Source organism: Boleophthalmus pectinirostris, unplaced genomic scaffold, assembly GCF_026225935.1.
Source record: "Boleophthalmus pectinirostris isolate CB_2022bp ecotype Guang Dong unplaced genomic scaffold, ASM2622593v1 HiC_scaffold_18, whole genome shotgun sequence".
NCBI lineage: Eukaryota > Metazoa > Chordata > Actinopteri > Gobiiformes > Gobiidae > Boleophthalmus > Boleophthalmus pectinirostris.
Genome location: NW_026571133.1, coordinates 36,187,851 through 36,295,480, shown reverse-complemented (window position 1 = coordinate 36,295,480; position 107,630 = coordinate 36,187,851). Strand labels below are relative to the sequence as shown.

At 37.8% G+C, this 107,630-nt stretch overlaps 2 protein-coding genes across 4 annotated transcripts; both read left to right on the top strand.

Annotated features, from left to right (window-relative positions):
- Positions 1-1,142: 1,142 nt before the first annotated feature.
- On the top strand, positions 1,143-6,969 carry stoml2 (stomatin (EPB72)-like 2). Its single transcript, XM_020924690.2, has 10 exons — positions 1,143-1,339; positions 2,245-2,397; positions 2,484-2,583; positions 2,923-2,981; positions 3,064-3,165; positions 4,224-4,358; positions 4,772-4,916; positions 5,750-5,829; positions 6,150-6,278; positions 6,362-6,969. Exons 1-10 carry the CDS (start codon positions 1,298-1,300, stop codon positions 6,473-6,475), a joined length of 1,059 nt encoding a protein of 352 aa, XP_020780349.1. The 5' UTR covers positions 1,143-1,297; the 3' UTR covers positions 6,476-6,969.
- Positions 6,970-7,360: 391 nt separating this feature from the next.
- pigo (phosphatidylinositol glycan anchor biosynthesis, class O) lies at positions 7,361-95,597 on the top strand. Of its 3 annotated transcripts, XM_055153401.1 has the most exons (12): positions 7,361-8,130; positions 9,389-9,870; positions 10,591-10,734; positions 11,240-11,363; positions 11,596-11,755; positions 12,601-12,777; positions 13,903-15,484; positions 18,400-18,603; positions 20,004-20,188; positions 21,031-21,101; positions 64,601-64,715; positions 95,342-95,597. In XM_055153401.1, exons 2-11 carry the CDS (start codon positions 9,390-9,392, stop codon positions 64,680-64,682), a joined length of 3,210 nt encoding a protein of 1,069 aa, XP_055009376.1. In that variant the 5' UTR covers positions 7,361-8,130; position 9,389; the 3' UTR covers positions 64,683-64,715; positions 95,342-95,597. The 3 variants fall into 3 exon arrangements, with proteins under 3 accessions (XP_055009376.1, XP_055009375.1, XP_020780270.2); XM_055153400.1 differs by lacking the exons at positions 64,601-64,715; positions 95,342-95,597 and adding an exon at positions 22,081-25,951; XM_020924611.2 differs by lacking the exons at positions 7,361-8,130; positions 64,601-64,715; positions 95,342-95,597 and adding exons at positions 8,178-8,369; positions 22,081-25,951.
- Positions 95,598-107,630: the final 12,033 nt, after the last annotated feature.

The following is a 107,630-nucleotide window of genomic DNA, read 5'->3' as shown; positions in this document are numbered from 1 at the left end:
TTCCCTTGTTTTTAGCCGGTGGTGGAAAGAGTACTGGATATTTTTACTCAAGGAAAAGTACAGTTACAAGGCTAATTTTCTCAATTACTCAATTTGAAGCCCTTAGTTTCTTTGGGCTTGGGCAATCGGAGCAAGCTTTACTTCTACCAAATGTAATAAACTAACCTACAATGTTAGAATCATTCTCAAGCCTACAAGTAAAGAAATTACCCCCAAAACTTCTATTTTACTTCTACTTTTACTTTCTATTTGTAATTAGTACTACTTCCCACCCTTGGTTTTAGATGACATTACAACCTTATACAGTCTGTGAACATTCTATAGGTCCATATTTTTTTATTCAGATGTTGGAAAGGTTAAAATTAACACCGATAAAATGCACATTTTGTTGTTATATAACACATTTGATGCCTAGTAATCATAATTAAAAAAAAAAAAAAAAATATATATATATATATATATATATATATATATATATATATATATATATATATATATATATATATATATATATATATATATATATATATATATATATATATATATATATATATATATATATATATATATATATATATATATATATATATATATATATATATATATATATATATAAACTTTTAAAAAATTACATTTTAGATATTTCTAATGAAAATACCATGTAAACAAATTGGTCCCCATCTTGGAGTATGTATACCATCACCAGCCCTAATTAAAATTATAGTAAGCAACAGACTGTAAAAATGAACATATTCTATGAATAAATGCAACCCAGTTTTCAACTATGAATATACGTTCTGCGTTGAAAACTGGGTTGCATTTATTAGGCTACTGGTTATAATTGTTATACTAACTTTAAAGTAAATATGAAAACAATAAATAAATAAACAGTATGGTTGAATGCCATTTAGTTATAAGTCTCAAAAATCTCAAATGAAAACAATACCGCCGTCTTGTGGACATAAATATTTACTACATGAAATGGATGAAGCGCGTACCATCTTTATTACATTGACGCATAGCTTATTTAATTAAATTGCCACCATAATTCAACGTTTTTTTGAATTGTTGAATAAACCTCTGTTATGACTCTAATCTTGTTAAATTTTTTAGGCTCGGAACTATAGACACAGCGTTCTTCATGGTCGGACGTTCAGGTGTTGCACTGACGTAAGCTATTTCCTGAACAGAAGGGTCATGTCCACAAGCGAGTAGCCGGTGATTATAGATAAATATTACTGAATTTCTGAGTTACATAGATTAGAAAACAAAAGTACTAGGCCCCGGTGTTTGGAGAATGTTGCGGACGCTTTGTCGGAGCGGTGGATTGCTGTTAAAGGTAAAAACACTCACTGATCTGAGGGCTCATGACATTAGCTTGCATCAGACTTCAATACTGCTGTTTCCATTAAGTTATATGATTTGTATTTTATTGTAGTCGTTGTTTTAGCCTATTTTATGTGAAACGACTGCTCATCTTTCAAGTTACAAATTAATTAAATGTAAAAAAAAAAAAAAAAAAAAAATCGAATTCTGCAATACTTAACACTGTGAACTGCAAATCAAGTGTTTATATGACTCTTATATAAAAAGCCATTATTACTATTAAGCTTTGGGAAAGATTTTTGTTTGTTTGTTTGATTATGTTCCATGTCATCTACTAAGATTACTCCTTTAGAACATTTTGTTTTAATCTAGGGTGACCATATTTTCAAAACTCAAACCTGGGACATACTCCCTGTTGGGATGGTTGCTGTAAATAAAATTGTGAAAAGACTGCATAACATTGTCCATTTTCGACTCATTTGTTGGTCACTCATAATCTGAGGGACTTCTGTCAGTACCATTTTCAATTACAATTTTCTGTGTTTTCTTTTGGTAGGTAACAAAGTGGTAAAAAAAAATATAGGGACATCTGGGACATTTCTTATATAAAACTGGGACAAATCACTCGTTTTGAAGAAATCTGCTGGGACAGGGGACACAGGGCTCAAAACTGGGACTGTCCTGGGTAAATAGGAACATCTGGTCACCTTATTTTAAGCAAGTCTCCTGAAACAGAGTTAAAACTGTGGTTTCAGTTGAAATGCACTTGTAATTTTGCTTCATTTTAAATAATTTACTATTTGATTTTCTATTGATTCACAACCCAAGACCATGCTTTGATATTGTTTTTGTCGTTGTTGTTTTTGTTTTACAAGTTTAGACAATGAGTGTGCTATGTCTGTATATGTTTGTCCACAGCAAAGCCAGCGGACGGTACCCAAGCTATGGGTTACTCCAGCTCAGCAAAGATGGGCATCCAGTTTACCCATGAACACTGTGGTCCTGTTTGTACCCCAACAAGAGGCCTGGGTTGTGGAGAGGATGGGTCGCTTTCACCGCATCCTAGAGCCGGTATTACTCTCATTACACTGGTGACATTTTGTATTCTAACATATATTACTTACTTTCTAATGCTTATTTCTCTGTTTTTACTGCAGGGTTTGAACTTTCTTATACCTGTTCTTGACCGGATTCGCTATGTGCAAAGTCTCAAAGAAATTGTAATTGATGTCCCAGAGCAATCAGCAGTATCTCTAGGTGAGTTGCATGCTTCTTTTACTACTTAGTTTTAGGACTGCACAATATATCACAGTTGATTCAATAATTTGAGTTGCTACAATTATCAAATTGCAAAGACCTATTTAGATAATAGAAAATCCTGTACATAAAACAAAATAACTTGTCTTGTCTAGTTTAGATCTCTACAAACATGTTCTGAAATTCATGAAATTCTTGTATTACTTTATCAGTCCATATTTCAGTCTTCTCTCAAATATTTATGCTCCTAGAGTTGTTTACATTGTGCTGCCCTACTTAGTTTAAACTTTTTTTTCTCAAATTGTAATTAATTTAATAAATCTTTTTTTTCCCTCAAAGATAATGTAACACTTCAAATTGATGGAGTGCTTTATTTAAGGATTCTAGATCCATTTAAGGTATGGTAATTTTGTCTAAATATCAGTGAATGACTTAATGATGAATTTAACTGGTTTCATTAAATTTTATATCCTTTTTTAGGCAAGTTATGGAGTTGAAGATCCAGAGTATGCCGTCACGCAGCTGGCACAAACCACCATGCGTTCAGAGCTGGGGAAACTGACGTTGGATAAAGTTTTCAGGGTAACTGGGCGATTTCTTTATGTCAAACTTTAAAAACATATTTTAAAAATTCAGAGTATTGTCGTTTCATGTTTATGTTACAGTAAAAAAAATTATTTTCAATGAAAATAAAAAAAAACTACAACCCTAACTAACCCTACCTACAATTTAGGTTGCTTGATTGCACAGTAATGGGCTCTGTTCACGTTTGGAAACATGCTGATGACAACTTTGGGTGTAGTGACCAACACTGGACGTGCATGGATTTATAATAAAAACACAATTTTGATTATATTTTATTATAGTTTAGATTGTATTATTGTTCTATGTGGGCATCTGATAAAACCATGGATTCAGCAGGTCTACACAACCTGCCAAAGCTTTCCATAGGGGATGTGACTCTGATCGCATCTTCCACAGACAGCTAGTTATAACTGTTGATCTGCCGAACATAATGGAACACTGCAATGACAAATGATCTTTTTTATTATTATTGTTAAGTTAGGCAAATTATAATGCACAAATAGGCAATTTATAAAAGGAAAACAAGCAACAAAAAAAAAGAATACAATATACAATGACATCTAGATGAAGAAAACTAGGCCATTTTCTCAGTTTTCCCAGATTTTGTCAGAGTTACTGTTGCCAGTAGAGCCCAAAGGAAGCCGTCGTTTCGCATGTTTTTGTTTTTGTGACGTAAGTGTGAATAGAGCTCATAAAATGGTAAGAAAAAATATACAAAAAGCTTGGCAATGAGAAGTTCTGTTTAAATGTTATGACCAAGAAAATATGTTTCTTGGTCATTTTGGAGTGCATTCACACATTGTAGTTTAGTCCAGGTTTGATCCCAGTTTATTCATGATGGACTTCTGTTATAGTCCTGGTTTATCCCTGGTGAGGTATATTTAATTATAAATTCATTTTTTCATTTTCATGTGACGTTTGTGCAAGCGTAAACACGCCCTTACAGTTTTCATACTGGTTTAGGGTTAATTGATTAGAAAAATATTACCATAAAATAATGTATAATGACAAAAAGACAAAAATAATATCACATTCCATTAATTGTTTTGTCTTAGGAAAGAGAGTCACTAAATTCAAACATTGTCCACTCAATCAACCAAGCATCAGATGAGTGGGGAATCCGCTGCCTTCGATATGAAATTAAAGACATCCATGTTCCTCCTCGCGTCAAAGAGTCTATGCAAATGCAGGTAAAAACACTCACGTGATTACTTTATAGTTTTATGTAGGCCTGTCACAGTAATTACTACCTTGACTTGATGGTTAAATGAATGATAGATGTAACAATAATTTTGGCCTTGGGGCTAAATAATAATCATGGGTCCTTTGCTTAACTTTTTTTGGGTAATTTTCTTGCAAAATAGTAGCTCTAGATGATTGAATTAATACCTTCAATGAGTCTTAATTGGCACCGTCTACTAAAGTGTTGCAGTCTGCTATTTATTATTTATTGCAGCTCATGCCTCTTATTAATGATATTGTACATTGTTCAGAATATTGTTTGAGGGAAAATCCTGCTTCATGGTTATTATGTCAGTTAGTAGTTATTGTGACAGACCTATTTTTATAGCTTTTTATTCGTTTGTATTCTTATTGGTCTTAGGTAGAAGCAGAGCGTAAGAAAAGGGCCACAGTGCTGGAGTCTGAAGGAACAAGGGAAGCGGCCATTAATGTGGCTGAGGGCCGTAAACAAGCCCAGATTCTGGCTTCAGAGGGTGAAAAGGCCGAGCAGATTAATAAAGCTGCTGGTAAGTACAATGAAGGGCTTTCTATAGTGTTGTTCATTTACAATTGATATGGTTGTGCAATTTTTTATTAAGATCGAGATTAAGCCATACCTGCTTGTAAATGCCAGATTTTGTCCAGATCTTGGAAAGCTAAGAAAGACCAGACCTGGTACTTGACCAGTACTTGAATGTGAGTGGTGGTCGGAGGGGCCAATGGTGTAGATTTGGAGCCTCACTTTTATCACTCTATCCCGGGCAGCTGTGGCTGGACTAGTACCTTCTCGTCTCAGTGTGTGGAGTTAATGAATTATGTATCTTTGAGTGTCCAAAAAAGTCAAATGTCATTTCAGTTGTCAAAGATTAGCTTGGGTTTTTATAATCAAGCAGTAATTATAATTGATAAATCTAAAGCCATGTGCTGTCAGTAAAAGTATGTGGTTTGGAGTAAAATTCTTAACTCCTTAATAGGAACAAATTGAATTATTTATTTTTAGGGGTAAATGGCAATGATTAAAAATAAATCTGCACTTTTTATTGACAACCATCCTTAAATTATCCAATTCTAATTCCCCATATTAGTTCATTTGTGGAAAAAATAATTAAAATTGACCCAAAGTATCAGCCTTAATTATCAGCAGAGAAAGTCGGTTCCTTTTTAATTCTAAACAATCAGTATTGGCATTGGCCATGAAAAAACCTGTATCAGTCAAGCTCTAATTAAAATACTGTACTGATTAGATCTTTTACATTTAAAGTCATTTTATTTGTTTTAAATAACAAAACATAAAATAAATTAGAAAACTGTGATCAATAAAAATGCCAATCACAGTGTTTGTATTTACTGTTTTGTACAGGTGAGGCTCAGGCAGTGCTGGCCAAAGCTGAGGCAAAAGCGAAGGCTATTCGTCTGCTTTCAGATGCTCTGACAGAACAGGTAAACATGCTTTAACTCTTTCGATACCTTTGTTTAGACCTTTTTAAAATTCTGTATACCATTAATACACATTTTTTTCTGTAGCACTTTTGATCAATGAAATTGAAGTGTTTAAAACCCAAAAACCCTGTGTGCGCTTCTTGGATGATTCATTTTTGGCCACTGAGATAAAGCTCCCCACAGGATAATCGTCTAATCTTCTCATTAGAATATTAAGAGTGAAGCAGTGCCCTTAGCTAAACATGTTCTAAGGGCTCTGTGTGTATCTCCTCTCACTTAAAATAGTGATGTGTGGATTAATGACCAATTTGGTTTTACAGAATGGAAACGCTGCTGCATCTCTCAGTGTGGCTGAGCAGTACGTGTTGGCCTTTTCAAATCTGGCCAAAGAGAGCAACACCATCCTTCTACCCTCAAACACTGGGGATATTAGCGGAATGGTCACACAGGTATATTTTTAATTACATGCAGTAAATAAACAAGATTGATATTGATCCATTACCAGCTATTCACAATTACATTTTTGTTATAGGCAATGAGCATTTATAGTACATTGGCAAAGACAAAAACAGCAATACCAAGTTTGGCACCAAAGTCAGAAGATGAGAAGAACGCCGATGAGGAATCTGGGAGCCTGTCAGCATGATTTTTACATTAACTGACTGTTTGAAGTAACTTTTTTGAACACCTTACACGTCTGGGTTCTGAGACATGGAGAGAAAACTAAAGAGACCAGTAGAAAAACTAGACAAAAACAATAATGCGGGATTCTGTATAGCTGGCTATGTCAACCGTAATATTTCCACCAAATCACCGAATTGATTAATTAAATGATGTTGTGTTGAGTCCTTGTATTAAAAGGAACCTTTATTTCCTTTACCAATTAGCAGAAAAAAGTTTGCCACAGAACTTATTACTCATGAAAATGTTCCTATCCTTGACTAAGGTCTTAAAGTGACTGTGTTTACAAAAGGTGTAAAAACAAGTGTAATTCTCATACACTGGATTAGACAGTTTAAGTTATCAGATATGTGGGATATTCAGGAAATGAGTAGACAATGAGATTTATAAACTTCCCCCAACATAATCTATTGTTGTTGTTTTTTTCCTGTTTGGATTTAAATAAAACTATTGTTTGTATATTCTGCATTACTGTCTAGTTAGAACTTCAGTTTATTTTTGTTTTTGAACAGAAAGGCTAAATATAGACTACCTAGTTTTCACCAGAATTTTGTAAAAGGACTAGGAACAGGAGAAGATGCTATTAAAACACTATGTACATGGTCTTTGATTTTAAGAAAGTAAAATAACTATACTTTAATTTCCACCAAACAAAACTGAATAACTGTACCAGAATTATTCAAAATGTGTATTATGAAAATATATTTTGGTGACATGTATTTAGTTGTATGTCATTTTTACTAGGCAGTCTACAACTTTGTAGTTTATGTAAAGTTCAATTGAAAATAAAATCATCATTAGGGCTAAATGCTTAGAATTATACATTTGCTCAACTGAAATACATTGTAACTCGCCATTATGATTTCAGATTACATTCTGGACACCATTTAATTTTTTTTATTGACTCCTGACCTCCATAAATAATAAAGTGACATCCTGTTCTTTTTCCAACAACCCCTCCATTCCCAAAGAGCTCTCTTTCCTCATTCAGAAAAGAAAACCAAAGATCACCGCAATAATTACAAAATACAACAATATTAAAAAAAACAAAAACAAAACAAACGCTATTAAAACATACAGTATTTACAGGAAATATCTATAACGTAACACTATCAGTGTTCCCTGTTTATTATGTTGGACTTAATTTTACTTAGTTAAGTTTAAGTGTGTAAGTGTGTACAGTACACTCTTTTATAGTTGGGTCTTTTAAGTTGCTCCGTGTAGTATATGTGTTGTTTGTGTGGTTTTTTACTGATTGTGTGTTTTTGACGCCCCCGATTGTCCACGACCTTATTGATTTTGTATTTGAGAATATGTTTATGTTGAATTAAAAAAAATAAAAACACCATAAATAATAAACCAAAGCGCCTGACAGCCCAAACGCGGGGCATACATTTCCGTTGTGTTACACTAAACTCGCCCCCCTTGTGTTTCCGCGGTGCTGGAGACACGCATGAGTTCCTAGCTGTCACTGGTGAGTTTATCTGATTGTACGGCGGCTGTCCCAATGAAGGTGAACCGCCCCGTGTTTACCTGCCCCACCTGGACCCTCCTGTGTTTTTAACCCACACATCCCCTCCTCCCCCAGCCCGGAGAGGAAGCACACTCCCCGGCTACAAGGTCAGTCACTCAGTCAATGAGTTGTGTGGTAGTAATAGTAGTGCTGCTAGGTGTAGCTACTAGCGTTTAGTTTACTCAACATTTAATTTAAAGCATGATCCAAAAAGTTTTCCATGGCATAAACGAAGGTAGTATAGCATGGTATTTTATTCAAAGTAATCGGGATTGTTAAAAGGGAATAGTCGGTGTTTTTGTTTTAGTTTTTTTCATTGGAAGCAGGTGCCACTTTTGTATTTGAGGTAAGTTGCAAATTCTAATGGGCTAATTATGTGATACCAGATTTTTTATTAATTCATAAAATTTTTTTGTATCTTTATTACACAAACAATGTAATTTAGTTACTGAATAACAATAATAATTATAAAAATCATAGGCCCATTGCTGCAATACAGGCCAATAGCAACTGTAATTTTTTAGTTTGGAGGTCAGGATCTATGACGAAGCTCCATATGTGATTAAAGATGCACTATATAACTTCTCTGGTGAAAGGTCCACCACCTACTTGTCTACATGGAGATGTTATTACAGTGCCTAGTTGTCTAAAATGTGCTATAGAATAGAATATGCATGTTTTTCAAGCAATAAAAATGGGTATGCAATGAATGTAATGAATTACTTCTGAGTAGGCAGGCGTGTCAATATTGGGCTTCAAATATCTTCAAATATTTAAACATTCTGACTGATTGTATTACAGATGTATTGTGTAGACGTAAATGTATTGTGTTTAACTCATGACATTTGTCTTGATGGTAATGTTGATTAATTATATTTTAGAGAATAATAATTGTACATTTTAGAGGATATTGATGACAGTGACATTTTTAGAAGATAATGATGAATTTGAAATCTTGTATTTATGGAAATTAGAATGTATTAATTTTAATTATTTTAAATGTTTAATGATGAATTGGATAGGGGTTATATTAAAGAGAACCTGTTAACAATGAAATGTTCCGTAATGTATTTTGTACATGCCCAAGGACTGCAGATGGAAAGTAGCTTTTAGCTAAATCTGACACAGAGCATCTTTTGTCTCTGAGTTTAATGTTTTCTGAGCACTGTTCGTGCTTTAAATAAATAAATGAATGCAAGACAGATATGTTCAAGCTATACTGTGAAACATTCATTCCAGGCAAAGCAATGGTAGCTTTATATAGACAAGTGGTTCTAATATTAAAACAACATGTCTAATGGCTAGAATATTTATTTGAATGTTACTCATTGTCTAAAAATGTATATGCATTCTGCTTGTGTCCAGGATGAAGTGGTTTCCTGTGCTCTCCCTTCTCTTTTGGATATGTGCCGTCTACATCACCGGGATCTACCTGTTTGTGGGTGGCTTCTTGCTGGTGAGGATGGAGGTGAATCGGACCAGCAGCTGCCTAGACGCCCTCTATCCCGGACAGGGACCAGAGAGGGACTTTTGCAGAGGACAGCCACGTTTCCACAAAGCTGTCCTTCTCATTATTGATGCCTTGAAGATAGATTTTGCACGATTTGATCCCAACAACACATCACCAAGGCCTTATGAGAACAAACTGCCAGTGTTGGAGGAGACGGTGTCAGCCAAGCCTTCCCATAGCCGCTTGTATCCATTCCGGGCTGACCCTCCTACTACTACAATGCAGAGGATAAAGGGGTTCACTACAGGCTCACTCCCCACGTTTATAGATGTAGGAAATAACTTTGCTTCAAGTGCCATCCTGGAGGACAATCTCATTCAACAACTGGGTCAAGTTGGTAAGACAGTCTTAACTAAGGCTGTACCTGTTGTCTTGTTATTTTAATTAGATCATAAGGCTTTATATGGAACAGAATGGAGGAGGTATGGAGTGAGCAAGCTGAAGATTTGGGAGTGAATGTTAGATCACAGGGATATTTCATATTTTTAAGAGGTTTCACCATGCCCCCTTTTTAGTTCACTAATCGATCAGCAACTACAGCTCTAGTAATTACGTGAGGTCTATTTTATACAGAGAATGTTCTAATTCATACATCCTTACTAGAGACACTTAAAGATGCACTATGGACCTTTACTGGTGGGGGTCCAGCAACTGCTTGTCTGCATGGAGATGTTATTATTTTTCCTGGAATGTTCCACAATATGACATCAGACTCATCAGATATTTTTGTTATTACTTTCAAAAATGCCATGTCACCTTTCCACTAATGATGCTTGGTGATGGCATTGCCCTTTTGTTTCCATGAGAAAAGATAATGGCCATATTCTGGAGCTCTCCAGGCGAGCAATAAATTATCCATGGTGACAAGCTAGTGATCAACCATGTACATAAAAGATTACATAGTGTACCTTTAAATGATCATCTATGAGACAAATTGAAGATTCAGTAATTACATTTTGTTTCAACAGGATATATTAAGTGTGATAGTTTTTAGTGGGTTTGTAAAGCAATATAATTTTTTTGTTCATCATTATTGACTGATTGTCTTGTTTTGCAGGTAAACGAGTGGTGTTCATGGGTGATGACACATGGGAGAATCTTTATCCCAAAAGGTTCCACCGCTCCCTGCCTTTTCCTTCTTTCAACGTGAAGGACCTGCACACTGTGGATGATGGGATTCTGCAGAACATCTACACAACATGTATGTAAAAACACATGCACTTTAATTATTCAGTCCAAAAAGGCAATAAAACTCTGATGTCTGAATGATGATGAATACTCTAGTAGTGTAGTAAATAATAAAACAACAGTTAACTTGATAAGATGGATGAGATCTGATACCTGATCTGATGTCATTTGAACAACCTTGTGTGTTGTTACCTATTGTTAAAGAATCCATTATATATAGTGCTATTACAAAGTACTACTTGTTTTTACTTTTGTCTACTCTAACCACTCTGCCTTACTTTATGTTCTGATTTTGTCCTTCTTCTTTATCAATTTGACTTTGAACAGAGGTTACTTAGTCACTTATTTAACAAGAAATTAATATTCAATAATTGTGCTATTTATATTTGTATGCTCAACCTCCAGGCCTCTGTTCAGTATTAAACAACCAGACCATCATTTTACTTTTCCAAAACTTCAATAAGACCACTATGTGTATTTCTTTTGACAATCTAATTTTCTACTGTTCATTTGCACAGTGGAAGGTGATGACTGGGATGTCCTGGTGGCCCATTTTCTGGGTGTGGATCACTGTGGTCACCGGTTTGGTCCAGACCACCCAGCTATGGCCGACAAGCTCACCCAGATGGATGGTGTTATCAGGTATCACCTTAGATTTTTCATCTTCACATTTACAATCTTACACATTCAGTGTAGTCCTCTAATATTATCCCATTACTTAGCTTTAATTGTGTACATACTGTGAATGAGATAAAAAAATGCTCTTAAGAAATGTGGAAGATACTGTGTGTTAATGTTATGATATTGAAATTTGATAATGAAACCAAAATTTGTGACTACAGCCCTTTTGTTCGATTAACTTTATTTATTTCAGGTCAGTAATGAGGCGTCTACAGAATGACACCCTGCTGGTGGTGATGGGTGACCATGGGATGACTGACACTGGGGATCATGGAGGAGAGAGTCAGAAAGAGACGGACGCAGCCATCTTTATCTACAGCCCGTCCCCTTTGTTTCAACAACCACAAAACCAGGTAATTTTACACCCATTATGCATCGCATATATGTTACATGATAAAGTATATATTTTCATAATAGTAATACAGGCAGAGGTGGGTAGTACTCATACTTTCACTTGAGTAACTCTTTATAGAAATTGTACTTTTCAGAGTACTTTTTAGCAACATACTTTTACTTCCACTTGAGTAATACGTTATTGAAGTGATAGTACGTTTACTTGAGTAAAAGTTTTGGTTACTATTACAACTGTGATTAAGTGACAGAAATGTATAAGTACTATATTGTGTGTTATGTTTTATCATTCAAATTACATTAACTTCAAGTTATACATCAGATGTTACATCCTGACAGCTACTCTTAAAGTTACTTTTACTTGAGTAGTAGTTTTCCCAAATTAATATTACACCTCTGTATCTAGGCTCAATATTCCGACTTCTTAAGCATACAAGTGTAACTGCACACATCCTTATGTTTTATTCAAACTCCTCTGTGTGCTTAAACAATACATTGGTACACATACACAAAAAATACAGGTGACCTAAATATTACATTATAAAATATGTACTACAATATGAAATATGTAAAGGCAAGTTTTTCGAAAGGCATTAAAATCATCTTGTGCAGATAGTAAGAGAGTAATGCCTTTTCCTGGTGGTGCATGTAAATGAAAACATGAACCTGATGTACTTAATTTGAGGAACGCAAAAGAAAATCACAACTGAACTGAATCAAACATTGAAGTACAGCTCATGATTAAAATACATTTTTATTTTATGTGTGTTTTTGTGTGTGAAAATACATTTCCTAAAAAGAAAAAAGAAAAATTCATGTTATTAATTTTCAGATTTTTATTTTTCAGCTTGAGCCTGAAGTGGTGCCTCAGACAGACCTGGTCCCGACCCTGGCTCTTCTGTTAGGAATCCCCATCCCGTACAGCAGTGTGGGGCAGGTGCTGCTGCCTCTGTTTCCTCCTCATGGGCAGAGTGCAGTTGGTGCTCTCAGCCAGCAGGAGGCACTGTGGATCAACGCAAAACAGGTACTTTCATCATCACAGCCACATTTTACATGTACGTCAAAATGTTGTTTCTAATACCAGGTTTAAAAAAAAATAAAACATTACCATTTAATTACAGCACTGTACAAATATCCAACTGACTATACAAAGAGAAGAAAAGTTTTACAACCCTGACTGAAGTGACTGCAAATACAGTAATGCATAATTTTAGGAGACATTCATTCATCAATGGCAAGAACTGTAACGATAAAATTTATCCTGGAATTGTACTAGAATATTTTACACACAATAGTGGGCACTAAGTAACTTTTCTAGTTGGTGGTCTGCTTGTCTTCTTAAAGATTTTACTGCTTTGCCTGGAATGTTCCACAGTCTGGCATTAAATGGGCTTTATCTTGCATATAATCAATTGCCAGTGTTTTTGTTTCCTAAAAAATACTTTATATCATGTATTCTTATTGGGGGTCTCCATTAAGATACATTTTAAAGGTGGATATTTGTCCAAATAAAAAGGTCCTAAGTGAAATAGTTCAAGTTACCATATACTTTAAATGTTTCTGACTAAGCCCTCGCATTGGAAACATTTTATAATAACTACACCTTAACGAAGAATGAAGAAAAGCATTCTTCATAATGAACTATTCAAGCTTCGTAATTACTTGTGTAATGCCCTAAATACTAATCTTTTAGTTTAGTTTTGTATCTCATTTTGTCAATGTACAGAGACATTAAACTCATCAGGGATGTTCTGCATCAGATTATATCTAAATTGCTAGTTCCCAGCTGCAGTCCCTGATTTACAGGAATAAATTATACAATGCAGTTACAGCCAATCAACAACAGGAACAATTCACAATGTCCACTCTGACCCAAACACGCTCACCCAGCATCACACATGTTCTATACAGCCACACATCTCAATCAGCAATGGGCATTTTATATTTACAACATCATGATTAACTTAATTGAGCAGTTAGTAAGTCTCTTCACTCTTTTTATAACATGATCTGTTTTGATTAATTCACCAAAAATAACATATTTGTTCATTTTTGATGCTTTGTTTCTCTTATGTTCACTGTTCTGTGAAAGGAGGGCTGAGCATTGTGTATCCTTAAACTGCCTTTCTCATTATATTTTGTTCTGTAGGTGAATCGTTTTCTGGAGACCTACTCCAGCATGGCCAAAGACATCCCCCCGGAGACCCTGTCCCAGCTGCGGGCCCAGTTCTCCAGTCTCTCCTCTGAGTACATCACCGCTCACCAGAAGGGCCTCCTCTCCTCCCCACAACTCACCGCATCTCTCCAATCCTACCTCACCTCTGTCCGGGACACCTGCCGCGCCACCTGGGCCAAGTTCAACCCTTTCAAAATGGCCGCCGGTTTGATAATTTTAGCCCTGGCCTGCGTTACCTGTCTCCTCCTGTCTGAACTGTCGCTAACACTCATACGGGAAGACAATGCGCTTAAATCTTCATGTATTGTTGCAGTGCTAACGGGCATTTGCGTTGCCATTGCTCAACTGCTATCTTGGGGCTACATGGAAGTTCCATGGTGCGTAGCCGGCGCCACTCTCACCTCCGAACTTTTGTTTATCTGGAAAGCTTACAAAACTAGAACGGTTGCCAAAACTGCTTCGAAAAAATCTGCAAGTTGGTTTTCTGTGACGCATCTCCTCACCCCAGCTGTATTTATTTTGCTGTTACGCTGTGCCTCCCTCCTCTCCGATAGCTACGTCATCGCGGAGGGTAGGGTAGTAACCTTTTTAGTATTTTCTCTCGCCCTATACATCCCCGTTCACCTCAACTGGCACGGTTACCTTTTACCCCAAATCTACGACTCGCCAAAACCTTCCGCCTTGCTGCCGTCTCCACCTCTCCCCTCTTCTGTTGTGAGAAAAGAAGCTAGTACACTAATGGCCAGCTTAGCGTTGGTCATTGGCAGCCTATTTCTCTCTCTGTTCTTCCACGGGTGCAGGGAGGAACAAGGCTCATGCCAACCCTCGCCATTCCTCTCCCCTTTATCGCGAATGCAAGATGACAAACTCAAAAACCTCCACTACGTCTTATCTGTTTCTGCCCTCGCCCTGTATACGTACTTTCTAAGAAACTGGATGCGTAACTACGGCAACCTCAATGCCTCTTGTATAACAGTTTTCACAGCAAACTGGATTCTCCCCTTGTCGTCTATCAGTTTAGGCTTACATTGGGCTGTCAGCGGCACCCCCGAAGACAGTTTCAAGAATCTCTCAGAGCTAATCGGCTTGGCACAGCTTGCATTACCCAGGGCTGCTTACTGTTTGCTAACCGCGGGCTTGTTCCTTATCTGGTTAGACCCCCTCACCGTGTTTATAAAGTCCAAAACATCAGCTCAAAACAGACTGGCATCAAGGTTACCTCCCCGTTACAGGGCCAGCATTGGGATCAGCCCCCAGGCCGAGCTACATCACCTGATACCCCAAATCTACCAGCAGATGAGGCAGTCCCTGGATGATGGAGAGTTGAGCGGGTATGGAGAGGAGGACGGTAGGCCCGCTGTGGAGGCTTACGGGCTGGGTACAGTCTACTCGGCCCCCCTGCTACTGTCCTGTGGGATGCTGGGGTTAGTTTTGTTGTTGCTCCATCCAGAAGGCATGGCGCTGGCCTTTCTACTGCTGCTGTTGGAGATGGGAGCGGTGCTGTACATTCACGCCTCATCCAACAATCTGAGCGGACCGGGGAGGACTGAAGCAGGTAAGGCTGAGTTAAAGGAAAGTATAATGCACTGCAGGGTGGGGTTGTTAAACATATTTTAAAATCAGGTGCTAATCACTACTGAACTTTTTATTTAATCACATAACTGCATCAGTCTTGGTCTTTCTTGATCAGCTTAATCTTGTGTTTTATTAAAACTAGTATAAGGCAAATTGGTATAATAAACAAATACTATTATTTTCTGTTAAAACTAATAAAAACAATACACTTTAACAACAATATTTCTTGTTAAATCACTACTTGCACAAACATAATAAATACACCCTTTTTAATAATAAAAGCAGCAGATGTTTTTGTCTCTTAAAGCCACAGCCAAAAATAAAAGCATCTTTTAATTTTTGTCATGTGTATTGCACTGAAAAACCAACCTGACTCTTGAATCTTGTCACTGTGCTTACGGTGTCTGTACATGTCTTGGTTGAGGTTGTAGTACGACATAAAAAGTGATTGGTTTGGAAAATGAAACACAAAACTGCAGAAATATCAATTCAGATATTGATATAATGAATTTAAGTAGTCATTTTTTATTATTTTATTTTGAAGGGACATTGTACACAGACATTAAGATAATAAAAAACAGAGATGTTCTGTGCCAAGTTATAGCTAAATAGCCATTTTCCATCTGCAGACCCTGATTTGCAGGAATAAATGATATAGTGCAATTACACCAATCAACAATAGGAACTATTCAGAATGTCCACTCTCTGACCCAAACACACTCACCCAACATCACACATGTACAATATGACCACTTACATCTCTGCAATGAGATGTAAGTGGTCATATTGTACACACACACGCTCTTCATTTTTGATAGATCACACACTGCCATATTCATATCAAGATTCTTATCTTGATGTGTTGTGTAGTCATGATACTCAAATGTCAAATTTGATTTCGATACTTATCAGTAGATTCATTACTCAATATCAATTTCGATACCACAGTGATAATGAAAACACTTCTTATTTGCAGAATAGAATGTGGTTTTCACCATAAAATTGTAGTACTTTCTTTTATATTACTATGTGGTCTTGTATCTGTGTATCCCTCAGTGTTCCAGGTAGGTTCCATAGTGGTCCATGTGTGTATACTAGTCTATGTGCTCTTATACTTGTTCTGATACAGCTCAAGATCATTCTAAAGCTATTCAGGAAAGGTTCATTTCTGGTCTGTGAACGTAACTTTTGTTAGTATCGATACCTGCTCAAATGTGTATCTATTTTTGTTTTAGCATCAATTAGTATCTGATTTTTTACACTGAGACAACTCTAGAAGATGGTAAATATATTTCAATAATAATGAGGATTTTAATATTACAGTGATACAATATTTTAGGTGCTGTTAAAGGCACTGTTAAAAAGGTGTTTTGTCCATGAGAGCCAAAATGATATGCTAAAATATAAAAAAACCCTATGAAACTGTGTTTTGTAAGTCATGCTGCACCTGGGGCAAGTTTTAAACATTCCAATTTAATTAGTTCATTAGCAATTCTAGGTTTTCAGATGGACTTTTTAGTTTAAATAAATCTCCCTTTTCATTTGGGCATGTTTTGTTGACTGTCTTGCATAACAAAGACCTTAATAAATTGAATATTAAGTGAAGTGCCTCTTGGACAAATGAATATTCAGTCATAAGAAAGGCTGCTGTTATTGATTCTTTTCACAAAGCAGCCTTAATGAGATTTTTAATTTAAATTCAGTGAATATTAATTTTTTTATTCAAATTTGCGACTTGTATACTTGGTTAAGAAAACAACATTGTTACACCATTTGCTTTAAAATGCATTGTATTGGGTCTTCACAGGTATTGACTATGCATCTTATCTATTTGAACACACACTCTTGTTAACACTCAACCTCTTAAAATTGCATAATTGACAAGTTTAATTATTCATTGAATTTAGGGTATAGTCCTTTCTGGAAACCTAAAGGTGCTTTACATGGCATTATTCATTTATTCATCAGTTGCCATCAACTCAGTTAGAAGCACAGACGTGAGGCTGCCAATATGTGGGTGAAGACTCTTGCTCAAGGGTACAATGACACTATGCTCTAGTTGTGCCCCATTCTAACATTTTATTTTTAAAGTTAATATTTTTTGTTGCCAGAATAGTTTTTGTTTATATTACGTTAAAAGGCAAATCCAATTATTATACAATTGTAAATTTTAATAATGATTTTCTATTAAACCAGAAAACAGTTTTGAAGTAGAAGTGATCCACTCATAGCTGACTGCTAATGTAAAATGTCTCTTGACCCAGATGCATTGTAAAAGCAGCTCTTCGGGTCAAAAGTAGACCGCTGTGTAATGTCTCTTCTAATTTTAAAACATTTTTATCCCCTGCAAACCATGAAATAATACTGGTGCACTGTTAGCATTAGAGTGAAAAAACTCAGCTTTGGCCTCTGAAAGTGAAAAATGCTTGTAACTTCTAAATTAATCTTGGTGAATAATTAGAGTAGTAGTAAAAATTTTCACAAGACAAGATGGGACACGAGATTGGAACAAGACAAGACAAGATTTTGACATTATTTAGGCTATAATAAATACATTGCGCAATCCAGTTCCTAGTTTTAGCCTCACCATTTTTGATTGACTTTATTTAATATTTCTGCTGTCACTGTAGCTACTTTTTGGGACACATTCTCAAAAAATGTAACTCGCCAGCACAAATGTAAAAACATGAGAAAAAAATCTCCTGAGATCATGTTTACTATGTGAGCACGATCTTGTAGCAATTTTGTCTCGTGAGATCTTGTGGTATGAGATCTTGTTCCATTCCTAGAAATAAATTTTCACTGCTGCTGCTTCTGCTGCTTAAAATGAACTAGTTCAGTTTTCACAAAAATAATGTACCACACCTTTTAATATTTCTTCCTCTTTTTTTCCAGGTGGTTTTAACGTGCCCTGGACTCCGGTGGTGCTGTGGGCTCTGGCTGCTACCCAGTTCTTCCATGCTACCGGTCACCTGCCCACTTTCCCCTCCATCCAGTGGGGGGCAGCATTTGTGGGCTTCCCCGATGGACACACTGGCACCATTATCCCGGCCTCTCTGGTCACTCTCAACACGTTCGCTTCTCACATCCTCTTAGCAGGTAATTATACTTTTGAAACAGAAATAAAACTTTTAAAACATCAATTAAAGTACTGCATTTATTAGTTTAAATTGAACTACATTGCAAAAAAATTATACAATGACCTACTTTCTGAATATTAATAGTTGAGTAGTCCAGCCATATATTTTTATGTGTAGATAAGGTCAGTAATATTTGATCTGAAGCGATTTCTGCTGATGAGTTAATAACGTGTTTTACCTCATTAATAAATACATACAAATTGCTCAAGTCAAGCCACAGTATGTAACATTTTAACCAAAAATACAAAAACAAAAACTTTGCTTGAAATGTTGTTTTTATATTCACAAACCATATTTAAATTAAAATTTTAAATAATCCAGTACTTGACACTTCTGTTGTAAGATTTAAATTATGGTAGTAGTACAAATATGGATATGGAAGATGGAAGATGGAACTAAATAAGTGCTGTTAAAGATGCATTCTGTAACTTTTCTGGAGAAGGGTCTGTTACCATCTTGTCTCCATGGAAATGTTATAACTTGGAATCTTCCAGTGTTTGGTATTTAACCTATAAAACATAATGAAATCTAATACAATGGATCCAGCAACTGTTTTGTACTGTTTCACCAACTCATGACTCCCTGCTAATAGGCCAAGATACAGGTCAGTTCTGTGGACAGAAAGTTACACACCTTTACCCTCTAGCTGCACTACAGAACTGTTGAATTTCTCTGTTGTTTTGACCCAAAATACATTAAAACAAGGACATGGAAAGGATTGTCACGTATGAAAACAAACTCTTGGTCTAGAAAAAGAACTTGGTAACAAAATATTGGAAGCCCAAATGAACCTCATTGAACTAACATGGAAAACAAAGTTAAGGATTACATTTTTTTTTTTTTACTTTGTATGTTTAAATGTGGAAACAAAAAACCCTTATCCCATGCCCAAAAAAACAAAGTAACAACGGAAAGTACCCTGGTGAGCCGACCGACGTGAACTAAGGACTGTGCTCTGTCCCTGCCCTAACAAAAACACAACCCCCAAACTGTCCCTAGATAAAATAACAAACGAAAACAGACTGTCTGGACTCCACAGGGCAAACAAAAAATAAAGCTAGGATAACAAAAAAGCTAATAAACTGGCATAGGAACCAGCAGGAGGCAGCTCATAGTGCGAGGATGCGCACACTCTGGGAGAGACGAGTCACAGTGAGAGGGAGAGAAAAACGAGCACACCAGACTCGCACTATTTAATGCTCCGAGGCAGAAATGAAGAAGCCAAAAAAAAAAACAAATTTTTAAACATTCAAAAGTAGGAATAACTTGGAAAAAGCAAAACTGAGAAAAATGCTACAAAAATAGATTGGGGAAAAAGTGCCCAAACATTTTTTTCATATATTTTCTTATTTTGTGCAGTCTCTTGCCCGCTCCTGCTCCTCTGGCCTCTGGTGTGTGAGGTGCGCTCCAGCAGAGGGGGCAGGACCTGTGGGGAAGAGGTGGAAGATGCAGTGATGGAGATTCGACTGAGAGAAAGCCCACAGCAGTTCAGCTCGGCTCTGCTGCAGCTGTCTGCGCGCTACCTCTTTGTACATGGAGCACAGGTAAACATGCCACGGGTACACTGTGGGAGGGCGTGGGATATAAATCTTTTAGTATGGAAATGGTGTACTTCTAGTCTACTGCAACTCAGAACTTATCGTTTTTGCTTAGTTTTTATGTATTGTTTATAATGGAACAAATTAAAACACCAGGATTCCAGAGGTGTTTCCAGTTATTCAGTTTCATTTACTTGAGTAACTTTTTTAAAGAAATTGTGCTTTTTCAGAGTACCTTTCTACTTTATTTACTATTTACTATTTATTTTGATTGAAATAACAGTACTCATGTAAAAGTTTTGGTTGCTCTTCCTACTGTGAGTAAGTCTATAAGTTACAAAAGCTTTATGTTTGCAATATGATTTGAACATTTGTGTTTCTTACATTACTATTTCAGTTATGATTTAGTTTTTATCATTTTTGTGTTTTTTTTTCCTTCCAATTACTATACATTAACTTCATGAAATAAATCAGATGTTTTTTAAGTTACTCTTACTTGAGTAGTAGTTTTTCCAAATACTTTTTTACTCTTACTTGTGTCATTTCATGGACTTACTTTGCACTTCTTGTGAGTTATATTAATTTAAGTAATATTACTCATATTACTTGAGTACAATCTTTGGCTACTCTACTCACCTCTGCAGAATTCAAGCAATTTCTTCTTACAGGCGTCACTATTGGAACAGTGATTTGCAGATGTAGTAGACTTTTGCTGTTTTGGCTGTTGTTCAACGTGTGATGTCTTGGTCGTGTACTAACTCTACCACTATTTTTCTACTGTAGAGTTTTCTTTATTATGTTAGTGCTTTCATATTTAGACATAACATTCCTATCTTGTCTGTCCTTAGGTGTTTGCATCGGTGTGTGCAGCTGCTATCCTCAGGAGACACCTAATGGTGTGGAAGGTCTTTGCACCCAAGTAAGTGCTGGATGGATTTTCCGGCTCCCTCTAATCCACTCACAGTAACAGCTCCACAGGAAATGGACAGAGCAGATCTGTGAGGCATTTAGTCTAGGTGGGGTTCAGGTTTTACTGCACTTTAGTGAAACATGGAGGACCTCTGTCTGCTGGTCGGAGCTCATTTTTATGTTATGAGGTTGTTTTTCATCTATTTCTATTTGTCTATTGACATCTTTAGACATGAAAGGCCTTTCCATCCGTTAATAATTAAATTGCCCAACATGGTGCTTAGATTTTCCACACTCCACCCAAAGTTAACTGAGCAGAGTACTTAAAACAACTACAAAGTCTGTTTTGAACAGACTAACTAGTAAAAATGGAGACAGAAGACCAATTAAGCCACAAAAAAAAAAAAAAAAAGCTTTATATTTACACAATTATGCATTAATACATTGTGATATTATTTTTACCAGTCAAAGTTCATTTGTGAGCTTTACCATAATTTAACATCAGTTCGTGATACTTGCTATAGATTTAATTCTTAACATTGGAATCTGCATATATTGCTTACCAGCCACAGCAGCAATTACAATTTCAGCTCAGAAATTCCATTGGACTGAATTAGATTTGCGGTTTATGTTTTAATTGGTACATTCTGTTCAAAGTTCACATTTTAAAAGTCTAGAAGCTTTAACATTTGAGAGATGAGACTGAAATCTGAACCGTTAAACTAGTACAAGAATCAGAATCAAAACATGTTTGTAGAGATGTAAACTACAAAGTTATCAGGGCTTTTTAGATAGATTTGCTAATTGCAACTTTTCAAATAGTCATTTCCTTATGAGCTTATGAGATAGGTCAATATGTACTATAGGTTCATCACCAATATTAGTTGCTTTACCCTGTTTAATGCCATGAATATGATAATGCACAAATACACATTGTACTTGCATCTATTTTTTTTCCATGACTCTTCTAAAATTTCTTTTCTGTCCAGGCTAATGTTCGAAACCTCTGCGTTCATCGTCACCAGTGTGTCCGTGTTATTGGGAGTCACATTTGTGCTCAGAATAGACTCCGCTGTAACTCGGTGGTTTAAGAGACTGGTCCCTGATGCTTCTAGGTAGCATCTGTCCCACTTATGTGAAAACCAGTGAAAATAACATCTCCTGCCATTATAGTATGGAAACGTATTGGACAATTCAAAATGGACACTAACTTTTATGGTTGAAAAGCGGATTCAACCGTGGGTATTTGACAAGGGACAAGAATGTTTTTATAACTTTGCATCATTTTTAAGATATGATACGATGTTGGTGCATGCACTAAAACGCAAAAAGGAAAATGCACAAAAATCTTACTTACTTGTTCAGTTGTGAATATTGTTTTTAAGCAAAACTGCCAACGATCTGCCATTTTTCTGAGCCGTTACTACGCGCTAAACGGTTGCCATGTTGGGAAATGACAAATCAGTAGTGTACGAAGGAGTAACCGTAAGTAACAAAGTGATTTTGTCAGTGGTAATGTGAAGTCTAACTACTCAAGCTAATCTCCTACGAAGTACTGGTGTACATGAGGGACTGTGTGTACATTTTGGGAACTCAAGTTTTCTAGGTTTTGTATCTTTACCATGGAATCATTTTTATCTTGAATTAACTTTTGAACCTGTTTTTTGTTCCTAATTTCATTTTTTAAATTGATGTCATTTTCTAATTAATCATTTTGGTGGTTTTCTACGTCAGATTTACAAAGTGTTCATTTGTCAAACATTTTATAATAGGTTTGGGTTCATGCTCTGGAAATTTGTGTCATGATTTCAGATGGATTATAGGGGTATGTAACTTACTACATTTTTAAGAGATTCTTGGATCCACAAACTTGTCATTTTATGGCTTCTAATCCTTTAAACTGACAATGCAATTCCTGCTTTGTGACTGAAGAATGCCACCACATTCTGAAGCTACAATGGATATTGTTTTTTTTTTTTTGCTGACAGAGACAATGTTATGCAGTTTTTTCATGTGAATTGACCCCCAGTCCATAGTTACCGTATTTTTTGCACTGTAAGTCGCACCGGACTATAAGTCACACTTCTTAAGGGAAATTTATTTTATAAAATCAGAGCCCAGGAACTGACATTTCATCTTAAAAGGCAAGTTATAGTGATAACAGAATAGAATAACAGACTGTTAACGTAACATATGAACAGCTATTCAGATAACTATAGCATAAACAACAGAACAAGTTTACCAAACTCTCCAATCTCACTCCAAATCACTAAATCCATTGAATTCTTCATTCCCTGTGTCACTTCTGAGCAACTCCGGGATCTCCTCTTCTGTGTAACTGTTATCAGACTCCGCATCAGTTCCAGTTAGATTTATTCCGGTATTTCTGAACCATGACAGGATGGTTTCGGTTGTCACTGAAGTCCAGGCTTTGTTGATCCATCCAGTGACTTCCAGGAAAGTTGCATGGCGCATCCTCCTGGTTGAAGCTGTGTTCTCCATCCCTGCTTTTTGCCAGTCCCTCACAAGTTACTTGCTCACTCCAAACTTTCTTTCTGCTGCTCGATTACAGTTTTTGGCTGCATATTTCATTACTTGCAGCAGGACACATGCAGGAGACTTTTGCAGTAGGGCACCAAATGACAATGGTACAGGAGTAACAGGAGTAGCAGATACTGACACACAAGCCTAGAGCGCCCTCTCACGGCTGTCAGTGTGAAAATTTTAATATGTAAGTGGCACTGGAGAATAAGTCGCAGGACCATTGAAACCATGAACAAAAGTGTGATTTATAGTTCGAAAAATACGGTACATGGATTCAGTTTTGTCATGTTTTATTCATATTTCAATACAACGGTCACAATATGTATTTTAAAGCGTTTTACACCTCAGAAAAGCAAAAACAACTAGGCCTGTCATGATAATTACTATATTGACTTTTCATTCAGTATATATTAGGAAGAATGTTTTTGGGGTCAGTATTTATTCGTGTGTACATTTACTTTGCACTACTGGGAACCTTTTGGTTATTTTCAGCAATATGATAAGATTTTAGACATAAAAGGTTCTCTTCTTTGATCTTCTATGATCCATTACAGATGCAAACTAAGTACTAAAATGTTTCATTCTGCTGTTTATTTATTGCAGCTCATAGCTTTTTAACAATATTGTACATTTTTTGTGGTTTGAATCTGCTCTTGGGTTTTTGGTGTTTTTTTTAGTGGCATAAATTAGTTTCAATATTATCATTTATCGTCTAGATTTTCTTCCACACTTCAAAATGTGTTATTGTGACGGGCCTACAAACAACAAAGACAAACTGGCAAATTGTTTAAAATCTTTACTGTGCACATAAGGAGCTGTATTTAATTTTGTATTTACAACAGGATGGCACACTTAACCCTTTCCTTGCTGTGCCAAACGGTGCTGGAGGAGAAGTTGAGCTACATAGATTTTTTTTTTTTTTTTTTTTTTTTTACATGTGAAGGTTATATTGAATGATTCTATATTAAATGCACCTTGTAAATGCTGAGGGTCCCCTACCTGCCTGTTTCCATGGAGATTTTATTGCTTTGCCTGGAATATTTCACAGTATGGCATTAAACTTTTAAATCTTGCACTAGGGTTGCAAGGTTCACCACAATCAAACCAAAATCGTAATTTGAATGGATCCATTTGGCAAATCACAAAAGCTGCAATCTCCAAAGTGCCGTAATTTTCTCCACAAGCAACAAAGTTTGAACAATTTAGCTCTGTACAAACTTGTTCTGAAATGTGATTCTTTTATTAGTTCGTCAGTTCATATTTCAGCCTTTTGTCAATTCTTCTGGAAACATTTAAAGGTGCACTGTGTAACTTTTCTTGTAGGTCTGCTAACTGCTTGTCTCCATGGAGCTGTTATTGCTTTGCCTGGAATGTTCCACACTGAAGCATTAAACTCCTCTGTCTCTATGAAGATAAGCAGAAATGAAACTGGGCCTAGATACAGTTCAGATCTATGGAGAGGTGTTTCAGTGTATCCAGAAATGCCTGTTTTTCATGCTATTTTAAAGCAATAAAAACACCTTTAATGGAATAAATGAAAAAAAAAAAAAAAAAACTGTTTAATGCCATACTGTGGAACATTTCAGGCAAAACATTCACATCCCCATGGAGACTAGCAAGTGGTGGATCCTCTACCAGAAATGTTACACAGTGCAATCTGAACTTTGAAAAGTATTCTATGATTAAAACATAAATTGCAAGCCTAATCTCAAAACTAACCACAATAGCAAGAAAATTAACAATTACAGATCTATTTTGCATTCAATTTTAGGCGTATTCTTGAAAAATAAATAAATAAATAAAACATTTAAAAAATAATATATCTTCATGGAGAAAAAAGTTGGCGTACCCTCTACTCTTAAAAGACCGATTTTACCATAGCATTCTGACCTGCCCTTTAATTAAATTTCAAACTTTGGTCATTTCCACATGAAACAAACTTTTCCCCTCATTAGTTTATATGTTGTAGCTGGACTTTTCTGGCAGCTCTGGTCCCATACTGCAGTCTCACTCAGCAGATACGCCTCATTAGCTAATGCATGAAGCGGAAAGGACCGGCGGGATTCTCAGGTTGATTTGTGACACTGCTGTCGTGTGCATTTCTGATGAAGGTGGTCTGTGGTGGGAGTGGAAGAATTCAAAGAGTGATGTAAGCTTTGGTACGGCCTGGCTGCGTTTGAATGACAGAGCACATTTCGATGTCCAATGAACTACAATGATTTTACATTACTGTCACTGTGTAATAAAACTTTTGTACGTGATTTTCTGGTTGTAAAGTCTGTAAAGTAATTGCTGGGATTGCAGGGAAACGGGTTGGTACTTTTTGAAATGAAATGGGGCAAGCAAAAGTGATTTAAGGAGCTCATTTGTGAAAGCGCCATTCCTTCTTGATCAAATCCAAAACCTTTTCTTCACTCATCTAACTCTTTTTTATTATTATTATTTTTTTATTCTCTGCTTTATTTCATTATAGTAAATTACAGAAGAGAATACAAAAAACTAGATAATACTGAAAATTTTAACTAGATAAGATGTTGATTTTGTGGACTGGGTTGATAAGTATTCTGAGTTCTTTTTTTATTTATTTTTTTTAAACCATGTACTATATTTAAGCAAAAAATTCTCACCTCAGTATAAATTGAGTGTATAAACAGCGCTGTGTGTGTACTGTCTGAATCAAAATCAGAATTTATTCATCATTTCAGTGTAAAAAAATACACAGAAATTAAACACTGCACTCCGGTCCAGCACAAATAATAATAGCAGTAAATAGTTTAAAATATTGTATGTCAAATACAGCCCCAACCTGCTCCCATTTTCCAAAGTGCTTTCCGAGTCTGTGCTATTCTGTAAAGGTGCATTTGATGAGTTATGTTATGCTTTTGCTGCAGCTAACGTCGCATTCAGATGAGAAGAGTAGATGATAGATGAAACTTCTTTAGCCTTTCTTGGCATATTTATTGGAGAACTGCAGACACATCATGCAGCTACTTATCGCACTGACTTCAAAACTACGGCAAGTCGAATTGAACAAAAACATACTGACGTACACCTGCCTTGTATAACCTGTGCTGTAGCGCCTCCTTGTGACGTAAAACACAACATATGCGAATAATGTACAACTGATATACAACTGAGGACATAATTAAAATATTTATAGATGCATCAAGAATTTTGGACTTCCGGATTTTCCGAAAAAGTGAGCATCAAACTGCCATGTTTGTTTTCTCACTGGGATGTGTCTATTGTCAAAGCTGATCTTTTCAAGTCTTTCGAACCATATCGCTTTTGTTTCTGGTTCTGATATTGTCATATTTTAGTTTTGGGATTCGGACATCGTAATTGTGTGGTTGTTGGATGTCCTAACATCGGAAAATTACTTGAGAAATTTGTTTGCGATCCATCCACTCATTCCCAGTTTGCAGCGAACATTTTGTATGTGGAGCGTGATCAAAATGGGATCCCGTTGGTTAAGCAAGAGGTACAGAAGACAAACAGGCTGAGCTTGCACTTTCTTGTTCTTGTGGCTATACAGCAACATCTCGTCTTGCTCGCTTTGGAGTGGAAGTTCTTTCTTGGCGAACAGTTGGTGCCTTTCGCTTTGGTGTTGACTTTTTAAATTCGTAACCAAGGTTGAGTGAGGGATCGGGATTTTGCTTTGATGGTGCTTCACATACAAAATGTTCACTGCAAACTCGGGATGATTTTAGGTAGTTACCTTTTACGTCCTTCCTGTGTATCAATATTGCTCATCGACTTCCTCTTTCACTATTTTTCTGTTCCATTGGGAAAGGAAACAGTTTGAACAGAGGTTTGCAGTCACACACATCTGATTCCCTTTGGCAGTTAAGGTGTTTGCAAGCAAATTTCTCAAACCATTTCCGGTGTTAGGACATCCAACAACCAAACAATTACGATGTCCGAATCCCAAAACTAAAATATGACAATATCAGAATCAGAAACAAAATTGATATGGTTCAAAAGACTAGAAAAGACTGGCTTTGTCAATAGATGCATCCCACTGGGAAATCAAACATGGCGGTTTGATGCTAACTTCTTACTATGAGCGGGCTTGCCTGTCCTTAGATCTGACCTATAACATGGCCTGGTGGCATTACCAGCTTTTTTCTTATCTTCATAGAAATAACAAATAGAAATAAATGTCTTTGCCCGAAACTGTAACACATGAGGGTGTAACTTGCATGCAGACCCTCTGGTGAGTGGGTGAGTGTTGAACCAACTGTCTTAAATCCAAAATACCATACCATATCACCAAAAGTATAGCAAATACTATACTTGTACAGTCAAAGTATAATTGCTCTCTTAACATCCAACACAGCTTCACTGGCACCATGGTACCAATGTTCAACAACTACTCAATACTTACTACTACTACATATTGATTTAGGCTCTGGCAGTGGCTTTAAGTGGTGCCATAATATTTTACAGCCTTCACTCAAAGAGGCCATCTATAATTCACTTTCACTCTCTGCTTTTCCACAACCTGACTTTATGAGATGTTCAAAAGTTATCAGGCAATCTACAGATTATTTACTAATTTACTTTATCACTCACACAATACTTTTACTCTTATTTGAGTAATATATTTGACAGTGAACATGAGTAAACGTTCTGGTTACTCTTCCCACTGTGAGTAAGTCTACAAGTGACTAAATTAAGATGACAATATGAAATTCTTTGAAAATACTAGATCTTGCATTATCTAATGTTTTGACTTTCCTATTACAGTAGGGTGTACTATAACTACTTTGTATTTCCTCTTGAGTTATGTTTTTTTTTAAGTGAATGTATTCTTACTTGAGTACAATTTTGGATACTCTGATCACTCATCTTGGTACAGAGTCACTTAGTCTTTGTATACAGCCAAAAAATAATCCTTATACACAACCAGCCACACCTTTTTTTTTAATGTTTTTTTTTTTTTGACTGATTGATGATCTCATATTATAGAGTCTCACTGAATGCATCAAAACTAGAAATGGACATGACACAAAAATAAACTCAAACTCAAAACGCAGATAAAAGATAGATAAAAATAACCACCCTTTGCTTTTGTCACTGCTTTGTACATTCTAATGAACCCTGACATTGCACAGTTGTAAAGTGAAAATCATTTCAAGAGACTTCGTCATAAAGATTGTTGAGAGAAGGCCAAGGGTTTGCAGTGATAAAGTTGTTTTTTTTTTTTTTTTTGCATTTTCTACATAATTCTATTCATCTTGAACCATATTTGATGTCTTCTGAATGCATTTAAAATGTAGAATCATCACTGAATGTGAAGGTGTGTCCAAACAGCGGTCCAGTGACTTTCTGGACGGGGTGGAACTCAGACTTGTCAAAGAGTTTAAATACCTGGCACTGACCTTGGACCCAACATTGACATTTAAGAAACACATTAAGCGCCTCACAAAAACTGTTCACATTAACTTAGACAGATAAGATTCTTCATGACTCTATATGCAACACAAATGTTTTTACACTTCCTGATTGTGCCTCGTATAGACTATTGCAGAACCACATGGTCACTTGCTGCTGGCACAAAACTCAAACCTGTTGAATCACTTTTTTAAAAAGCTGTAAAAATACTGTACAAGAAACCATTCTCATTTCACGACTGCACACTGCACCATTTTAAATAAGTACAATTTGCTTAATTTTAATGATTTTGTAGATTCTAAGTATGGATGTTTTATATATAAAGTTTAGCACGGACTTGCCCCCTTCCGTTACGGAAATTTATTAAAATAAAGACTACAGTGGGATGCGAAATAGGGCTACAGCCTGGGGGAACTGTGAGCTTCACACAGACGCACCGCATTTGTACAAAGTGTGTCTCAGTCAGAGGCACTAAGTTCTGGAACATTCTCCCATTATCAATAACAGAGACTCCAACACTGGACACTTTCAGATCCCACTTGACACAGTGGCTAAAGGAAAACCAGATTTGTGGACAAGTTTAGTTTAGAACTGTCACTTGTTTTTTTCTGTTAAATTTGCAGGGACTACAGATGGAAATTAGCATTTTTGCTATAATCTGTCATATTTACACTGCAATGCTGTAAATGTTCCTTAATATGCACTGTCCCTATTAAATAAATAAATACATAAAATAACTTTTATATTGGTAATAATAATAATAATAATAATAATAATAATAATAATATATTAGTCTTATATAGTGCTTTTTCAGACTTTTTTCAGTTTCGTGCATTATTCATTCATTCCGCACCCGGTGGTGATAAGCTGCTATTGTAGCCACAGTCTCCCTGGGAAAGACTGCCAATCTCTGATCACCACCAACAATCACACACACCACTTTCATACTAGGCAATGTGGGTGAAATGTCTTGCCTATGGACAACAAAACAACACAACAAACAGTTTTTACCCACTGTGGCCCCTGATTTTCCCAGCGGTCTCCCCGTCAAGTACTGCTCTTCTTCTGAGATCTGACGAGATCAGGCTTTGAAAAGGAGTTTTGGCCACAAAACCCGGTTGTATTGTTTTGTGTACTTTGTGTTAGTACATGGGGTGTAAGATTGCCAAAAGATATTAAAAGAGAAGACAGGAAATGAGATTCAGGATTTGGAACACTCAAAACAGAACGTGAAAGAGCAATGTGCAGGTGTCAATGGAAAAAAAGACATTTGTCCCAGACGCATGTGAAAAGCTATTTTAATTTCCTTGAGCCATTCCTCCTGAAATTGGCATCAAATAAGTTATTCTGTTTTTATAATAGAGGTCATCCACGTGCATGTCGGAAATCTCACATTCCATTGACTTATTTTGTATATTTTAACTGGACAAAAAGGAATAGCAGACTTTATAAATATACTGCAAAGCTATTATGAAACCAAAAATTAAATGTCCTATATTATGCAAAATTTGACTCTTGTGAGCTTTTAGCCATGTTCGAATGTGGTTACCTCCTCAAAAACATACCTGGAGTTGTGTTGTTTTTTTTTTTTTTCTTTCACACCTCTATTAGGTCTTAAAATCTGCCAAATTATCAGCTTTGTTAATGTCAACTCTTTCATTCTGTAACTGATATAATACTAAAATACTTGACCAGTGTATATACAGAAAAACTGCTCTTTTTAGAAGGTTGAGAACTAAATATGAGAGAATATCAGACGTGTGCCCTGGAGGCTTTGTGGAGATAACAGTTAAAGGTCTAAGTCTGCCTTGTGGGTGGAATAACACATCTCTGATCATGCCCATCATTACTGGCCACTGCAGCAGAACTAAAATGCTTCCAAAGACTTCAAAAGGACTCGCACAAACTTCATACTACTACTGCTATAGATACTACTAATACTACTGCCACTACTAATACTGCTATCTCCACTACTGCTCAGGCTGCTAGTACCACTGCTATTGCTACTACTACTACTACTGCCACTTCTGCTGCTGCTACTACTACTTACTACTACTACTACTCCTGTTGCTACTACTGCTTCTACTAAGTCTTACTACCTCCACTGCTGCTACTACCGTTACTACTACTGCTGCTACTACTACAGCTACCACCACTACTGCTACTACTACTGCCACAACGGCTGCTATTACTACTACTACTACTACTACTACTGCCACTCTGCCACTAATACTGCTGCTACTGTTCTTACTACTGTCACCTCTGCTACTAACACTGCTGCTACTGTTACTACTTCTCACTACTACTGTTACCACTGTTACTAATACTGCTGCTACTGTTACTACTTCTTACTACTACTACTGTCACCACTGCTACTAATACTGCTGCTAGTGTTACTACTTCTCACTACTACTACCGTCACCACTGCTACTAATACTGCTGCTACTGTTACTTCTTACTACCACTACTACAGTCACCACTGCTACTACTACTACTACTGCTGCTGCTGCTTCTACTGCTACTACTATAACTACTACTACTACACTGATATTGCTTTTACTAGTAGTATCACAACCACATTTGCTTATATATTTAATGCCCACTTTTGCAATTGACAACAAAATACTATTACTCAGCCAGAAGGTAAATGTACTTATCATGAGTACTTTAAAATGTTCAGTTAGTTAATATAAAGTATTCCTTGTCACATTTGTGCTACTACTCACACAACACACTAACTAACTACTAGGGGTGTAACAATAGCCGAAATATCGTGATATCATATCTTCAAAGTTCTCACAATAATACCGTAGACCATCACAATATATCAAATTACAAGTCTCTTTGCTTAAATTAAGAGTTATGGTGCAGCAATAGCTAAAAAAAGACAGAGGGAACTACATAGACCATGATCCTTTGCTCCATTTCAGTGTAGACTACAAGAAATAAGAGTTTTAAGCACTTTTAAGTATTGTCAAGGCATTTTAAGGTATGTAAAAGTAGCATATTAACAGTTTTGTTAGTTTCCACAAAATGTTGCAATAAATATCATACTGTGAGATGTATATTGTGAAAATATCATACTGAGAGATTTGGATATTGTTACATCCCTAATCGTGAGTCTTCCCACCATATCGTGAGCTTTCCCACAATATCGCAATAGATATTGTACCTTGAGGTTCATACCGTGATGATATTGTGAGACTTGGATATCGTTACACCACTACTAACTACTATCAGTGTTACTGCTGTTACTACTGCTACTTCTACATTTAAGTTTCAAACATCAACTGACTCATAACCAGACTTTCACCTTTGTGTGGGTGCACTTTCTGAGGGGAAAAACTCATTTACTGTGCTGTCATTGCTAGTTAAGATAGCCTAGCTCAGAATCTGGAGTGGGGATTGGGTTCCTGGGTGCTGAACTGTGGCGCCCCCTGCTCCTAACAGGTTGGGAAAGCAGCAAAGATGGGTCAAATGCAAAGAACAATTTGTCTACAGGCTGAATCAAACAGTATCTTAGAAATTACATGTAAAGCAGTGTTTGAGTGTAAGTTCAAACACTAAGACTAAGTACATACAAAATCCAATATTTTTTCATTGTTAATGTTACCTAATAATATTGCATTTGTGTAGAGACTGTGGCAAGACGGTGGCTAGCACTCACACTTGACAGCAAGAAGGTTCCTGGTTTGATTCCTAGGTCCTTTCGGTGTGAAGTTTCACAGTATGGCATTAAACCTTTCTATCGTCATGGAGACCAAACAAGACCAAGTTACAGGTCAGATCTGAGAAGAGAAAACCCTGCTGAGAGTCTGTTTTTTTAGGTATGTTTGAGCAGTAAAACCAACTGTATTTAAATAAATGTAAGGTAGAGCTGTTTAATGTCGTACTGTGGAACATTCCAGGCAGAGCAATGACATATCCACAGAAACAAGCAGGTGACGGACCCCCAACCAAAAACTTTTAACACCTTATAATATAGCTGTATCCTTATGTGCAACTTTTTACACATAAAATGTCTTATTTATAAATGTATTTTCCTTCTCTTCATACTTTATATTTACACCACAGAAGAGGTTTCCAAATGATATCTCAGAATTTCAGATGTTTTTCCTGTTAGCCCGCAGTGTCTAGCCTTAATAACATTGATCTGGTCCATCTTAATGTTCATGTCATGTTTTTGTTCGTCCCTTAGGGCTCTTGAAGTGATTCTGAGTTTACCTTTCAACAAAGCTGTGGATGTGTGGACCCTGGGAACCATGATCATATTCTTGTTAGGGCAATACAATAATACAACCTCGCCCTGATGCCAAATGAGAGGCACCCCTCTGGCACACACACCAGGACTAGACCAGACAGTTTGAATTCTTGTCTGTTCTGAGAGACACAAATCCAAGACATTCACAGACAAGGACAAGGATTTCCGCACAGAGGAGAAAGACATCAGATGACAGTAAATAGGAGCAAAACTAGACCAGATCTCAACATATAAACCAGGAATTAACATGGATAAAACTAAATCAAGCCAGAACCAAAAATATTATTCTAATAAGTTGAACAATAAGCCAAAATAATAATTATCGTGACAGGTGAAAGTGCATTACAAGTGAAATAAGCTGTTACAATCACTCATTACAGCACATCAGCACTAAATCCAAACTAATTCAAGACCAAGACAATGCAGATCAACACCGACATTAAACCAGGACTAGACCTGGTCTGGTCCTAGATTAAACTAAATTAGGACTAAACCAGGACTAGGCACCACTAGACCTAGACCAAAAACAAACAAAAAACACAGGACAGTAGGTTGAACATTTCAGTAAAATAGTTATAAAACATTACAAATACATGATCTACCCTAAGACGCTTCAACACCAAGACCAAGACCAAACAAGGAGCAAACCATGTTTAAAACATGACCGGAGTAGGTCTCAAACAGGACCAAACCTAAACCAGGTCTACACCAAAACCAGACCAGGACTCGACCAGGACCCAACCACCAGTGCCAGACATGAACCAAACCAGGTCTAAACCAGGACAGGACCAGGATTGGATCAGACTCAAACCAGGTCTAAACCAGGTCTAAATGAGGACTAAGAGAAATTGTCTAAGGCACACTTTTATACTAGACCAGGACTAGACCACTAGACTAGAAAAAGACCTAGGACCACACCCAAAACCATTTAACATTTAACATAACAACACAACATAACAACACAACATTAATTATATAAGGTAGTGGTTCCAAAGTGGGGGTCAGGAGTTGTAGGGATCTCAAGATGATTTCCAGATTTTTTTTTTTTCAAATATATGAATACAATTATTATTATTATTAATAGCCCAGATTTCCCTGCATGTGGATCTGGCCAATCTGGTGCAGAGCCACTCAGCGCACTCACGCTCCTCCACTGTCACACACTCTCTCACAGTGATGCTAATTCCTTTTTTTAAAACATGTAAAAGCCCATGTGTCTATATGACTTTGGTCCAGTTTTAACTAAAGACAAATGCGCAAAAAATGAAGCAGCAGATCCTCACGTGGACCTACACGCGCTTCACTTTCCCCATACACGTACTTTCTATCTTCTATCTAATGCAGTGTTGCGGACAAATGCTTTTTGTTTTGATAAATAACTTTACGCTTGCTGGATGCTGTTTCACATGACGCTTTGTTTGGCCACGTGCAGGACTATGTGTTGTATGTGTCATCCATTTGACTCGTATTGTGAGCGCATTCACTGCTGTACGGTTCCCAGGCCTGTGTGAACACTCAACCTGCAACACTTGACGCTCTATTGGGCGTGCTTATTCTGCCATGACACTCCGCATGGAACATAAACACCTAGGTTAGGCTGATTTAACTAGGTTACTAACTCGGGGCTTCATATTCACAAAGAGTTAAGACTATCAAGAGATGAACGTACTTTACCTCTCTGTGTGCTATGTGTGTGCAAATTCCTTCTTTCAATACAGTGTTACCAGGAGGGAGAAGCTGTGTATGAGTGTGTTGGGGGTGTAGTGGAGGTCATGGTCAAAAAAGTTTTTGAAGCACTTTTCTATAGTAGCTACTTATCCAAACTCCTCAGATATTTTATACAGAACCATAATAGTGAAGGGACATCAAAAAGTCCTGACCTTTTCCAGACAGAGGAGCTGTATTGTCCACTCTGTTCCAGGGGAGGGAGGTGCTTATACTGGGATAATAGACACTTCTTGGAGCAGGCTTTTTCATTTTAGGAATAAAGGTCACAAAACACTAGAGCTGGGAATCACCTGGGACCCAGAAAACACACTTCTACAATACTTTCTGAAGATGATAAACTGGTCAATGGTGTCTCCCCGAGTTACACACTTTACACAAACCCTGCATATTTAGGATGAATTCTTCTTTCTAACAGAGCACACCTCCAGATGTCCTGTGGTAATACAAGAAATGCTCTATTGTGTTTTTAAACTCCATACACCTTCCCTAGAATCATTTGGATGATTTCAACCCTGATTTCTGCCCATCTCTACTGAACAAATCTTAGTAGCTGTTAACTTGGAAAACTACCGCTATATGACTTAACAAGGTGGAACAGAGCATTGTGAGCTTTGGAGATGTAGACAGTCTGATAATAAAGGGGTACTTAACATATGTGAATGAAACAAAACACAATTCCAGGTATGTTTTTGGGGAGATAACAACATTATATCATAACTTAAAGTTCAAAAGAGTCAATTTTACATAAGATAGGGCCTTTAATATGTTATACACCTATTTTATTCATCATCAAAATTCTAAATATATGAAATGTGTTGTTTCCTTTTTCTAAACAAGCAACACACTTGTTGTGCTGTCTAAATAGTAAAATACCAAAATACTGTATTAATTCAGTATCACAGTTTTCAATTTCTTTTGTTTTCAAAACACTGCAGATTTTAGTCGGATTAGGGCTGTTTGTTGCCTCCTTTGTTTTTGAGTTGCTTGTATTAATCATTCTTTACAGCTATTTTTCATGACCTTGATAGCCTTTCTATTTTTATTTTTTTTTAATTTTCATTTTCTTTTGTGAATCACACAGCCATGTAGAAAGTGTATGACTTTGAATGTGAGCTTTTCCATATAAGGCCTGGACATGGAAGTATTTTGTTGTTGCTTTTTGTGATGAAATTGGTGTAATTTTCACAACTACCACAACACCACACGTTTCCTCAATGATGGGAAAGAAGACAGAATTTCTATTATATTCTCTGTCAAAAATACAAAAAGTGAAATGTTTTGGTAACACTGATTTCTAACTGTGAGTCCAAGAACTCCCTGTAAGCCACTGTGAAACTGTCTTTCTTGAGAACTAGGGTGGGGGCCCGATCAATGTGACTTGGCAAGTGTTTTTTCTCCTGTCACCAAGAGGCCAACCACTGACTAAAGAACCTATGGAGAAAGCAGTGCAGAGTTTTAGAAAATACCTTAATACCTTTGGTTGCATTAAAATGTCCAGTAAAAATCTAATGTAACCCAATAATTAAATCAGATTTTTGCTGGCCTGTTTACCTCACAAAAGAAATCTGTAGTATAACTGTTATATTTGGAAAAGTAAAACGCATTTTGAGACAAGTTTCATTTTTGTCCTTGCCACATCATTTTGACCTTTTTGTATATTTTTCCTTATCAAATCCTGCACAGGTGTGAACCAAAAGAAATCAGATCACTCACATCAGATATCAGATAACATGACATTTCAATAATCTCCAGAAATCAGATAATTATTTCATTTTTGGGGTGTAAACATAGTGTGAGTGACTGAATAATTCACTGTAAAGCATCTGAGTGTCCAAAAAAGTGCTATATAAATCTGATTTATTAATATTAGGGGAATTATATGTGAGTTATGATGAAAAAGGACTTATAATTTATGTTTATGTCACATGTCATGTCATGTTATTACATACTGTGTACCATACACAGACATTCCATGGTTAGATGGTGCTGTGACACTTTGTTCTCAGCCCAAAGTCTCAGTGTGATCCACATCATTGCTATGAGTCCTGTAACAGCAGCTTTCTGCGTGTGTGTGTGTGAGTGTGCATGTGAGTGTGTGTGTGCGTGTGTGCGTGTGTGTGTGTGTGTGTGTGTGTGTGTGCGTGTGTGTGCGTGTGTGTGTGTCCCCTGTGGAGTCGTCAGTGTGGAGCTCTGAGCAGCAGGACTAATGTGCTTCACACATGTACTACATGTAAATGAGAGATCTGTCTGAGCACACATGATGCACACAGGGACTGGCTGTCTCCTGTGCTCATCATAACCAAAACAAGAGCTGAGGCTGCATTTGTTTACTTGGACTGTAGAATATGGTATTGAAATGGAATGGTATACAATATATCCTCAGTCTAACACATTTTTAGATTCACTGATGACATCCTCCTCAGAGGTAATAAGGGTCCAGGTGCGTCTTGGGAATCCAAACAGTTTCATTTGCATAATGGCCACATTAAACCACTTTAAAGTCATGTGCAGACACTTCTGTGACAAACAGACCCTCCCTGTAGAAAGAAGCCAGTCCCTTACTGTGCTACAATTGAAGAGGCTACTTGGATGAGTGGTGAAGCATGATCACTGCAGAATTCAAACTTCTTTTAGAAACTCTGTACAACAGTAAGAAAGGTTAGGCTGGTTTGAGATAAACTGAAACAAATCACAGATCTGATCGATGTCAGTCAAGTTAAATTAGACATGGTGCACCAGGGTTAGATTTGTGTCTTACTCTGACAGATGAATCAGAAATCATGTAAGATACAATCAGACCCTGTGGATTAGGTAATAGAGCTGAACTGATAGTGGTGAATGCACAGATCATTGGTCTGAGTCTATTTTAATCAGAAACGTGCTGGGCTGCCTCCTTTTTTTAAAGCACTGAATGAACTTCAGGTCTGTACAAATGCCTCATCATGTGAGTCTAGCATAGCTGCTGCCTACTACAGAAGACATGAATAATATAAATGTGTTTTGTCTGTGTAATCACTCAGTCATCCAGGTTGGAAAAATAGCAAAAAGTAAATTTTTGTTCTATCAGCTGGACAAAGGTTGTTTGAGTGAAGACATTTTGCAGCTCATTAAAGCTACTTCTTCAGTTCTGGTCAGATTGCTGGTGGACATGGCCTTATATCTGCCTGAAGCCAGGAGTTAACTACTATGAAATTACTCTGAAACTAACACACCTACTTGTTGACAGTTTCTGTTTGTTAGCTTCGGTCTATTGAACTGCACTGAGTGTGAACTGTGCCTGAGTCATATTAGCATAATCATTCAGGGCCCTGATGGGTGCTTTCACATTTCTGAGCATACAGGCTTTCATTATTGTTTTCTTTGCTTTGATTTAGGTCTGAGGATGGAATTGTAAATAGAGATAGATGATGTCTAAACCCCCCATTTCTGTTCAAAGATGTCTTTGCTAACAAAAATAGCCTTTTTAACTCCCCTTTCAATTCTTTCGTTTGCTATAACTGTTTTGTGCACAGATCATGGTAAAAGTAAAAAAAAAAACACACAAAAAACGCAACACTTGAGCTGTCTTAATTTCTGCTGTGATGAAGTGTGCTTGGTTGGTGATGTGTAGAGGGCGGAGAGCCGGCGCACAAACTTGTACATTTGTTACATTCAGCAAATATTTCAAATGAACACACGGCCTGCACTTTCAATGAGATAGTGCATCAGCTCTCATATATCATCCAGCTGAAGGGCAGTTTAACTTGACCAAGCCTAAAAGATGTGTTATCTTGAAACATTCAGCCCATTAGGGAGGTCACAGTTGTATTGTACAGCACCCTTTGTATTGTCTATGTCATCCATTTGTCTGTTAATGATTCCATGTAGGTGTGTGGTTGGACAAGACACTTTTCCATCCTTCCCAGTGTGAAAAGTGGTGTGAGACATTTGTGGTCAAAGAGGCCAATGTTGCAAATTAGCAGCCATATTCGTATTGGCAGTAGCTTGGAAAATGCTAAGTGGAAAAATAATGGACTACTGTAACTCTTTGAGAAGCTTCGTAAGTGCATTATAAATCCTGGCCATTATTATTAGGAAGTACGGCTCTTGATGAAAACAGATGGTTCAATCTTTCATTTATCAACATTAAAGAGCAAAATACAGTATGTCTTTCCCCCAGTACAGATTACAGTATTGTATAAGCAACTCTTCAGGTCAAAGTAAGTCTGTCTGCATCTGATTGTAAAGCATTTTATTGTCTGAGACTGAATAAATTAGTGTGTTAGCTATTGTTAGGATGCTCTGAATGCATAAAGTAAACAATAAATAACTTTGAACCACCGCAAATGTTTTTTTAAAATGAGGCAGTTCAGTTTTTCACATTTTTAAGTCGTACCTCAAGGTTGCCAGATGGGCCCTGACAAGTTGCTCGCATCCTCCTCCGTCCTTCAGCTCACACAGTGGTTTTTCCTTAGACATTTCACCAGATTCAAAACCTTGACGTCACTCCTGGCAGAAGATTACTAACAGCCCAGCACTATGTAGATTTAATCCATCCCATAATCTTGCAATCTGGTATGTTAACAGCTTTGCCAAAACGTGCATTCAGCAAAGATATGAAAATAGGACTTGCGTTTTCTTCAAAGCAAAGATTAAACGGTTTACAAAAATACCCAACCCGTGTACTTTGAGATATACTTTCTAATTATTTTATTTTACGCACAAGGCTAATTCCAATTACATGGTCTCATATACTCTATTTATACGTCATGCTTGATTAAATATATTTAGAAAGATAATTATATTCCTTGTGAATGTGAGGAAAAAAAGTTGTTTATACAGTATGTGTTAGTTTGAAGCAACAGCTCTGAATGTTAAATTAATAATTAAATTTACTATAAATTAAAATGAAAATAAGGTGTGAAATCTGTGTGTGATACATTCCAGCAATTAAATTAAATCATTTGATGATTAGGTTTTTATCATTTATACCTTTTTGGGGTTTTTTTTGCTCAAAATGTATTCTTTAAAATTAAGTAGCAAGAACAGTTAACAAATGGTAACTGTTAATATGTCTATTAGAGACCCACCACATTAATTTAACAGAAACAAATGTATTTTTAATTTCATAAACATCACCTGTCTGTAACCCTAGCTGATCTATTCCTTATTACAAAAACATTGGGCATGACCAAGTTGTTTATTATGATTAAATGCTTTGGTTCTCAAGATGACTACCCAATCAGGAAGCAGAATTACGAGTTTCATTAGTCAAATTCCGTTGGATCCAGTCTCTCTGTTGTAAATACATGCATCACGAGTTTTGGACTTCTGGTCATCAAGCAATGCATACTGGGAAGGATTTTCCGAAAAAGTGAGCATCAAACCACCATATTTGTTTTCCCAGTGGGACACAGTTACGATGTCCGAATCCCATAACTAAAATATGAAAATATCATAACCAGAAACAAAAGCCATATGGGTCAAAAGACTTGAAAAGATCGGCTTTGATAATAGATTGACCTCGCAGCATTGGGATTCGTTCGCTTGACAGTAGGTTGGTACTTTTTTTAAATTTAACCCATCGCTGCTATTTGGTCATGACATATGTAATGCGTGTCTAATGGGGCTAAAGGGCTATATTAAGCTTTTCCCAAATCCCATAGGAAGAAGGGCAATAACGTCTTTCCCCTTGACAAAATTCACCAAACATTCTTTTTGTTCCAGCATTAAATCCTTGATCTCAGGAATCGTTGCCAACACAGAATGTATGGCTCTTCGCTGATTGACAGGTGCCCAGACTCCCACTCCCGGGATTTTTGCAAACCATCTAGTGTATTACAAATCCTGACCTAGTCAGAGACCTGAAAAAAAATTAAATTGAGGCACTAGGTGGCAAAGGCGGGACTTGCAAGTTGTGACTTGGACTTGAGTCAAACTTGAGTCACTATTTTTTGGACTTGAGACTTGACTTGATAAAATGGACTAAGACTTGGGACTCGACTTGGACTTGAAGGTCAGTGACTTAGGACTTGACTCGGACTTGAGGCCTGTGACTTGAGAAGACTTGAGAAGCACTTTTAAATCTGAATTCTTTGTATTCTAACTGTAATGATTCACTCTAAGATCTTGTGAAAACATTTAAAAAGGAAAGATTTACATTTATACAACTATTAAATACTCATATATAAATATACTATGATTTTTTAAAGTACAATTTAGTTTAAAATTCATATAAATTGCAAAAACCTAAGCTATATTTGGTATTTTGGTTTAAAGACTTGAAATGACTTGAGGCCTAAAGCAGACCACTTGGACTTGACTTGGACTTATGGGCCAGTGACTCGAGACTCGACTTGGACTTGCCTGTATTTGACTTGGGGCTTGACTCTTAATTGAGGTCAAAGACTTGAGACTTACCTGAGACTTGTTAAACAACGACTTGGCCCCACCTCTGCTAGGCAGCACCAGCCTTGCTAATAATGCGGGCCCAGCAAATGGGTTTGTACAGAAAGCCCAATATATTTTGCATTTCACATGAGCTGTCCATATACTGAGAATAACAAAAACTTGGATGTGTCCTCCAACTGTACATGACAACGCAGGTACCGTTGTGATTATAGTTAATTTATATAACTGTATAACACAGATAATAGTTGTTTTAAATATGAAAATCTGGCAATCAGAAGTGATGCTTTTGCCAATTTGATCTTGTTATCCCCTAAATCAGCATGTTTAGGTCATATCTGAAGACACAGATGGGGGTTCATAGAATAAAATCCTTCATAATACTGTAGACTTTCTCCCATATGCTTTTCTATCTCTCACTATAAAACAGTGTTTAATGTGACCTGAAGAGAAAACCACAACAGGCCAAAGTATTTAATAGCGTTCATGATGCACGCTAATGTGGACAAGCTGTCTAAGTGAATCAAAGGGACCGGGACTGTCAATAAATCAATGCCATTATCATTAGCAGCACACAGAGGGACGCACGCAGCACCGGGGCCCATCTCTGGCTGTTTGTGAGCGCGTCTCCACGGATACTCCGACTACTGCTATTGATTCCCCAGTCATTGCTGTGTGGCGCTTCAGAAAGCACTCTCCTCCAGCTGTAGAGGGAGAATGGTTTTAATATGTGATCTGATCTGGACTGGGGTGATCAGATAGAGAGAAGGCAGAGCAGGGCGTTTGACTGAAATGAACCATGACATTACAAGCTGTAAGCATGAGGGCATTTGCTCTGGAGGGCTGAGATGTACCAGAGATATTTGGAGTGGCAGGCAGATTAGTAGTGAGTGTTTTTGACAAGCAGGAAAACGGTTGACAAAAAACACACTGTACAGTTGTGGTACAGCATAGTGCAAGGACCTGCACTATGCTAATTTTAAAAAAATCTATGTTTTAATGTTTCTTTGTCAAAAATATACCTGTTGTATTTGGTTTCTCGCATGCATGTTTAACACACAAATCTTACATATTTGTTTGTGTTCTTCTCTCAAAACTGAAAACAATCCTTGTGTGTGATAATACCATAGACTGAACACCCATAGTGTTCGACTCCAGTCAAATGAAGCTCATGAGGCTGGCAATTATAGGAGCAAATTCCTTATTATAATTTGAAATTTATTTATGGACAAAAAAACTAAATAAAAACCCCAGGATCATGTAGAGTGGGTTAATACGAACATTTTAACACCAAAATGACGAGGCCCACTGCAGCAGTTACAGAGAGAGGGGTGATCATTTTTCAGTGTATAATTAATTGGAACTAGAGTGGATGGAGCCAAAAGCTACCCCATGGTCACTTCCTATTTGAAATGTTGCTGCTAATAATAGCTGTTAACTTTTAAACTGTCATTTAATGACATCACAAGGTGGAATAGAGCATTTTAATCTTGAACATGTGTGAATGAAACAAAACACAACTCCAGGTACATGGCTAAAAGCTCACAGGAGTCAATTTTGTGTAAGATAGGACCTTTACAAAACTTGCACGCATGGTGTTTTAGTAGCTAATGAACAATCAGTGCATTTCACTTGTTGAGTTTGTTTTCATTACATAATAAATTGTTATATAAAAGTACAGACTTAAAGCTGGAGTACAACTTTATTCTTGGAGATACTGCTTGCAGATATTTAGTTTTCGCTTCAGAGGATATTGTACAAGCAGCACTTAGTGATAAAATCAGCCCACTGCACACTGTCTGCATCGAATAATAAAGTATTTGATCGATCACAGACACAGATTATGTCGCTATATAGGCTTTAGGATGAGAGGGTGTTGAGTGTGGGAGCTGTCAATCCTGCTTTAGTTTGTCATCTGAAAATGCTGTAGCAAAACTTACTTCCTGCTTTTACAGAGAGAGAAACTCAGGAATCCCAGCTATCGGGTGCACTGACGAGGGGACACAAATGACTCTATACAGCAATAACGGCTTTCAGTGGAGTGGCATTTATGAAGGCAATGATGAGAATTTTCCTACTAAACTCTGAAAATAGTATTGTCTAATGTTCCCTGTCCTATTTTTGTCAATTGTACTGCAAACTAGGTCAATTTGAAGCAATTTCAAGTACTACATTACATCACACATAACTGCTCTGGTAGAGTTTGAAGTGAAGATACCTGTTAGACCAATCACACAGTTCCTTATACTCCCACACCTCCCCCCTCCTCCCCCTTTACTCTCTCCTTTATGCCTCATTTACATCAGTTCCATCATGTCCCATAGCCACATACTTAGTTTTCAGTGGCCAAGACGGAACCTTTCATTTTCTTGTTCCTGGTAGACCAAAAACAGATGGACATCAACACCGGTCACCTTGGTCGCGTCTCATTTCTCTTTACTTCTCCTTGATTCCTTTCCTTGATTCTGCAGGAAAGGAGAGAGGATATAAAGTCCTCACCGAGACCAATAAAGTTTCATTATTTTATCTGATGTCTGCTCCTCAGCCTCCCTCATGTTTACTCCTTCATTCTGTGGTTTTCTTTGGGACGCCACTTAAGATGACACACTTGAATGACATCTGATAAATAGAGGATTGAGGAGAGGAATCAAAAAGAAGGAAGCAAAGAAAGAGAATTGACTCAACAGGCTTAGCAGTTGGATTTTAGTTTCATTTCTTTCACTGCACGACGCGACTGTGGAGTGCTTTTTGAATGCTCAGGGGAGAGAGCGCATTGTCTTTGTGGATTTACAAAGAAGAACAGCAAATACAGGAGCAGAGAATGAGCAGAAGAGAGGGCAGAAGAGTGATGGATAAGCAGAGCAGAGGGAGAGGAATGGAGAAGAGGCTCTCAGTATTTCTAAGTCTTTTACAGTGCAGCAGGCCCAAGTTTACAGGGGTACAAAAGGGTGTATTATATTCTCATTTTAAAGCTTTGAAACAGGTACAATAATGACATTTAATGGAAGAGCACTGTCTTCACAGCCTTTTAAAATCCAAATGATTCGTGATTATGATTTAAAAACCCTTTAGAGACTTAAAATGTAGTTAATAAAGGAAATATAGGTACTCATAAATACAGTATGTGTAGTAAAAAAAAGATTACTACTACTACTAGTACTACTAGTACTACTAGTACTAGTAATAAATAGTAAAGGATGATTGTGAAAATAAAGAAGAGAGAGAAAAGGAATTTCAATTATAAATTGGCCAAATATATCAATGTAATGGTGCCTAGTAGTGTGTTTATGCTGCACTACCACATTACTTTTGTTTTATTTAACTAAATTTGTGTTTGTGTGTGGTCGTGTGGTGGGGATGTTGCTCTGTGTTGATTATTGTATTTTGTTAAATGTTATATTCTGCTATCTTTAAAAAATGAAGAAAAAAATATTAATAATGAATTATTTTTAAGGATTCTGTGCATGTGTGAAACCCCCCCCCCACATATGTTCAGGTATGTTTTGGATGACAGAAACAACATGGCTAAAATGACAAAATGTCACCTAATACAGAACCTTTAAGGAGAGATTAAAAACTGAATTCTTGCTGTAAACTTTTTGCTCATTTCTGTGCTTCTCCCTCTTCCAGCTGCCCAGTAATCCTGTGCTTTAGCCTCAGCTGTTCACTCTCTTCTCTGGGGGAGGGACTGAGCTTCTCCTCCCCGGCTCTCTCCATCACAGACACACAAACAGTATATAACTCTGCAAACATAGTCCAGATGCCCCACTCTGTTGCTCACACACACAAAGCAATAAAACTAAATCTTATGGTAACAGAACTGATTCACCAGAAAAATAATGCCACCAAAGTCCAAACAATACAGACGATCCACATAACCCCAGGGCTGTTTTTAGAGAAAAACACACAAGCTCTGTTAAGATTTAAAGGTGTATTATGTAACTTTTCTGGTGGAGGCTGTATATGCCATGTGCTTGTTTCCATGGAATGTTCCACGCTATGGCATTAAACTGATCTATTTTTGAAAATTTTCACAACCACACATGCTTTGAAAAACAGACATTCTTACTGCCAATGGACTTGCCTCTCCACAGAGCTGACCCGTAACTTGGATTGGTAGTCTGACCTGCTTGTTTCTGTGCACCAGTCCGAAGTTAAGACACACTTTTTGATTAATGTTTCTTCTTTATTTCCAAGATTATTTACGTTGTAGTTTCTCACTGAAGTCATCAAAATTATATGGAATGTAGTAAACTAAAAATAAAATAAATCAAAACTTGTTCTTAATTTAAAAAATAGCCACCTTGTGCAATTTTGCCATTTCTTGATTCTGACAAGGCAAACCTGTGAAGAGAAAACAATTTCAGGATACTTCATTATGAAGCTCACTGACAGAGGCCAAGGGTTTGTTAGCCTGATTCATCAGCCAGTTTCACTTTGTAGAAACGGTCTGACCTCACAATGTTAAAATTCATTTGCTTGATGGTAGGCAGGTACTTTTTTTCATGTAACCAATCGCTGCTATTTAGTTGTAATGTATGTAATGCACTGCTAACCGGGCTAACAGGTATATTAAGCTTTTCTCAAATCCTGTAGGAAGAAGGGCAATAATGTCTTTCACCTTGATAAAAATCAGCAAACATTCTTTAAGCTTTAAGTCTTTCATCTCGGGAATCCTTGACAACTCAGAATATATGGCTCTTCACTGACTGGCTGGAGCCCAAACTCACACTTCAGGAGTTTTTGCGAACTGTCTAGTGTATTACAATTCCTGACCTAGTCGTTGGAGAGAAATGAAATTGAAGCCAGCCTGGCTAAGGGTTTGCAGCACTGCCAACAATATAATTAGTACAATACAATACATTATAAGTTTTATACAATACAATAAATATTTATTTTTGTTACATAATTCCATACATCTTGTGCCATATATGTGATGTCTTCTGTATGTATATAACATGTATGAGTGAGGGTGTGACTTTGTAGATACCTTTTAATGCCATACTGTCTGTAGAATAGCTCAGGCCAAACAATGGCCAAACATCTCCATGGAGACGAGCAGCCAGCGTACCATCCACCAGAAATGACTTTGTACTGCTTTTAAATTGCATTGTAAGGAGAAGACGGGGGGAGTATTTCTATAGCTCAGTAGTACTTGCTGTTGTGTTTAAAACATATCATGTCATAACTTCCAGGCAGAAAGAAACAAGAGAGAACAAGTGAATGCAATGACCTTGGTACATACAGGAGAAAGCAGTTAAGACATATGTTGCATATTGTTTTTCCAGTGCACATATAGGCGACATGTTTTTAAAAAAAAGTTGCATTGTGTAACTTTTCTTGTGATCTGTATTACTTTGTCTAGAATGTTCCACAGTATGGCATTAAATATATTTATCTCAGTGAAAACAACCAGTTTGCTCTGGATCTGTGGAGAGGTAACCCTGCTCATATAGAAGTGCATGTTTTTCTGGTATTTTGAGTGGAAATAACTTGATATTTTTTGTCATACAGTGGAACAATCCAGGAAAAATAATATCTCCATGGAGACAAGTCCCAACCAATAGTGGCTCTTTCAGGTATACCTATTACCATTTAAGAACATGTGTATTAAACATAAAGTATTGTGTAATTTTTCTAGTTGAGGGTCTGTCATCAACTTGTCTTCATCACAATGTTCCACAACATGGGATTAAATCTAATCTTAAATCTTCAAGTATGTGACACCACCAGGTCAAATTAAAGGTCTGTGGAGAGGCAAACACATTCAAATTTCAAATGCCTGCTTTTCAATGTATTTTTGAGCAATAAAAACACAGATAATTAAATGTAATACAAGATAGATGACTTGTATGACTTAATGGCATACAGTGAAACATTTAGAGCAAAACTATAACACCTCCATGGAGACAAGCAGGTGACGGACCCTCCACCAGGAAATTTTGCATTGCATCTTTAAATAATATGTGCAATTATAAAACAAAACACAATGTTGCTCCAGTATTTTTGGCATACAGTATTGAATTGATCAGTTAAGATTACGGCCCAAATGCTTTAATGGCAATATCCACTTTTCTCTCACTCAGCATGAAATCTTTTTCTGTACAGTTCTTTTACAAGCTATTGCAGTTCTCTGTGTGTAATTGATTAAACGATCATGGATGAGTCAGTTCTTTTCTACAGCGCATTAGCGTAAAACTCTGCAGTGGAAAAACGTCCTCTTTTTCATGTTACACAAGTTTACATGGAAATTACTAATGAAATGATGATGACGTCAGTAAAACAGGTAAGTAAACATAGATTTGACTACTATTAAAAGTGACATTCCCTGTGACAAATCTGGAGAATTGATTATATGTGGTAAAATACATTTCTGTTTATTCGTTCTACTTTTCCCCAACGTCTCCTGTTAACTGGTCAGCCTGTTATGTTCATATGTTCCATAGTTCCTTGGAGACAAGCAGGTGACCCCTAGCCTGAATCATCAACTGGTTTCACTTCGTGGAAACCGTCTGACCTTGTAGCATTAGAATTCGTTCGCTCTACGGTAAGTGGGTACTTTTTTAATTTAACCAATCAGTGCTATTTGGTCGTGACGTATGTAATGCACCTCTAATGAAGATAACTGGTATATTAAGCTTTTTCCAAATACCGTAGGAAGAAGGGCAATAACGTCTTTCCCCTTGATAAAAATCACCAAACATTCTCTTTGTTCCGGCTTTAAATCCTCGATCTCGGGAATCGTTGCCAACGCAGAATGTATGGCACTTCGCTGATTGGCTGGTGTCCAAACTCGCACTTCGGGGTTCTTGCAAACCGTCTAGTGCAGACATGTCAGACTCAGACCCGGGGACCAAATTTGGCCCAAGATATAATTATATTTGGCCCGTGAGATCATATTAAACATGTATTGGAGCTTCCCACCGGCTACAGATAGACTATAGAGATATAGAGCTGTTGAATTTTTTTAATGAATATTTCGTTTGGCCCACGACTTAGTTCCAGTTTCTAATTTTGTCCCTTTGTGAATTTGAGTTTGACACCCCTGATCTAGTATATTCCAATTTCTGACCTAGTTGCTGGAGAGAAAAGAAAATGAACGGAGGCACTAGGTGGCACCAGCCTGGCTAGGTGACTTGGCTCTACCAAACCAAGTCAGATTGGTGGAGGTGTGTCCAATCATAGTAAGAATGCTTATTTTCATAGCATTTATGAGTAGGGAAGCATTGGTCAGATACTGATATCAGATATTGGTGCTAATCCAGAAAAATTTGCTGGATCGGATATAAGCTTCCAAATATCGATTCAATTAGTGTCCTAGTTGGGCCCATAGATTGTATAAAGAAGTGGACTAAGGGAGCGTGACGTTACCCACTATTTGGGAAGAGGAATTTATTTAGAGACAAAATGGCAAAATAAAAGTACCTAGATCATGTAGAGTGGGTTAATAGAGCCAAGACCAAAATGACGATTCTGACAGCAGCAGATTTTTCAGTGTAAAGCCAGTTGGAGCCAAAAGCGCCCCCATGCCCACTTCTTATTTGGAATGCGACGGTGTTAGCTATGTCCATTTATATTCACAGTCCATGGTTGGGCCTACAAATAATAACACTATTATCTGGTTGTAGCTTGCCCTGAAGGTCTCATAATGTTTGAACTTTTTTCATGCAAAATTATTCTGTAGTTACATCAGAGATAAATCACAGCTACATAACACATTTGAATCAGTTTAATCTTATGTAAATATTGTTTTAAGGAATAAAAATGGTATTTTCAGTCACTGCAAAGGTATTGGTTGATATCAGGCAACGGCAGATACTTAAAGCTATAGTATTGAAATCGGTATTGGAACTGAAAAACCTGAATCAGCATCACAATAACCAACCTCTGTGTGTACTATCACTGTGTTTAAAGTCATGGTCCATACAGCTATTCAGTTTATGTTTTTCTCTAATTTCTTAAGTAGAACTACAGTAGAAATGATGTGGTCCAGTTTTAGATCTGGTTTAACCCCAGATACGTCTTCTTTTAGACCTGGTTTATAAATGAACAGTTGGTAAATCAAATCAAACTTTATTTATAAAGTGCTTTTCATACAAAAATGTAACACAAAGTGCTTTAGAGTGATTAAAAAGAATCCCACATTTCCATCTGCCCACCCACCAACCCAACCGTCACACCTGCCCGACCCCACACAACCAAACAACACAAAACACACACACGCACACACTAACATGCTAAAATACATAAAACCACACATAGTAAAATGTGAGGCTGAATACAGGCAAACCAGTTCAGAAAGTACCATCAGAGGAGCTGTCTACACAAGGAGCAGAGAGCTGTCCATGTACACAGAAACGGGTAAAAGTATAAGATTTCATTCAAAAGCTAAGCTAAAAAGGTGGGTCTTGAGCCTACTCTTAAAAACATGAATGTTCTCTGCAGCTCTGAGGTTGTCTGGCAGGCAGTTCCATAGATGAGGGCTGTAGAAATGGAAAGACGCCTCTCCGTGAGTGTGTGTCCTGACTTTGGGAATGACCAGGAGCCTGCTGCCGGAGGAGCGCAGGGCCCAGCGAGCGTTCGTAGGGTAAAAGTAGTTCTGAAAGATAAGAAAGCCCAAGACCATTAAGACATTTAAAAACCAGTAGAAGAACTTTAAAATCGATCCTGAAACTCACACTCACTGCAGTGATTTTAAAACCGGTGTAATGTGGTCCCGCCCTCTGGTCCTAGTGAGAACACGTGCTGGTGAATTTTGTAATAATTGCAAACCTGAAATACTCTTTTTGAGAAGACCAGAAAGCAGGGCATTACAGTAGTCTCTTCGACTGGTGATAAAAAAAAAAAAGCATTCGGCGTCTCCGTGTTGGCCTGAGAGGGAATGGGGCAAACTCTGGCTATGTTTCTGGCTATGGAACTACTTTTTTTTGGTGGTGCTTGAAAAGTTTTAGATCCACTGCTAAACACAAACCAGTAACATCTCAGTGGTAGCAGACCCTCTACCCACATAGTGCCCTTTTATGGCATTATAAAATACACCACAATAAATAAACAAACAAACAAATAAAAAAATTACCCCTAAGACTCAAATAATTACTGCCATATTGCATTCCTTAGACCTCCTCAAATATCAAACCCACAGCTGTACAGCCCTTTTAAAACCCTTCTTCGGGTGCATAGACTTTTCACTGATTGCCACAGTTACCTGGCAACAAGTGCTAATCTCTGACACATGCTCCGGGTGTGATGTATTGTCATTACACACAGATTTAAAGTAGATAAACTATGCATTTATTTTCATCTGAGCAGGGTTCAAGTGTATGAGTGTATTCTCTGTATTACTGTGTGGAGCAGAGTGGAGCTGTGTGGAGCAGTGTGCAGAGCCTCCAGCTGCGGGCCATATGTTGTTATTGTGCAGACAGATGCTCTGAGTCGCGGTGCCACATTTCCTGATGAGACCCAAAGTGAGAGTTTGATCATATCTTGTCTGTTAGTTTTGTTTCACATTTGTTCTGACAAAACTGTAGCTTTGAGATAAAAAGATTTTTGGCACCAAACTTCTGAAGAGGACCTATTATGCAAAATTGACTTTTTTAGAGCTGGTTGTTTCCTCTCATTTACTCTCCCAAAGTTGTAGTTTGTGTAATCTTTCTTCTGTGTTCAAGACGTCATTGCAAACCCGTTTTCACTGCCACTGGTACACGTCCCCTGCCTTGTACTTAATTTGTTCCCCAGTTTCATTTTATTATCTCCCATTGGCACCACAGTTTTCTAATGCGGAAGTCAGCATATTTGTTTCTTTTATTGAGTAATTTTAGCTCATTATTTTTATTTAAAATGTCCAAATTATGACATGAATGGCCACTGCAGAGCTGCTGTTTGACACTTTTGTCCGACCATTTGTATCATCTTTGGCAAGAAGACACATCTTCTGCCTCTGTCTGTGTGTGTGAGCCTGGGTCTGTCTGCTCAGGTGAGTCTGGTCTGTCTGTTTAGGTGAGTCTGGGTCTGTCTGTGCTGGTGAGCCTGGACCTGTCTGCGCAGGTTTGTCTGTGGCCCTCAAAAAAGTTTTTCCGCGTACAATCCTCACAGTGTATTTATCCTCATTTGAAAGAACACCACATGTAACCTCAGTGACCATATTCACAGGGCTCTGTCTGTCCACTTGAAGCGTGTTGTTATAGAAATCGCATGGCTCATGGTGCATGTTTGGGGTGAATGTTGTACTGTATATGTGAGACCGATCCAAAAGAAAAGTAAACAGAACTAAATCTAGTGGACACTGGGGTCAGTCCAGAGTGCACACATGTGTGAAAACAAGCTAAGTCGTCTGAAAATACACGTAAACATCTAGGTACTTTTGAGTAAAACATCCTCCCTCACAATGCCTTCCCACCTATTCCTTCTGTTTACACCTCTCTCTGTTTGCATTTCCCCTTCCTATTAAACGGTTGGGCCCAATTGGCCTCTGCCTCCAGTCTGTGCTTAGCGGTTAAAAACAAGCACTAAAGCAGCCTGCCACAGGAGCAAGGGTTCAAGTGATTTAAATAGAAAGTAAACACACGAAAAAACACTATAAAAACACATTTGCTGTGCAGTGAGTGCAGTTTGCAGTATTCTGTTGTTTGGCAGTTTGTAGCCCCAGCCCTTTGGGACAACAGATGGAAATGAGCCTTTGGCTGAAATCTAGTGTGTTTACATTCATGTTGTATCATGTCCGCCCATTAACATGCACCGTCACAATCAAATAAATCCACACAACACACTGAAACAATGAAAAGGTGTAATATTCAGCCTTTGAATTCTTGAAGGCCAGAGTGTACACTTGTCTGTGCCACCATGTGTGGGTGCTTCATATTCGACTTCCACCTGAAGCACAATGCGGCTCTGTGACTGGCCACAGCAGTGACAGACTGTGAATTCACACATGTCATGTAAATTCATTGTGCTGTGCAAGACAGGGTTCCTCTATACCCACTGTGGAAAAGTCTGAGTGACAAAAGATATTAAATGATCTGAACATTGCTGTTTCTTGCACCACTCATTCAGATATTCCTTTTGTTTTTCTCATGTCATGTGAAAATACCAGATGTTGCACATTATTTCATGTTCAAATTATAAATCAGGTTTTATGTCGACTTGACTGATTGTCTTGTTGTTTTGAGTAGTTTTGGTACTTTTTTATTCTTTACTCTTTCTTAGGCCACTATTTCATACTTATTTACTTAGCCTTTATTTCAAGGAACAATGTACAGAAACCTTAAGATAATAAAAAAAACAGATGTACCAGTTTATAGCTACATTGCTAGTTTTTATCTGCAGTCCCCATTTACTGTACTTATATACTAGCTTTATTACTACTTTATAATGATGAAACAGTACTTTTACTTGTATATGGCACAGCTCCCGTTTGTCAGCTCAGTGCAGTAAAAAGCCTTTACAACATAACTGTTTATTTGTCAATATGGGTCCAGATCTTTCCGAGATTTGACCCCAAGTTGACTTTGTGCTACGGAAAAAAGCAGCCACCACACTCTTACCAAGTTCAGTGAATTCATCATTTATGTTTTATTGAATTTTTGGAAATCTTGCCTGACACCTTCACAAAATCTTCTAAGACATCCCTCCCACAAAAGCATCTCTTCTAAAATAAAAAGTCAGATACATTTTTCACTCCCACTCTCCAGGCACCTCCGGCAGTGCAAAGTAAACCAATAAAAGAAGTGAAAATGTTTTTATGTGTTAGCCATCTATGGATATGACTTATATCTAATATGGTTTAGTACTCCTTGATCTGTTGAAGCACTACTGGAAGTGATGGAGGAGTTGGAGCTGAAGCTGGCAGAGGGTTGAAAGGAAAGGGCTATTGAGTAGAGAGCACACATTACGCTAATGGAGGAAGCTAACGAATGGTACTTCAACCCCCGCATCCTGCAAGTTCTGTGCACAGCAGTCTAATGAATCATGCGTGTTTAGGTGAGCTGGACACCGCCACTACCTACAAGAATATAAGAGGTATTTACTGAGGAAGTTCATGAGAGGACCAGAGAGCTGCATCTTAATAGCCAGGCTGGCGCCACCAAGTGCCTCCGCTCCATTTCATTTCTCTCCAGCGACTAGGTCAGAAATCAGAATACACTAGATGGTTTGCAAGAACCCTGAAAGTGCAAGTCTGTGCACCAGCCAATCAGTGAAGAGCCATACTTTCTGTTTAGGCAATGATTCCGGAGATCGAGGATTTAAAGCTGGAACAAAGAGAATGTTTATTGAATTTTATCAAGGGGAAAGACATTAATCTCCTTCCTACGGAGTTTGGGAATATCTTAATATACCAGTTAGCCCCAATAGTGGCACATTGCATACGTCATGACCAAATAGCAGCAATTGGTTAAATAAAAAAAGTACCCGCCTACTGTGGAGGGAACAAATCCTAATGCTACGAGGTCAGACGATTTCTACGAAGTGAAACCGGCTGATGAATCACTCTACCTTTAAGCCAGGTTAGAATGCAATTACCTCCTCAAAACATACCTGGAGTTGTATTTGGTTTTTATAAAAAAATGTTTGAGTAGCCCTACTTCTCCAAAGATCAAGATCCCTTGTTCCACTTTGTGATGTCATGAAGCAGTAGTTTTCAAGTGATATATATATATATTTTTTGTCGAAATTGGAAATTCCAGGACTTATATTATCCAAATGATTCTTGGGAAGGTGTATGAAGTGAAAAACACAGTGGAGCATTTCTTGTATTACCACATGAGATCACAAGGCGGAACAGGATTTTTTTTCTGTTTGACAGAAGGACTCATAGCCAGGCTGGCCCCACCTAGTGCCCCCGCTCAATTTAATTTCTCCCCAGCAACTAGGTGAGGAATCAGAATACATAAGCCAGTTTGCAAAAACCCCAGAAGTGCAAGTTCAGGCACCATCCAATCAGCGAAGAGTCATACATTCTGTGTTGGCAATGATTCCCGAGATCAAGAATTTAAAGCCGGAACAAAGAGAATGTTTGGTGAATTTTATCAAGGGGAAAGATGTTATTTCCTTCTTCCTACGGGATTTAGGAAAAAGTTAATATACCATTTAGCTTTGTTAGCTGCACATTCCATACGTCACGACCAAATAGCAGTAATTGGTTAAATAAAAAAGTACCTGCCTACTGTCAAGTGAACGAATTCTAACGCTGCAAGGTCAGACGGTTTCCAAGAAGTGAAACCGGCTGATGAATCAAGCTGAAGCCTAAATATGCAGGATTTGGGTGTTAAACATGTGTGAATGAAAGAAAACACAACTCCAGGTCTGTATATGACAAGGAAACAACATGATAACATAGATCAGAAAATAGCATCATATGAGTCCTTTAAAACACTATATAATTTTCTGTTGAAGAGTCTGCCGTAGATACAGTCGTCAACCAAGTGATGCTCCACTAATGAAAGGCTGGAGATTTTCTGTGTTTAAAAGCTGCCATATAGTGGGATTTTCAGCTCTTTTATGGGATCTGAATATTTTGAATCCATTCATTTCAAAGAGCTGTTCAAAAGACTGTCTCTTTTACTATTTATTTATATGACAGAAGCCGACGTGAGAACTCATTTAAACAACAAACTAATCACAGAGGGAACTGACCAAGGCTAAGACACGGTTCAAAGTGAGAGTGAGAGTGTGTTTACCCATTGAAATGAATCATACTCTAAATATAATGTTGCACTAATGCTATTTTGATGGCAGATATGTTTTTTTACAAACAGCTCTCTCTCATATTGCCTATTCTGCTTCAGTGCTGATTCTTATCTTGTTCAATGTTAATCAGTATAAAACATGCATAAAAAACAGAAAGAAAAAAGATCAGATTCTTTTAAAAAAAACGTTCAAAAGAGTTGACTCATTCACAAACATCACATCACTAACTCGAACATTTTCTCCACATCAGACTACCACACCCCACACTATCACGCGCTGTTATCTGTATATCTTCTTGTCTCCATGGATATGTTATTGCTTTGCCTTTTATATTCCACAGTGTTTCCACATTCTTGTTCATGGGGAGAGATTTTACTGTGTGGAGCATTACAGGCAAAGCAATAACATCTGTCTATATCCAGACAAATGCCACATTGTAAAGAGGAGTCTATATTGTAAAGGTTAACACTATACATTCATTTTGTTTTAGTAGACACATACATTTTGAAGCCTCTAAATAATAATATGAAGATGGATTTCAGCATCATTTTTGCATTTGGAACCCATTTGAGCAAAATTGTCTTGCCCCAGTACACAAAATTATATAAGCAGCTCTCAAGGTCAAAATAAGACTGCTGCATATTATCTGTGTCTAATTATAAAGCATTTTTCTTGTCTGAGAATCAGGAAGTGCGCAATTAGCATACTGGTTGTTCTTAGCGTTACTGTGATGGCATGACTCTGCTCTGGTCCCTGAAAGTTGTGACAAAGAGCTCATAAACTCATCTCTGTGAATGATTTACTAGGGGCTTGGAATGGATGACGTAAGTTGGTAATAACTTTGGACCACTGCAAACAATTTAAAAGTAGTTCGGTCTTTCTTGGTGTTCAGGCAGTAAAAATCCAGTGCTTAAATCTGAACTTTAAAGGTGCATTGTGTAACTTTTTGGTTGGGGGTATGTCACCTGCTTGTATCAGTAGATGTGTCATTGCTCACCTTAGAATGTTCTATAATATGACATTACCGTATTTTTCAGACTGTAAGTCGCACTTTTTTTTCATGATTAGGATGGCTGTGACTTATGCTCCGGTGTGACTCATATATTAAAATTTTCACACTGACAGTCACAAGAGGGCACTCTAGGCTTGTGTGTCAGTATCTGCTACTCCTGTTACTCCTGTACCACTGTCACTTCACTCCACTGCGCATGTCTCCTGCAGAAAAAGCCACTGTTCTGCTGCAAGTAGTGAAATATTCAGCCTAAAATGGTAATCGAGCAGCAGAAAGAAAGTTTGGAATGAGCGAGAAACTTGTGAGGGACTGGATGAAAGCGGGGATGGAGACACAACTTCACGGCAACCGGGCTGGAGTGTCATGCATCTTTCCTGGAAGTCATTGGATGTATCGACAAAACCTGTACTTCAGTTACAATGAAAACCATCCTGTAGGGATTCAGAAAGACCGGAATAATTCTAACTGGAACTGATGCTGAGTCTGATGACAGCTACGCAGAAGAAGAAGTGGCGCTCCGTTTACTCATGGATCTTTGGTTTACCTCCGGAAGTTGCACAGAGGTGACACCGAGGGTGAAGAATTCAATGGATTTAGTGATTTGGAGTGAAATGGAGAGTTTGGTAAACTTATGTTATGTTGTTTATTCTATAATTATCTGAATAACTGTTCATATGTTGCATTAACATTAACGCCTATTCAGCCTGTTGTTCTCTATTGTGTTGTTATCACTATAACTTGCCTTTCAAGATGAAATGTTGGTTCCTGGCCTCTGATGTTATAAAATGCATTTCCCCAAAAAAGTGCAACTTATAGTCTGGTGCGACTTATATATGTTTTTTTCTTCTTCATTACACATTTTTTGACTGGTGCAACTTATACTCCAGAGTGACTTATAGTCCGAAATATACAGTAAACAGTTCTACCTTAGATTTATTTACAGGTTTATTTATTTATTCACAATTACAGGTGGTTTTCTGACTGTTAGTGGGGTTGCCTCTTCACAAATCTGACCTGTAATTTGGTCTGGTTTGGTGTCCACAAAGATACAAAGGTTCCATACCACAGTGCAAAACATTCCAGACAAAGCAATAACATCTCAACGAAGATGAGCTTTTGATGAACCCTCCACCAGAAACGTTAGGCAATGCACTTTTAAATTACACAAATAGCCGGCAGATAAAAAATTAAATACTGAACCCTCCTTGCACCATGAGGACTTCAGGGCCCACAGCACAACAAACAGCTCCTCAACGTTAGACTATGGAACCTTCTCTCATCCGCTGACAACAAGGACAAAGCTGACAGGAGACATCAAGCTATTTTTAACTCCCATTTTGACACCTGAGGCATGCTGGGACTCTACATAACCAACCATGTTATTGATATGTGGTTATTTTTGATGACGTACCCTGCGGCAAGCCAATCTAACCTTCAATGCTCAAGGTATTTGCAACACGTAACGTCATCCACATAGCATATAGCAATTTTAGCTTCAAATTGAACTGTGAAAATGTGTCTACACTACCAGTTTAAAGATTGGACACACCATCTCAGTTAAATTTTTTTTTCTTTTTTCATGCTATTTTTAAACATTTTATATGCATACTTTTTTCTCTTTGCAACATAATTTCATATATCTTACTTTACATATTTGATGCCTTCTGTTTGTATATAAAATAAAGAAAACAAAGGAAAAATGAGAGAGTGAATCCAAACTTTTGACTGATCATTACTATATCAACTTATCAATTAGTTTTGATAGCTGGAACTATATATAACTATATGGAACAATATTTTGGGGTTCAATATATATCGTGTGTGCATGATGGGGAAGTTTTTGCTATTTTTTTATGTAATAAGATAAATTTGAGCTGCAGAGAGTAGATTTACAGTAAAGGTGCACTGCATAGCATTTCTACTGGATGGTCTGCTACTTGCTTATTGCCATTGGACATGTTATTGCTTTTTTTAAAATGTTCCACAGTATAGATTATATGACTGAAAGGCTTTCATTCTGAACTTTTCTCTCTCATTTCATGTCTCTTTCTTTTTAATTTTATGATGATTATTTATGTTTTGATTTCCTTGTATTTCTAATTTTGTAAAGCAAGTACTTTGTGTATGATTTGTGCTATATAAATAAACTTGCCTTGCCTTAAACCTAAATGAGCAGGTTACAGCACTACACTACATTACAATTCAGATCTATGGAGCGTCACCCCTATTCACAGAAGGACTGGTTATATGATTGAGCAATATAAACACCCGTAATGAATAAATGCTAGATGGATATGTCATACCATGGAACATTCCAGGCAAAGCAATAACATGGAGAACTCCATGGAGACAAATAGGTAGTAGGGGTGTGAAAAAATATCGAAATATCAGATTGTTTAATGTGATGATACAGTACTGATATCGGGGACTGCTGGATCGATATATCGGCAAGAGTATTTTTTGGTATACTAAATTATTTTATTACAGCGCTACAGTTTTATTGCTTGTTTAGAGGAAGGAAACTCATTTATGCAACACATTTGATATTTTCACTGTTTTGAGGATTAAAATGGGTGTGTTTCATCTTAACTATGCACAAGAAGTGGTTTAACAGAGACTTTTAGTATCACAGCCATGATTTATCAATTTTTTTTACTGAACCGTATCGAATTGATTTGAAATATATCGTACCAAACCGAAAGTGCACTGTATCGCTGAATCCTAATGCTGTGAGGTCAGACTGTTTCCACAAAGGGAAACTAGCTGATGAATCAGGCTACCAAGCTGTTACTTCTCTCACGTAAAATAAGTTATATTTTTTGTTCTGAATGTTCTGAGAATTTTGGAAAGGAGATATCTTCCGCATTTGAGAGATATGTATCATATCGTGGCCTATGTATCAAGGTATTTATCGTATCGGCAACTTCTGAATGATACCCAGACCTAGTAGTTAGAGGACCCTCCATCAGAAAAGTTCCACATTGTACCTAAGTAAAGTCCCTGACCAGTTAATGGTTCATTCTGCTATTTATTTTCACACCACTGCCTTTTAATGATTCTGTACATAAAAATGTTTACTGATATTATCCTGGTTTATTCATCCTAGTTTCAGTATTATTGATTATTGTGACATTTATCTGTAGCGAAATATCGTGCTTCAACATTAGTTATCGTGACAGACTTATTCAGTGTAATGTTATTTCTTGGCTCGTCAATTAGCAAACGGTCCAAGGAGCTAGTGTTGAAACATGAAGTCAGTGTTGACAAGTGAAACGAGATGCACAGTCGATGATTAGCCTTGTCAGTGGTTAATGGGGCTATGAAACTTGCATATAGTGTGTGCCCTATACTTTGATGTGAGAAGGCCATAATTACATGAAATGACTATAAAAGCCCCCTTTCATTACGCAGTATCAGATTTGCCATGCTTTCAACTGCAGTTCTGATGTCCAACAGATCTATTTGAAGTTGGTGCTGTGAATATTAATAACAGTTTTCCATTAGCTTTCAATTAGCATCTTCTGCTGGGGTAACTGACTTTATTCTTGTAAATACAGTAAGTGCATTTAATATTTTCCCCCTAAGAGCGTATCATACTTCAGTAGTGGAAGAAGTACAGAAAATGTAAAGAGTAAAAAGTAAAAGTATTTTGCACAGATTGTGAGCTCTAATAAAGCTTAAAATATAGCATTTTTTTTCTAAAGATTTGTGCAGAAACAATTGAGATTCCGAGCTGACATCTCCTAAACATCTTCTAATCCACCTGGGCTTTCATTGCAACGTATTTCTGTCAGGGTCTGAGCGCCATAGTTAACTCATTCAATAAAACTACTAATACTTTTTCTTGTGTCTGAGTTTCTCCAGGTTGAAGTAGTATTGATATGATTTCCAGTACTTTTGACAACCCTGCTACCAACACATATCTGCCCTTTATTATCTGCCCACACCTGCCCTTTGATGTAGACTTCTTCTCTCTCTAAAGAAAGCTCAGTAAATACGCTTACCTGTCCAGCCACAACCACACGCTTTGACAAAACTTTACAAAGATGTGTGGATCTAGAGCTGTATCCTGTCTCCCTGATTTCAGAGAGTGTGTTTGATAGGAGGATTAATCAGTCAGGACTGATGACTGAGATACAGAGTGGGTTTTCACGGAATCAACAACTGAAGCACTAAGAAGAGAGAAGAACTCATAGCCACCTAGTGCCTCCACTCAATTTCATTTCTCTCTAGCTACTAGGTCAGGAATCGGAATACACTGAACGTTGTGCAAGAACCCCGGAAGTTGTAAACCGAGCACCGGCCAATCAGCGAAGAGATGTGAAGCCATGATGTCAAACTCAAGCGTCTGTCTGGGTCCCTTTTGTGGTACAGCACAACAGTAAACAAAGTGGTCAAGATGAATGTAGATGAAGCCATACATTCTGTGTTGGTAACGATTCCCGAGATCGAGGATTTAAAGCTGGAACAAAAGGAATGTTTGGTGAATTTTATCATGGGGAAAGATGTTATTGCCCTTCTTCCTACAGGATTTGGCAGATTGCATACGTCACAACCAAATAGCAGGGATTGGTTAAATAAAAAAAAGTACCCGCCTATTGTCAAGTGAACAAATCCTAATTCTGCGAGGTCAGATGGTTTGCACGAAGTGAAGCCGGCTAATGAATCAGACTACCAAGCAAATGCTTCTCTCACGTAAAAAAAGTTATATTTTTTGTTCTGAATGTTCTGAGAATTATGGAAAGGAGATGTTTTCTGCATTTGAGAGAAACGGGCTACAAATTAACGTCTGTAGTTGGATCAACTAGAGGTTTTTCACGCTCCATCGTCTGGATTCAGAACTTTCTGGATTCAAATAAAATGTAGAAGGCACTGGCTGGTCAGGTGATGAATATACATCAAACTTATTCAAAATTTTACATGGACTCAAAACTAGCTTTGTCCAACAGTACGACTACGACTGATAATATTCAAAAGAACAACAAAAAATACAACCATCCCTTGACTGTCATTATGTAATATCACTCATCAAATATGTATAGCACATGATTTGTTCATTTTGCTGGTGGTTGGAATATACAGTTTTCTTGAAGACTTCGCTACTTTATAGGCTAATGGATTCTTGTCTTGTCTTGGTTTATGTTGCTTACACCCAAGAGATAGTGGCAGTGAACGGCCATTAACATCGCAATCCATCTTCTGTCTTACAAGTTCGCAGTACTAAGTCATCAGCAGTCATGAGAAATCCTGTTAATGAGAGTGCAAGCGCAATATGACCAGAATCCATCTTACACCTCACCTCTGCAGTCTCTGGCAGCTTATAATATGGTCTAATGGGGGAGCAAAACAACACGGTGAGGGACTCTTTCTCTCTGGTCACTTATTACCAAACAGAAGGACGGATCAATACAGTTAGTGGGATTTACTACAGAGAGGATGGCGGACAGTGACCAGAGCTTTACACTGTTACAAATGACTGAAACTGAAAAGCCTGTTAATGGTTTTGAAGCAGAGAATGGGCCTCTCTCTGCTTTCACCCTTCAGTAGATTTGTCTAGCGCACACCCACTTTTTAATTACAGCACTGCACTGGCTGGCGATGGCGTGCAAAGAGAGATTTATTAAAAGAGGGGTTTGGGAGAATTGAAATTTAATATTGCGGATTCAAAGCAAGAGCCGTTTTGTAAAGGTCATATTTGGGAAACTCAATTATCAAAGCTAGAAAAGTGCTCTTGAGCTTACGAGGTCTTTTTTTATAGAGTTGGTTAGTTGCTGCTAAAAGGCATAATAGTCATTGCAACTGTTAATCTAAACATAGTAAGTTAATTGACCAAAAATGTAAACAAACTCTTGGTCTGGAAAAAGAACCTCATAACATAAATTATCGGAAGATCAAATGAACCTCATTGGACTAGCCCATTATGTCGCTATGATATTAAAGATGTCACTATGTCACTTTTCTGGTAGAGGGTTCACCACCACCTGCTCACCTTCTGGAATGTTCTTACCTGACCAGCCAGAACCACACACTTTGATAAAACTTTACAAAGATCAATGGATCTGGAGCCGTGTCTTGTCTCCCAGAATTCAATTGACCATATAAGAGAGACACATGGTCCGTTCACGTCATAAATAAACATGGCTTCTTCCATGGAAATAACTGAGAAACAGCATGGATTTTCTCAGAATCAACAACTGAATTTTTATGAATGTTACAAGAATTACATACAAGAAAGAGGAGATATCTTCTGCATTGGAGTGACACGTGCTACAAATTAGCGGCTGAGGTTGGACTGTCTCAAGTTGGGACGTTGGTTTTTCACGCTCTAACAGAATGTAGAATGGACGGGCTGGTCAGGCAAGAACATTCCAGAAGGTGAGCAGGTGGTGAACCCTCTACCAGAAAAGTGACATAGTGCATCCTTAATATCATAGCGACATAATGGGTTAGTCCAATGAGGTTCATTTGGTCTTCCAATAATTTATGTTATTAGGTTCTTTTTCCAGACCAAGAGTTTGTTTTCATAGCTGACAATTTCGACTGCTCACTAGCGGTTTTCCTTAGAGTGGTCACGTGACACGTGTCCTGCCTCCACCGGTAGAAAGACAGGACCGAAACCTGTATAAATCGGCTGACTGGACACGTCACAGCAACATCACGAGACCACTCTGAGGAAGACTGCTAGTGAGCAGTCGAAATTGTCAGGTATGAAAACAAACTCTTGGTCTGGAAAAAGAACCTAATAACATAATGGGTTAGTGGCTTGCTTAGCACTCTCACCTGCCAGGCTTTGGATTTCATTTCTCATATCAGATATTCATATTCAGATCTTGATGTACACTACTGAGCTTGTAAACCAAGCTTGTAACCAAGGAAATCAAGTTGAGGTACTTTTTTCCACACATAAAGCTTCCCTGCAGATTAAAAACAAAAAACAACAACAACAACAAAAAAAAAATGGGAGAAAGCTGTTGTGGCTTTGTTCACACTTGACCCTGTTCTGGCAAAATGCATATAAATTCTCTGATCAGGCTGCATGTTTGAATGTTTGTTTACTACACCGTCATAACCTGGCTCCAAGCAAAGACAGAAAACACCCCAATCGACACTGTGAACAAATTAATTAATTTAAAGTTTTTATGAGGTGTGAATGTCTGTAAATGAAATATGCAAATGCATGCGCACAAGCCTTGAAAGGTGCGGTTCGTCCAAACTCCACCTGTACATCTGCACACAAAATAATGACATCACATGGCAATACATCTAAGGATGGGGCCGTGACAACACCAACCCAGAAACTCAGGCATAGTAAGATAATCCTCCAGCTAGCCACTACAACTACCCAAAATACTGGATCAAGATCAGTACACAAGTCCCTGGATTGTCTTCAGTTTTTCAAAATCAGCATTTTTCCCACAGTCTCATCAATCCCTTGCCGTCATTATAAGAGTAAATGACATCAGTACATTCTGTCACATGTACACATATATTGTATAATCATTTGTAGTAATCCAAACAAAGCTTTATTAAACCAAACAAAATTTACTTGACATTTTGGAAAAGGTTTTAGAGTCAGTTTATGTGTAAATATCAAAGACTCTAATGAGATCATGTCCAGTTCCCCTGACATTTACATAGGGACCACACTGGAACAGCTGGAGCACCTCAGGATGTCCTCTGGGATGGCTCTCCTCTTGATGAAAACAATCAGGAAAAAATGAATCTTTCAAGTGTCACAACTGTTGAACAAGTCAGGCCTGTCACGATCAAAGTTTGAAGCGCAATATATAAATGATAAACAATAATACTGAAACGAATTTATGCCGCTGACAAAATAACCCTGAGGCAGAATTGTTATCACTATCAAAGCATTGTCACTCTTGTCAACTTTTGTGTAGTTTTAAAACTTAATTCATAGGCCTATGTAAGAATATAAAACAGTTTGGTGTTTAAACATGACAATATACAGAAGCTGGTGTTGGAGGAGTAGCTTTGAATTGAAGCTTTTATGTGATGCTGCAACTCCAGGTGTAAATTTCGGGTAGTGGCGAATCTGCAATCTGCAAATCTATGTACAAAACTAAAGATCCAATCAGTGTCAAGTTTGTTGAAGGTACTCACCCCTTCTCATGCACCTGAGTGGTCTGTTATTATGTTCATATCTTTATTTACAGACAAAAAAAATCTACCAGAATCATGTAGAACAGGTTAAAACAAATGAAATGATGAGCTTGATAGCAGTTGTAGAGAGAGTGGCAATGTTTTTTTATTAGAAGTCAAATGGAACCAGACTGCTCAGCAAACACTTTGCACCCATGCTCACTTCTTACTTGGAACATGGTGGATAGCAGGTTAGCTATGTCCCATTATAATACAGCCTATGGAATTAACAAATATTACAGGAATTCATCTGTACAAAAGAAGTACAGTTGTAGTACCAAAATACTAGGATCTGTTCTTTGCTGTAAATTCTTTTTACCTGTGAATTGCTTTTCAGAGACGTCAGAGAAGCCGGGACCTGGAGCTGTGAATATTCTGTGTCCTATTATGTCTTGACAGTTCACACCTCTTGTCTGTGAGCCATGGTGAAGCAATGAACATCCTTGTCACAGGTAAGTGGTCCTACAACTCCACTCTATCAATCAGAGCGTGTACTTGACAGGATTAGAACAGATTATGAATGACTTCCCACACACAGGACATGTATTTATAGTAGGTGCTGGAGAGGATTCTTTGCTCTGTTCATTTCAAAACATTTTTCAAAAGACAGACAAATTGTTACTTATTCATTTTAAGATGTTAGCCTAATAACCAAAACTTGAATCTGGTTTAATTTGCAAAAACAGATTAGTGCCTTTTTAACAAATCTGAGAAGACAACACTTTTGCATGACAGTGTGTTCAAGAGCCCAATCTATTTGAAGAGATTTTCATATCTGTTTTTCAGATGAACTCTTTCACTAACAGTACTTTTGCTGAGTAAAAAAGAATAAAACTAAGTGTTGCTATTAGGGGTGTCCTAAAATATTGAAATATCGATACATCATGATACAAATTTTTTTTGTTTTACAAAATAATTTTGTGACAGTGCTACAATTTTGACATTTGTTCAGAGAATACACTTAACATATTCACTGTTTTAATGGTTACAGCTGGTTTATTCCACATTGACTTTGCACATGTAGTGAGCTAACAAAAAAATACTGCTGTTAAAATGTATTTGGTTCTTAAAAATAATGCTATATTGCAGAATATCATGTGCAATATGATACCTGTATGGTGGGCCATGTATTAAGTATCATATCGAATTGTGAGGGACCCTATGATTTCCAGCCCTTGTTGCTATGCAGTTTCTGGTCTCAGTTCAGTGCTCAACTATATCAAACTACATACAGTAATACCATCAGCTGTTGGTGTTTCCTGTTCACAAAAAGGCATGTAAGTTATTTACAGTACCTAGATCCATAGACTATAAAAATATGTTTGGTCTTATAAATGCCTTTTGAGATGTTTTATGGGAACTGGAGATTTGTAGAAGGAAAGTAGTGACTCAGTAGTGACTTAACCACAACATTAAAGGCCTTGTATCCAATTATTTCCCATTTGAGCTCAATTTGGACTGCCTCAGTAAAGATATGTTGTATATGCAGCTCTTGAAAATATGTTCACTGCATACTGTCTGCATCTCCATATAAAGCATTTCACTGTCCGATTCTCAGGAAGTGCACTGTTAGCATATTGGTTGGTGTAAGCTGTACCGTGATGGCAAAATTCCACACTGGTCTCTGGTGGTTGTAAATACTGCGGTGAATAATTGTGATGTTTGGAAGACATTTAGTACATGAGGAATAACACTGAACCACTGCAACCGTTTTATAATGACCTTCTCTTTTTTCACACTTTTAAGACAGGAAAAATCTGGTACAGACCCTTTTATAACAGAGTACATTTTAGTTTTAGAGGTTGCAATATTTCAGACGTGAGAATCCCAAAGCCACAAATGAGCAGAAAATGATGATGGACTCTCCCAAATGGCTCTTCCAGTTAAGCAAAAGAAGGATGAATTCTGAAGTGGACAAAAGTTTTCAGAGAGCTTATATTATGGTCACGCACCATGTAGCTTCTTCAGTTCTGTGAATAAAGGATTCCGAAGTTACAAAGTGTTCCAGAACAAATTCTCTATGGGTTAAATTTCTCCGAGCAAGACGAGATTTAGCAAGGAAGTGCGCATATGACAGGTTTTTATGATTTTCTAATTTTGACTTAATACCTGTTGTAAATATAAATAATCATTTTGCACCAATCAAGAAGCAGTTTGTCAGGAAAAAAATGAAAAATATATTAAAAATTACAGGAAGTAGAGAGTTCTAAAACATGACATCACATTAGGGAGAATTCTGTCCAAAAGATAGTCACAATTTATTTAATTTATTTTAAACATGATTTCAAAATAAAGTGGTTTTCTAATCTTTTTATTTGTCAAATGATAACTCTATGTGTATATGAGAGGCGTTTTGGCCCAGTGTACATCATAGTTGCTAGGTAACAATCAAATATCATAATTTCCAATCAGGAAGTACAATTTTAAACCTAAAAAAGGTACAGTTCTTGTCAAAATACGGACTGAATCAGGACTAATCCAGGTTTTCGACCAGACCGGAACCAAACCTGGACTGAGACCAGGACTTAGACTGGGACCAGACCTGTTCTGAGTCCAGGACCATGACCAGGACTGAGACCGGGACTGAGAATGGGACCAGACTGGGACTGAGACCAGGATTGCAGCCGGGAACAGACCAGGACCAGACTGTGATTGAGACTGGGACTGAGACTGGGACCAGACCGGGACTGAGATCAGGACCAGAGTGGGACTAGACTGCTACCAGAGTGGGACCAGACCTAAACCAGACCAGGACCAGACTGGGACTGAGACCGGGACCAGACCAGGACTGAAAATGGTTTAGTCCTGGTTTAATCCTGGTTTAGTCCGTATGGGGCGAAAAAGTCTGGCATCGCAGTTTAAGTCATGGAAACAGGAAACGGCCTTTATCTGTTTTTTTCCATCATTCATTTAAACACAAAATAAAAAATAAATAAATAAAATAAAATCGTTATCCATTTTGTCATTTTGGTTTTGAAAAAAAAAAAATGAATTTTTCTTATTTTTGGTTTTATATTGAAAAACAAATGAACGAATGATACACAGATTCTAAACATATTCATCTTAATCGTGTTTTAGAAAAATAAGTAATTTAACCTGTCATAGGCACTTTAAAATCACATGCTCCTATCTGTATGCGTTTGTGTTCTTTTGTGCTTATTCAGGTGAGTCTTCTAACAGTGAATGTCCTCCAGGAATCCTTTGTACAGGTCAGCTGACAGAGCACAACGAGGCACTGTTCCAGATGGATTCAGCTCCAGTGGATGTTAACCCTATCTGAAAGTCTGGACAGTATGCTGAAGTCTAAAAACACAATTATGATCATATGGGGATCTGGAGATGACTCACATGTAATAATGCACACACGCCTGAATATAAAAGGATATTGCAGGTCCTATATTACACAAAATTGACTCCTGTGAGCGTTGAGCCATATTATAATGTTATCTCCTCAAAAACATACCTCGGGTTGCATTTTGTTTCATTCACAGATGTTTGAGTAATTCTGAATCTCCAAAATTCAAAATGCTCTGGTCCATTTTGTGATGTCATGTAATGTTCATTTTCAAATAATCAGCTACATTTTACTTTTAGTTCAATAGAGATAATTCCAGGGCTGAAATTATCCAAATTCTTTTAGTGAAGGTGTATGAAATGAGTAAAAAAAACAAAATAACTAAATACACATACACAGAGGAGCACTACTTGTATTACTACATGGCATCACAAGTCTTTTCTATTTGAGAGAAGAACAAAGAAGGAGTGAATCAATCAACTAGGCTACAACTAACAAGTAAGCTAATGATGCAGAAAACAATCAATGTAAAATAAGAAACTAGTTGAATGCAATTTGCTTTAACATTGTTGTTTTCTGTTGCCTTAATTTGCTGAAGAAATATGAGCAAGTCTGTGTGCTTATGGCCACATGGTTAAATAAGCTCTTCAGAATACATACAGCTCTGTAAGTTATTTTGGTACTCTTCCCTTTACCTGTAATCCATGTGTGAAAAGTGCATTAGATCTCCCATTGTACACAGGGTGTCTTTCATCCTCACCACTGAGTCCATCCATAATGCATGCAGGGTAAACTCGCCCCTGACCGCAGTACATAACCTATATGAGTATACACTTTTATAAAGGTGACATGTGTCTGTATACACAGTATCATTGAGACCTTCACTCTCATGGTCATGTCTAAATTTGTCCTTCACTGCATATAAGATGAGAGGTGAGATAGGATTGTTTATCTCACGTATGGAGTATTTACTTTTTAAAGCATGTAGAAAAAAAGAGACCTGCGACACTTAAAGTAGAGATAAGAGAACAAGAAAAAGTATATTTCAACAAAAGCAAAACAAACAGTTCTAGCAATAAAATGGATGATAGTGACCAATATCATAGCTCAGTTGGATGGCTAACCAAGACCATACACTTTTACAATACGACACACAGACGTCTGGATCTGGAACTGCATCACTGTCTCCCCAAAATCTGATGGCCGTGACTCACAGGCAGATTAACCAATCACAGAAAGGTTCTTGTGTCAAAACAGATATGGCGTCCTACGAGTAAAAAGGAAAAACAAATACACTGACTGAGAAGCTGAGATTTCTGCAGAATCAACAAATGAAGCACTAAAGTCTTACATATCTGAGGTTTGTTCAAGAGTTTTGACGGGAGATGTGCTAGAAATTAATATTAGCTGTGATTGACAATTTCCAAATAAGGACATCTGTTTGACGCACTCTACGGTCTGTATTTAGGCTGACATTGAATGTGTAACTGCATTTGAGTTAAAAACAACAACCATTTCTTACATAATCTCTTTCCTCTGCATGTTTCTGTCAATCTTGCCCAACAAAAATTATGAGGTAAAGCCAAGATGCCAAAGTAATTTCTTTGTTTAGAAAAGTAAGAGTGACCCAAGTGTATACTGTTAGAGAACTGTATTTTTAGTTGGGTCTTGGCATTCTTGAGGTCAGAAAGTCTACAAAGTTCAAACTTACCTATATTTCCTGAGGTTTTACAAAACTTGTGGAAAAAGAGATAACTAACAACTTGCTCCAGAAGTTTGACAGAATTCAATAAGTTGACCCATGCATGACCATTACTTTAAATCTTTTTTGATCAGAAACAAACTCACTATGCGCTCTCCAGTTCAGAATGTCACTGACCCCTTTTAGTGAAGCTCCAAGTAAACAGAGAGTGGTGGAAAATACAGGCACATGGAGCACCTTTGGGAGTAAGAAGAGAATGCTGACCGTGATGGAGACCTTATTGCTAGACATTACAGGCCAAAGCTTAAGGGAGCAGATGCAACAGTCTAGTATTGGACCGTTAATGTCTGTGAAATGCAGCTCAGATATACAGTCAGCAAACCAGGTCTGTGTATTTTTAAAAGGTGAATAAGTAGATAGCCAGAATATAACCACTAAAAGAATCACAATATTTCATACAGACTGGGACTGAACATCATAAATTGAGAATTCTTTGCAACATTGGCCATTTTTGTTGTAATTTCTTAGCCAAAACTGAATTTAAAAAAAGGTGAATGGGGGATTACTTATCGTATTAAAATTTTTTTTTTTTAATCAGTTTCATTTTTGATGCCTTTGCTCAATGTACTTAGTCACTCCTCCCTTCAGAGTGTGACCACATTATCATTAGTGTGCACCCCAATAATGAAACTACTGCATATCACATTAGGTTTGTGAAGCTGTAGTTTGTATTATGCTTTTGTACGTTGTGTGGAAGTATGGGTGATGTAGGCTTGAGGGCTGAGCAGTGGTCAGAATCGTAGCTAGATCACTCATGCGTGTATGCATGCATGCATGCATGGATGACATATAAAACCACTTGAGGCATGTTTATGATGCCAGAAAAACCTTATAACATGGTGGAATGCTAAAAAAACCAAACATTTTGCACAATACTTCTTCTCTAATTATTTAATGAAAAAGCTGTGGAACAACTATTAAATGTACATTATCTATTTATCTTGCCTTAATCCATACAATTTTGAAATTGTTCAGTGTTATGGAAAAAAAATTATGTATCTCTTCATGATAAATAATAACTCAATTTGCTAAGCCCGATGAGTTTTTGGAATACAAACTAAGGTTTACTGTTGTTACAGCAGATATGGACAGGGCCTAGACCTGCCCTGGCCACAGACCAACAGCCTCTCCTCAAAGGCAGTACTGTACGTCCCTACCACAATTGCCCTGAGTCTCTCCCCCAGAGCATTGGAGCTCTGAGTATTATACAGAAATACAAGTTACACACATATCAAGCAGAGTGACTTGTTTCACATACATCTGCTAATCAGCTTTAACATACATTTGAGGACAGCTAAAGTCACGTTTACACTGAAACGAATCACCGTATCACTGTATCACTGTTTTGAAATGATTCGCGTCCAGACACGTTTCTGTGTCTGTTCCCTATCCACGCAGTAACTGCCCGAAATGCTAAATACATGACTAGGCTGGCATCACCTCATCACGACGTCACGTGGGCAGTAAAAATAAGGAAGTGAAGCACTGTGTCTGAAGTTGCAGTGGCTGATTGCGAGCTGAAGAAGATGGCAAGCGTGAAAGTAGTAGTAGTTTAGTAGTAGTTCTAGCCATGCTGTTTCCCGTTTGTCTCTGGTTAGTTTAAACTTTTTTCTGCAATAGTGTCACATGACCGATGTCAAGAACCCAGTGAATCAGGAAGGCGCAAGTCACAGTGACATGGTCCAATAAGGATGGCAACTAGAACTCCTGCGTCAGCGCATCAATGTTTTCCGCCGTCCTAACAGATCCGTACTCAGATGAATTTGTGGGAGCTGGCGGCATCAGAACGTTCCATCTCTGGAGCCATTTTTCATCGGGTTATTGTGGACACTACACTGTGGACACAACACTGCATACGCAACGAAAACTGCTCAAATACGTACCAATGTGGATGGGGCCTAAGACAACAAAGGTCTTCCTGAAGGTGGGGACAGTTGCGTCTGCTGAGCCTTTACACATGATAATGACTGCTCTGGGTCTCATGTAGAAATCACATTCATTTACACAAAGACAGATTGAGAGAAATCTTTCCACAGTATAAATTTCCATCACATTCTGAAATACTTTAAGACATATTCTGTGAGTGGGGTTACCTTTTTACAGATCTGATTTGTTTACCCAGTTAGCATCACCAGCTTGCCTTGGAGATAGATAATAATAACAACATAATAATAACATCTTGATGAGAACAAGCAGGAGGCAAACGGTTCATCATAGTTCTCCTTTATAGGTAACTATAGTGACACAACACCTATGCGAGATCATCTATTCAGTTACTTCACATCCAAAAATCGTCACTGGCTTAGAATTGAACTAATTGAAAATCGTGATGTGTGACGACCAAATCCTAATCTCCCTTTACAGATTTAGTTGCAATACAGATGCGTGCTGTTGTTCCCCAACTGTTAGTCTATGAGATATTTGATTTGTTACGCGGGTTGGTGACTTGGGGGAGGCAGCTGTGCGGTAATTGTGGAGGAAGTGCGGAAGAACCTAATGAGAAGATTGTGGCGGGGTTTAGCCTGCAGCTGTCTGCTTTTCATCAGGCCTCTAAATGGGATGTCAGAGCCGCCCAGACAACACAGCAATTATAAGTGAATCTGATGATGGCGTCTTCATTATTATGGCTTTTTAACGCATTATTGGCTTTATTTCATTGTGTTGGTGGTGTTTATTTGGAGCAACATGTTTTTAGCCCAAGCAAAAGCATATTCAAACTTGTAATGGTGTATAGAAGAAGATACACTTGGTTAAAGGTTCTATATTATCTGAAATTGAGTCTACTGATCTTCTGGTCATGTTATAATTAGGGGTGTCAAATTATCACGTTAATTGCGATTAATTAATTACAGTCATATTTAGCGCGTTATGTTTTTTAATCGCGTTAAACTCATTTTTAATCTCTAACTTTACTGTTTCTGTATGCGAATTGCTTTATTATAAAATCTGTTTTTATGTGTTGTTGGGACAACAGCACACACACAAAATAAACACATTTATAATTTTTTTTATTTCGGTAATTCCAGTCATTGCCGGAAACCCACACAAAACGCGCGCAGTAAGAGCGATGTAAACGTCATGTTAACGTTGGCGGCGTCAGTCACACGGTGGACGAGGTCAAAGAGCCAGTAGAACAGAGTCAGCAGTGCACAGGTAAAAACACATTCGTGTCTTGGAAATTCTTCTCCCGACGTGAAATATAAAAGAAAATAACAAATATAAAATTGCCTACAACTTAAATGTCACTGGTGAAAACAACCTGCATAGACTCATGATGTCTGCACTACTGTCCTATAGTGACCTGCCACATGAGGGGACACGCACACAAACACACACGCACACAAACACACACAAACACACACCTTCATCATCGTCATTAACCTGAGAACGCTCGGACCACGTTTCCTTCCGTAGTTACTGCGCGGACACCGACGTGCTCCCATGCGCCGCGTATGTTTTCTTGCGTACGCTGCGTAAACCGCGCTTCCTCCTGTGCGCCTCTAAACCAGAACTAACACCAAGACTAAAACCGGGACTAACCCAGTCCAGGACTAAACCAGGTCTAAACCAGGACTAAACCAGGACTAAACCAGGACTAAACCAGAACTAACACCAGGACTAAAACCAGGACTAACCCATTCCAGGACTAAACTAGGACTAAAGTAGGACTAAAGCAGGTCTAAACCAGGACTAAAACCAGGACTAAAACCAGTGATCTCATACATAAAGCATTTCTCTATCAGTAATATTTTTAATATGGTTAAGGAAAGACTGGACTTTTTATTGTCTTTAAGTAGACAAAAGTTATTATGTTCAGATTTCTTCGTCTTTGCTACTTTACAGCAAACAGTTTCTTATTCATGGAGACTTGGGCTCAACAGCCAATTTGAAAAGAACAAACAAGAACAACATTTGCAGGATGTGGTTGTTACATTCATGTAGTTTTAAAAAGCATGACAATATCAAGTAATCCAAAGTATTCAAATTACGTTACTCACTTTAAGTAATTAAATGGATTAAGTTACAAACTACATTTTGGGATATGTAATCTCTAATCTGTAGGGGAATACATTTTAAAAGTAACCTTCCCAACACTGCAGATTAGTAATAGTAATAATAATGATGATACTGTGGAATATAAGTGACTGTTAAAGTTTGTTAAACAATAAATTACTTTATAAAGTCACTTTTTTTGTTCTATATCAGTCTTTTGATCTGCCACAATAATGTAATAATGAATTTAAATGGAAATACCTCAAATTGAAGACTTTTCTCAGAAATTTTTAGGTGAGATTAAAAAGAGATTAATTAGATTAATTAATTACAGATCATAATTAATTAATCTCTCATTTTTTTTAATCACATGACAGCACTAGTTATACTGTCATATAATGTTACCTCATCAAAACCATACCTGGACTTGTGTTTTGTTTCATTCACTTTTTCATTTTCAAGCTAACAGCTACCTTTTAATTTTAGTTTGATAGAGATTGGAGATTTCAGGGCTAAAAGTATCCAAATGACCCAAGTGAAGGTGTATGGAGTTAAAAAACAAACAAACAGTGGAGCACATCCTGTATTACCACATGACATCACAAGGTGGAAAAGAGTGTTTTCAGTTTGAGAGAAAAACTCAGCAAAATTATGCAGGGTCTGGGTTTTAAATGTGTGAATGAAATAAAACACAACTCCAGGTTTGTTTGTGATGAGGAAACAACATAGATAACACAGATCAGAAAATATGGACCATTTAACCTACTATTTTTGTTTTAGATTTTTAATAGACTTTAATTTATTCAATTTCAACAGATATTGCCTCTGCACTTTCTTATCATTTAACAAAAATATAACAATAAAATAAAATAACAAAAACATACTGTATTTTTCAGACTATAAGTCGCACTTTTTTTCATGGTTTGGGTAGTCCTGCGACATATACTCTGGTGCGACTTATCTATTAAAATTTTCACAATGACAGTTGTGAGAGGGCGCTCTGGGCTTGTGTGTCAGTATCTGCTACTCCTATTACTTCTGTACCTCTGTCACTTCGTGCTCTACTGCGCATGTCTCCTGCAGAAAAAGCTGTTGTCCTGCTGCAAGTAGTGAAATATTCAGCTGAAAATGGTAACTGAGCAGTAGAAAGAAAGTTTGGAGTGAGCTTGTGAGGGACTGAAGGGGATGGAGAACACAATTTCACGGCAACAGAGAGGGTGCACCATGCAACCTTCCTGGAAGTCATTGGCTGGATCAACAAAGCCTGGACTTCAGTGACTGAAACCATCTTGTTGGGAATCAGAAAGGCCGGAATAATTCTACCTGGAACTGATGCTGAGTCTGACGACAGCTATGCAGAACAGGAAGCGGCAGTCCGTTTACATCATGGATCTATGGTTTATCTCCGGAGGGCGTGAAGTTGCTCAGAATGAACACCACGAATTCAATGGATTTAGTGATATGGAGTGAGATGGAGAGTTTGGTAAACTTGTTATGTTATATTGTTTATGCTCTAGTTATCTGAAGAACTGTTCATATGTTACGTTAACAGACACCTATTCTGTTGTTCTCTATTCTATTATTATGACTATAACTTGCCTTTCAAGATGGAATGTTGGTTCCTGGTCTCTGATTTTATAAAATACATTTCCCCCAAAAAGTGCGACTTATAGTCCGGTGCAACTTATATATGTTTTTTTCTTCTTCATTACGCATTTTTTGGCTGGTGCAATTTATACTCCGGAGCGACTTATATGCCGAAAACTACGGTAAACAATTCTGTTTTACAAGCACACTTTTAATGGATGTTTGAATTCAACATCTGCTAGCCTTGGCAATAAGACAACAAGCAGTCCTCTCATTAACAACAATAAGATTATCATATATGGAAATGCTCCCAAGTGTACCCTGGGGCCTGATTCATTCTGTAAACATTGTGTAATTTCTCAGTGATTATCCCTAACAGTATACAAGCTAATGATTTTCACAGTAGCCAGCAGGTACTTTAGGATATTTTCAGTCCCTGGTGTTTTTGTCTTCACTTCCCTCTATTCTTCATCGAGCCTTTGAGTGTCCATTGTTAGCGGCGGGTTCGACTGCTCTTGTCACCTCATGTCTAATTAATTAACCCTGCTAGACCCTCTCCTCAAGCGTTTGCCGGCAGAGGGAGGTTACCTTGGCAGCTGCTATTTCAGATATTGTTTCAGAGCCTGCTGGCCAAAAGGAAAGAATAAACAAAAAACTGCGTGCGAGATTGAAAAGGGCTTGCAACACCTCATTACAGGAGGATAAGTGTTGAAAAATTTAGAAGGGGTAAGCGTGTTGAAAGTACACCCCGGAATGAATTCTAATAGGCCTGGTCATATTTACCCTTTTAGTTCATTAATTTAACTTTGACCCTTAAGCTTAACTCCCCACATTTTAAAAGGCCAGTCTCATGTACTTCAGCAAAATTTCTATGTCTATGTGCTCTTATACTTGTTATGATACAGCTCAAGATCATTCATAAGGTTAATTTCTGTTCATCTGATGTAACTTTTTTAATATCTACTTTCAACACTAGTTTTAGTACTCTGTGTCAGATTTTTGATACTTTTGGCAAAAGTTCAGCATTTTCAACTTCTGCTATTGACACCCTGGATGTGCATCCACATAGACTTTACGTATAAACTGAACGCCTTAATGCCTGGTCTGAATGGGCCTTTAGAATCTTACTAGCTCCTCAAAAACATACCTGAAGTTGTGTTTTGTTCCATTCACATGTATGAGTAACACTTTATTATTAGTCTGCCTCCATCTCCAAAGTTCAAAATGCTCTGTTGCAACTTGTGATGTCATGAAGCAGTAGTTTTCATGCCTTTTACCTTTTGTTTAGTAGATAGTCAATTCCAGTGTTGAGAACTTAGCGTGCATGCCAGTACTAGAGATGCACACATATTGCCTTTTGAACATGCAAACATAAGATGCAATCACTTCAACAATCCAACCTACATTGCTTCAAATGAGACTATAGCGTCAGTACATAGTCTCACACAAACTGCAGCTTCTTCAGCTTTATGGGTCAGAACAAGTGGCGATTACAGCATGATATGTTCCACAGATCAACATGTCTCTAACCTTTTTGTAATGAAGCTTGGACTAAACACAGATAGGTTGAAAATACTGTAAACTCAGCACCTTTGAGATCAATTGAACGCTGACTGTAACTCTGGCAATTCCGGTACAGTTACTTTTTCATTTGGTGGTATGCATTAACAGGTTACAGTTACTTTCCTAAAATCAAAGTAATACACAGTCATACTTGATCACACAATTTAGGCTTCCAACAGCATGTAACTAGTGAGAAAAATAGAAAACACCATTATGGCGACAGGAAATGTATAACAGCAAAACCAACATAAAGTACTTGATTTCACACCCATTTGTAGTGTTATCACTTTAAATAACTTTGTAAACTATATTTTTCTTCTTCCAAAATTCAGCTAAACTACACAAACATGTATTCTATAATAAATGACACAGTTTTAGAATGAAGTCGTCTTTCAGTTGTTTGTATTTTAACACCAAAGCCTGAAATTTCCTTATTATTTCCTAATTTCCTTTAGTGTGACTGTTCTTAAAAAAATCTAGAATGAGTCCCTTGTGTCAGAGACAGTTCAGAAAGGGGTTGGCATAAAGGGAAGCATGTGTACATGATTTAATAATATTAAAACTTTGCTACTTTAAATCTGAAAAAGATATAAACAGTTTAATGCTGTAATCCAAAGGGTGTCCTGCGGTATGAAAAACACAGATAGAAAAAGACCATCAAACAAAAACTAGATGGAGCTCATCTGCTATTTATGCACCAGGAGGTACTTTGGGCTTAAGGGTTTAAGCTATAGAACAAATGTAATAATTATAATTTTCTTATTTTTGTAAAATTTAACTTTTCTGAAAAACTTGGAACATGTGCCTGTTTGATGTCCTGCAGTGTGACAGCTGTATTCTAATTGTTTAAAAGATATTGCTTCAGATGGGACAGTTACATAATTATTCAGCTAGCACTATAGACATGTTCAGTAATTAAATTTTTTGACATGGCAAATTTGTAGTGACTATCCAGTGGGGTGACAAAAGAGGTTAAAATGTCTAAAATTAAAAGAGGCATACAAAAATCTTGTGGTATTTGTGAAAAAGCTTCTTTACAATAGTTGTACTTGTATTTTTTGCTACAAAGGTGTGTCACACTGCAGGACCCTTTAATAATGCGGAACTTTCACACTACAATTCAACACTGTTAAAGTATTCTTAGTATTCAGAATGCAGTACTCTGATTGGACCATGTATATGTTGCAAATACGTTGCATTCCTCCATCGCTAACTGTTACATCTGTAATAGAAAAGTGGAATTCCATATAACCTACAACCAACATACTTCTGTGTGGACATCTAGGTGACAACTCGTAATTATGTCCACTGAGGGGGTCAAGCAAATGACACTAATTATTTAGTTGCCATGGTGATTGTAAGTAGGTTGCATACATCAACGGGTAGTTTTTCTTCTGAAGTTTGTAGTGCATGTTTGGAATTGCCTTGGAGTGACCCTGTAAGGCAATTATAGCAAGTTGAACATGTTCAGAAACTGCTTTGATGTTTTATGAGTGCAGCAAAAAGACAAGCAAGGAAGTGTTTGCCATTGTAACAGTTAAGTCGGTTTGTTTAATAGAATTTGAATATTGCCAATCTAAGACTTAAGGTAGGAGTATTATTTTTTTTTTTTTTTATAATTTTGTTCCCTCATCAGAAACAGGTCTGAAGAGGTTTTAGACATCACCCAAGCATGCTTGAGCAATTTAGTGATCTCTCCCGGGCCCTATTTGAACCGTGGTTAGCAGTAACTCTATGAAGTTGCCTCCCCATCAAACGCACACCTATGTATTATTATATAAAATATGAATCAAAAGCAAGGTACTAAAGACTGATACAGACTTTTCCACAGCCTGAGATCATTTATCTTCACTAGTTTTGTGGAGTTGCTGCCATTTCCTAAAAAATAATAATTAATAATTTTAGAAATATACTATCACAAATGAAAATTGTCACAACACAAAACAGCACAAATGACACACAAATGTTTCATTTAATTTTCTGCCTATTTTAAGCACTATATAACATTTTGATGGGCTGGATGACGTCATCGGCTGAAAATAAAACAGCTAATATCTTAAGAACCAGAACAGCACAAACAAAACTTTTAGCAGCACGAAACAGCACAAACGAAGCACAAACAAATGTAGGTTTGTGTTTGATGGGTGGCCAACTTCACGCAGGTGTTAGCAGTTTGATTTTCTTCACACTTAGTCTGCAAGCCTTCTTCATCCATGCTTGGACGGCCAGGACAGGACGTGAAAAACGGGCATGTCCGGGAAAAAACAGACATTTGGTCACGCTACGCTAAAAAGGTTTGTCGTAAAAACGTAATTGACGAAATTCTTAATGATCAATGATTGATTAATCGACTAATCATGCCCATCCCTAGTCCATGGAAATAGTGTAATGCCATACTGTGGAACATTCCAAACAAAGTAATAACATGACAAGCAGGTGGTCACTGCCCACCACTTGAACAGTGAATTTTTAATATGATGTAGTTGTTGTTTTCAGTTGAATATATTAATTTAACATTCCAATCAATTCTGTGCAATCTTTATTTCTCTAGACAATTCTATCTGCTCTTTTAATGTTGCACAGTCTCCTCTTTATATGCAGCTAGTACAATTGTGTCTGACATTTGGTGCCCCCCAGGAAACTTGTCTATTTTTGTCTCAACTTTCATCTAGACAGACTTGTTCCAGACTATAAGTGATAACTTCCCATTTCTGTGTGAAATTAGAACTGCATAACATGAATATAAAAGATGGATGCCTATTAGTTGGTGGATTTATTAATCAGTCGGTACGCTGTGGGACAATGATTCCTGAAAGGCGTACTTTGATCAGTGAGGTTTAAAATGTGTGATCTATTTCTGGTTTATATTACAAGGGCTGGGATTTTTTATTTGTCAATTTTAAACAATTTGCCATGGTCCAACATCATCCCCCACTTTCCACTTTTTGATGCACTGCAAGGATCCTAAATCTTAAGGATCCTATATTACACAGAACTGACTTGAGGTTTAAGCCATGTTATAATGTTATCTCTTCAAAAACATACCTGGAGTTGTGTTTTGTTTCATTGACAATCCTGGTTTATTGGTCTGCCTGTATCTTCAAAGCTCAAAATGCTCTGTTCCACCTTGTGAAGTTTTGTTTGAGAGAAGAACTCTAAATCTGCACTATGTGTGTGTGCGTGTGTGTGCGCATCCGTGAGTGCGCGTGCATGCGTGCGAGTGTGTGTGAATGAAACAAAACACAACTCCATGTATATTTGTGATGAGAAAGCAGCATTATAACATTGATCAGATAAGAACCTAATATGGGCCCTTTAACAGCAATGAGTTACCTTTGAATCACCCCACTGCTCACAACAACTAGCATGCTAACAGTGCACTGCTTCAATCTCATCTGTAATCGATAAAAGGGATTTAAAGTTAGATGCAGACAGCACATAGACAAAATAACTTTTACATTACAACATGCAAGGCCATCTTACAGGGCCAGAGACAGTGACACTACGCCCATGCACATCTTTCACTGTGCACAATAGCATCATTTATTAGTGAATATAGCCTATAGCAGGTCCAGTAATTTGAATCATTGTATCTAATATCCCTCCTCAAGAGAGTTTGGATTGTGTGTTCTTGTATTGATTTTTTCAAGGTGTTCCTGTTTTTCCTTGTAATAATACCATATAGCCTATGGGAAGGTTGGGCCATGCGTGGGTCAGAACAATGGCAGAGCTCTCAATCTGCCATTTTATTTGTATTTCATAGTGCATCTTGAATTTTCTTTATACTATCCAATAAAGCCAAGTTCATGACAAGTCGAAACATGCAAAACTTATTAAAATATATCTACATGGGGAAATGTACCTTCTGCTTTTAACCATCTTTCAACTGACTGTGACAGGAAGAATACTTTGAAAAGGTATTTAGTTACAGAGTAGGGAAAACCTAGCCAGGATGGCGCCACCTAGTGCCTCTGCTCAATTTAATTTCTCTCCAGCAACTAGGTCAGAAATGAAAATACGTTTGCAAAAACCCCAGAAGTGCAAGTCAGTGAATAGCAATATATTCAGTGTGTTGTCAATGATTCCCGAGATCGAGGATTTAAAGCCAGAAAAAAGAGAATGTTTGGTGAATTTCATCAAGGGGAAACACGTTATTGTCCTTCTTCCTAAGGGATTTGGTAAAAGTTTAATATACCAGTTAGCCCCGTTAGTGGCGCATTACATATGTCACGACCAAATTGGTTAAATGATCAAAAGTACCCATCTACCGTTTAGTGAATCTAACATTGCAAGGTCAGATGGTTTCTACAAAGTAAAACGAAGTGAAACTGGCTGTGAATCAGGCTAGGGAAAACCTGCAAATGTATTTTGTAACATGCTCTGTTACACGGTCCAATCAGAATGCTGTATTCTGAATACTGGAAATACTACATAGAGTTGTATAAATTATAGTAAAAAAAAAAAAAAAAAACACAACATATGTTTAAAGCAGCTTTGTGTTTGTTTCACCATTTCTCTTTCCTGTCACTAATTATAGATGGAAAATTCACACATGCACTCACCACAAGAATAGTGTTTTCTGTTTTTCTCACTAATTCAGTGCAGTTTGAAGCCTACATTTTATGGTCAAGTAATGCAGATTTTTAAGAAATAAAGAGAAATTGTACTGGAATTATAGTCAAAATTTGTATTCTGAACTCATATTTTCAATACATTTATTCAGTTACTTCGCAGTACTGGCCTTCAAAGCTACTAGATCCAGAGTAAATTTCACAAATAAAATGATCTACCAATGTAATGTTTTTGTACTTGAAAATACAGCTTGTTACACTTAAGATAAGAAACAGCAACTCTTCGCACTTAAAATGAGAAACAAAATCTAATGTTGCTTGAATTAAGAAATAATTTACTTGTTAAATCCGTTCCGCACTTTGCTTTTGTCCATGCTTATCACACAACAGAACATGCAAACTCCAAATTAGACTCACACAGAAACTGGTAATTGAACCAAGGGCCCTTTAGAAATTTCCCAAACACATCCCAAGAACTCTTGGGTTAATTAAAGGCTGTATAGAGGATTTTCCAAGGAACGTAGAAACGCCTCCTCCCTCCTCCTCCTTACGCCAGAAACAGGTTTGTTTCTAGAAAACAAGTACTCATCGCTGCACATGACTTGTAAACAACTAACTACAGTGTTGGTTAGGCAAGGTGGAGAAGTGAGGAGCGGGGGGAGCAGGTGCGCGGAAATTTCGTGCGCGGAAAAGAAGTGAGGAGCAGGGAGAAGAGCGGAGCGGGGAGCAAGGAGAGGAGAGGGGAGCGGTGCGCGGCGATTCCGTGCCCGGAGAGGTGATGAGCAGGGAGAAGAACAAAACGGGGAGCGGGGAGAGGAGCAGGAAGGGGTGCAGAGAAGGGTGCGCGGAGATTCAGTGTGAATTAAGCTACTACTACAACACGCAGCTGCAAGCGGACTCTTTCTTTGCATTGAAAATTACGTTTTCAGACATAGGATAGCGCATTCGTGTCTTGAAAAACATTTGTCTAGCTCTTGGAAATAAAGTACGTTTTCATAATAAGCAGAAGTGACCTGTCCAGGAGTAATTTGGCGACCAGTGCGTCAGTCTTTAGACCCTTCGTCTGCTTCAGTTGCGCCATCGCTGGAATGAATCTCCAAGAATCACCTTAGTTTGGCTTCGCTGCTTTTCCCCTTGTCTTCTTCTTTCAGCGACCTCAAAAACGGACTTTCTTTTGTGGCTAACTGCTCCTGGATTCTTGTCTGCCATTGCAACAAACTTTATGCTAACTGCGAGGAAGACATAGGTCAAAAAAGCCGCTAAGAACCGTTGCATTGGTGGAGTAAACAGCATCTGTGGACTGCGTGACAGGCGTACGTAAACCACGTAATGGCAGCGCGCAGGCAAGTCAGTTACGCTAGAAACGTAGGGAGTTTGATTGACAGCCTGTCAGCTAACAGATAACGAGGCAGTGTCGTTATCTATTGGCAAATGTTTAGCTGGCCCCACCAGAGTTGATGAATTTTTATTCTCTTTTTTTTGGTCATCTCTGTAATGCTATCATTGACAATTTGAAACAAAAAAAAATTCTCCATACAACCTTTAACTACCATAGGCAATCTGAATACACTGTACATAGACTGGATGCTTACAGAATACAAATGCATAATGTCATTTTAAATCCCCTCTTATCTCCACCTGGACAACATATTGCAGCGAGGCCAAAGTTGTACCCAGCGGTAGATAAATGTGGTAAATTTATCCAGCGGGGATCATATGAGCTGCAGTCATTCCCTGTTACAGCACAGTGCCTATAAATCCACACAAACCGGTGGCACTTTTAATTAAATTGGGAGCTCAGGCTGTCAGACAGTGGGTGCCCTCCCCAGCCTGGACTCTCCTAATGGAAGTTTGTGGTCCATTATGCGCCCATGTGTCACATCCACACACTGACAGCGCCTCAACTAGATGAAAAATGTGTCGGGGGAGACATGGGGATAAATTCACATGTGTAGAGAATCAAAGAGAGACTGCAGACGGAAGGTAAGCAAAGCATGATCAATGATCAATAGAAGTACTTGTCATGAAGGGGTAGCTTTCAGTTCTTTGCAAGTATGATTTAATTTAGGTATTGTGCGCTTTTGTGTCTTACTTAAAAAAGTCTACATATTACTTTGAAGTCAGCTGCAACCTAAAATTGAAATGCTTGTCAGACTGTCAAACTATTAGTAGTAGTTCACAAAAGAAAAATAAATTAATTCAATTTCCATTGCACTGCCATACCAAGAACACCTGCAGTGTCTCTATCCTTATGGCTGGTGTCATCAGATTTTATAATACTTCCTACAATGGAAGTACTGTATGTACAGAATTGAATGGACAATACTACCATGCTGTGTTGAGTGTTCATGTCTGCTGGTCCCATATTGATGGTACAATAAACGTTTTCACACTGACAATAGTTAGGTTAATTTACTAACTCTAAGACTATGTTCACACTGAAACGAATCAGTGTATCACCATATCACCTTATCGGAAACAATCTGCGTCCAGACACATTGTTTCTGTGTCCCCAAGCCTTCCCTATGCACACAGCTTTGAGTATATTTGTTTACGTTTTACAGAAACAAAACTTAAAACCGCATGGCTAATTAGCATAAACTAAGCGCTCAAAAAACAATTGGCTCCTTGTGCGCACTGATGCGGTTCAGCTTCTGTGGAACTAAAGACCCGACCTGACAAAGGGGTGTTCTGCTAACAGTGAGTCTGTTCTGTGTTTCTATTGAGTTGAAGATGGTTCATGTTAAACTTTTCAGAGATTATACATCTGCAGGTCATACACATAAACCATTTATATAAATGAACATATATTCTAGCCTCTTAGCGTTAGCGTCCACACAGTGCCAGATCAGATCCGTACTCAGATGAATTCGTGGGAACTGGCAGCACCAGATCGTTCCATCTCTGGAGCCATTTTCAATCGGATTAGTGTGGATGAATACTGCATTCGCAAAAAAAAGACTCAAATACGTACTAGTGTGGACAGGGCTTAAGAACAGTGCACTTGGTCCTTTGGGGTAAGTGTGATGTAAAAGCTGTGGACCTTGAGCTGAGCTGCATTCTATGCAATCCGCAGTGAAAGTAGAAGTGCTTGAGATTGAAAAAAGTACTTGGATTAAAGACTATAATGTGTGAATGGGCACTGCTGAGCATTTTGTTTGCAACCTACGTCAGACTAGGCCATTTGAATTGGCATGACACGTCTCCTGCCTGAGTCTGCCTGTGCCACTCAGAAAGCGCTTCCTCCTCCGCAACCAGCACACAGTCCTCACAGTCCTCAGTGTATTCAGCCACAGGTGAAAGAAAAATTACTGTGTATAGCACCAGGTAAGTGCGGCCTTTGAGTGAATGATGCATGATGAATATGAACAACCAAAAAGTAAAGTTAACAAAACTAAATCTAGTGCACACAAGAGCCACTCCACAGAACACAGTAACATGTGAACATACACTGGCTTAGATATACAAAGTCTTCTACCTCTCTTTACAACTCTCAGGGCAGTTGAATTAGTCTTATTTCCACAACAGATGGCTAACTACGAGACATTTATGTTTGACCTGTTCAACCAAGCAGTCCTACCTTCTTTTGATAGATGTTTGGAATTCCGCTCATAAGACGTTTGCTTGTCAATCATATTTACGTTCAAAGGAATTTTTGCTGGTATGTATGTGTTTATGTAGTTTACTTCACAGTCCATCAAGAAAGATGGCTGTGATGGACGCCGCCACGCTTCCAGCTTTTGTTCCACACCCGGTTTATTTTAACATCTTTTTTCAGTTACCGTGCCACCCCTAGACACTCGTGGCATGTAACAATGGGTTAAAATCCACAATGTTTCTGACTGAATCTTTTCTTCACGCTATTTTTAATAGTTATGGTTGACTCCACTAACCCACTGCACTCTGATGTTGACAAAACCAGCATTCACCTAATCTAATACTCATGCTCACACATGGCGATTGACAGGAAATTATGGGTGCAGTGTACAAACCATACCCAAGATGTCAAAGAAATCCCCGAATCCTTTTTCATATATCCATTTTGTGATCCATGATACGCAAACAGAACTGGATAGCATATAGATAAAATCCCAGACTGGATCCAGGCCAAGGCAAGCTAAGCCTGACGTGATGACAAAGACCACAGTGCCACTCAAGTACAGATTACTCCCTGTGTTTCAGTGGAGTTGATGGACAGGCAGGATAAGAGATTAGCATTCAGTACAGCCATATTGGATTTGGGCCCCAGATGAGAATCCAATTACCGTTTTGAAGGTGTGTGGATAAGCCACCGCAGGAGTTGTTTAAGGGAAGACGAAAACCCACTTTATGCTGCAGATTTGCTATGATGGTGTAGGCTACATAGTTAAAGGTCCTATATTATGATAAATTGACTCTTGGGAGGTTTAAGCTATGTTAAAATGTTGTTACCTCATCAAAAACATATCTGGAGTTGTCTTTTGTTTCGTTCATACATGTTTGAGTAACCCTGCGTTTATCAGTCTGTCTACATCTCCATTTACCAAAATCCTATGAAGGGGTAGTTTTCAAGTTAACAGCTACCTTTTATTTGTGGTTCAGTAGAGATTTAAGGGTTTAGTGAATGTATGTGGAGTTTAAAAACACAGTGGAGCAACCTGTATTACCTCGTGACATCACAAGGTGGAAGAGAATGTTTCCTGTTTGAGAGAAGAACGCATCTTGAATATACTAGCCAGACTGGCACCATCTAGTGCCTCTGCTCAATTGAATTTTTCTCCAGCAACTAGGTCATGAATCAAACTACAATAGACGCTTCGCAAAAACCCCAGAAGTGCAAGTTTAGGCACCAGCCAATCAACGAAGAGTCATATTTTCAGTGTTGTCATCGATTCCCAAGATCGAGGATTTAAAGCCACAATAAAGAGAATGTTTGGTGAGTTTCATCAAGGGGAAAGACGTTATTGCCCTTCTTCCTACAGGATTTGGGAAAAGCTTAATATACAAGTTAGCCCCGTTAGCGGCACATTACATACGTCACGACCAAATAGCAGCGATTGGTTAAATGATAAAAAGTACCCGCCTACCGTCGAGCGAACGAATTCTAACATTGCGAGGTCAGATGGTTTCTACGAAGTGAAACCGGCTGATGAATCAGGCTATAAATATACAGGATGTGTGAATGAAACAAATCACAACTCCGGGTATGTTTTCAATGAGATAACATTAGAACATAGATCAGGAAATAATGTAATATGGGCCCTTTAAAAGCCCTATACCTGATTTTGTATTTGAGTAAAATGTGCCTTGCCCCAGTACAGATATATTGTATATTGTATGTCTGCATCTAATTACAAGTTTGATAATCAAGTGAGTGTTAGCATGCTAGTTGTTGTCACAGCAAAACTCTGCTTTGGTCTCTGAGAGTTGTGATGTTTTCTGGAAGTTGCTTTCATGGTTTTGCCAGAGAGTAGAGGGAGCTTATGGCCTCTAGACTCTCTGATGCTTTCTTGGGATGAGGTGTGTGCTCCATTGTTCTGGTTCAGTGGTGCATCTCGATGACCCCCCTGATCCAGTGGTGGCACTTTTCTCACAAAAGTTGTATTAAAGAAGACTGTGCTTGTGTCTGCTGTATAGAAATCTACGACACCCTTGGATCATTAAGATCATTATAATTTGTACATTTTAAATCTTAATATTAATCTAAAACAACTTCATAAAAGAAACAAGTCAGCTGATTTCCACATTAGAAAACTATGGCGCCCAATGGGAGCTGACGTCTCCGCAAATGTCATCACAACAAAGAGTCCTCCAGTGGCATAGTCATCAAGAGTATGTGGTGCTGCTAAATCCTGTGTGTATCACTGACTAAGAAAATAAAATGGAAGAACTAAGCAAGTACAGAGAAGTTGGAAAAGGAGTGTTGATCCGCATTATGGCATCTTGAGAACAAACAATTAAAGTTTGCTCAAACATGCACAAATCACTCCAAAGACAACTTCAAGAGTGTAAATGGTAAAGGGAACTTGGGTAAAAGCTCTGAAAAGTCAATTTTGCATAATACTGTAGGACTGCTTTCAAAATATAGAGTTTGACATCAGTTTGACAGTGAAATTTTGATCTGACTTCATCAAGCACCACAAACCCTACATACATTAGTAAACTCGAGGAAATGGAGGTTGGATGTTGATTTTTAATACTCGTTGGCAACATATAAACACAACCATTAGTCTGGGTTTTCTACAAAATGTGTATATTTTTATTTTATTTTGCCGCCTCATAAAAATGAATGAGACATAACTTTTTTTTTTTAAATCAGTACCAAGATGTTTATGCAACTATGTTAAGCGTTCTATATTTCAAAAATTGGATTCTTGTGAGCTCTAAACCATGTTATAAAAACATATCCAAAATTGTGCTTTGTTTCACTTACACATGTTTGAATATTTTTTACTTTATTATTAGTCTGTACATCTCCCAAACTCAATATATTCTCTTTCACCTTGTGATGAAACAGTAGTTTAGTTAACAGCTACCTTTCATCTTTAGTTCAGTAGAGATTGGCATTTCCAGGTCTGAAATGATCCAAGTGATTCTAGTGAAGGTGTGAGGAGTTTAAAAACACAATGGTGCACTTCCTGTTTTGTACTACATGACATCACAAGTAGTCATGAGTGTTTCACAGAAATATGCAAGCCTTCTGTGTTAAACATGTGAATGAAACAAAATACAACTCTGGGTATGTTTTTGATGAGGAAACAACATTAAAAGATAGATCAGAAAATAGTGTAACACAGGCCTATCCTTATCCCTTCCTGGAAGCGTCTATAGGGCTGTATCTGTGGTGTTAATGTCATACTTAATCATTTACCACATACTTTTAGAAGAGCATTAAGACTGCAGTATCCATGTGTTAGTCCACTAGTCTCTAAATGTAAAATCACTTTTAGAGTAGGACTTAAAAGTTCAAAGTACTAAAAGAGCACTTGATAGCTCACCTTCGGCTTCTTATCTGCCCTGGTTCAATAGTGGAGTAGAGTGGTGCTATTAAAGAGTTAGCAGGACCAGTATTTCCTCTCTTAATGTGGACGTGAATGTGCTGTCATCCTAACACTATTACAGGAGATCTACTGGAGCTAGAGCTGCTTCCTCCCATTAGCAGAACTGGTCTATGTCCACTTTGCTTTTATCCAATCTGACTAAGGTCAGATAACTTTGGGGGTTTTCTTTTCTTTTTAGGCCTCTTATCTTCTTGTATTTCATACTTGTTTAATTCTCAAATCAATTTGTGAAGGTGTAGGGGTTTTAGCTGACACATTATGCTTTATTCATATTCATATCAAGTGTTTTCATTAAATATTTTCACAGTGCAAAGGAGTCATATATATATATATATATATATATATATATATATATATATATATATATATATATATATATATATATATATATATATATATATGTCAGCACAACCAACCTCTTCTGGTGGAAGGTTCACCACCTGCTTTTCCCCATGGATATGTTATTGATTTGGCTGAATGTTACACAATCTTAATTAAGCTGATTTCCATGGAGATAAGAAGGTGGTGCTACTAGGCTACATTACAGGTCAGCCCATAGAGCAGTGACCCCACTCATAATGAAAATATTTGTAATTTTTGATCAATAAGAACACCCATAATAAAATTCATTCTAGATAGGTACATTTGATGCCATACTGTTTCAGGCATTACAATACCATGTCCTGGGAAAACCCTGCCCACTAAAGTTGCAAAGTAGATCTTTAAATAAATGTTTTATATTGGATGGGTGTGGCTTCCACAATTTGCTTAAGAAAACATTATAACTTGTAATTTAAAACAAAATTTCCACATCAGTTTTAAAGGCACATTGCTCAACTTTTCTAGTTGAGAGTCCATGACCTGTTTTTCTCCATGATGCTTTGCTTTGCCTGGAGCATTCCATGGTATGATATTGAACACATCTATTTAGTATTTATTCATTACAGGTGTTTCATTTCCTCAGATATACAACAATTATATGTGTGAGTAGGGTCGCCTCTCCACAGATCTGAACTGTAAAATAGCCTATCATTGTCTCTCCTTAGAGGGGTTTAATCTCTACCGTGGAACATTCTAGACAAAGCAATAACATCTCCATGAAGACAAGCATGTGACGGACCCTCCACAAGAAAAGTTGTGCAGTGCATCTTTAATATGTTCACTTTAAATAATATTGCAAATTATTACAATATTAGAACTTTGAAAGAAAAAAAAAACACACACAAAAAAAAGTCTTGACCTCTATTTGAAATGTCTGAAATATGATATTTCCGAGGATATCAAAATGCAAATTGAACCAGTCGCTTGGCAACACAGTAACTTCTGACATCCACTGGTTATTCACACATACTTGTATAGGAGCACCATACAAACATATATGGACTTCTTCAGGGCATTTGCATACCAATCAGTACAAACACCATTTTCCCCTGAATTTTCCAAGCAAAGATGATAGCCTGACTCATGGTTCTAATCTAATCCAACTGGAACATCCACTCAGAAAATTTCAGGCGCCTGCAGTCACTCTCACTCTACAGACCAGTGAATACATATTGGAGTAAAATGTATTTCATTGATTATCTTCATAACACCCTCCTTAAAAGGCAGTGTACCTGAATTTATACTGAAAAACAGAACTACTTCTTTTTTAAAAATTCACAGTGATCCAAAATTATTCCTTACTTACCTTCCGCATTCAGGGCTTCCTCATTATTTACCATAGTGGGTTTATAAGCACTTTCACAACTCAGTACATTTATGAGGCACTAGAGCAGAGATTTGCCGTCACAGTAAAGCTAACAACTATCATGCTAACTGCACACTTCTTGATGATCGTACAGTTAAACTCTTTATAATTAGCAGACAATGCACACAGTACATCGATGTCCTATTTTGATCTCAAGAGCTGCTTATAAAATACTTACTTCTGTACTGTGGCAAGACCATTTTTGCTCAAATACATGAGAAAATTCAGACACATAGCTTTTAACAGTATCAATTTGCTATATAGTTTATACTGCCATAGGGTACTTCAATGTTCATTTTAGATTAAATAGATAGTTAGATAAAGTATACATTCTTTATTTTCTATATTTATCTCAGTGTTAAACTAATTGAAAGTGTTGGGTACTTGACCTTGGCTGTCTATCTCTGTGTATGTGCCCTCAGGTAGGCTATGTGCTTCTCTCTTCAAAACTGATACGTAAGTTCAAGGAGTGTAAGTGTAAGAAAGTTTACTTATGTGCCCTTAAATGCAGTTCTTCTTAATCTATATCTTAAATTTGACATCTTATAAACTGAAACTTTGATTTGATGATTGAATTTTACAAATGCATGGTCTTTAATGTCTTTTTGTTGTGTTATACCAAATTTACTTCCTTGCCAAATTTGGTAAGAACATGTTAGGAACATTTTTGTGAAATCATTTTGAATTTAAAAGTGTGCAATGGAACTGCTGGTGGAGGACACTTCTTGATGTTACTGCTTTGCCAATTCGATGAAATGGCACTGAACGCATCTATCGTCATGGAATCAGGGAAACCAGTAGGTCATGTTACAAAGCAGATCTATGGAGGGGCAATCCCACTCACATTAAGCATGTATAGATACGTTTAATGCCATAATGAAACTTTCCAGCCCAGCAAAAACATCTTCATAGAGATAAGCAGGTGGCAGACCCCTGCCTGAAAAGTTAAATGGTGCACCTTTAAAAAAGTAGACAACCAAAACATATTTGCAGTTGCACAGGGAAAACCACTCCAGTTATTTCTTGATTGCATTTCATGTTTAGAGAAAGAGAGAGAGAGAGAGAGAGACAGTGGTTCCAAGGGAAATAAAGAGATCCCAAGAGAGAGAGACATCCCGAGAGAAATTCAGATTTTACTGCAGCAACATTTCCACTGTGCCCCTCAGTGGCCTTTGTGTTTCAGTCAAAGGTCTCAGAGCAGTTCAACAGAAGGACTGGTTTGGTAGGTCAGCAGATCCTGTGCCCTGCAGCATCACAGCCGTGTTCAGGGGGTTGGGCAGATGAACACAACAGGAAACCCTCTTCTAAATCTCATTCTTCTTCCTCTCTGTTGTTACGGTTGGTCATGAAAATTATATCTTCTGAGATGTCTCAAAGTATTTCTTCTGGAACTTCTTCTGACACATTTGCTGCTGCTTTGATGTGTGGTTTTAATGTTTTATTTCCTTAGAATCATGCAGCTGACGTTCCACCCCTAGAAAGGTACATATAATCACTTTAATGCTGTGTTCAGACAGTGGTGTCAAAAAACGCCCTGGATGTCTCTACTTGGACGCCTTTGCATTTGAGTTCAAACGCCCCTGACGCGTGTCTTGGACACTGTGGACCAATGGGAGAAAAATACTTGATGCGCGTCCAGGGCATCAGTTGCGGTCTGCAAGTGCCTTGTTTTCCCGGTCCAGAGTGACTTTAGTGTATTTATTACATAAAACACATTAGCAGAGGCTATCAGTGGTAGTGGCAATTTATAATATCTAATATCTATAATAGCTAATGCCTAGAATTCTTCTTCTGGTGTTTGTGGCTCTCAGGTCTTTCTCTTTCTTCTCCTTCTTCTGGATAATAACGTCACAATGTCATGGCATAGTTGTCCCTGATTGGTTGACGTGGTGCATCCAATGCCAAAAGTTCAGCTTTTTCAACTTCTGATGCCGACGCCCTGGATATGCATCCAGAGCGTTGACACCTGAAAGCTCAAGACATGCCATGTCGACACCAGATTCATGTCCCACTGATGTCTGAAGACACCCCGCAAAAACGCAGGACGCCCTAAATGCCTTCCACATAGACTTTGCATGTAAACTGGATGCCTTGACACTCCGGTATGAACGGACCATAACAATTACCAGAACCAAACAAAAAAAAAAAAATCCTAACTTTTTCAACATGCTTCGCAGCAAATGCATTATTCATTCACTCCACCTACTCATGTGCACAGTTGCCACAGTGTGCTTGGGCAAAAATGTGGCATGCATTTTGTGCCTACATCTTCACCTTCTGCTATTAAATATACTAGAACTATTCGAGGTGGGTGTACATGTAAGTATGAATCTTGTGAACTGTAACCCAGAGCTGCCTGGAAGTGAATGAAAGTGACACTATAATAGGACTGTACTTGTGTTCTTGGTATAACAACATGATTAATGAATCTTTTGTGTTTTGGTGCTTATGTTGCCAAACGCCTGCCCCCAGCAACACTCCTTTTGTTCTGACCCGATACAAGGACAAACAATGGGATTTAAAAACACAAGATCAAATGCCTTTTATAAAAAGAAAAAATGACAAATCCATGAATAAACATGACTTGGGGGCGATCTGGGACAGGGAGATTAGAAAGGGCGCCTGCTGCTCTGGTAATTGCAGCAACATAAGGACTATCTAGTCAAGTGCAAGTTTGGAAGCATATTAGATTAATGGAGTGGTCTTGGGTAATATTTTCATAATGTACTTCAATTGGCTGTGCTCCAACAGAGTCTAGGGTATACTACAGTATATTTAAGATTTATTGACTTTAATGTAAAAAGAAACTGTGCTTATATGCTCTATGCAGGGCTCTTAAAGGCCTATTGATACTGTGTGCTTTATTAATAATGTATACGAATATGTTTTTCAAGTTGAAAAGGGACCACTGTTGCCTGTATATGGCAAACTGCAGAGTAAACATAATTTAAACTTTTTAAACAAGTAAGAGCATGGGATACACACCCTCCCTTAATGTATCTCTCACAGCATGTTATCATATTAGAGAGACACAATTTAAGAACTGCCATCATTTTCCCTTTGAGTTCAAACACCAGTCTGCTAGACCTTGATAGCATCGAAGAAAGTATAACCCGGCGACAGAGTGGGGACATTGTGTGTACATAAATACATGTTATTGCTTGAATAATGTATGAGGGTGTCAATGTAACACAAGAGCGACCCTACAGAGCTGTACGGGTCCATAAACCTGAGCCAGCAGAAAGAAACGTGAGCCTGGAGGAGAACATGACAAAGCCAGATGAATATGCTAATGATGCTATTACACTAAGCTCAGGAAGAAAAGCAGATCCACTTGTGTACTAACTATAAGAGGTTTTTATGTAATGCTAACTAACTGTATTCACCATATTATTCTAAATTCAATAGTATTCTTCAAATGTTTATCATTGCATGGATTATGTTAAAGAAGGGGGTATTATGCCAAGCTGACTTTTTCTCTCATCAAAAACAGCCTGAAAAGTATTTAGATGTCCATGCATGTTTGAGTCATTTAGCGATCTCTCTCAGTCCCTATTTGAACATGACACATGCTCCCATACGACTATTCTTCATAAATATATAAAAGCATGATACAAAACAATACACTGCAACTTCACAAACCTGATGTGATATGCAGCAATTTTTTCATTATTAGTGATGCATGTGTGGAGATTGTGTTACAGTGCTCTGAAGGGGAGTGAGAAAAGGAACATGGTGATCTATAAGTTGTATTTATTTGATTACATTCTGTACTGAAAAGGCTGTCAGTAATGCAATGGAAACCTCACCTATTCCTATCAAAATAAGCGTGTATATCACTCAGAAATCACTAACTCTGCTCCTTTTTTTGCTGCCTTGCTGGGTTCCACTGACCCACGCAGACCCAGCAGCTTCTAAGGGAAAGGCTCCACTCCCCTGGAAGAGCTGGGCTGCTCTGAATGAGAGGCTGAGTTTTTTTTCCATCAAACACATCCATCCCCAGTCCTGAGAAATGGATTCAGATGCATTCTAGCAGTGCAACGATACTGAACATCACCACCAGTGTACAACTTGACTAGTGAAACGTGTGAGTATTGGCCCGGTATTAGAGTCTTGTGTTAAACAGAAGAAATGTTGAAAATAAATGAAGCAATAATCCAAAGACAATTCATAACACAAAGGTGGCTCAAAATCAGACGCATGCAATCTAGAGCGTGTAGTGAAACTTGAGGAACATTACACTGAATCAGCTAAGATGCATGCCAAAATCTGAATGTTAGTTACCTCCGCCAAGGAGGTTATGTTTTTGCCGGCGTTTGTCTGTTTGTTTGTTTGTTTGTTTGTCTGTTAGCAACATAACTCAAAAAGTTATGGACCAATTTTGATGAAATTTTCAGGATTTGTTGGAAATGTGAAAAGGAAGAACTGATTTCATTTTGGGGGTGATCCAGAAGAAATCCTGGATTCTGGATCACTTTGAAATTTTAGTTAACATTGTGGTAAATGGGGCCAAAAATTTAGTTTCTCAATATCTCGGTTAATTATTGACCAAACCCCATGAAATTTGACTCAGGGATGGACAATGGGATCCTCTTTCATATTCCAAAGGCTGATCCGGATCTGATCCAGAAGACTGATTTTATCGCAATTTATATAAAAAATGGGGGTAGTCCTTGGCGGAGGTCTGCGCTCTCTGAGTGCTTTTCTAGTTTTTATATTTTTCAAGCGGATTGGAATACCTAAAGGTCTTCCAAAATGAAACTACTGTGTGCTGTCTGCATCTAATAATCAAATCATTTTATTAACCATGAGCCAGAAAGTTACACTGGTGCACTGTTAGAATCCATCTTGTTGTCGATATGGCTGCCTGTGAGGAAAAAAAATGAGAAAAATATAATAAGGACTGAAAAACACTGTAGAATTCTGCAGAGCAATGAGCAAAGCATTAAACTCTGTCAGTGTGAGGTGAGAGGCAGAGCAATGGGCAGTACAGCTAGCAAAATGTGTTTTTTATTTTCAGTATCCTAAACAAATGATTTTTGTGTCTGGTTTTGAGTCATAGGCAGAGGTTGACTCTATGGGGGGCAAACATTTTAACGCAATAGATTCAAGATTTAAAATGCGTATTGCAATGTGCACAGTAAGGAAATGCCTTGCTCTGCACAATGAAATTGTCACTTTACTGTCCACTCCGCTGTGCGTTATAACTATTCTGTGACATTACACAGAACAGTTATAATGCTACTACACATGCAACTGAGAGGGTTTCTTTCTGCCCCTCCTACCCCTCCTTTCCCTGCTCCCTCTTCCCTTCTCTCCTCACCTTATTTGGCATTTCCTGGGCGGGTCCCCAATTCATCACACCTGCTGAGCTCCACTCCTGGTTCCCATCAAGCAATCATCACCTGCCATAAGAAACCTGCTGACCTGCTCTCCAGTGCCAGATCGTTCTGTCATTTCAGTGGCTTTTTTCTTGTGTTTTTCAAGCATTCTTACCAGTTTCTTTTGTCTGATCCCCAGTTCTTCCGGTTGGAGCCAGCCTCATCCCGTTGCCACCTGTTCCACAAGCCTCTGGTCAGCCTCATCACCACATACCTCGCATTTGCAGCCGACTTGAACCTGTCCTGCCTCCCCTGGAACCCATCCCCTTTCCAAGTTTTTGTTAATAAATACCTTTTGTTTCTGCATATTTCGGTCCGACCAGTAATTCCTTAACAGCAACTGTTCATAAGCCTCCCATAAAACCAGACTACATAGAGCATCACACGTGGCCAGGGCTGTAGTGGGCATGGTACGCAGGGGTACACTGCCAGGACCGAACCAGGACTAAAACAAGACTAAACCAGAACTGAACCAGGACTAAAACAGGACTTAATCAGAACTGAACCATCACTGAGTGTCTGGACGGGCCCAGAGGTGTGTATGCATAGATTGTTGGATGACCGCGAGAGAAAGGACCAGTGCAGAGCTCAAGTCCAAGGTTTGTCTGGGTTTAGTCATGATTGAGACCTACTTTAGACCTGGTTCATTCCTATTTTAGTCCTGACTCAGTCCTGATTCAGTCCTGTTTTAGTCATGGTTCAGACTACTATTATTATTTATTTCATACAATCTTTTTGTTTCATTGACATATTTAAAACATGAATACATTTTTTTAAAGTAAATATTTGTATTGGTCATATTATATACTCGATGTGGTGACATATTTCAGCCACCCCTGACCCCGCAAACTCTATTTATGGTAGAGAAGGAGATGGGAGAGAAATCCAGATCTGGGAGTGTCTGAAAGCTCTGCCCCCCATAGTGACAAGGCAGGCAGGGGAACAATGATTATGTGGGGCTGATAGGACTGGTAAGGAGGGGCAAGATTGTGGATATGCTTGAAAGTGTACAGAAGAATTTTGAATTGAGTCTTGAATTTGATAAACGGCGAGTGCAATCACTGAAGGTCAGTGTTAATGTGGTGGGAGGAAGGGGTTCTGGTGATGATACAATTTCTGGCCCAGTTGAAGTTTATGGAGGCATTTGAGAGGGAGACGGAGAGGAGTGATTTACAGTAGTCTAGATGGGAAGTTATGAGGCTATTGACAAGCAGAGAAGCAGAGAGGACTGTGAGGGAGGGGAGGAGGCGGTTAATGTTTCGTAGATGGAAATAGGAAGAACATGTGATCTTTCTGATGTGCGACTGAAAGACTGGAGAGCTGTCAATGACACCTAGACTTTTGACCAGAGGGGAGAGGGCACAGAGGAGCTGTTAATGAGCTTGTTAACATTGGAAAGGGTGGATTTGCAATGAAAATGAAATTTAAATTTACAAAAGATATTGCCAAGGTAATGGGGAAAATGGATTGGATATGAAAAACTTAAAATGAACTTAGGCGTTAATGAATGTGGAAGTGGGTCTCCACTAATATATATTTATAAAACACAGACAAGTGGCAAACCAAAGGACAAATGCAGTATATAGTGGAATTGTACTTTTTTTTTTTAAATCTATCCTATTACAACAGTTTATTTTATAGCATTTTAAAAGTATAGTTTGGACACACAATGAACAACTCAACAAATTGGGACTAACATATGGATATAAGTAAACTAAATTAATTTAATGTTATTAGGTTCTTTTTTCAGACCAAGAGCTTGTTTTCATACCTAAAGCAGAACAGGAACAATGCAAATCAGCCTGTAAAAGAGAGAACCACATTATGGACTGGGACGGAGCAAACGTCATTGGGATAGAGGAAAACAAACACCGTCACTGGATTGAAGAGGCTATCGAAAATACAGAAACTATAAAGCAAGACGAGGGGGCTTTTTTACTCTCACACACCTGGGATACTGAGGAAGTTGGACTGCAGATGGCGCTGTCGTTCTGCCTTCACCGGTAGGAAGACAACCTGTTTAAAACCTGTTTTAAATCAGCTGACCGGACACGTCACAACAACATCATGTGACCACTCTGAGGAAGACCGTTGGTGAGCAGTTCAAACTGTCAGGTATGAAAACAAACTCTTGGTCTGAAAAACGAATCTAATAACATAAAAGAAGACCAAATGAACCTCATTGGACTAAATTAAATCATGACCAAAACCAAACGTGAATCAAACCAAAATAACCAGTTATATTCTATATTTTGGCAACCCAACGTGCTAGTGCTGTGCAAACTACAGGATAAAAGTTCTGTAGTTTTAGGTTTAGTTTTAAGATGTAAAGTGCTTATGTTTATGGGATTAAGGTGCTTTGAGTTTTAGATGTTTAAAGTGCAAGGTGCTAGCAGCCTACAAGGTCTAAAGTGTCTGACCCTAAAGCAGGCTACCCTCTATTGCCCAACTATCCCAACCAGTAAATAAATAAATAAGCACAACTAGTCAACAGCTACAATGATAAAAAGAGAATTTGAGATTGATTTCAGATCAGAATTTGAGAGCAAGATTACAGCACCTTTTTCTAGTTTCTAATCAGTGACGCCTGGACTGCATTCATGAATGCACCACTGTGAGTAATTATAGTACCAGTAACCACATTGTTATAAATGAGACACTCAACAGTCGTCATACAACAGTACAACATCAAGATCTTCTACAGTTATCGGTGAGTTTAAACTTTTCAAAGAAATGTTTTTGACCCTCAGCATTCAGTGACTTAGAGTAAGATGACGAAGTCATGTCAAAACAATTAAATGCAAGTTATCTCATTCACACGTGCGGAAAAGCTGGAAAAGTTTCCAAGGTTAGGAATTGAGTTGGTTCATAGTTGGATTGGATTTCACATTAAATTGATCTGTAAAGCATTCAAATTATTAAAGGTTCATGCAACTTTATTAGCTTTCTAATAAAATTGCATAAACTTTCTTCATGAAGCTTTCTAACATGTTGGGAGAAGTTTTAGATGTCATCCATGCATGTAGCAGTAATTTAGCGTAGATTAACTGTAAGATCCTGTCCAGTGCTGAGCCCACAAGTCTGCATCTCCACTGTACACAACAACTTGACAAACCTAATGAGATACACAGTCGTTTAATTAGTGGGATGCACGCATGGTAGAGAGCAAAGGGAGGGGGGTCTCAAAAGCAAAAGTGAAAATTATAACACATGTTAATACATTGTTTTTGGCAAATGTAGCATCTTCAAAGCAATAAAAGATAACATGGTGATCTAAATATGTAATGTGATAGTAGTTAATGCCCCACAGAAGTAAAATGTCCCCTCTTTTAAAATGTTTGCAGTGAGAAGAAGCTGCAAAACTCATCTCCACTCAACCAGAAATCAGTTAAGTTTTTCCATTATTATTGTTCGGATTCTGACTGTGCAGAGTTTAGCTAGAATGTTAGGTAAGAGGGAGAAGAACAACTCGCCCCCAAATAATAATTTCCTCAAAACATGGACTCAGAAACAGGAGAAAATTTCACTTGAACTGTGTGTGATCCCACAGTCTGTTATGAGTGACAATGTGCGTGTAGCCTGCAGTGTCCCAGTTGTGTCCCATCTGTTTTAGTAGTTTGTACTATTTGATTTTCTATTTTTAGATGTCACAATAACTACAAATTAAACAGACAGGATTTATTAGACTGCAGCAGCTCTTTCACATTTCAAATTTGATTTTACAGAAGAAAATAGTCATTACTCACTATTAACAATTTCAATTTCTTTCAGTTTTGACACTCCAAATTAAATAAAAATTCTGAATATTGTGTTGTCATTTGCATAATTGTGGATAGTGTGTCATATAAAAGAGTCCAATTTTGTTTGTTTTTGATGATGTGAGTAACTGTGTTAAAAATACATTGTCCATGACCCAGACACGACGGTCATCTCACTGACCTGACTAATTAGAACTAATTGCTCTCATTAGCCGCTCATTACTCTGAATGTTCTACCAGCTGTTCACTTGTACTGTACTTGTTGTTGCTTTTGTCCCACGCAATTTCTCAACTTTTTAATGTTTTAATGATGTTAATGTTTTGTATTGATTTTATTGAATTTGAAATTTGGAGACAGGACGTGGTTCTAGACACATGTCTCAAGTTTTGTTAAAGCCTGTGGTTTTAGCTGCCCGGGCAATGGCCAGATACTTGGACTAACTTAAAGGGGCAGTCCGAAATGTTGGACATAGCACCACATTTCCTCGTTAGCCAGAGTGTTGGAGACGTGTGGAGACACTTTTTAAAATATTTGATCCGGTCCTTGTATTTGCAGAGGTCGCTGGTGCTAGGCTAGTGCATGTCAATGGCCATAGTTAGCCTGCCACTAAAAACAGTCAATATACAGTCAATAACAAGTTATTTATTAAAATGAAAAGCATGTGCTCCACAGTGATGTCTTTGATATAAAGTGCTGTGTAGGAGAAAACAAAAGTGAAAGTTAAGCATGTGTGAGGATCAGCTGTGCTCTGGTTCTGTTGATGCTCTGGTCTTTTGACAGCTGTCCAGTGGCTCGTGTCCTATTGTTATGGGCCCCAGGGTGAGGATGGCCCTCTCCTAACTGGCCAACGCGGGCCCAAGCAAACCAAACCGTGCCAGTGGAAATGAGATTGTAGTGTATGTATCTGATGATTTCTAATACCAGAAATATAACATATTATCATCTTAAAGCCACAGTATGTAACTTTTTAGTCACAAAAACAGACTAAAATCAGTTCAGCCATGCTTTTGTTTCTCTGTATTATCAGAGAAATCAAAGGAACAGATACACGCAGGTACAATTACTGCAAGGAGGCTAATCAGGTGGCTTCACTATATACTGTAGCTCCTGCATCATCAATCCATGTGCAGCCTGTAGTTACATTCTAAAGTGCACCATACAGGGCAAAGTAAATCAGCGTGGCTCAAAAGGCCTTGATTGCAGCTGTTGAAGTCCAGCTCAGACCCAAAAGAAGAAAGTCTGTGTAGGAGTGAGGCAGGACCCAGAGTGCACCATTAGTGAAAGGCGCAGGCCATTTCTCCTTTTAAAATGCTCTAAATTCTGGCTGTGGTTCTGTCTTCATTATGTGGCAATTTAGGCAAAAAGTTTTTGAAAGAGTTTTGTATGTGAAGAAAATTTATGGGGCGTTCTTGGTGAGTTTCAGATGGATATGTAAAATAGGCTGTTAGGCAGTGGTAGGTAGAGTAGCTAAAAATTTCACTCAAGTAAGAGTAACGTTACTTCGAATTAATATTACTCAAGTAGAAATACAAAGTAGTGGTCCAAGAAGTGACTCAAATAAGAATAAAGTGTTTGGGAGAAGTACTGCTAAAGTAAGAGTAACTTAAAAAATAACTGCTGGGATGTGATACCTGATTTATAATTTGAAGTGAATGTAATGAGAAGAACAAAATATTAAATAACAAAATCTGGTATTTTCAAAGGATAGACCCAAATGTTCAAATCATGTTGTCAACTTAAAGCTTTTGTCACTTGTAAACTTACTCACAGTGAGAAGAGTAAGCAAAACTTTTATGAGTAAGAGTTCTGTTAGTTTAATAAAAAAAAATATTACTCAAGTAGGAGTCAAAAAGATACAAAAGGTACAATTTCTTAAAGTTCTACCAACTTCTGATTATAGGTTCTTAATGTTATGCTATACACTTCCTTTAGCTCATTACAATGTTTTGTACCGCCTGAACAGCACTAAAAGCCTCCTATGGACAGGTGTTGAAAGTTTGCACACTCACATCAAGCATCTGGTTCATCCAATGTAACTGCTGTGTCCATAAAATAAAAAAACATATTTAATTGGACTGCTGTTTTAGACACATCACTGAATGAAGGAACACTGCCAGTTCTCCTTTGCTCCTTTGAGCCAAAATATGCTCAGAAAAGAATCCTGACTTTACATTCATATGCTTGCATTCAGATATTGAGCTTGTCCATCTTAAAGGCACTCAAAGCACTTTACATTAAGGAACCACGCACACATTCAAGCAGCATCAGCCTGAGTAGAGGCCGGGTTTTCATCTGTGGGAGCTGGGAAGAGCTGCTTACCTGTGAGTTATTAGATCAGACTACTCTAACAACAATGTTTATGCTGGTAGCAGGATTTGAACTGCCAGCCATCGGATGAGAGTATGAGCACTCAACTCAGCTACTGTTTTGTTTTTCTTTTTAAAAATTATATACGTTTAATTGTTCAAAATATAGATTATTATTATTATTTTTTTTTTGCATGAACATTTATTATTGATTTTGTGTGTATTTAAAATGTATTTTAGTGAGGTGCATAATGTGAAGTTCTTCTGTGGAATTTGTGGGAAGTAGGTCTTTGATTAAAAGGTCACTGATTAAAAAAAAGTCCTTAATAATTTATACATTTAGAATTAGAACATGAGACACTTCCTAAATGGTACAAGGCTTCAAATGACCCTAGTGTCAAACTCATTCCGACTGTCATGCAGTAATCCATTTGAATAATATAATAGATATCCAAGATACATTTACGTTCAAATCCAATTTACAATGTGCTCATTTTACTTTTTATGGAATTCAAAATTGAAAACTTGGAATCTACACTCTATCTACAAATGGCATAGCAATGTTATGAAAGTTCAGGCGCTATGGGAGGACATGTCAGATTAAAATCACATTCGATTTCTTTGGACAATTTAACCCTTGACCCAAATCTTTTCTCCACAGTGCAAGTTTCATTATATTGGTGTGATAAAGGTGATATTAGGTTTCCACATCCAAGTACCTCTGACCGTAGGGGTCAGTGGTCCTCTTTAAATTGCCTGTATTACTCCATTTTCTGATCCATATTACAGCGTTAACTCATAAAAACATACCTGGAGTTGTGTTTTGTTTCATTCTTACATGTTTAACACACAAATTCTGTATATTTAGGTTTAGTTCTCTCTCTCAAACAGTAAACACTCTGTTCCACCTTATGATGTCATGTGGTAATACAGGAAGTGCTCCACTACATTTTCTTCTTCATACATCTTCACTAGAATCATTTGGATAAGTACAGCCCTGGAATTTCTGATCTCGACAGAACTAAAAAGGTAAAAGGTTTAGATTAAATTGGTTCAAAATAGGGACACCTGGGACATGTCTTGTATAAAACTGGGACAAATCATTGGTTTTAAATATATCACACAAGGCTCAAAACTGGGACTGTCCTGGGTGGGTGCGTCATAGTGCATCTTTAAACCCCCTATGACCCCCCACTGAGAAACCAGGCCAAGAATGTACAAAGCCTTCCCATGTGCTGTGTGTCTCCATTAAAACTGCATGGACTTCCTTTTGAGCCAGAGACACAGGGGAGCAGTCATACACATGCTCATACATTATCCAAGAGGGGGCTATACTGTCCAGTCACCATCATATCTCAGCTTATCAAACACACTGTACTTTGCTGATGGTCTGTATTCAAGTACAAATAAAAAAATAAAAAAAGAAGGTGGCTGGATTGACAACTGTGACAAAGTAGGTTCTAATGTCACTTTTGTCCCATTCATTTTTCTTAATTTGCCACATGTTTTCTGTTTGTGCTTTTGTTTTATACTGCCTCTTGGCCAGGTCGTCATTATAAATGAGAAGGTGTTCTCAACTGACTTACCTGGTTAAATATTGAATAAATAAGGTCAGGTGGTCATGGAGGCAGCCCAGGGATGGGCTTTAGAGGCACATTAGCAAGTCCTGGGAGCTTTAACAATGTCGGTGTGGTGATGGCAGTGACCTTAGATGAGAAGTATTGTCTGGAGCCAAACTTGGATGTGGAGCAGAGCTGGGATCAGGAGACAAGCTCCCTGGATGGAGAACTGTGTCCAGCAAAGCTGCAGCAGATACATAGAGAAACCGCCAACCCATACAGACCAGCAGTGGCTCAAGAACAGAAGCAGGCAGGTCGAGGTCGGGAAGCTCCAAAAAAGGCTCCAGTGGAATAGGATCCAGGTGTGGTGGGCAGTCTGTACTGACACTGGGCACCAGTGGCTCTTGTGAAGCAGGTGAGAGCTGAAGTGGAGGAAGGAGGGCTGAACAAGCAGGGCTGGAATGCCACCTGCAAGCCCCATAATAAGAGTAAGATACACTAAAATATGCAAAAATAATGACTACAAAACATGAAACATGACAATCAGGCCACCTGCTTGTCTCCATCTTGTTATGATGTATGCTTAAACTGGAATGTTCTACAGTTTGGCACTGGATTTCAGAGACAAGCAAGTAAAGCCATCAGGCTAGGTTATAGGTCAGATCTGTGGAGAGATGTTACCACTCAAAGTAAGAACACATGTTTTTCAAGGTGTGTGTTTTTTATTTTTATTTAGACAAGCGGGTGGAAGACCCCATCAGATAAGTTACACCTTTTTAAAGCAATGGTTGACATCAGGCTGTCAAAAATCTCTTTGAACTGAGCTGAAGTCAGTCCATGGAGGAGAATTACTTTAGTTTACTGGGTTGCTTTTAGCGCTGTTTGTTGATTTTAGCACTGTTTGTTCTAACATTTGCTCTGATTTTCAAGGCTCAATGCACTTATTATAAACAGAAGTCATTGGTTTGTTTTGTTTTTGAATAGAAACTGATGAACAGAAATAAACAGCAAAAAATGAAACAAAGATTCTAATGGAAGTGGTGCTGCGGGTGTTCACCATTTGATTAAAGCGGCATTTCATTGACTTTTTAGAGTTTCTATGGTGTTATAATGTCCCCTGACCAAAAACATGCCTGAAGAAATTTTAAATGTTATTCATGCATGTTTGAATAATCTAGCAATCTCTCACAATAAAATTCTCCATAAATATACAAATGCATATACACAATATACTAAAATTTCACAAGGCTGATGTGATGTGCAGTAGTTTCATTTGCCCAAAGTACTGCTATTGAGTTGTGATAGTGCTTTGAAAGAGAAGTGTGGGGACCAAAAGGAGGGGGACTCAAATGAAAATGAAACTCATATGTTGTATGTATCAACATCTTTAATGTTTTTGGCGAATACTGGCAAATGAACAATAAAAGGTGATCTAATGTGTTATAGCCCCCTTTAAAGGATTGTTGATTCCAGTTCTCCAAGAGCATATTTTCATGCATACTTTTGACAAAGCTGAGGAGAAGTGGACACAAAAGCAAATTGTGAGGCCTAACCAGTGAAATCAATAATCCAGTAATACAGGCAGAGGTCAATACACAGGTAATTAGTTCATCAATGCAGACGCTCAAAAGCAGCAGGCACAGGTGAAATCTGAAAATAAGGCTGGGTCAAACACAACACCCAACAAAAAAGACAAACAAATGAGAACTCCTGAAAAGAATAATTGAACTGGCACTGAGGGAACCAGGCACACAGACTGAAGGGAATATGGAGACACACAGGTGCAGCACTTGCAGCTGAGGTGAGCAATCACAGACTGTGAGAAAGAAGAGCAAACACTGACTTCTCACGAATCCAACTGATTTTTCCTAAAATGCCTGACAAAAATTTCCCTCAATTACAACCACAGACTGCAGCATATATTTAATAATAGAAAGTGAGCATGGACGTGCCTCCAGCTCCATCAGCTCTGGCTTTAATTTACTTTACATTACCAAAACTGGCATTACTTTACAAAACCTGCTGTACTGAGCCTCATCATTTTGGTCTTAAAATGTTCGTATTAACTTGCTCTACATAGATTAGATTAGAACAAGAGTTTCCAACCTTTTTTCTTCTGTGAGCTGCTTTTTGTAAAACGAAAATGCCATAGATAAAGCTACTAATTTTAGCGGTTGCCAGAATTTTTTAAAATAAGAGCCATGTTAAGATGAAGCTTAAGTTAGATGTCTATAAAACATAACCCACTATCCAGTTACCAGTGCACAAAATTAGGCATAAACATTATATATTTACAAAGAAAATAGGCATTTAATCAATCAAATTTGAGTTATTCAGCACAATAAGTGTAATTCAAATATACCTTGGTGAGCTACTTGTAAGGGGGTGGAGAGCTACAGGTAGCTCCCGAGCTACAGGTTGGAGACCCCTGGATTAGAAACACTTTATTATCATGAAGGAAATTCATTTAATCAATCCTGGTGTTTTTATTTCAAAATTTTGTCAGTAAATAAATAAAAAATTTTCCAAATAGGACACTCCCTTAGTTCTTTATACAGTCTATGATATGAACATAAAAAACAGACCAATCTGGTGCATGCTTTCCCTGAGGTCGCTCCCACTAGCGTTAGCAACAGGTTGATTTGACACCCTCTTTGCTAAACGCCCGCCCCCTGCCAAACCAGCAGTACAAGCAGAAGAGGGCGTGCACCACAGACCCTATATATATATATATATATATATATATATATATTATATATATGTATAGGGTCTATGGTGCACGCCCTCTTCATATATATAATATATATGAATGGACATAGCTAACACAATAGCCTTCTGACCCTGGCTCCAATTGTCTTACATTGGGATCTTGTCGCCCCTCGCTCTGTAACTGCTGCTGTGAGCCTCGCCATTTTGGTCTTAAAATGTTTGTATTAACCCACTCTACACAATCCTCAATTTTCTTTCACAGTATTTTGTCCATCAAAAAAATCCTATTCATAACATAGAGCCTGACTCCAGATTCGCTCCTGTAACCGTGAGCATCGCGAGCTTCATTTGAGTCATGCTGAATGCTATGGGTGACGTCACACTCACTTAGTCAACTTCTTTTATACAGTCTATGATGTGCATCTTCTTCAGCCTTGCTTCTAGTTGGCTGGTTTGTGGATTTCCAAATATGGTCCCTGGTTGCAGATTAGTCGCTGGACTTGATGAGCTTCATTTGGATGCAACCAAACGATATAGATGAGGTCACATTCTCTTAGTCCACCACTTGTATTATACAGTCTATGAACCTTTGGAGCATAAACAAATAGTATGATCTCCTCTCATTATAAGTGGTGGAAGTGATGGAAACCTGCTGTTGGGAGGTATGGACTTATAGATAGTAGACTGAGCATTTGTTGGATCTTGACAATTCCTTTTTCGGCTGAAGCCAAAACGACTAAAAATGACATTTAGGAACTTGAACTAAAGTAAAAGAGTCCAGGCAGAATTCATATAAAAGTTCATTTTTTGGCTCTTTTGTATGTATGAAGTTGGAGTACAAACAGATCCTGATTCATCCCAGAATGGTCTATTTGACTGAAAAGAAGTGGATTATAGCATTTTTTATTACTATTATTATTATTATTATTATTATTTTTATTTTTAATTTTTTTCATATTTTACAGGCCTGGGAGCTTCACACTTTTAATTTTATCAGGTGGTTGACAAAATAAAATAATTACAGAAACATTCAAACACCCCTGGGCAGGTGCATCAGAATGACACAGGTTGACAACAATAACATACAGTAGTAGTTGAAATGGACTAATTAACTGGTTGTTCAAGATGTCCCTATGTTTTTAAAGATGCATGATGAAACTTTTTGGTTGGGGGTGCGTCACCTTCTTGTTTCTATGGATATGTCATTGCTCTGCTTAGAATGTTCCACAATATGACATTAAACCTCTCTACCTGACATTTATTCAAATACAGATGGATTTATAGCTCAAAAATACTTGAATACTTTGATACTTTAATGCCATACTGTATTGCCACATTTTACCTTTGATGTACAACCACCATTCTACACATGTGGGTCTTACTCCTGGTATCTCTTATGCATGTACTTGCCTGAAAGCTGCTGACATGTCAAAGTGAAACCACTGAGTCCACAGGGCAGCTGGGAAGATTGATTTACGGTAGAAATTGCCAAAACGCAGTGGGAAGGGGCAACATGCAATATTTATTAAATCAGATTAGACCAGTGATATAGGGCAGTATACCTGGGAGGAAGGAAGCATCATAGGACTGAACTGTGACCTGCCTGTCCTTGATTCTCTTTACAAATGTAGACTTTTAAACTGGGTCCTTCAGATCATACATGACCCCTCTGGATGTCTTGCAGAGATATGTATGAGCTTTTTCACTTTGGAAGAAAATTTCACTCCATTAAATGTAAGACTTCTCTCCATAGTAACAAGCTGAACAATGCATTTTGAACTTTAAAAATGTATGTCCTGATGATCTATTGTTTGTTTATGTGGTTGTTTTTAAAGGTGCATTATGTAATGTTTTGGTTTTCTGCTTGTTTCCATGGAATGTTCTACAGTATGTCATTAAACAGCTCTAACTTCAATGTATTAAATTCTCAAAAATACCTAGAAAAACAGTCTGTGAGCAAGGCTGCCTCCACAGATCAGGGGCCTCATTTATAAAGTGGTCCTAAGCTAGTGTGTACTCAAAGTGGCCACCAGAGGCATGTGCCAGGCAAACTCCAAATTTAGAATACCCTCGGCACGCACTGAACCACACAATC

Excerpts from the sequence above, each read along its gene's own strand:
- pigo (XM_055153400.1), top strand. The coding sequence starts at position 9,390 with ATGAAGTGGTTTCCTGTGCTCTCCCTTCTCTTTTGGATATGTGCCGTC. Across the intron at positions 11,756-12,600 it reads TTCAACAACCACAAAACCAG|CTTGAGCCTGAAGTGGTGCC; the intron begins GTAATTTTACAC and ends TTTATTTTTCAG. Across the intron at positions 18,604-20,003 it reads TTCTCACATCCTCTTAGCAG|TCTCTTGCCCGCTCCTGCTC; the intron begins GTAATTATACTT and ends TATTTTGTGCAG.
- stoml2 (XM_020924690.2), top strand. The coding sequence starts at position 1,298 with ATGTTGCGGACGCTTTGTCGGAGCGGTGGATTGCTGTTAAAG. Across the intron at positions 5,830-6,149 it reads CAGATGCTCTGACAGAACAG|AATGGAAACGCTGCTGCATC; the intron begins GTAAACATGCTT and ends TTGGTTTTACAG. Across the intron at positions 6,279-6,361 it reads TTAGCGGAATGGTCACACAG|GCAATGAGCATTTATAGTAC; the intron begins GTATATTTTTAA and ends TTTTTGTTATAG.